Below are 142,483 nucleotides of genomic sequence, written 5' to 3' on the forward strand. Positions count from 1 at the left end.
CACAGACCAGAACTGAGAGGACTTGGAATGCTAGTTTGAATTGTATCTTGTAAGATAGGGGACATCAAAAGAGATTTTGAAACAAAGGAATGTTTTTCAGATACATTCTGCCCAAGGGCATCAGTGTAGAGGACCGAGTCATAGCAGCAGGTAAGTGGCCATAGGTATGAGAGGCCAAAGGCCCAGGACTGGATATGGGACCCGTTCTACAGTAGGGTAGATCCCAACACAGGAAAGCAGTTCAATTACCCAATTCAAGGAATCAAATGTCTACAGAGAAATTTACACCCACTTCTCAAAAGATTTAGAATTTATAAATAACTGTGTAAAGCACCTATCTTTGAGTTCCAGGAAAGGACCAGCAACATATTCAGGTTAGAAAATGGCAATAGCTGGATTTTACTGGGGAAGTCACCATATGCCAGGTACCAGACTAAGACCTTTACATTCACTTTGCCTGTAATCCTCATTACCTTGTGAGGCAGGTACTGATAAAGTCCCCATTTTAAAGATAAGAAAAACTAGGCACAAAGATGTTAAGCTGCTGTAGCAGCTGGTAGCTTGAAGCAAAGCACCCATAATATGCCATGTAAATTTGAAGAGTACAGTTTGTGAAAATATGCCAATAATGATTAGGGTTGGGCTGCAACCTGGGGCAGTCAGTCATCATGAGACAATCCAACCGCCCCTACACTCAAGGCTCATCGGCTAATAGGACAGACAACAAGTAAACAGAAAATTAGATAGAGAAGGGTGAAGATAAACTGCAGGGGCTGTGATTGAAGGCTCTTCAGAGCTGGCTGATTTAGGAAATTACAAGGTGGCCAATGTGGAGAATGGTTTTTCAGGCAGAGGGAACATCCAGGGTCTGTCAGGGAGAAGTATTAGGGAGTACTTGGGGATTAGTCAGAGTTGAAGCCATTCCTGACCCTTCTCTCACATCACTTATCTGATCCATCTACAAATCCTACTGGCTCTACCCTCAGACCTCAGGGTATATCTACTGCCAAAAGTGATGCCGGGGTTCTTGTTGATGAAGCCAAAGAATGAGCTTCACAAACACTCAAGGTAGGAGAGCAAGGTACAGGCTTTTATTTAGAGATAAAGTGAAAGGACAGAGCTGCTGGGTCACGCCAGGAGGGGACAAGAGTCCGTAGTGGTGAGTTGTCTAGGGGTTTTATAGGCAGTTGAGGATTTGGGGGAACGTGAAAAAAAAGGCTTAGGGGTATGGACTTGTTAAGTGGTCCCTGAATATTTAGAATTAAGTTAACACAAGCAACTTCCTGCTCTGATGATTTCTCCCTGAGATACCAGCATCTTGATATGGGAGCATATCAAAGGTGGCTGCCTACCGAGCCCCCAAGGTGGGCTGAGGAATTGTTTGCTAAAGAGTAAGTTGAGAATTTCTAACTTCTTGGGTATTAAAATGCTATCTTATCTTTAAAGTGGAATCCTTCTTGCCTTTTTACTATGTTGTTTATGCCTGGGCTTACCTGCTAAATTAGTTGCTCAGTTTGCAAAATCACCTCATCAGATCTGAACAAGGAAAGACAGCACACAGGCCTGGGCCTTTTAACATGCTAAAATGACTCTTACACATGATTATAAGTGATTAGCATAATAAAAACGTGCTCCTCTTCTTTATCTGGGGAATATTAACTGATCTCACTTAAGAATGACTCTATAGCTTTATGTTTAACACAGTTTGGGTAGGTAAGGGGTTTCCGTGCATGCAGCTACATTGCTCTGACTGCAACTATCCTGCCTTGCTTTTTCCTGAGGCCCTCACTGTACTGACTACACCCACGGTCCCTGTCTCAACCAGGATCCTGGGCTGCTTTAGGCACACATGTCCAGTCCACACCCGACCTCTACTCTGGGCCTTCTGGGGCGCCAGCTTTCTTAAACACTTCTTTTTTTGTAACGTGGCCACCTGCAATTCAGCAATCAAGCATGGAAGGGTTAGGAGTTTAGGCACAAAGGCAAGAAGAGAACTGCCAGTGAACACCAAGGCCTTAGTAATGGCGGGTAGAATTCACCAGAGCCCAGCCGGCTTCAGGCGGCCCCTGGCGGTATCATCGCCCCTCTGTGAATAGAGTGCTTATATCAGGCCTTGGAGTCAAGCCTAGCACCCTGTCGCCACCGCAGAGGACAGAGGCGAGTAATGTGACCTGCTTGGGGGCGCCCGTGAAGCAAACCGAGGCGGAAGTCTCCAGGCCGTCTGACCACCACACACTTCCAGGGCCGGTCTCCCGCCGAGCCAGCCGCGAAAGGCATCGCGGGAGTCGCACCGTATGACGTCACTACGGGCCGCCCGCGCTCTGATAGGCTTGGAGTCCCGCTGCTGCGCACGGTGTCTCTCACATCCTTGTCCAGCGCCCTGTCGCCGCCCCACTCACCTGGCAGCCCCGCGCCCCCGGCGTTCTGTCGCTAGGACGCCTCCCTGAGGCCCGCACTTTTGGGTCGTGCGGAGGACTGGTGAAAGAAAGGTGCAGGGCGTGAGAGGGAGCAGGGCTGGTTCAGCTCTGGCCTCCAACATTATGGCGGTGTTGGGAGATGAGTTAAGTAGCTGCCCAGGCTCAGTGCCTGGTTGACCGTCTTTTGCCCCAGCTTTCATTGAAACCCTCGGTCAGCCCCGGACAAGCTTCTAAAACTGCAAAAACTGCAGACTTCCCTCATGAAATTTCTCACGGTTGGGGAGGAAGAATTTTCCTCTACCTATTGAGGTTCTTCTAGCTGGTATAAGAATGAGGTTGACATGAGACAGATTAACAGAAAACTAAGTACCGGGAATCCACAGACATGAGATTCCAAAGAGAAAGTGAGGTATATAGGTCATCCTGAACTAAGAAGGGCTGGGGTGGGGGAACCTAAAGGAGGCAATTCACAGGAATATGAAAGAGTAAATGTTTGGTAAACAAATGTTTGCTGGGCCACTCAGAAACAACGGAACATAGGAATTGTAACAGATTTTTCCACAGTCCTTCCTGTCTACCACCCCTAGGTTATATTATAATGAATCTATGGTGATAAGTTCTTTCTGGAGCAAGTCCTCAACCTAAATTCTTTTCATGCTGTTGGTGGGGGAGGTCAGAGTTTCTTCCTGAGTCTTTTGGGACTTCGTTTCAGTTCTGAAATAATCTGCATACCAAAGGGCACATCTAGGGTTGCTGGGCTCTTGGCCCCTACAGCACTATTCAACTCTTAAAAGGTTACTCTCCCAGGTTAGATTGTGAGCTGCAGGAGCACGTCCCTAGAAGGAAAAATTAGTAGGTTCATGTTAAAATTTGGTATAAGCAAGTTTATTCTTTTTAGAATATATGTTTCTGTCTTGCCAAGGCAGCAGAAGAAATTGGTGCTATTGGTTGCAGAAAGGGGAGCTGAATGGGCTGAAGAGGGTGAAAATTCTTAACACCCTTCATTGCTGTGCTCAGGTATTATTACCTAATTAAATTTCATTAAAGCATATGTAGCATGCTAGGACCTTTTAGGGGACAGAGTTTGTAAACCTCTTATATTTGGTTTTATAAATAGGAAGTGATTTAGCAAAAGCCACACAGATCTGTAAGATTCCACAAATTTCGCTCTTGGGGAGATGTTTTGTCATGATACACATATTCCCTTTCTGATGTAATCTCATTTTGATACTAAAGTTTCTCTGATTAGACGTGTCTGTGTTAGGCAGGAAAATAGATATGAGCAGGGTGGAAAGAGAATATGGTAAGTAAAGCCCCCTAGAAAGGACTCAGTTATCCAGTTAAAACGAAAGCCAGAAAAGTTTCAGAGTTAATCAGTTAAAGCTCAAAAGGTCAGGAGCAACTTGGCCTTGAATGTTTGAATATTCCCCAGATGAAAAGTATTTGAGCAGGGCCCTTGTCTCCATTGTGTCAACTAGATCATGTCATTGTAAGATTTACTCTAGCTTGCTAAAAGGCTCACCAATAAACAGCATAATAAAGACAGGAAGACCTCACCTTAAAGTCAGAATTGCATTTTTTAAAAATCCAGGAAGTTAAGAAGTAAGATTCTTAACATACCATTTAGCAAATGAATACCTTGGTCCACCCTGCCGGGCAGGCCAAATGGTCTTAATTGATATGCCCCCAGACCAAACAGCTGCTATTCTGGGAAGAAATCAGCAGTAAATTTATCTTAATTTTGCAAAATTACCTGAAAAACTAATCAAAAGAAAGATGTAATGACTCATCAAGGATGAACCTTCCGGACCACTTAACAAGTCCACACCCCTAGCCCTTTGAAAATCTTCAACTGCCTATGAAACCCCTGACCCTAAAACCTTAGGGGCGCCTCTTCTCTGAGTAGCTTGCACTCCCCCTTCTCTGAGTGTGCATGCACCTTTTTGCTTTAAAACTCTCACTCAACAACGTTTTGTCTCTGTGCTTTTCCAGTGGTGTCTTTATTACTTTGCTTTTTCTTGGCGGGACAGGCCTGCGCCTTCCGAAGCACATTCTCGAGCTCGGAGTGTGGTGGGAGAGGCTGCAGGTTAGCGGGAAGCCTGAGTGCTCCTCCACCACTAGGTTTCCCTAGGCCTCTGTGTCCCCTTTGGAAAGTGAAGTTGGATTAGATTCAGATCCAAAAAAGTTCATTCTGAAAATGTGTAGGTATGTGTAACAAGTTACTCCAAATTAGTGGCTTAAAACTGCTGCTGTGTAGATTCTGTGGTTCAAGAATTGAAAGGTCACAGGGACAGCTCAGCTTTGCTCCTTAATGACTGGGGCCTCAGCTAGGACAACTCAAAGGCTAGGGGTGACTTAATGCTGGGGACAGGAATCATTTTGAGGTGTTAGGCAGGAAAATAGGTATGAGCGGGGTGGAAAGAGAAAAAGGCCAGAAAGTCCACTAAAAAGACCCAAAATTAATCAATTAAAGCTCAAAAAGCCAGGAACAACTTGGCCTGTCATGTTTGAACATTCCCCAGATAAAGGAGGGTACATCAGCATAGCCCATGTCTTTATTATATTAATCATGCAGGCCCAGTTTATTTTGTTACCTTTACCTATATGCTGTTTTTTTTCTCCTTCTTTTCCTCATTAAGTAGTTTGTAACCTAGGCAACTAAATTAGCATGCAGGCCCAGCCTTAAACAACACAGTGAAAGGCAGGAAGGATTCCAACTTAAAGATGGTAAGATTCTTAACTTACTCCTTAGCAAAGACAATAACAGCCCACCTTGGGGGCTGGGCAGGCAGGCCGTTTGATATGCTCCCAGACCAAGATGCTGGTATCTCAGGGAGAAATCAGAGCAGGAAGTTCCTTGTGTTAATTCTAAGTATTCAAAGACCACTTAATAAGTCCGCACTCCCAGTCCTTAGTCACATTCCTAAAGAATCCTTAAAAGGGGGAATCCCCAACCTTTTGGGGCACTCCTCTCTCTGAGGTTGCCCGCACTTTCTAAGTGCATAACCTTTTAACTTGTAAACTCTTTTCAACCTTTCAGGGGGCTCTCCTGTCTCTGAGGTCACCCACACTTTCTAAGTAGGTAACCTTTTAAACTTTCTCTCTCCAACCTTTCAGGGCACCTCTCCTTGCTGAGGTTGCCTGCTGCGCTTCTTTTCTAAGTAACTTTAAATAAAACTTTTACTCTGCTTCACTACTGTGTCTCTGCCCTTCAAATCTCTGTTGTGGCGGGGATAAGAACCGAGGAAAATACACAACGCTCCCCCAACACAGGCATCTTCACTCACATGTTTAGCAAGTGATGCAGGTACAGGCTGTTGGCCAGAATACCTACACATGGCCTATCCATGTAGTCTGGCCAAGTGGCCTGGGAGGGAGGGAACGTAGACTTCACCTAAGGCAGGAGGAGCGTCAAGCCCAGTGTGAGCAGAGCAGATGGGTTGGGAGATAATTATTGAGTACACTTTTGGAATGTGTTCCAAGAACCTTGCCCCATTGCTCTCTGGCTGCCTCTCTCAGCTGGCTCTGGGGTTCTGTCCTCTGAGTCTCCCTTCCCCAACACTGCTCTGGCTTGGCTACTCTGAATAAGCCATGCTCTAGCACTTGAGTGTGTGGAACAATGGAAGCCTGTGAGAAGTTATGAGTAAATCATTTGAAATTCAGCATGTGACTGGAATCATTCTTCCCAATGTTTTAAATTGTCGAAAATATTAATTCCTTGACAGGCTATTCTCATGGCTTCAACTATAAACTCTCTGTGAATAACTAATCTTGAGACTGGGTATCTTTTCTAAGCCTCTAAATTAGGATTTCCAGCTGTTGTTGATTTACACTTGTGTGAATTCCTATAATCTCAGTGGGATGCTTAGGCTCCAAAACAGCTCACTCTTCAGCATCCCCATTTTCCAGTAACTCCACCACTTCCTCAGGCAATCAGGTTCAAAATCTTGCCAATGTGACCTTTAAGCCCCAGATCAAATCTAATTCAAAAATCACCTTTCCTACAGCAGCACCTTCGAGCACATCCTCATTACTTCCTCGTGGGGTTCATTCATACTCTCCTAAAAGGCCTTCCTTCTATAGTCCCATCTTTACGGAACCCACTAGTTAAGTTATTTCCAGTGCACTGCATCCCTTACATGCTGGCAGTGGCTCTGCAGTCTTCTTTCTGGCTTTCAGGGTTCCCCAGATACCCAGTACACTGCTGTGTATTTCCACACCAGCTGCCCATTCAAACAGGCAGTCTCTCCCACTGTCCTTGGGATAGTCGTATTTTGCCTTGCATTATAACCTGAAATGATGACAGGATTGAATGCTTCAGGAGCTCAGAGGATGGGGACAAATAGCCTTCAACTAGTTGTGTTGTGTGGGTAGCTGGGAAACAAAGGGGTGAGTGATCTACATAAGGAAGGTATTTTATCTGCTATTTACCTTTTTCATGAGGTACAGTGGGGCAAACAGACTGTATGGGTTCTTCATATTCTTTCGAACTAGTCCATTCATAAACTTAAGAATTACTTATGTCTTTGATAAAAGAGACTCAAATCCAGAACTGGAGTTGAAAGAAAAGACTTCAATGAAAGACTGTTTCATAAATTCTAAAAGTACAAATTCAGTCAGATTTAATTTACAAAATGGAACGTATCTTACATAAGTACCTTGTAAGATAGAAACGTTACACCTATCTGTGCACTACTCAGGATGCACAGACCTATGGTTCATCAAGGAGTCCATAGACAATTTTGCTAAGGAGTTGAGGAACAATTCAAAAATAGTTTCTTTGAGAATTAGGAGGCAGAAAATGCTTCAAGAGGTATGGTCCTCAAGACTTGCTCTGAAATGCTGTTTCACTTGTATCAATATCATGTTCCTGGGTGAAGGAAAAAGACAGAATTTTAGTACTGTGGTACAAAGCCTGAAATGTGAACCCTTTGGTGTTTTAACTTGGATTAGAGATTTCGAAGTATCATTAATTGGAACACACAGGTAATCTCTGGCTTTAAGGCTGAATCCAGCCCAAGGATCAAATATTCACTATTAAGACTTTGGACCTCTGCCCACCACCACCCGTATTGTGTGGGAAGCAAAGTCAGTGGAAGGCACTGATACAAACAATACACCAGACTTCCTACCTTGGCCTTGGGGGCCTGTCCCTGCTTTGCCACCGGGGTAAAGACTGTTAGGAATCTACCCAAACCCCCATCCCACCTTTCAGTGCTCAGCAGCTCTGTCATACCTTGCCTCCGGGTTCCTTATCTCAGAGCGCTGTAATTGTTCATATATTCCTGTCTCCCCCACTGCATGTGGCTCAGAGAGACAGCAAGCATGCATTCATCCTGTTCACAGCTGTAACCAGGACACCTAGCACCATTCTTGGCACATACGAGGCATAGAGTGGGAGTATCCAGCACAGCCACAGCCCCCTGCCAGTAGACGCTCAAGCCCTAACTTGTCTTTCCACTTAGCATCTAAAACCTGAAGTGTGTATATAAAATAAATATTATATATATAGTAAGGAAAAATGGACTCTCTTTATACTCTTTTATAGCCCTTCCCCCCACATCACTTACCGTATCAGGAAGTCTTTCCAAGTCCTTGAACATTCTTCTAAACATTTTTAATCTTATGGATGCACCCTAGGTACTTAACCAGTTCCCTACAGATCAAAATTTTTCTTCTTTTGGAACAGTGGTGCACTGAGCACCCTGGTTGAAAATCTGTACACATTCAGGTTTATATTACTGAGACAAATTCTTAGGATTAGCATTGCTGTGTCAGAAGTATACACATTTTTAAGGCTTTTCAATGATACTATAAAAAACATCTCCAGAAAAGTAGGACCCAATTTAATCTCCCATCAGTAGTGTATGAATGCCCATTTACCAACAGTGATGGGCATTTAATTTTAGAAATTCTCTCAAGGGATAGCGAGAATGAAGGCCAGCCATAATTTCCAAGTTCTGGGTCTTGAGTCCAGAGAAAGACGATTTCTAACATAAAGTGCTGACCTCATGTCCTGCTGGCCCTGTCTTTTGCTCAGTTCTGACACACTGGCATCACTGCTGTTGCTCAGACATGCCAGGCAAAGTCCAGCCTTAGGGACTCTGCACAGGTCTTTCCTCTGCTTGAGACACTCATTCCTCAGCTATCTGCGTGGCTAAGTCCCTCAACACCTTCAGTCTGCTCCAGTATCAGCTTTGTAGTGAGGCATACCCTGACCACCCTATTTAATCTGGCCACAGTAAACACACTTGACCCCTCCTACACTGCTCTACTTCGTCTATACCATAGCACTTACCACTCCTAGCACACTGTGTGGTTTACTTACATATTATGTGCACTGTGTACTACCTCTTCCAGCCAGAATGTAAGTTCCCTAAGTGCAGGGATTGTTGTCTGTTCTGTTCACCTACTAGATACTTCATAAATACTTGAAGAATGAATGAATGGCATAGAACTCGAGAAGTCCAGTGGTGGGTGACAGCACCACTCGAAGGGCTCCCACTTGGGTGGGTCTTCCAGTCTCTGTACCTGGTTCAATTTCTTGAACTCCACCACTTGGAAGAAGATGTGTTCAAGGATATGTTTAGCATCTTGTTGGTCCTTTGGTAGTTTACTGGTTACTCCAAGAATGTCACCACACTTCCTGACATAGAATTCCAGGTCTTCTTCAGTACCTAAGCACAGTGGGGTAGTTAGCTTAACCCTTGACGTCTGCCCTTCCCCAAGTACAGACTCAACTGAGTTTAGTTAACCTCTGGCAAGTGCCTACATCTCTCAAGATCACACACCTCTTCCTGAGGTAATGTGGCCACAGGACTTAAACAGTGGCAAACTGTAGAGACCTCTGGTGTGCTGCCTTTATAAATTAGGACAAAAATGTGACACTCCTAATTGGAATAAAGCTGGACTGGTTCTGGCTCTCCTATTCCCAAAGTGAGCATTCCTACCTTACAAAGAACAGCAGCAACCAGTAGGAAATGAAATTACCATTCTTTGAATGCAGACAGGACCATTATAAGAAGGGCATATGAGTACTTAAAAAAGCATATATTCTAGCAATATCACAGAAAAGGAAATTGAAGAGGAAAAATATCACCCATAATTCCACCTACAACATATCTCCATATGGAGGATGGACAGCCTTACTGCCCTTTTTACACCATAGTGTAATTTTCCCCCCACTCTGATATGCATATTTAAAAGTTACAATAGAAATTTAGTTTATTTTTAAAATCAAATATTCAAACCATACAGCTGCAAAAATCTCTCACCCTCACTCTTTCCCCACTGATCCTGCCTAGGGTAATTACTGCCATGTATGTCTACATCTTTACAGTATGTGAAAAAAATGGGATCAAACTATAAAAGTTCTGTAAGTTCCCTTCATCATTTAATGCTGTATCCCAGATATTCCATGTCAAAGCTTATATTCCACATCTTTCTTTTAACAGATGTATAATACTCTATTTAATTTAAAAAAATGCCCCAACTTATGGACTATTAGACTATTGACAGTTTTTTGACTGTTCAGTACCTCTCTTTTTTTGTGTGTGCATTTCTATAGGGTAAATGGATGTGTGAGGTCAAACCATCTGATCCTTCTTCACAGGTCTATTACTGTATTAGACTAATCACTGTACCTTGCTAACTTTTGATTGCCCAGCACCTACCACAATGCCTGGTACAAAACAAAGATGCAGTAAAGGTGTTTTATACTGAACTGTTTTCATTTTTTCATACTCTTTTCTGGTCTTTGGACATGTACAGATATTCATGAAGTCGGGATCCCTACTGTATTGCAGTTTTCCATCTCACTTTCTTCCTTTAGGATTCTCACTTAAATTTTATCAGTGTCACTCCCTGGCCTTTATAAACCTCTTTTCTTATGACACATATTGTCTCACTGAGTGAATGTGACACAATTTACTGTCACTCTGCTGCTAGTGAACACTAAGGCTATCCAAGTTATATCTTATTCATTAAATAAATAATGTAATCATCTGCATATCTTCATTTATCTCCTTAGATGAGGTTCCCAGGGCCTCAAACTGGATGATGAATTATATACTTCTGAGCATGCATGCAGGCCCATTTGCTGTGCTAGAAGGCAGTGCATGTCAGGAGGTGTACTGGGCCAAGGCAGAAGTACCACTCACCATGAAGCTGTGTGACCTGGGGCCTCATTTTCTCACCCACACGTTAAGGTGGGCACACTTGACTAGGATCCCTTCCAATCTGAAGTCTATAGTTCTTCTGGCCCTGACTGAATCATCTCATTTTACTGCTCCTGTGACCACTGATCTAGATTTGCTAAGTGGCAGCCAGAATAAAAATTCATCCTATGATCACACTCAAGATTCAGAACCACGGACCTATGGGGATTAAAGCTGAGACCTTATCTTTTGCTTAGTACAGTGTTCTAACTCACTGACCGAACTGGCCTCAAGAGAAACAATCAACATCCTTTATGTGAAATAAACAAAAACTGTAATTTTATACTCCTGTTCATATTTTGTTCTCCCTAAACTCTAAACTTTGTCTCATGGAAAATCTCAGAAGTTCACAATTAAATGAAACTCATGAAAGAATGAACAAAAATTTAGCCAAACTTACACTTATTGGTAATCTGAGCAAGCCGTGCCTTCTCAGAAGAGAATGTCTCATCTAAGTCAAACAGCTCCAGTGGAGGAGGTGATAATTCCCTGAAACTAGGAGGGAAAACCTAAAAGGAAATAAAGTCTTTCCTGAAAGAGCATATGCAAAGCCCTAACTGACAGCGATGAAGTGTAAGGGGAATGAGGTCGGCTCCGCCTTTCCCTAGGAGGAACCACCTAAATGCCCGTTCCCCTCCTGTCCTCACCCATTAGGCCACATCAAGCTCATCGTAAATAACCAAGCAGATCCAGCTCTTAAACACCACTCAACTGACCAAGCTGAAAACCAGAGCCCATTAACTCGTAGAAGGACACAAAGTTTGGGGCTTGGTAGGCTTATTTGTATTGAATATTTGATTATACAACTTGTTTCTCATTTGATCATGACTACTTTAGGGATAAAAATGGGGAAGCAGACATAGATTAGGGTTGAAGGTGCTGAACTTGGAACCAGAATTTGCAGGCATGAATGAGTGGTGTGCTGATAAATGTTCCACTATCAGCTCTGAAAACCAAAGGTCTGAACTGCAGCATTTGTCATTTCCTGTGATATAAATACTTCCACCACGGCCAATTTTAAGCTACCAAGAAGCAGCGAACTGGTTCATAACATTACAGAGTATGGTTGGATAAGACAATTTTGAAAGTAAGCAGAGTAAAGGCTGGATTGGAATGTTGAAAAATCACTTCTATTTACCTTACTATCCCTGAGCTGTTAGAAACATGCTATGAATCTGAGTGCCTGCTGCTGGAAAGCTGTAGCACAAGGCTTTCCTCCTTCTGCCTACGAGTTCTCATAGATACCCTCCAGCCCCACAAGATGGGAAGTAGTTAAAAGTCCATGCCCCTGACATCTCAGCTGAGAACTACACCAAATGGAAGTCCCTATAGAATAGGGGTTTGGGCTCTGTACACCTTTAACACCAGAGAAATATGACTTCATGAGGAGTGCCCCACTGGCATATGGAAGGATCCACACGAGGGGCGGCTGGTGAGTTAAGGGCAAATGGGGTTCTGTGGCCAGGTTCCCCCAAGCACGCCTACTCACTGCTGGCTGAAGGGCTGGCAGGGGTGTCTCAAACTGAGGTTGGATGAGCTGGAGAGGTTCATGTTTCACATTTAGCTGTTCATGAGCCCTGTGTTAGTAAGACAAAAAAGCAGAGATCAAGATGAGACACTGACAAAGCACAGCTACCCAATCACACTGTGCTCTTCTCCATCAAATCAAGTGGTGCAGCACTTCTGCAGGAAAACACACAAAGTGAGTTGGTTTATATAATGTGACAATCATGAATCTCCTCTATTGTGTCACACAGTATGACTTTATTGAGAACTAAAAGAGAGAGTTCTTTCAAGTTGTATATCAAGGTTCTAAATTGGCTTTTTATTTTACCCAATGGACACTGAATCTTGTAACTCACTATTTCCTTATTTATTTTCGTCATCAAGAGACAAGTCAAATCTGAAGTCTGCTTCTGGCAGCTGAACAGATATGTACCACATACACTTCTGTGTGCTTGTTCACTCAACAAATTATTACTGAGTACATACTATGTTACCTAGAGTACAGTGACAGTGAAACAGAGACCAAGGCAGGCCCCTGTGACTTAACATTCTCCCAGAGGACAGACACACTCAAGGTGTCAGGTATTAATGAGCATTAAGAAAAATCAGCAGAGGGATAGAGACAGGGAAGGGGCAGGGAGTATGGCTTATCAGAGAAGCCCTGAGTAGAGAGAGGGAGGAAGTAATAGGGACACTTCAGAAGTGTCCGAAGCAGAGGAAAGGGCCAGGAGCACAGTGTTAGGTATTTTTTCAGAGCAGGGCAGCTGGAGCGGCCACAGCAGTGGGAGAGTGGTAGGAATGTGTTCACAGAGCCGACTGCTGCTCTTACCCCGGCGTTATTTTTTGCACGTGACTTCCTCTGTGCCTCCGTTCTCTCTAACATTCACTTTATCCTTATTTGTTGTACATAACTTTGTAAACTAACTGAAATCCTCTGGGAATGAGGCCAATTAAAATATACTCACTGAATTTAGACTGCACACACATTTGTGGCCTTTCAAAATTAAGCTAAACAAGCAAATGCCAATGGCTGTAGACAGAGTTCATGCCACTGCTATGTTCAAGTGATTTCAGAAAGCAGAGAGGCCTGACTGCAGAAAGGCGATTAGCTGAGCTTATTGCTGTCGCCTCGTTCACCATTCCCAGATGGGTGGGAATCTTTCCTACAGTGAACGGAACATTCCCATGGAGGCAAGAGAAATAACTCTCACCGAGCACCTACTGCATGCCACATATAGTGCCTGACCCTGTGCTACGCATTTAGATTTATTTAATCCTCAAAACAGTGGGTATAATCTCTTATGGAAGCAACAGCAAAGGTATCAAGATAATGTGCGTTCCCAAGGTCACATAGTTAAAAATCAACAAAAGCAAGGTTGGAACTCAGACCTTGCCAATCCCTGCCAACCAGAAGCCCCATGACTCAGTCTACCCAGAAGGCAGAAGGTCATTAGGGGAACAGACACTTCTCCAAAGAAGAAATTCAGATGGCCAACAGGCATATGAAAAGATGCTTCACATCACTAATCATCAGATAAATGCACACTAAAACCACAATGAGATATCACCTCACACCAGTTAGGATGGTCATGGCCACCACCCAAAAGACAAACAACAACAAATGTTGGTGAGGATGCAGAGAAAGGGGAACCCTCCTACACTGTTGGTGGGAATGTAAATTAGTTCAACCATTGTGGAAAGCAATATGGAGGTCCCTCAAAAAACTAAAAATAGAAATACCATTTGACCCAGGAATTCCATTCCTAGGAATTTACCCTAAGAATGCAGGAGCCCAGTGTGAAAAAGACATATGCACCCCTATGTTTATCGCAGCACTATTTACAATAGCCGAGAAATGGAAGCAACCTAAGTGTCCATTAGTAAGTAGATGAATGGATAAAGAAGATGTGGTACATATACACAATGGAATATTACTCAGCCATAAGAAGAAAACAAATCCTACCATTTGCAACAACATGGATGGAGCTAGAGGGTATTATGCTCAGTGAAATAAGCCAGGCTGAGAAAGACAAGTATCAAATGATTTCACTCATCTGTGGAGTATAAGAACAAAGAAAAATCTGAAAGAACAAAACAGCAGCAGAGTCACAGAACCCAAGAATGGACTAACAATTACCAAAGGGAAAGGGACTGGGGAGGATGGGTGGGAAGGGAGGGAGAAGGGCGGAGAAAAAGAAAGGGGTCTTACGATTAGCATGTGTAGTGGGGGGGGCATGGGGAGGGCTGTGCAACACAGAGAAGACAAGTAGTGATTTTACAGCATCTTACTACGATGATGGACAGTGACTGTGAAGGGGTATGTGGGGGGGGACTTGGTGAAGGGGGGAGCCTAGTAAACATAATGTTCTTCATGTAATTGTAGATTAATGATACCAAAATAAAAAAAAAAAGAATGAACTAACAGTTACTAAAGGGAAAGGGACTGGGGAGGATGTGTGGGAAGGGAGGGATAAGGGGGAAAAAAGGGCATTATGATTAGCACACATAATGTAGCTGAGGGAGGCACGGGGAGGGCAGTATAACACAGAGAAGACAAGTAGTGATTCTATAGCATCTTATTACACTAATGGGGTAAGTGGTGGGGACTTGATAATGGGGAATCTAGTAACCACAATGTTGCTCATGTAATTGTATATTAATGATACCAAAAAAAAAAAAAAAAAGGTCATTAGGGAAAGTTCAAAGCTAAAGGTCCCAGCACCTACACACAAAGAATCTTGCTGCCAAGTCTGGGCCTCCAGCACCCAGCCATGATTTTCTGTTCTTAGTCCTCAGATGGAGCTGACTGTGCTGAAGCCCTATTAATAATAAAATAAATTCCATTAAGTCTTTGTCCACTCAGCTCACCATCTGTCCAAATCCTCCTCCTACTAGTAGTCAATACTTGATGGCAGTGGAGGGATGGGTGGAGAAACTAATCTTTAAAACTAAGAAAACCTAATTCAGAAAGCTGATCTGTATGGGAAAGAGGTAGAATAAATGTCTATGCTAAATCCAAATCTGTGGAATGGGGCTGAGCTATATGTTTCCAGAATGCTCTGGCCTGACCTCTGGCACTGTATTTTTACCACCACATGTCTCAATCCCCAATCCACCCATCCACCAACTCACACCCTGCAGGCATCGAGAAATACCATATGGGCAAAGGAAGTACTTTAGAGCGACACCCTATAGATGACATAAATTAAAGACTAACTGAATTTAATAAATAAAAAAAGAGAAATTGCATTCAAAAGATGTTCCAGCAAAGAAACTACTGCCCTTCGCTATCGAATAAAAGACAAACACAATTGAAAGAGCTGCCCAAGCCTCCACAATATCCACTATTTGATTCCTACAACAATAAACAGTTCCAATCAATCCCTCACTCAACCCCTAAGAGTGGTCCAAATGGCCGGTCTAAACCACATCAGGACAGAAGCAGGCCAAATTGGCAGAAGCTAGTTGGACTCTAACTCGCTAGTGAGAGATGGATGTACCTTCTGCTACTCTGAGAAAAACCCTGAACTGCAGAGGGAAGCCCGGCCCATCCCCAGACTGCACTGCTCCCCGTCATTTCCTCCTCCCTTGGCTGCCAGCGACTGCAGTCTCCCGCCCCTCTGGCCGCTTTGCCCCCACCTGTCATAGGCACTCTTCTGCCTCTTAAGCATGGGCAGCTGTGAGGTCCTGTCTCAAGCCCATACCCCCTCTAGTGCTGTCCCTGGGTGTCCCAGCCCTTCCCACAGCTCCCTGACGGCCTCATCTACACCTCTTCATGTCTACATCAGTAGTACCACCTGCCCATCCTCACAGGGGAACCTCTCAGCTACATCAGATTGAGCACCAGGAATCAAACTCATTCTTCTTTCCCTTTGCTGCCTTCTTGGTGCCAGGCAACAGCATCACCAGGGGCCCAGATTCCCAAGGGGGAAATCAGTCTCTCAGACATCGCCATCACAGCCTTCCACAGCCTGTGTCTTAGGCTTCTTTCTTCCCAAACATCTCCTGAAACCACCACTACTACTATTTAGTAGCTTTACCTTTCAACCCTCCTGCTCTGCTTTAACAGCTCCCGATTTCTTCAATTCTATTTTCCCTTTATTCCAATTAATAGTACAGACTGCTTCAAGAAATGGTTTTCATTCATTTTGGAGAAAACAGATTCAACGGCATCCTTCCCCTAGAGGTCTTTACTAGTATCCTATTCACAAACGTGACCCTTGCCCTGAGCCTCTGGCTGTGTGCCTTGACTTATTTCTGTAACCCTCAGGGCATGTTTCCTCAAGTGTCAGCACTAGAGAATGTAGAATGGTATATTGCAGGGAAATTCAGAGGTCTGATTTTTAAACTGTTACCAAGTTGGCCTTTAGAAGTCAAAGCTAAATGCAGTTAAAGGGCAGTTAGGAATAGACTTTCTTGCCTGGATACCCTGTACATGTGCTGTCCAGAGCTTTTTACATAGAAGCCACACCGCCATTGCTCTCTCCCCAAATCCCCACCCATCCCCTAACAACCTTCTCAGCCCTTAAAGTGCAGAACCCAGCTGAGGGCATGGCAGACACAAGGCCCGCAAGAAATGTTTGCTGAAACAGTTAATGCCTGGCTAAAAGGGCCCCCCTTTCATAAGATCTTCTGTGCTCTAGGCAGAATCAAATTATTTTTCTTCATTGTGCCCATGACCTCCAGTTTTTTTATTTGCTTTAAAACCACCTGTAATCTTCACATTGGGTACCTGTATCTGAACAGAATTTCTTTTTTAATTAAGGTATCATTCATATACAATCTTATAAAGGTTTCACATGAGCAACATTCTGGATATTATTCACCCATATTATCAAGTCCCCCCCACACCGCATTGCAGTCACTGTCCATCAGCATAGTAGATGCTATAGAGTCACTACTTGTCTTCTCTGTGCTACACTGCCTGCCTTTCCCCTGCCTCCCCTACATTATGTGTGCTAATCATAATACCCCTTAATCACCTTCTCCCTCCCTTCCAGCCCACCCTCCCCACCCGTTTCTCTTTGATAACCACTAGTCCCTTCTTGGAGTCTGAGAGTCTGTTGCTGTTTTGTTCCTTCAGTTTTTGCTTTATTATTGTACTCCACAGATGAGTGAAATCATTTGGTACTTGCCTTTTTCTGCCTGGCTTATTTCACTGAGCATAATACCCTCTAGCTCCATTCATGCTGTTGCAAATGGTATTTGTTTTCTTCCATTGTGTATATGTACCACATCATCTTTATCCATTCATCTACTGGTGGACTTAGGTTGCTTCCATGTCTTGGCTATTGTAAATAGTGCTGTGATAAACATAGGGGGGCCTATGTCAGGGATCTTGTTTTCTTCAGGTAAATTCCAAGGAGTGGAATTCCTGGGTCAAATGGTATTTGTATTTTTAGTTTTTTTGAGGAACTTCCATGTTGCTTTCCACAATGGTTGAACTAATTTACATTCCCACCAACAGTATAGGAGGGTTTCCCTTTCTCCACATCCTCAGCAGCATTTGTTGTTCCTTGTTTTTTGCTTGTTGGCCATCCTAACTGGTGATAGGATATCTCGTGTGAGGTGATATCTTATTGTGGTTTTAATTTGCATTTCCCTGATGATTAGTGATGTGGAGCATCTTTCCGTTTGCCTGTTGGCCATCTGAATTTCTTCTTTAGAGAAGTGTCTGTTCAGATCCTCTGCCCATTTTTAAATCAGGTTATTTGCTTTTTGGGTATTGAGGCGTGTGAGTTCTTTATATATTTTGGATGTTAACCCCTTGTCGGATATGTCATTTACAAATATATTCTCCCACACTGTAGGATGCCTTTTTGTTCTGCTGATGGTGTTCTTTGCTGTATGGAAGCTTTTTAGTTTGATGTAGTTCCATTTGTTCATTTTTGCTTTTGTTTCCCTTGCCGGAGGAGATGTGTTCAGGAAAAAGTTGCTCATGTTTAAACTCAAGAGATTTTTGCCTATGTTTTCTTCTAAGAGTTTTATGGTTTCATGACTTACATTCAGGTCTTTGATCCATTTCGAGTTTACTTTTGTGTATGGAATTAGACAGTACTCCAGTTTCATTCTCTTACATGTAGCTGTCCAGTTTTGCCAACACCAGTTGTTGAAGGTGTGGTCATTTCCCCATTGTATGTCCATGGCTTCTTTGTCATGTATTAATTGGCCATATATGTGTGGGTTTATGTCTGGACTCTCTATTTTATTTCTTTGATCTATAGGTCTGCTCTTCTGCCAGTACCAAATTATCTTGATTACTGTGGCTTTGTAGTAGAGCTTAAAGTTGGGGAGCATAATGCTCCCTGCTTTATTCTTCCTTCTCAGGATTGCTTTGGCTATTTGAAGTCTTCTGTGGTTCAATATGAATTTTAGAACTATTTGTTCTAGTTCACTGAAAAATACTGTTGGTATTTTGATAGGAACTGCATTCAATCTGTAGATTGCTTTAGGCCAGATGGCCATTTTCACAATATTAATTCTTCCTATCCACGAGCATGGGATGTATTTTCATTTGCTGGTGTCTTCTTTAATTTCTCATGAGTGTCTTGTAGTTTTCAGGGTATAGGTCTTTCACCTCCTTGGTTAGGTTTATTCCTAGGAATTTTATTCTTTTAGATGCAATTATAAATGGAATTGTTTTCCTAATTTCTCTTTCTGCTAGTTCATCGTTAGTATATAGAAATGCAACAGATTTCTGTGTATTAATTTTGGATCCTGCAACTTTGCTGAATTCAGTTACTAGTTCTAGTAGTTTTAGAGTGGATTCTTTAGGGTTTTTTACATACAATATTATGTTATCTGCAAACAGTGCCAGTTTAACTTCTTCCTGCCAATCTGGATGCCTTTTATTTCTTTGTGTTGTCTGATTGCCGTGGCTTGGACCTCCAGAACTATGTTGAATAGAAGTGGGGAGAGTGGGCATCCTTGTCTTGTTCCTGATCATAGAGGAAAAGCTTTCAGCTTTTTGCTGTTAAGTATGATGTTGGCTGTGGGTTTGTCATATATGGCCTTTATTATGTTGAGGTACTTGCCTTCTTTGCCCATTTTGTTGAGAGTTTTTATCATGAATCAATGTTGAATTTTTCAGCATCTATGGAGATGATCATGTGATGTTTGTCCTTCTTTTTGTTGATGTAGTATATGATGTTGATGGATTTTTTAAATTGTACCATCCTTGCATCCCTGGGATAAATCCCACTTGATTATGATATATGATCTTTTTGATGTAATTTTGAATTGGGTTTGCTAATATTTTGTTGAGTATTTTTGCATCTATGTTCATCAGGGATATTGGTCTGCAATTTTCTTTTTTTGTGGTGTCTTTGCCTTGTTTTGGTATTAGAGTGATGCTAGCTTCACAGAATGAGTTTGGAAATATTCCCTCCTCTTCTAGTTTTTGTAAAACTTTAAGGAGGATGGGTATTAGGTCTTCGCTAAATGTTTGATAAAAATTCAGCAGTGAAGCCTTCTGGTCTGGGAGTTTTGTTCTTAGGTAATTTTTTGATTACCAATTCACTTTCACTGCTGGTAATTGGTCTGTTCAGATTTTCTGTTTCTTCCTTGGTCAGTCTTGGAAGGTTGAATTTTTCTAGAAAGTTGTCCATTTCTTCTAGGTTATCCAATTTGTTAGCATACAATTTTTCATAGTATTCTCTAATAATTCTTTGTATTTCTGGTGTCTGTAGTGATTTTTCCTTTCTTATTTTTGATTCTGTTTATGTGTGTAGACTCTCTTCTTTTCTTGTTTGCAATTTTATTTATTTCTTCTCTGATCTTTTTTATGTCCCTCTTTCTAATGACTTTGGGCCTCATTTTTTCTTCTTTTTCTAGTTATGTTAATTGTGAGTTTAGACTGTTCATTTGGGATTATTCTTCTTTCTTGAGATATGCCGGTTTTGCTATATACTTTCCTCTTAGAACTGCCTTCGCTGCATCCCACAGAAGTTGGGGTGTTAAGCTATTGTTTTCATTTGTCCCCATATATTGGTTGATCTCTGTTTTAATATGGTCATTGATCCATTGATTATTTAGGAGCATGGTGTTAAGCCTCCATGTGTTTGTGGACTTTTTGTTTTCTTTGCACAGTTATTTCTAGTTTCATACCTTTGTTGTCTGAGAAGTTGGTTGGTACAATTTCAATCTTCCTGAATTTACTGAGAATCCTTTTGTCCATAGCCTCCAGTTTTTTCTTTCAAATTATCATTAATATAATAACCTTGCATCACATGTTTTGTGTGTCTCCTCCATAAAGCCATAAACTTTAGGTATAGTGTCTGGCACAGGAGGAGCTCTGTAAGTATTTGCGAATTGAGAGTAAATATAGGGGTAGGAGGTTAGACTGTCATCTAGTTGTGCTCTCATGTGGCAGGCCAAAGATGCTAAAAAATGTGAGTCCTAGTCCCTGTCCCTGTCATTAGGGATGGAAAACAACAAGAAGCAGGCAACAAAAGCACTAAAACAGGGTAAAGCCCTTGCTTTAAATCCGTTCCACTTTGGGAGAGCACCTTACCCTCTTTAAACCTCAGGTTCCTCAGCTGGGCACAAGGCAGGTAACTCAGAGGACTGCTGAAACTACAAAGTGAAATAATACTGTGAGGTGCCATAGGGTGACAAGCCACCTCAGTTTACTGAGGGATTCCTGTAATGTGGAACCCTCTATAGTAAAACCAGGAAAATCTCAGGCAAACGAAAACAATTTGGTCACCCCAAACAGCTGATACAGAGGCCTAGAACACAAGAGAGGATAATAACTCCTGGTACTTTCTTCTGCATCAGCCCTCCCACCCCAATTCCCAGCTATCTTTGTAAATCTCATCACAGATCTGAGAACATGCCAATACTTTAACTCCCATCCCCAGGCTCGCATTTTCAAACCAAACACTCAGAGTGGAGTGCAGTGCAGCTCAGGGAACCACAGGTACTGACTTGATGACCTTGGGGAGGGAGGTGGTATCCAGCTGGTAAATGGAGAGGTCGAAGAGGGTGGTAAAGTCTCTTGGGTTCTCATCGCCCTCCTGAAGACACACTCGAAGCCGCTCTGATAGGGTGGCTGTGTCAGGAAGCATCATGTAGTCAGAAATCTGAAAGCCACAACAGGGTTCCTTTCAGCACAGAAGGAACAAGAATTTAATCTGTCTAGTCTCCAGTGTCTTAGGTCTAAATCTGTAATATTTATGCTCTGTTGACAAAAGATTTCACCGTTCAGAATTACTGACAACTAAACCTTAAATCTACTTTATGTGAAAACAGAAACAAAAGTCATGTGGCCACACCCGAATGCCAGCTAAAGCCAACTCTCCAGTTACTCAGATGAACACAGCTGGGGAAACACACAACCATGCTGACTGGTCTCTGTTTAATTTCATGATAACTGTTCTTAAAAACTCAACAATCATTACATCTTCCTAGTTCATTCACTTCCCCATTTTCCCAGGCAATACTTCCTTTTGCCACTTCAACTATCTAAAGCAATTTTCCCTTTCTTCATTTTAGCTGATGATCATATTTTCTATTTTAGTGAAAAAACAGAACCAATCATAAAAGAAAGTCCATAAGCTCCCACTGCAACATCTATCCACCCAGCCTCTGGGCCATACACTCTGCTTTTTCCTGTTACATATATGAACTGCCTGTGACCCCAAGCAGACAACCCCTCCACTTGGACTGCAGATCCCAGCCCTTCTCACCTAGCCAAGGTCATACCTCCAACCTTGCTGAGCACCCTTAATGATAACACATGCCATTTTTACTGGTAACAGTAGAAGACCAGGAAATCCTCTATGTCCATGAACACAAGACTGGTTAAATATACTACAGCACAAACAATGGAAAATAATCTTAAAAAAAAATGAAGAAAGCTCTTTATGTATAAATATGAAAATACCTCCAAGACATATTGCTAATTTAAAAAAATAAGGTGCTGGACAGTGTATATACACAGTGTATATAGTACTATTTATATAAAACAAAGGGGAAGGAGTGTACACACACACATTCACTTATATATGTATAAAACATCTCTGGAAGAACATATAAGAAACTATTAAGACTGTGTCACTGCGAAGGGAAACAAAGGGGCTGGGCAAATACAGAAGGAAGACTGTTCATTGTGTATGCTTCTCAGTTAGAAACTGTGAATGCATTACCTGTTCAAAAAGTAAATTTTAATTTAAAAAAATGCATACTGGCACCAAGAAGTTTATTTATTCCTGACTGCCCTTTGAATTGCATTTAACCTTGACCTCTAACAAGTCCAACTTGGTAAGAGTTAAAATATGGGCCCTTTGAAGTCCCCTGCAACATACGGTTCTACACTCTCCAGAGCCAGCACTTAAGACATGCCTAAACATTACAGAAGTAAGAAGCCAACACATGGGCTCACTTTTTTCTCTATCCCAAGGGTCAAAAACTCCCCCAATACTCACATTTTTTTTCTAGACAAGAAACAAAGGAGAAGCATGAACAAACAATGCTCTTCCCTACAATATCTGGCTGTGTTAGAGGCTTCAGCCCTCCAGCAGGACTGCAGGAAGAAGCCAGGCCACACCCAGAACATGGTGGAGACCAGTAATGGGCCCATAAGTCCCAAGTGCCCCAAGACCACTTCTAATCTCTGCAGAGGCCTGCTACACATCCAGGAAAAGATGTCCAGATGGAAACAGATGAGTGCTCCCAAGACAACTGGTCTTCATGACTTCCTAGCAGATTTTGAGGTTAAAACTTGTTATGTAAATTCCTTCAGCTCACTGATAAGCTACCATTTTATTAAATATCATTTGAAACTTGGCTATTGTCTGAAACAGATTCTGCTGGAAGATTTGATCTGAAATCCCAGTTAGGAAGTTTGGATTCTCAGAATTTTTTACTTTGCAATGTTACCGGATCCAGCATTTTACTTTCCAGAGCCTTACAATACAAAGGGCATTTTTCACCAGGTCTCACATCTGGAAGATAGATGAAACTGCATGGTCTGATGAAAAGGCACAGGCTCCAGAATCAGTGTGACATGGGCATTAATAATGGCCTGGCCAGGTATTAATCTAAAGTGGGGACTTTGAAGAACTTACTGACTTCAGTTTCCTCAGCTGGAAAACAGAAATGACAGAAGCTCAGCAAGAGCAAGGTGGCCGCACAGAACAGGTAGATGTAGCAGCTCCCAGCGCTGCCTCCTGTGACCCTTGACATGCTAAGGATTGGCAGCTGCTCAAAGTTGGGTCTTGTGAGATCTGAAAAGCAAATTCCTGGCTGTACCTCGATTCTTTTATTGCAGGGGGCTTATGTCACTTTGCAGGAGGAATTTAAGGAAAATATTCATATGCTTAATGTTTCCACATAAAGAAAATTTTAGACATGAGGCTCTCCTGTTTTCCTAACCCAAGTTAGTCCTTGGAAGGCCACGTCCTTAGCTGAAGGCGGAAGCAGGTCACAGGATGCGATTTCTGACTGCCTTCAGACCTGCCTCCTGCTACCCATAGACAGGAAATCATTCCTGACATTCCAGAGTTGAAGAAACACAGTAGCCACATTTACACAGTAGAAAATGTATACTGTAATTGTGGCCCTGGCTCTGCAACTGCTTGCTAGTTGAGCATCCTGCAATCTTGCAGAATTTCAGTTTCCTCATCTATAAAATGAAAGTAAGACCACCTACTCCCAGCACTATTGTAACGATTAAAGAAGATGATTTATGTTGAAGTATATGATATACAGTACTTGATATATAATAAACACAAGAATTTTAAAAAGTCTCATATAGCATTTTTTATACGTTTTAATTAAGTAAATTTATATCTCTTCACTTAGGCCTCACAATCATCCTGTGAGACAGAGGGCACAGGCGTTAATGACCCCACTTCACCAATGACAAAACCAGGGTGAAAAAAGGACCCTACTTATGGCCCAAGGGCAAGTAGCGGAGGGAGACCCAGAATGCTGCTTATTGGTTCCTATGCCAATGCCGGGTTCACTAATCCTTCCTTGTCTGATAAACAGTATCATAATGCTTTAGGACTGTTATTCCTAAAGACAACAAAATATAGTTTAAAATGTAAATTCTGATGATCTCTGTTTCTTAATAAAAAATTTATTTTCATGCTTTCATATTTCTGAAAGAAGTATTTCTCTATAGATATTGACTTTGAAAGTTTGGGCCAGGGAGCATATTTTAAATTACAATTATTACATATATAGAAAGGCTCCCACCCCAATTAATTCAATCATTAACTATATAATTTCTTGATTTATTATTTTTCACAACGTGGCCTTCATCTCTCCCAAAAGCATCACTTCTTCCCATCTGTCTTAAAAAAATGTACATATTCCTTTGGAACTGTTAGAAGTGATGCTGAGAAGCTGGGCCTATTTTTCATTTCAAAACTTTAATAATTCACAATCTCCTACCTCTGGATCCTCAGCATCAATCTGGTTTAGGTGGATATCTGCTGTTGTGAGCCACTGGAAAACAACATCCTAGATTTTAAAAAATAAACAGAATTAGACACTTGGTTATTTGAGAAAAGCGAGGACAGGACTACAGAATTAAATCAATCAAGCAACAATGAAAAAGGGAAAGTTGCAATACGAGTGATTCAAAAATGGATAGCCACCCTTCTCTTGGTGAAATCATATGAAAATTTCAAAGCTTCCCTTACCCTAATGTCACTTTCATTATTGGAAATCTACCACTTAGGGCACTCTGACCTCTAACCACAAGCCCACATTTGTTAAAATGTTTACAAAATAGGGATTTTCCCAAAACAATTCCTGTTAACATGTGGATCAGTCTTCACTTAAAAAGTAGACTAATACCTAGATTCCCCAGAATGTGTCTAAAGACATTGGAACTTCTGTGGATTCCACAGACACAAATCTTAATCTCTCAATACAACAGTTCTCAAGGCTGAAATAATATGTTTCACCATTGAAAAGTTCAGTGGGATGTTCTTCCTCTGGCATGTGACTCACCAGAGTCAGCGCATCCAGCTTGGGCACACCTTGTCATCCTCACTGGACAGGGTTTCTTCACACCTTTCGGATGAGCAACTGCAATGCCTTTCTCACTCCCCACACCAATCAGTGAGCCGCCCTTTCATAAGCCCCTAAAACCACTCGGCCAGCCAGCCCTCCCCTCAGTCCCACCTTAACCACTTTCATTGTCCCTTCTTGCTGGCCGACTCCGCCGGCTCCTAACTGGCTCCAGGTTGCCTCCTCTCATATTTCACCTGACTGACTGACACAGGGGGCTTTCTGAAACACAGATCTGACTATGCCCCAGTGAGCTGGGCACTCTACAGGAGCTCCCCATGGCTTTCCACAGCAAGTTCAGGTTCCTGGCTTTTACATGTGAGGCCCTGGTGGTCTTGCTCCTCACCACTTTTCCAGGTTTGGCGCCCACCCCAACTTGGCATGCTTAGAAACGCTCACCATATCCTTGCAGACTTTATTTCTCTGTCTCTCATGCTCTCTCTCAATGTTCTATAAACTTTTTCAAAGCAGGGACTAAGCCTGACTCCACTTTGTATTCTTAGTGCCTGACATATAATGGGCTCTCAACAGCTGATTTTAAATGAATAGATGAACTTAGCAGTATTTTTTTTTAATGACATAAAAATCATACACATTACACATTAATGTGATGAAAGAGAAGAGCTTACCATGATTTTGCTGTTTTCTTCTTTATCCAAATATTGGTCACTGAACATATGACATGAGCCAAGCACTGCCAGCTTCCCACCTTGATTCTGTCCACAACAAGGCAGTGTCAGACACTCAGACCCCAAAATGTACCACATGCATCCTAGTCCCCAAACACTTATCATCAGAATCATGTGAAAAACTGTCTTATATACTATGAAATACCATCATACACGTCAGGATTCTAATGGTCTAGAAATATCAACTATAGTAACACTGATATTCCAAACTGCCTCTCACTTTAGACACTTGTAAATCTTCTATTTGAATTTAACAAAAGCAACATGACTTGATTCACAGCATTTTCCCATTCTTAGTTAACTTATAAAGATCATAATCTCAAAGGAAAAAAAAATCCAAAGGCAATCTGTAAAGATTTAAAGACAGTCTATGAGTACCAAACAGTGTTTAACTAAGATCCAAACAAAAAAATGCCACAAGCATGAAAAAGTCACAAAAGAAATGACTCATTAGTAAGAAAAATGTTAATATTAGTAATTTTAAAAATCAAAGTATTTTGTCTAGCAGATCAATAAATATGAAAAAATTAATATGAAAAATGACTATAAACAAGGTTGGTCAGGTTTCACTGAAAAGTAAGTTCCTTCACATTTTCTTGTTGAAGCTGTCAACATATGCAAAAAAAATTCTGAAATATATAAAAAACTATACACAATTTTATTCATGATCACAAAAAATTAGAAATAAATGCAAATGGTCAGCCACAGGAAAAAAATAATTAAGAATGGAACCTCTTCCAATTATTAAATTACATATTATAAAGGGTGTTCAGTGACATGGGAGAATGTTCTGTCATAATATTAGGTTAAAAAAAAGTATACTATAAATTGTACAGCTGTTTTAGTTTAAAGCCTGTGAGACAAATAAGCAAAAATGAGGCACAAGTAAAAAGTAGAAGATGATCAAAACAGCAGCCTAGCAAGAGAACATCATTTATCATGGTGAGCATTTCATAATGTATATAATTTATGAATCACTATGTTGTTAGTCTGAAACCAATATAACATTGTATAGAAACTTTATTTCAATAAAAAAAAAAAGGCAGCCTAGGCTGCCTCCAAGTAGTGCAATGGAGGTCATTCTTTTTTTCCTTTCAACTGTATTTTTCAATTTTTCAACAATGAACATATATTACTTGTGCAATGAGAAAACCAGTACAATATTAAAACTACAAATGAAATCAGTTTTTCTAGCAATACCACATACAGGGAGCAGGCATGTAAGTTACAATAGCACTGGGAGAGAATCACACTTACACCAGAAATGTCCAGAATACAAATCCACAAATTCCATCAATAAAACAAAATTTGCAAAAAAAAATTTTAATTTGTGTCCAATAAAAGCAAATGCTTCATAGGAAAAATACTATATACCATGACCATTGAAAAATACATCAGTTACTGAGAACAGGAAGTGAATTCGGTGGAATTCTACAGAAAGAATGGGAAAGTGAGTGAACAGTGCTGTGATTTGAATCCACAACATAAGTAAATTGGGAAGAGTAAAGGACTTTGCCTTCTCACTTCTGCTCCCAGTTAGTTGCTTTCCTTTTTTTTAGTATTTCCTTTTCCCTACCTCACTTACTTCAAATCAATTATGGATGTTCCTTTAATCCTTTTACTCTGTCCTAACAGAGACTCTACCATTATCTTCAGCTTCCTTTTCCAGCATTTGTCAATAAATGACTACTCAAGAACTGGTTTGCTCCTTCAGTATTAAAGAGTCTGTCCCAGTAAACCAAAGACCCACAAAGGTCATGATGAGCTCAGTGACGGCAATGGTCCTGGGCAAGGAGACACAACCCCCCAGTGCCAGCCTGGCCACAATTCATGGTTTCTAGGACGACGGAGAGTGGCCCCTTCTCAGGGATCACTGGTTCATCTCACAAACTGAACAGTGACAGGCAACAATCTCTCTGAAAGACTGTGTTCATAAGGCAGGACTGAAAGGCTGTTAGGAGAAGAAAATGGGTTTTAAATATCTAGGCAACGGGCAGATGATAATCTCCTAAATTCTAGATGAATCACCACACTTAGCATAGAATTCTGTAACCAACAGGTGCTCCATAAAAGTCTACTGATTAAGCCAGGTAAAATCTCTGTGCATGGTTATAAAAAATCAAATAATTATAGTTCTAGGACTATACTACCAGAGGCCCTTAAGATAGTGTCTCATTACTTTTGTGACTATAAACTGACAGTTTATGTAAACCAATTACCTCCACATTGAATCATTTAGTACTTTAGTTTTAAAAAAGTATTTCCAGCTGTTTGGGAGAGACTACTAATATAGCTTCATGAATTTTGTCAAAATATCATCTTTCAAACACAACATAGGCATTTATTTACTTCCTAATAAAATGACATCAGAGCTTATAATACTGAAGGTCCCACAAATAAAAGTAGGATTGCCAGGAATCAGTGACATCTGGGTCTCTGGAGAAAATCTGGGAGGTCAGCTGGTGAATTCTAAGCCTTGGTAGACAGAAGAAGGTAAATTCAGCAAAACATGCATTAAAAGGCAGTGGATAAGCGGGGCTATAATGAGGAGGACTGTGTCCTCTGGGACCAGCTGTTTCCACATTTTATGGGGTCTCCAAGATATGAACAGGACAACTAGTCTTTTGATATGTTTTCCTGGGATGAACTAAAACAGGAGCAGCATGATTCTGTGCATTTCCGTGTGCAGCAGTTTGTTAACCTTTCCCTGAATGGATCCTCTTACATTAAGGGTGATAGCCCCTAGTCACGGACAGTTTAATACAGGTGGCCTCATGCTACAGTAGAGAAGCTTTGGATTTAGAATGACAAGAGCTTGCTTTAGGTCTTGACTCCAATTATTGGACAATCTACTGCTTGCCCATAAGCAAAATGTAGGTAATTGAAATAGTACCTCACAGGATTGTTGTGAAGACTAATGAGAAAATACATGAAACCCCTCTGGAAGTAGTAAAGTAGTTTTTACTATTTCGATAATAAAAATAACATATCCACTCATCTAAGAAAGGCTGTACCTTTGAGTGATAAAAAGCCAGAATGGGTCTGTTGAGTGGAAAACAGACAGAGCCTGTGGACAGAACCGCCACTGCTGGTTTCATGACACTCAATGTGGCACCAAAAGGATAGACAAAGGTGAGAGCCCTGTAAGAAATTAAAGAAACATTCAGATGTTTTTAAAGAATGAATACAATTTTTGAAGATAATATCAGTGTTTCTAGAGCAATTTATGATCAAAGACAAACTTCCCTCTAAACTTTGGTTTACCTTTGGCTTAACAAAAACCGGTATAACTCTAGCTGCAAGTTTAATAAAGCATTATCAAAATATGTTTGTAAGTTAACAATCATCAATCATATGTCTAAATGATTGTAACTAGAAGTAAAGTAGCCCCTATGGAGGAGTAAGGAGAAGAGGGAGTCTGATCTAAGAACTTAACGAGAGCTATACATGAGCTTGCACTGTATAATGTCTTAGAGCTAAACATTTTCTTCCTCCTTATGGATCTGACTGGTATTACCTCAAAAAATGAATGTCTGTCATTAGAAGGGTGTGTCACAAATCGGTGCTTACATGAACAGAGGCATATATTTACCCCACACTGGACACTTTTACACAGCCCTGCCTCAGAGTCCCTCCTCTACTCTCCACGGTCCCAGCAAAGGCTTAGAGTATCTAGAGTGAAGCAGTCTGACTTGGGCACTAGTGGAAAGGGTGTGGATTAGAGGTGGGTAAGGGCAGGGTACAGACCCTGGGGTGAGGCCAACCTCTGAGGGAGGGGCTAGGGTTTTACTGGAAGAAAACCGGAGCTCTACAAAGGTGGTTGTTTGAAGGAAGTGCTCTCAGAATGCAGAGAAACAGTCATCTTAAAACCTAAGCATGAAGTTAGGAACTGGGGGTGATCAACAGCGGTGGTGCCCATGAAGGATTTAATTTTCCTTTTTCTTAAACCACGAGAAAATTCTTGTTAGCTTAGGTTTAAAATGACTTACTTCCAGTGCTAGTTTTTCCCCATCCCTTTAGTAAAGTCTCATCTACCCCTATGACTTTTGTGTCATATTGTGGATGAGAAGTGGTACGAGGCCCATGTTCCCTATTCTCCCCCTTCTGCCCCTACCCCAGCAGTAGCCCAGGAAGGGGGACTGCAGTCCATGAGCTCCAGACCAGGAGCAGAAATAATGAGCAGGTGTCACGGAGGAAGAAAAGTAAGTGGGAGAGAGTTTTATGGATGTCAGTGCACATCCTTTCCCCACACTTCCCCCAGATGCACTCCAGGAGATAATTCTTAAGAAGGAAGGGAAAACAGACACTTAAGTTACATGATGCAAATTGTCAGCCATTTTTTCACTCCTCTATTTCTTTTAATATTACTGAGAAATCTACCAGACTGGCATTTTAATAAATCTTTTAAGCACAAGGTTAAACATGAGCCCCACAACAAAAATAAGACTTACCCACTACACCTAAGAATGAATAAGATTAGCTAGGTCTGGGAAAGCATGGTCCTGAAAGAGGGAGCCTATGTGTAAAGACCCTAAGGTGAGAACAAGCTTACCATATTTAAGGAGTTGAAACAGTGTGGCTACAGCAGAGTGACAGAAGGGAAAAGGGACATGTAAAAAAATGAAGCTAAATAAGAACCCGAGACTCCAGTACATCAAGATATTTCAAAGCACAAAGCAGGACTGGTTACCAAAGCCTACCAAGAGGCCGTGCTACCTCCAGGATGACGCAGGACACAGTTAACCAGCATCTGCCCTTCACTGCAAATACCAAGGAAGTAATGATGCATCAGCAGGTAAGGTAGTAGGGCTTATACCTACAAAGCACTTTCATAATGACCAACTCACTGGAGTTTCCCAACAACTTTGTAAGATTAATATTGACCCCCTTACACAGATGTGGAGCAAGAAGCTAAGAGGAACTCTGTCCTGGGTCACCTGCAACTAAGACCTGAAATCAGGAACTTCTAACCCCTTCTAACTCCAAGTTCTTTTACTGGTACCAGTTGGATGAGCTGAACAAAGCTCAAGAATTAGACTGTGACTCCTGAAAGTCAAAATATTAACTCTATGATATATGTTGCTATACATTTTTCTCCTTTATGATTACCTTGAATAGGCCTTCCTTACTCTAAGATTATAAAATATTCACCTGTTTTTTTAGTACTTTTATGGTTTTATTTTTAATACTTAAAATTTTAAACCATCTGTAATATATTTGTAGTATGGTAGGAAAATGGAAATGTTTCCCCAAATGATTAGCCAAAGTTATGCTATCCATTCCCTAATAATTTGAAATATTACTTTACTATAAACTATAGCCCCCCCATATGTATTTTGAGTCTAATGCTGATTTACTTATTTTTTGCTCTTTCTGCATTAGTACAAAATTATTTTAATTACTAGAGCTTTGTAAAATGCTTTAACTACATAAAAACATTTAATTTCTATGGGACAAAAATACCCCAAAGTAAAAAAGTAAACTGGGAAAAGTATGTGCAACAGCTGGAAGTCTCATAAATGTGTAAGATGACAAATCCTCAATAGAGAAATGGGCAGTGAACGGGTAATTCACAGAAGAAACACAATCAGCTAAGAGGCTTTAAAGGCCATCCTACTTTCTAATATAATATAAATATTTGCAAGTTAAAATGAAGAGATACCATACTATTTTTACTAAAACACAAGATACTGGAAAGAGAAAAAAGTGTGTTCATAGGGACTGTAAGTGCTTTCAAACTGCCTCAGGGGGATTTGGCAACATACCACATTTGGCAATGCATTGACTGCAAAACCTTTGACCCAAAGCCTCCAATGCTAAGAATCCAGCCTGCTAAAATATTAGGATAGTGCACAAAATGATACATAGAGGATGTTCACTTTGTGCTTGGTCATTTATAACAACAAATATAACATTTTTTATGATAACAACATGGAGCAGAAGTTAGGAGTGCAGGTTCTGACACCAAGTTCTGACACACAGTAGTAGTCAAATGAGCTTGGGCAATTAACCTCTCTGCTATCTCACCTCTCTGCTATAGCCTCATAGCGGTTGTTGTGAGGATTAAATTAGGTAATACATGGTAAGTGCTCAATAAATGTTACGAGGCATTATTAAAGCAAATATAAACTACTTACATGTTCAGTAACAGGAGATGGGTTAGATAAATAAGGATAATTTAAATTTAATCCAGTCATTAAAAGGATAAGGTCCCTTTTTATATATTAAAAAAAAACTCTAGAAACCTAAGTACTATACTGTTACAGGTGATTATCTTTGGAGAGAGAGGCATGGATTTACAGCAGAGAACTCCTATTTTCTTCCTTTTGAACTGCTCAAGTTGGTTTTATGGTGACAATTACTTTTATAATCAGAAATGAAAACTCTTCCTTTTGAAAGAGAAAACTTCAAGATAACAAGTACATCCTCTTCAGGTGGCTTAAGAAAGCACACTCACTGGGCATTGTTTCCACTGTTCTCTTCATCAATGATTCCAGGCACAGCCTTCCCTGCAGCTCGGCTAATTTCCCTTGAAGAAAAAATTAAAATCTAGTAAACAAAAAAGTTGATGAATTTAATTAATTCATTAACACTAAGTATGAACTAGATGCAAGGCCTTGCAAACTTGTTCAAAAATACTTTTTTCTCCTGCCTATTCATTTTTTAAAATTAAGGTATCATTTATATACAATCTGGTGAAAGTTTCACATGAGCAACATTGTGGTTACAACATTCACCCATATTATCAAGTCCCTTCCCACACCCCATTGCAGTCACTGTCCATCAGCGTAGTAAGATGTTAGAGAGTCACTACTTGTCTTCTCTGTACTGTACTTACTGCCCTCCCTTCCCCGTGACCTACCTATATTGTATGTGCTAATTATAATGCCCTTTAATCTTCTTCTCCCACTCCACCCACCCTTCCCAACCCCTTCCCTTTGGTAACCATTAGTCCCTTCTTGTAGTCTGTGAGTCTGCTGTTGTTTTGTTCCATCATTTGGTACTTGTCTTTCTCTGCCTGGCTTATTTTACTGACCATAATACCCTCTAGCTCCATCTATGTTGTTGTAAATGCTAGGACAAAATACAATTCTTAACAGTTAAATCAAGGAACACTCACACACCTTCATCCAAACCTCTTTGGGGAAGCTTGCAGAAATTAACATTAAAATATAAGGATCGGTTCTTCTTTCTTGAGACCTGAAGGAAGGGTCAGTATACTAGACCCACATTCTAGTCCTGTATTCTAGACTCTGTATCATCAGACCTAGCAGAGTGGCTGGCACATAGCTAGTTCAAGTGTGGAATGAATAATTTTGAATACAGGGAAAAGCTCACAGAGAGCACATAATGTTGCCCACCTCATGCATTCATTTTCCACTTCCCCAAAGACCCTAATTTTTTTAAATTAAAGTATCACTGATATACAATCTTACGATGGTTTCAAATACACAACATAGTGGTTCAACTTTCACCCATATTATCAAATCCTCACCCTCTCCAGTACAGTCACTGTCTATCACATAGTAAGATGTTAGAGTCATTAATTGTATTCTCCGTGCTGTACTACGGTCCCCAGGATCAACCTATATTGCAATTGCAAATCACAGTGTGCCTGAATCCCCTTCCCTCTCCTGACCCATCCTCCCCTTTGGTAACCACTAGTCCCTTCTCAGTGTCTATGAGTCCATGGCCCAAAGGCCCTAATTTATGCTTTAAGATTCACTGGATTAGAAAAAAATGACTTCATTCCAGATGCTAGGGGTGAGAATACAACCTAGCTATGCCATCAGGGCATTCTATACTCTCTGTCACAGTGACCAGTTCTGGATGGGCATGTGGCCTAGGCCAGCTCAAATAGAGCAAATCTCAAACCGACTCTTGCTAGGAATGCTGGGACCAAGGTATATTGTCTTGCCCTAGATGGTATGGTATGAAGGTAAGAATTTGGGAACTGTAAAAACTATTCAGCCACACGCATAGGAGAGCAGAGCTGAGAGAACTGCAGAGCAATGGAACTGGACCCCTGATAACATCATGCATGTTCAGTCAATCTACATCCAAAGCCTGCCCTATATCTGGGTTTTTTAATTACATGGGTCAATAAAGTCTCTTCATTCTTTAATCCTATTTGCATTTGAATGTATTCTGACAAAAAGGTCAATGTGGAATAAGGTTTCAAAAGATGGGAGGAATATAATTTGATGGATGAGAAGTGATATAATAAAATAGATTATAATAAAACAAAAAAAGCAAGAGAAGAAGAAGGGCCAGTGAAAAGCGTGTTGTAAGAGGAGATGAGGGAAGATTCATGCAGAAAAAATGAAAGTCATTTGTAAAGACATTTCTGCTGTCAACACGCTTACCTGTTCAGAACTCCATTGGAAACTAAAGCTTCTTTAGGATGGAAATACTTATAATATACATTTCTAACCACAGCATCTTTAAGAAGAAAAGAGAGGAAGGTGCATTTTAGATTAAAAATAAGTGTGCTACTATACAAGCATACAAACTTTGAGCTGAAAGGAACCTTGAGGCTCTGTTCCAATCCCTCCCATTTCATAAATGAGGACACGTAATCCAGAAGGTCCAGACTGCCAGTGAGAACAAAATGCTGGGCCATGCGCCTCGGCCCAGGGCCTTTACATCACACAATCAGGTCCAGAGCGCTACATTATGACTAATAAAAGGGAAATTACTGCCTCTATTAAAATAATAATAATTACCATTATTAACCATGATTCCGTATTCTTCTAGGAGAAAGTTAACATTGGTGTCAAATCTGGATTCCCCACCTTCTCCCAGCATCACAAGGATATCTCCTCCGCCGTCAAGGTATTTCTTTAAGACTTCAAACTATGCAAAGGAAAAAACAATCTATGAATATACCCAAAAGACTTCTGTTTAAAGTATTATGAATAAGACTAACTAGCTGAGAAATTAACTCTTCAAATCCATAAGGCTCATAATATATATGTAATATAAAATACACTCTCTCTGTGAGATTTCTAAGCTTGTCTTTAAGCGTAAAGCTCCAAAATGCTCAAACTGAGTTGACATTTCCCACATGGACTATCTGGAAAGCAAACTACAAGTAGAAAACTATTAGCTAAAGGAAGCTCACAGGTCTCCATTTAGCAGCATCCCTGGTCTCTACCTACTAGAAGCCAGCTGCACCTGTCCTCTCTTAAAAATATCTCCAGACATGGCCAAATGTCCCAGGTGGGGGAACAAAACCATCCCTGGTTGAGAACTATTGATATAGAGCATACCTTCTCCTCACTGCCAGCCAAGGATGTCAGGATAGAGGCATTTCATCCCACCCCCACGGAGGAATTCTGCTCAAGTCACTGACAGAGCAAGTCCTTGTGAGAAATGCATGTTGTCTGCATATATCCTGGGAAGCTCCCTCTTGCTTTCTTCAGAAAGCTCAGGAGGAAAGAAAAATCTAGGGCTGATCTTACTGATCCAGCCTAGGAAAACTTGGGGTGGGTAGTCTAGACTTTCCTAAAGCACCCCATTGGGAAAAATTTTGAACATGTGTTCCAATATGTATGTAGAGTATATTTATATGATTATGAACCATACTACCCCAAAGGGAAAATGTTAAAGATAATAAAGCTATGAATAATAAATACAATTTCCTTCCGGCACCCCATGCTTGACCACACGCATTCCACCTCGGAAAGCACTGGCCCAGGTGGTCCTCCTGCTCTTGCACACTCCCCGGATTTCCTTCTCTCTCATCCCCCAAATACAGAAAACCAACATCACCCAGGGTGTTGCTCCCAAATGGGACCTAACATCACAGATCCTGGACTTTGCACAGCAGACTCTCCCATTTGCTACGATTCCATAGACTAATTTAATTTAGGCTTTGTTTCAAAACATCAAATATAAAGAGGAGTTCAGGTATATGAATGCTCAAGCATTAATTAATAAGCTGAAATAGATGCATTCTTTTAGTATATATATGTCCAAACACAATTTGAAGTTCATATTCTTTTATAAGTTGTCTCCCTTTAATTTCTTTACATTACAGTTAGAATACTGACTTTTTTCCTTTTTTTAATGGTGGTAGGCTTTATTACCCATGCTTTTCAGTTCAGGATAATAAAGGTGGCATTTACAATACGGGTGGGTGCTGGGGTCTCATGGGCTTGGGAAGCACCATCTGGGCCACCTTACCACCACTGAGTGAGTGCGATGAGCTGATGTGGAAAAGAAAGGAAGCCGGAATTTAGCCTAGTTTGTAGCTTGATTCTAGCATCCAATATCAGATGTCTGATGCTTGTTCTGTCACATAAATACAGGGAGGATAACATCTAAGAAGGATCGTATAGTCCTTGAGGAGTCAGCTCAGCCATTTCCAAGTCATAGGAAGCCAGTAGCAATGACCTGGAAGCAGTGATCTCTGTCTCGAAGGAAGACCCCTGCTGAACATTAGGATCAGCCCAATGGAAGAATAAAAACACAAGGGAATGTTGGTTCTCAGAAAGAAACTAAAAGCTTTTATCCCTTTTATTCCCATCTCACTCTAACTATAAAGAGAAGGCATGGTTCACAGACTGGTCTGGTAAGGGGACATCTTACTAGGCCAATGTTCCAAAGAACTAAATCTGCCTCTCAAGGGATTCCCATCTTTTGGAAGCCACCACCTTCCGTCCCTGAGAGCTTGAAGGCCTGGCACCCACGCCCTCCTGGGAACAGGTCCAGGTACTGGTCCCTGACCCTCTTTCTGGGTGCTGTGGCTTTCCTGGGGCTTCTTGCTCCTTGGCTCCTTTGTCTCCCCCAGGTGGAGAAGGGAAGCTTTGGGGAGAAGCCACATTGGAGGCCCCAACAACAAGTAATATACAGTATTCCCTGGCAGGCCACTGTCCACCTCACACACATTTCCCTCAGCTGGTCACCTCCACATTCCCAGCAGTGATTCCTGCTCCTGGTCTCAATTAACTCCATCAAACAGTTATGTTTCTCTCCATGCCCTTCCCAGAGAAGGTGGCCTTGCAATGAGGTTGAGGAAAAAGGACAACAGAAATTCCCCTGTGGACCTCCTCCCTGTGACCTCACAAAGTAAGAGCAGACCTTGGGCGGCCTGAGGCTAAGGATCACACTGGCCCAGTCTGCCTTGACCTCCCTACTCCCCAGAAACCTCCCCGAGCACAAGGAACTTCCAAGTTTCTATGAGAAAGGCTCTTGCTGTGTTCTGTGCTGTCTTTTAAATTGTGGTAAAACACACATAAAATTGACCATTTTAACCATTTTTAAGTTCAGTAGTGTTAAGTACACTCAGACTGCTGTGCAACCAATCTAGAACTGTTTTCATCTTGCAAAATTAAAACCCTATACCTGTTGAACAACAATTCCCCATTTCCCTCATCCCCCTTAGCCCAGGCAACTACCATTCTGACTTTCCCTCTATGAATTTGACTACTCTAGGTACATCTTATAAATGGAATAACACAGTATTTGTCTTTTTGTGACTGGCTTACTTCATTCAGCATAAGGTTCCCAATATCCATCCATGTTGTAGCAGGTATCAGAATTGCCTTCCTTTCTAAGGCTGAATAATTACTCCTTGTATGTGTATACCCCATGTTGTGTATCCAGTCACCTGCTGATGGACACATGGGTTGCTTCCACCTTTTGGCTATCATGAATAATGCTGAATAGACCTGGGTGTGCAAATATCTTTTCAAGATTCTGCTTTCAATTCTGTTGACCATGTATATCCAGAAGTGGAAATGCTGGGTCATATAACAATTCCATTTTTAATTTTTTGAGGAGCTGCCATACTGTTTCCCATAGTGGCCGCACCATTTTACCTTTCCACTGACAGTGCACGAGTCTCCGCATCTTAGCCAACACTTGTTATTTGTGTTCTGGGTTTTACAGGTATCATTGTCTATTCTATGAAATAGAATAAAAACAGCATTTTTACTGGAATTTTCCTATTTTCAAAGCAGAAATATGGTAAAGAAGTACAACTGATATTCAATTAGTCTGTACCAGTGCCTGGCACTTCACATGCATTATCTCAGTTAATCATCACAACGACTCCATGAATGAAGAGGTGAAATGATTACCGAAAGGCAAGACAGTAAGTAGTAAGAGGGACTGAAATCCAGGATTTTGAGTCCATGCTCTTAAACACCTTATTATATTTCTTCTTGATGGATATTGCTTACCTCGGCTGCAGTAAATTTCTCCCTTGGCCCAGCTGTAATCCACAGTTTCACCCCAATTAGTTTCTCAGATGTGATTTCATCTTTTAAGCTAGAAATATGATTTTAAGACAAGTATTAGATCCATAATTTAAATCAATTTATGAATTATTTTAGCCTCTGGACTTTGGAACCAGAGGCCACAGAGGCCCAGAGATGAAGGGATTTAGATAGAGGTACTTGGTCCAGCCTGTCTCCCAAAGTGAGAATCCCCTGTATAGGCTCGCTCCAGATTGGCCTCTGCTCAAACACTTCCTATATGAGCCTATATATAAGGCTTCCTATATAAGCCAAGGTGTCCAAACTACAAACTACACCATGCTAGAGCATAGAGTCCTCCAACTACTAATTCAATCAGCTCTACTATTAGCTTGTATCATAACATCCTTAGCCATTAAGAAACCCCCCCACCCACACACAGGAGATATTTCTCATTTTTCCTTTCTCTAAACTGAAGTATTGACCCAAGTTAAAATATGGAGAAAACCTCTAACGTCTCAAAAAGTTGTAAATGTGTAATTAAAAATAATTTTTTGTGATTTGAGAGAAGAGTTAATAATATATAATTGGCCGATTTTCAGAAGAGATGTTTTGGTAATGATTTATTTACTTCTGAATGATTTTTAAACTGAGCTCCTCCCACCTAAATAATCTATCTTATTTAAGAAAATACAGACTTTTCAGTATTACTAACAGGCTATTATCATCACTTAGAAGGAAAAACAATAGACAAGGTCACCTCTGAATCTTCCAATTACTTCGAAGTCTTTTCTGCATGGATTTAAAGCCATTGTTGGTGGTAAATACTTCCTTTTTGTATGCATTGAAAAGAATGGTGCTCTGAAGCTCCTTCTCCATGGTTACCTTTTGGAAAAAAGATAGAAGAGGAAAAAGGGAAACAATAAATAATATTCCAGAAAGAATAAGTGGTTTATTTCTTATCAAGAAAGGGCATACAGCTGCAACTTAGCTATGACATCCTTTCTATTTTCAAAGGTTGAGAATGAAATGCATAATCACTGCTGCAGGCACCAGAGGTCAACCCTGGCTTTTGCCACCTATCTCTTGCCCTTGCCACCAGCCTACTCCTATGGCCCTGCCCTGCCATCACCCTACTCTTATGCCCTGAAGCCATGTCTCCAACCTGATTCCTCACTGCTAACTACTGTTAAGTGCAAGGGATAGTCTTCTAGATTTTTTATACATGTTAACTTACAATTTTATTTATGACATAGGATCTTATCAATGCACTATTCTGCAACACACTTTTTCCACCTAACCCTTTATCATTCACATCTTTCCATGTCAGTACATACAGATCTACCACGTTTATTAAAACTGCTGCACATTACTTCATTTTCGGGATACACCATAATTTATTTAACCAGTCATATACAGACTGACTTCTGTTTTATGGTTTTTTTCCCTCAAAATTTTTGCTAGTGAAACAATCCTTGAATATGATGTTTCTGTGCACTTTCCATATTTGCAGAATTTCTACCTGTTGAGCGGCTAAGTAAATTATTTCCAAGTTGCCATCCAAAAAATTGTGCTAATTTTCACTTCTACTAACACTAATTCATTTGTTCCCATACAATACTATTTTCAATCTTTTTCATCTTTGTTAATCAGACAGGCAACAAACAAACAAAACAAAACCCTCCTGATTGTTTTAATCTGCAGTTTGAAATCGGTAAGATGACCATCTTTCTCTGGGAATATTGGCCACTTGCATTTCTGATCTTGCGTACTCTGTTCATTTTTCTGTTGGACTTAATATTTCTCTAACTAATCATTCAACAAATACTTTCTTAAATATAACTGTCTTTAGACTCAGCTTCTGGTAGCTTTTTTTGGGTTGGTTTGGTGGAATTTTGCAGGCCATACAGAAGGTGTTAAGTTTTACAGTCAAGAGTATTAATCTTTTCCTTTCTGGCTTCTGGATTGCATGACATATTTACAAGAGTTTTGCCATGCTAAGATTATAAAAACATCCACAACGCTTTTTTTCCAGGGCTTCTGTCGATATCATTTTTTTAAATTTAAATTTTGGTCCATTTGGAACTTACTTGGGTACTCAAAATGACCTTTACTATTGTTTTTAAATATGTTTTTTACATAACTAGAAGTTGCCCAACACCAATCCATCTTTCCAATGCTGATTTGAAATACCACCTTGACTGCATAATCCCTTTAAGTATTTGGATTTTATTCTGAATTCTACTATATTCTATCTGCATGTAAATTCCTGCTCAGTTCCATACTATTTCAATTGCTATAGCTTTATAATATGTTATAGTATCTGGTGGTGCTGGAGAGCTAATCCCATTTACTCCCCTTAATTTTTAGGATTTCTCTGGCTAGTCTCACATATTTATTCTCCCAGTTGAACTCTAAAATCATTTGTCAGGTTAAAACAAAACAAAACACGATCCCACCACAGCTATTTTCTCATGTGCCAGTTCATCCATGTGCACACTTGTTTTAATTGTGTACCTACAATACTGTATTCAGCTTTCTCCAGTTTCCCACAAGAAAAGTCTTCAAGGTTAGGTTAGTGGTTGCATGGTCATGCCACAATGAACTCAAACCACAGCTTTCATGGGCATCTTTTCAATTTTTTGCCATCATTGACAACTACTGGAATTGACGCATATCTGCTTTAGCCATTATTTTTGCCGTAAGACAGATTCCTAAGAGCAGTATTCCTAGGAAAAGGGGACGAGACTAAGATGTTACGATTCCTCGTCCAGTGTTCTTTCAGACTCAGCAAGACAACTAAAAATCCGTCCAGCCGGAGGGGACGGAGATTGGAGCCCCGTCTGCCTATATCCGCGTCCCCCGGTTACACCGGCGGGCCTCGATTTTCCATGACGGGACCAGACGCTCCGAGGACAGTCCGGAGAGGCTCTAGCCGGTTCTCAGGCTGCCCCAACATCCCGGCCAGCCCATCACAGTCCGAGCCCTTCTCACCTGTGGCCCAGTGATCACCATCTTCACCTGCCGCCGCCGAGCATCCTGCGACCTGGTATCCAAGGCCGCTTAGCAACCGCGGAGGCTAAGCGGCGCGCTTTGCGGGCGTGAACCTAGCCGTGGGCGTTCCTCCGGCGCGATGTGATGACGAAAGAACGGAAGATGCCAGTCCGCCTGGAGCGCCAGGGGGTGGTGGATGGGAGCGAGACAAATGTGGGACCGTACCATTATATTGACGAGGGATAAACCCAGACAGAACGTGGACTAACTATAGGAGAAACATAAATCCATTCCATCTTGCCCTTTAATATCAACTATTATTAAAGACTGGTAAGAATAGTAGGTCCCTGCGGCCCAAACTTCGCGACACCTGAAGGAGGAGCATTGTGAAGTGTCCCGGCTGGGAACGGCCCTCGGCCAAGAGCGCAGGCCAGAGCGGCGCGGACGAGGGCCTCTTTGCTGCGAGCCTGGGGCTGGGTAGGGTTTTTGGGAGCGCGGCGCTAGGGGCTCGATGCGTGACTTGGGGGTGTTTCGACACTCCGGGAGGCGAGGGAAGACTTCGCGGAGGAGGGTGGGCAGGTTTAGTGGTAAGGATGGTAGCTCCAGATTGTTTCTTCTCTGATTAGCCCCGTCATCTGTGAGTGGCACAGTGCCAGGTCCAGATAGGGCGGTGAACCCGCCTTCTGGCGCCCCCAGGCGGGGAGTTCGCCCTCTGCCGGATCCTACCAAAAATTGAAACTGTATTAAGGGAGCTGTGAGGGGCCGGAGCTGGGCTGAAAGGCGCCACTTTTCAGAGATAGAGTGGTACTCTTTAAGGCAAGAATAGGGAAAGAGGAACTGCTTATGAGAAAGAGCCATCGCCACATCCGGGTTGCCGCGCCATCTCCATGGAAATGAGAGGCGCCGTAAGCACAAACAGGCCACCTCCGCAGGGGAGCGGCCCGTGCCTGGCCCGAGTGTGTGGACGTGGTGCAGTGCTGCCCTCTGGCGGGCTCAAACCGATGAGAGTGGAGACATCCGACAGTTCGGGTTTACATTTATATTTGTTTGGTACACTCTTCAATAGATAAGAGTAGTAGGAGTTTTAGGATCTTAAAACACACAGCTTATGTTGCCTTTTCTTTACTGCCGCTGAAAAGGAGATGAGGATGATTGGGAATTCTCTTCTGGGAGATGGCTGTATTTTGGTGTAAAGTTGGGTGAACACAGTTTGCAGTTAGGATTAAAAGTGGAAGTCATGTATTCCCACTGGGGAGACAGTAGGCAGTGCCACTGGAGGGTTGGCACAGATCTTGGGATCCTTTTGCCTGCTGTACAGTCTGCATTTGCTAGAAGACCAGGAGTTCCTGCCCAGAGCACTTCTCCCACTGTTGCAAGCTGTAGACAGCAAAGGGTTTTAAATCAGCAGCCACCAAGTTCAGTTCCGGGATGTGCCTTGTAGCTGGCCTTGGGCAAATGGCTTAATCAGATTGAATGTTTCTTATCTGTGAAGTGTGGTTAATAATTTCTAAATGCTGGTTTATTGTGAGGATTGTAGATAATGAGGTAAAGCTCAGAATGTGCTCATTAAACATAAGTGTAGCCTGATCAATGTTTTTCTTCCATTTTATTTTCTACCTTGGTGAGAATTTTGTGATTTTTAGTCAGAGTACATAGAACCCACTGTGTGTTTTCACAACCCATAGTGGATTGTGTAGTTCTGACAGTACTATCACACGTATGATAATTACACTCTACTGTTTGCTTTGGGAAGTTGGAATTTTGGCCTCTCCCTCATCATTTTCCACATTTGTCAATTAACAGACGCTGTAAAGATAAAATCGAAATCAGTATTTCAGCATTCTCAGCAGATGTCAAAGGGTAATAATAGCTCTTCCTGACCCAGCTTTTTTCTCCACTAGGTGTCAGTGTCGTTGGTGTGTTTTCCATGGTCTTCCAGCTTCATTCCCCATAATTGTTGGGGCAGGGGGCTGGGTAAACAAAAGTGGAAGGGAAAGAATGGGATTGAGTTAAAGGAAAAGGCAATAACCAGCACACACCGATGTTAGGAAAATTCTCCCCTTATCCACAAACCCAAAAGCTAACAAGACCACCCACCCTCAAGTAATTGATGAACCACAGGTTTGTGAGAAAGAGACCACTTTCCCACTGAAATAAGGCAGCATGATCCACCACCCTACAAGTGTAGGGTGTCCTGGGTGTTCTTCACGAGCTGCTATGTGCTCATGTTCTACCCAGTTAGATTACCTTTAGAAATGACTAATCTTGAACACATGGAGCTCTGTAAGTAGCTGGAAGCTCTGGTCACCAAGCCTGCACCTCCTCCAGCCCTGTCCAAGGCCTGGGGTACCCCTGGTCTCAGACCTGCCAGACACACAGGGTCATGTGTGTTCATATACCTACAGGAGCACAGCAGGAACTTGGCAGCCAGGCTTAAACCATGAGCATCCAGTTGAATGTCTTCTCTTTAAGACCCCATTTCCCACCAGCTAGCTTGTTGCAGCCAATTCCTGACTTGGCTCTCATTAAGGATTGTGACAGCCAATCTGCTTGGACCTGACAGCCAGAGTGAGGGACAGACCAGCACAGAGGTTCCATGTGAGAGTCGTTGGGTGCACGTATATGGCTCCAAGTCCCAGCTCTGGCCCTTATTAGCTACATGACCTTCAGGAAAGGAACAACGTCTCTGACCCTGTTTCTTCACTGGTAAAAAAGGGATAGGAATAGTTTCCACCTTAGGGTTTTTGGATGAAAACTGGCAGTAGACTTGAAAGTCTACCACAGAATTGGTTCCTCATAGGCAGATAGATGTTCTGAAGCTGACTTTGGCCAATTACACAAAAAAGGAGTGTGTTAAACAGATCGGAAGCACTCAAAATAATCAGAAAAGCTAGAGGAGGAGGCTCAAGCCTTCCCAGGAATGACAGGAACGACACCACAGCACTGATCTGATGGAGAATATGCCGCCACTGCTGCTGCTACTGAGTACCAATTGCTACAGTTTGTACTGTGGCCACTTCTACACCTGGAACTCAAGGTTTTATGGGCACTACCACAGCCGCCACATGACAGCACCAGTCCCTTCCTTGAGTCCAAACCTGGCCCAGGTGCATCCCTGAGCCACTTGCTTGGCCCTCGCTGCAGAGAAGGCTGCAGAGTCAGTACCTAGCATTTTCAGCTACTGTAAGTGGAAGTAGTTATTACCCTTTACCAAGGCTCATGAAGTAGGAGATTCCCTGAATACAGGAGGGGGTTCAGATGCCAGAGAAACAAACCTACTTAACAAGTGTCTAATACCACCCACAACAAAGAAAGATATAGAAAAATAGGAGGATGTTGGGTAATACCCTATGGGCTTCTTATGTCTCTGTCATTTTACACATTGAGATCAAAACCCAAACACCAAGAGGCCCTCTGATAAGAGGTGCTGATTGCCTGTCCACTATTTTCCCCTTCTCCCTTAGTGTCAGAATCCTATTATTAGGGGTACTGATGTGCCCAGATAATAAGCCACATATCTCAGCTTCTACCACAGGTAGGAGTAAATGGCCAATTAGCAGAAGTCATTGGGTGCGGCTTCTTGGAAAGCTCCATAAAGGTACATTTGTCCCCTCCCTCCTTATTTCCTGCCCATAACACAGAAGCAGTGGCCAGAGCTCCAGCAACCATCTTGTGATATGTGTAGTAATCCTAATACTGGAAGCCATTCGCCAAGAATGGCAGAGTAGAAAACAGAAATCCTGAATATCTGATAACCTGTCACATCAGCCCTGGATCACCTAACACCACTCTTCTTTTATATGCTGTAAAAATGTATGTAATCTTATTCAAGCCATTGTTCCTTTGAGACTCCAAATAACAAGTGACAAGCCATTGTTACTTTGATACTAGCACTGAAGGTAATTCCTTACAGATACCAGTTGTCTTCGCATGTTTCACAGATGCTTCTCTAGCAATCCAAGATGGCATCATCGTCTGGTGCATAGGAAAATCCCAGGAATGCACTTGAGGCCCCAGAGCTGCTGGCCACAGTGTCAGGAGTGCAGCCAATGGACTTCGACACAGCTTCCTGGGTGAACTCTGGGTCAAAGTGTTTCAAGTCAGCAGGTCCTGCCTGTGAATATAATAAGCCAATGAATGATGAGAAGGGAACAATGAGGTCAGAGCTGTCAAAGGAACCCAGAAGCCCTGACAGGGATGTTAGGCCTCTCCTCTGAGTGCCTCGTGGACACCCATCTCTAGTAACAGTCACTTACCCATGCATTTACATTAGTCATTTTACTCCACATGATCCACTAACCACCTTTCAATTCCTCTAACCCTCTGGCACCCTGCCTGCTCCACACCACCACACCAACTCTTGGAGAAGTCCAGTCAATATATACTTACTGGAGGCCTAGCAGGCACTGTTCAGGACACTGAGAATACAAGAGAACAAAATAGAATTGGCGCCTGCTTTCATGGAGCTTATATGATTCAGGGGGTAGGAGGACTGATAATAAGCATGGACACAAATAAATAGACTTGTTTATTTGTGACAGGGCTGTTTGAGCTGTTTTGGAGGAAGAGCTGTGGGGGAAATTGTAAAACTGGTCACACATTCTCTATTTCCTCTCCAAAGGTGGAGTCTATTTCTCTACCCCTTAATGCGGGTTAGCCACATGACTTGCTTAGACCACTGGGACATTACCAAATGTGACGCAAGTAGAGGCTTGAGAAATGCACATTGGGAGTTCTTTCTCACTGTACTTGGAAGACTGAGCCACTGTGTGAACCAGCCCAGGTTAGTCTGCTGTACAAAGGAGAACTCAGCTGCCCAGCTGCCAGGCAACTGCCAGGCATGTGGGTAAGGCAATTCTAGATCATCAACTGCCAGCTGACCACTGATACGAGAGAGCCATGCACAGACCAGCTGGCCTGGCCCAGGCTAAAAAAAAAAAACCCACCCAACTGACCCATAGAATCATAATGAAGTCAAAAATCCTAGTTTCTGGGTGGCAAGAGCTAACTGATACAACCTCTTTGTGGAGGAGGCACAGTCAGGAGAGGACTAGACCACCTGGGGTCTCTGAAGTAAGCAGGTGAGCAGGTAGAAGGGTCTGCAGATCTCCTTTCGGTGGTAAGCCTTAGGCTGTACAACCAATCAGCTTGGATGCCAGCTTCTCAAAAAGACTGCAGGGCACAGGGATTCAGAGTTCCAAGACGAGAATATGCATCCTGGCCCTGGCCCTTGTTAGCTGTTGGATCTAGACAAGGTAGGTATTTTCTGTTTTTTATAAATGAAGATATTAATTCTAAAGAACCTTATTCAAGGTTTCACAAGTGGAGGTGGCAGAACCAGGCATCCCCCACCAGGAGGTCTTAAAGTCCATGCATTGCATTCTGTTACCTCCCTGACTAGTATTTTTTATTATTCTGTCATCAGGGTATATGTTCAATATCATCCTCAGGCTCTTTTTTAAATCCCCAGATAAACTTTTCAGATACCTGGACCGAATGTATCCTATCTAACAACTGTTGTCAAGAAGCTGGTGCTCAAAGATATGTTCATGAACAGGTAATTTACCAAAGAAAAGATATAAATAGTGAGTTCACTCTGGCAATGTTGAGGTGTGCAGGCTACTTGGATGGAAGGGGCTTGATACTGCAGGTGGCCAAGAGAACCTTCAGTGTCCCCCTGCAATGGGGCTCCTCTCATTCATGCTACCACTGCTAATTAACATTTTAAAACTAACCACCTTTACTGTAAGTCAAAGAAACATAGATGAAAACAATACAAGATGCCTTTTTACACTTAATAAATTTGCAAAGTAAACAGTAACAACTGCACATGCTGCAGAAATAAGATGCAAATTCTCCAGCAGACACTGCTGGTAGTAAGTAGATTGTCCTCCCTAACACACAGTTATGGTGGTACGAATCAAGAACCTAAAAATGTTCACATTCTTTGAACTGGTTATTCTTAAAGAAATAATCTTAAAGAAATAATCAGAACTCTGGGCAAAGAAATAAAGTTTATGTTCATCAGTACATTATAATAAAGAAAAAAATGAAAATACCCTAATGCTCACCATTAGGAGCATGCTTGAGTAAACTGTATTACCAGCGTAGGGTTGAAATAATATGCAGCCACTTAAAATGATACTTAATATGACTTAGAGAAATAATGACATAGTTTTTAGCAAAAAAAAAAAAAAAAGTGGGGAGAGGATATTTCTCTATACGAAGTATGACCTATGTAAAAAACAGAAAAAGACTGGAATGGAACATGCCAACTGTGATTTCTCTTGGGTAGTGAGTTAATAAGCTTTAAACCTCTTTGTTTCACACACTTTCTTCAGTGAATACATGCCATTTTTATTAACAGGAAAAAAGCTAAACATAGGGAAAAAATCTTTACAGGGCTCGGCTCTGCCAGGGTGTGCTTGCTATGTGACACAGCATTTTTAAAACTGTAAAGGGCTCTGCAATTGGTGCTAAAGATAAGGGAGTGTTGGCGGCAGGACCCATCACAGAGGAAGGAACTGGCAGTCAGGACTTCTAGATTATGGACCCAGTTCTGCCTCTAACTTACTGTGTGGCCTCAGACAAATCATTGAGCCTCTCAGACCCCCAGTTTTTCCAATCTGTAGAAAAAGAGTTGGCCCAGATACCCTCCAAGCTCCTACCAGCCCTGGGAATCCAGAATCTGGAATCTGGTGACCTCTTACCACGTTTGGGTTGAAGGGTGGAATCAGCCTCTTGTGGTACAAGTCATCCCAGTTTATGGGGCTGAAGAATACATGGCTCTTTATCTCAAGCTGCAGGAAGAAGGTGCTGATCAGAAGTAGCCCTCCCCATGGCACTCCTTCCCGACTCCCACATGGCCCGGAGCTCCAACTCTAATTGGCAACTGGCTGTCAAGCCCTAAGACCTTTACTGGGAAAGTAACTTGCACTTCCAGCTGGTTTCCTGGAATAATGGAGCATTCTTCAACCAGGCCTCGTCCTTCTCATCTAGAGTCCAAACCGTTCCCCATAGCATCTTTATTCCATAACTATTTACTAAGCACCTACTCTGTGCCAGCACCACGGGAGGCTTTGGAGGTATGGCAATGGACCCGACAGCAAAACCTGCCTTCAGGGTTCCCAGGCGATCTTGGGAAACCACCCTCCCCACTCTGCCTCAATACATTTTTATTCTTCCAGAATACAAACCAGAGAAATAGGCCAAACCAACTCACTAAGGAGGGTTTGGGAAGTACAGCCCCAAGAAAATACGCATGTTCCCAGAGATCCAGAATTTAGGAATCAGCCTTGGGTATGATTCACCACATCTTTCTTAATCCAAACCAGTGTGGGCACCAATTTCTTCCTGTCCCTGCAGACCCTCTCTCTGTGTTCTCAAGGAATGATTCTCCAGCTCCCTGTAGCAGAACCCCCCGTTTGTTAAAAAGCTAGATTAAAAAAAAAAAGCTAGACCCCAAATATCTCCAGAATACCCAAAAAACTGGCAACACTGGTTCCCTTTAAATTAAGGAACTGGGAGACTGGAGGGACATATCCCGAATATTTTTTGAATTCTGGTCTATGTGAATGTGTGTCTTATTTTTTAAATCATACATATTTTTTAAGATGCAAATTCCCACCTGGAAGGAGGGGACCCGTCTTCATGAAAGCTCTATTCTTTAAGCTGGTCAGGGATAGGCAGGGAAGTGCCCTAAATGTTACACTCATAGTATTTGGCATATAGAGCTGTTGGTACAAACACTTAAAAAGCACTTACTATCTGCCAGGCACTTGTCTAAGTGCTTTGCATGTATTAATTCATTTGATCTTCATAGGAGCTACAAGTTACAAGCTATTATTATAGATGGGGAAACTGAGGCTCACAGAGACAAGTTAAGCAATTTGTCCAAGGTCCTGTGACTAGTAAGTGGTGGAGGAGGGATCTGAACCCAGGTAGTCTGTCTCATAATCCAGGCATCTCAACTACTATACTAGAACAGAAAACAAACTTCTAGGGAGAAATGTCTTCCTTTTATAAATCCAAATTATCTTTTGTTGAGTAAAGAGTCGAACTTGTTAAGGGAATGGACTAACTCATCTCTATATGTGAATTACTCATCTTTATTCATCTATATTCATAGAGAGTGAATTATTTATCTCTATATACTGAGTGTTCAGCCTGGGCACTACAGGGACGAAGTGCTCAGGTATTTGTGAAGAGGATATCTAGTCCACTCTCTGTACAGAGGCCAGAGGAATTTCTTAAAATTTAAATTGGGTCTCACCACTCCCCTGCTCAAAATAACCTAGAGCTTACCCCTCTCCTCCTTGTTCCTGCCACAGGACTTTTGCACATGCTGTGCTGTGTCTGGGATGCTCATCCAACTCTCTGCATGACAGGACCCCTCTCCTCCTTCAAGTCTCAGCTTAATTGTCACCTGCTCAGAGAGGGCCCCCCTCCCATTATTGTCTATGTCAGCTCATTGTTCATTTCTTTCCTGATACTTGGCACACTCTGTAATAATTGTATAAAATGTTTGTTTGTTGTCTTCCCTCCCCAATAAACTTTAAAAGGGCAGAGGCCCAGTCTATTGAATCCCTAGCATCTAGTTCAATGCCTGGCATGCAGTAGGTGTTCAATAAATATTGTTTGTTGAGTGAAATAACTGGACTGAAAGAAGTAATCAAGCAGCAGCAGTTGTGAATTTCCAGATGAAGGAGCTAGCAGTGTCTGGTTTTGGGGGAGGCTGGATGCATATCTCTGTGCTTCTGAGCTGCTTCTGCAGGAAGCTGAGAGCCCCCATGAGGGGCCTGTGATCTGCTGTCAGGTCACCTACAAAGTCTGTTTTGGAGCCCAGCCGCTGTCTCTGGTCCTTGTGGAGAAGGCCTTGCAGAAGGTCGCAGGCGGCCACTGTCCGGCCCCCAGGGATCTGCAGTGGCTGGTGCAGAATATTCTCATACATCTGGGACACATCTTGGCTGTAGAAGGGTGGCTGGTGAGAGAGAAAGAGAGAGGCTGGAGAATCATTCATGCCAAAGTCGGCACAGGTCTCAGGGAGACTTGGAACGAAATTGGGTAGCTAGAAGGATTTAGCCAGACCTCTGTCTTGTGCAATGACTCACATGGCAGATTGGAGAGAGACAGACACCTCTGAGCTTCCAGCACAGTGGAGAAGGCTGCTGGAAAGGCTGAGAAGTCTCTCCCCACCTGTGTGAGGCTCCCAGGAACATCCCCTATACCTCTTCTCTTAATCCAGCTTGTGCACCAACTTTGCACTTTGTAAAGTTAACACTTTCCCCTTTGTCATTCCATCCCAGCCTCACAACCATCCTTTGGGATGGATCATAATTGTTCAGATGAGAAGACAAGGCTCAGAGAGAAGAAGCCACATGGCTGGGAAGACAGCGGGGCCTCAGCTTGTACCCAGAGCCCATTTCCTCCTGATGCTCTTCCCGCTCCTCTGCCAGCTCTTCCTTCTCTTGGCTCCACAGAGCCTGTTCTTGCATATCCACCAAACTATGTTGGTGACGCCACCTGGGTAAAGCCTACCCTGGGGTGAATCTACACATGACTCCATTGAAGCAGGAAGCCTAGGATTGGGTTACACAACCTACTAGCATGTGTCCTTGCTTGGCCTCAGTTTCCCTATCAGCAAAATAAAGACAACTCATTTCTTGCAGTTCCAGTCTCCAAAGACTGTTTTAACATATCAAAGGAGTAACAAATGAGACTGTAAAGTGCTGAACTAACATTATCAAAAAATACAACCCTTGTATTCACTTTGGCATAAGCTTTTTAAATTTGGAGTGGAGATATGGCTCATTCAGCTCCTTGAGAAGCCTGAGCAGGTCACATAAGGGAGACATCCACCCCATCTCCCCAGGGTCAGATACCCCTTGCAGACAGCGACACCCCACTCACCAGGCCTTGCAACATCTCGTAGAGAACTGCACCCAAGCACCACCAGTCCACTGCCCGATCATAAGGCTCTTTACGAAGCACTTCTGGAGCCAAGTACTGTTGAGGGTAAACACACTTATCTGAAAGGCACTCAACCTCTGTCTCCCCATTCGTAAACAAAGCACTTGTAGGAAAAGATCACCAGAGATGGAGCCTGCTCTGATATTCACATGGCTGTGCATATGTTCATTCAGCATCCATTCACTAAAGACCTGCTTTGTGCAAGGCCCTGTGCCAATGTGCTGGGGACATAGAAGAAATCAGGCAAGACTGCCCTGCACAGTTGTATATGTTGTTCACCACACAAAAGTACCAGTCAAAGGGGTAAAGTGGGCTGCTGTGATCAATTCACCAAGCCATAACCCTAGTAAAGGGCTATATATGGCAATTTTATTTGTATTTAAAGAAGTAATTTTTTCTAATTAGTCTGCCAGGAGAGGGTGACTTTACCTAATTTGCACAAAAGCATCCAATCAATGTCCTAGGAATAGGAAAGCCGTGGGAGTACTCAGTGCAGTGGGGAGACCAACAGGTAAAGTGCAAGTAAACGTGGCATGTAGTTGCACTGGAAACAGTAACAGAGAGATGCATGGGAGTCAGGAAAAAGGGGGTGACCCTTGAGTTCATATTGACAGATGAATGCATGCCGTGTATGAGTGCCTCGCACAAGGAGAAGACTTGAGGCAGGTCTTGCTTTCTGCTTTGGCTTGATGACCTCTTAACCAGGTGTCTCTACTAGTGAGGAAAGGGGTCTCAGTAACAGACAAAGCCACTTTGAGGGGCTCTGTGGGCCTGGGGAAGGGCAGGGAGTTACAGAGACCTGAGCCCTACATGGTCTGTCACAGGTAGGTCATTTATCCTCCCAGAACCTTCGTTTCCTCATCCATATAATGCGGTTGCAGAAGCCTTCCCTGGGTGCTATTTTAAGGATATGTGCTCATGTATGTGTGATCTAATATTTGTGAGGCCGTTGAACAATTGGAGCAACTGTGGTTACGTTTGTCTGTGCTCTCTGGTACCATGGCAGTGGCCAAGACGTGGAAGACATGAGCTGTTGGGGAGACGTGTCTCCTATAAAAGCCAGGGTGCCATAAGCCCTGTTCTTTGCCCCTGGCAATGGTCAAGGAAGGGATGACTGGCCTGCCAGCCCTGCCATACACACACACAGACAATGGCTCCTGCTCAGACAGGTCATCTGTCCATCAGCTACCCTAAAACCAAACTGAGGAGTCCCAGCTGAAATCTGGGACCCAGATTTTCAAACATATGAGGAAAAATAGAGCAGCTAAAGTCCTGTCTCATGCTGGGTCAGAAGGAACTCCCCAGTCCTGCAGCCTCAGCGCCCTGCCTTCCACCCAGACATCTGTCCAAGCAACGGGGAATTCTTTCAGGTCCAAGGTCCAGGGGTCAACACTGGTGGAAATTCAAGGAAAGGGCAGGACAGACAGACATGTATGAATTATTGCTGAGGCACACAAATTTTAACATTCTAGGCTCCTAGCGGCAGGAAGAAGGAGGTACACCAGTGTCAGGCCCTCCTGTTGCACATGGATTTTACTGTGCACGGTGGTGCTGTCCAATACAACAGCCACTAGCCACATGTGGCTACCAAACACTTGAAATGTGGCTGATCTGAGCACAGGTGGACCATCAGTGTAAAATACACTCTGGATTTCAAAGACTTAGAAAAGAAGAATCAAACACCTCAACAATTTTACATTGATTGTATATTGAAATGACAATATTTTGTATATATTGGGTTAATTAAAATATATCACTGAAATTCATTTCACCTGTTTCTTTTTACATTTTAAATGTGGCTGCTGGAAAATTTTAATTTGTGTATACAGTTTGCATGTCTATTTCTATTTCTATTAGGCAGCAGTGCTATGGAGCTTTACCGGCAGCTGGTTGGGTTCCAGCAGCCCCTAGAGCTGGTGCCCCCCTTACACAGATGAGGAAACTGAGGCTTCATGCACAACCAGCTCAGGGGAAGTGCTTGGATGGAAGGAATGAGTCAGGAGCTGCAGCCTCAACCACTCCTGGCCTGACCTCTCCTAGGAGGTTTAGCTTACCTCCGGAGTGCCGCAGAACGTGGATGTGGTCTCCTCAGCTTCTACACCTTCCTTGCAGAGACCAAAATCCGTCAGCACCACGTGTCCCTGCAAAGAGGGAAGGCAGGGTTGGGAGGGTGGTCTAAGCTAAAGGTATGGCCAGGGCTAAACCCAAAGCCCAGGTGTCATGCCACAGGGCAGGGCTGTGGGGTCTGATGCCCCTGGCACAGACTGGAGGCTCCAATCAGTGACCCAGGGTTTCTAGACTGGATGCCAGGAGCAGCTCAGGGGATAAAGTGGGAAAATGATACTCCCCTGTCTGCTCCCAGTCCACTGGACTCAAACCCATGCCCTACAACAATGGCAGCTCCAGAATGTCCCTGCTGGAGGCGCCTGGTGCAGCAGCTGGGCAACTGAGAGGGTGGCTGGTGGAGGTCATGGAATGAGTGGATACTGCGTGAGGTTCTCCCCAGATGCCATGCCCTTTAGGGGCTCTCATGCCCATCACCCCTGTGCTGCGACACTGCCTTCACCCAAAGTTACGCCCCTTCCCAAGGGGAAACCCGCACCCAATGACTGGTCAAGGCAGGAGCACAAACGCCCAGCCTCATTGCCCCAGTTTGCAACAGTTCTAAAGAGCCATCCCAGCTCAGGCCCTCCTCACCCCTACAAATGCTCAGCCAAGGTCTCACTTGCAACCATAATCCAGGCAAACTTCCTCCTCTGCCCAATTCTGCTTCCTCACCCCTAAAAGGTGGATTTCTTGAGAGAGTTCCCCCATAATCTTCTACACCAACACCCCATCTCAGAGTCTATTTCCAGGGAATCCAGTTTAAGACATGGAGGGACTAAAAAATCTACAAGCCTCCACCCAGCTCCATACCCCCCCCACCAGACCGTGCATATACACAAGGGTGCATATGTACACATGTACACATGGTCTCATGTACATAGAACGCACATTTACATGTGTGTCATATGCATAGGTACACATGCACACACATACCTGATGCATCCCTACCTGTATGCACACATGTGCAAGGCATGCACACACATGTACATACTTTCATGGGCCACAGCACATGTGTGCAGCTACACACACACACACACACACTAACCTGGCAGTCCAAGAGAATGTTTTCTGGTTTCAGGTCCCTGCAAAAAATGAGAGAAAGAGAGCTGTGATGTCTTAGCCACTTAGAGAGGACATTTGGGGGACCTGGGTCCTGTAGGAGGACTGTACATGGAGGCTCACAGAGGTGTAGAGGGAGAGCCCAAGGAGAGTGGGCACTTGGTCCTAGCAAGGAAGAGGTTCCTGCCCTACCCCTGCTGCTGGGCCCGCCCCCTCAGACAAAGGACCAAGTGCACTGGCATTTCATTACACAACTGCAGGCAGGCCTCACCTGTAAATTATATTGAGGGAGTGCAGGTAGCCAATGGCGCTGGCCACCTCAGCGGCGTAGAACCGGGCCCGGGGCTCCAGGAACCGGTGCTCCCGCTGCAGGTGGAAGAAGAGCTGGAGGGGAAGGAGGCATGTGAGTGGGTTTCCAGGGGGCTCCAGCTCCTGGAGTGCTGGTCGGGAGACAGCTGGCCACGTCATCCCTCTGAGCTGCAATGCACTCAGATGACAAAGGCATGCTGGCCCCCACCCGACTGAGCAGTTGCCAGTGTCCAAAGGGTCAGCAGGAAGATTAATTAGCGTGGACTGAGCACCTATGGTGTTCCAGGCTACAAGCCAGACCCTTTCACCCTCTTATCTCATTTAACCCTCATGATTACCTTCAAGGTATCAAATATGGTACCATTTTCATGTAAGAGGGAACTGGGAGTGGTCAGAGCAGTCAAGTGACTTGCCCAAGGTCATATAGGTCATACTTGGCAGAGCTGTGATTTGATGTGTTTTTCTTCCAGGCGATAAGATTGTGGCTGTCAAACTGAGCCCAGGTTAGACTTGCTCATAGGCCAATGGCTTTGGTCTATTTTGCTGGCCTGGAGAGCCCTTTACTTCCACCAGGAGACTTAGGGATGAAGGACAAAAATTCCCCTCTTAGGATCAGGCATGAGGTCACACAGAATGTCTGGGGTCACTGAGGGGGTCCCACTAAATTTTACCATATTTCCCAGAGAGACACAGCGAAGTCCAGGAGGGATCCCAGCTTATTCCAGCTGTGCATCTGGGTCACTGGGGCCTCAGGCCTCTATTTACCACGGTGACCTATGACTCCCACCCAGTGAGGTAAAATGGGGGTATTAAAATCTCAACCACAGAGACCCTCTAACACTGACCTTTCCCAGCTCCGCTGAAGTGCATCTGGGCAGCTTTGTGTGGGGAAGTCAAGAAATGATTATGGCTGGGAGTCAGACCTGCATTCAGATCCTAGCTCTGCCAGGTCTGGATTGTGTGGCCTTGAGCAGGTGAGTTATCTCCGGGGCCTTGGTTTCTTCAGCTACAAAATGGGTCTGTGGTAAGGATGAGGTGAGATGATTCCAGAACCTGGAACACCCTGTGCACTCGGGATGGATAGCACTCAGTTAAGAGCCTGCCCTGGGCACCTCCCTGGGGACACCCCATCTCCCTACCTCTCCCCCGTTGACATAGTCCAGCACAAAGTAGAGCTTCTCGGGCGTCTGGAAGGAGTAGCGCAGGCCCACAAGGAAGGGGTGCCTCACGTTCTTCAGGAGCACGCTGCGCTCTGCCATGATGTGGCTCTGCTGTGGAGTCATACAGACAGGAACCCACGTCACAACCTGCCACAGCCCCTTTTACCTTGGCACAGCCCCCATGTCCTGGCTGGTGGGGTTGAGCTGCCCAGGACCTTCTCATGCCCCTGCTCAACCCATTGTGGCTCCTTATTGCCCTCAGAGGCAGGCCCAGGTTCCTTGCCTAGTGGTCAGGACTCTGCATGGTCAGCCTCATCCCCAGCCAATCCATGTGGGTGCAGCTCCAGCCCCTGGACCAGAATCCCCTGCCCTCCCCCAGCAGGGGATAAGCAAAGCATATATGATTCCTGCATAAATGAGTCAACAGTCATGCCTTTGTTCATGCTGTTTCTCCTGCTTGGACACCCGCTTTCCAGCCCATCAGAATCCTACCTTCAAGGACAGCTGCAAGGCCACCTCTTTCATAAAGACCTCCTTCACCCACCCCTACAATGTCTTTGTTAACATTAATTCCCTCTCCTAAGTCCTCTAATTCAGTAATCAACCCTGTCTCAGAGACTGCTCTCTCTCTCTCAGGGGTTGGAGTTAAAGAGACTCAAGTCAGCCGAATCATCTAGAACTCCAAGATGGCTGTGGCTCGAAGGGCCTTTGGAGAGCACAAAGTGTGACCCTACCCCTGACATCGTCTAGGTGCAAGGGGGAGGACTTGTCCTCCGTGGAGCCCTGACTTTCCCAAGGGAAGGCAGAGGGCCTGGGCCTGGGTCCTCCTGAAGGCCCTATGGGTGAGGCTATTGACCCTTCCTTGAGATGGGTCAGCATCCTGGGTACCATCTGACCACCACTGAACCCAGCCCATGGACCCTCAGAGTTGGGACCCATCTTAAGAAGCCACCCTAAGCTCGGGGTTTAGAAGCAGGAGAGGAAATGCCTGTGCCCACGCCTTGGTACCTCTTTTTTCTTTAAGATGGGCTTTTTCTGAAGCACCTTCACTGCGTAGAATGTCCCGTCAGACTTGCTCTTGGCCAGTAGGACCTGAGCAGAAGCACAAATGCATGGCCCCCATGGGTGACTCCTCCCAGCTTTGGATTTCTCGATGGCCCCCAGCTCTGGCACAGAGTCCATGATTCTGCAGGCTGTGAACTCCCTCTTTGCACATGCAAGGGACAGGCGGAGGGTGGAAGAGGCTGGAGAAGGGGAGTCCCAGGCCTCCCACCCTCACAACACCACTCACCTTCCCGTAGCTCCCTTTGCCAATGACTTTGAGGAAGTCAAAGTCAGTGGGCCGGGCACTGGGGGGAAGAGGGAAGAACACGGGTCAGCATTTGTGAGCCTGGGCAACCTGGTGCCTGAGATCAAACCTAGACTTCTTTTTAATTTTGAAGCTGGGAAGACAGGATGCTTTCCAGGGCCAAGCCTCCTCACCACATTCTCCCAGCCAAGAGGGGGCTTGGGTGACTGGACCCTGCCCCTGGGGATCTCACAGTCAAGTTAATGACAGGCAAGGTGGGGAGAAAACCAGACAGAACTGCACAGGAGGCAAGGATCTGGCCCCCAAAGCCTGAGAAGGGCCCACAGGGTGGGGAGCTGCTAACGATGCAGGCAGTGGGCCTTCCAGGCACAGGGCTCAGCATGGACAAAAGCTGGGGAATTAGAGGGAAATAAACCTGGTGGACGGTCCTGGGCCCAGACAGCAGAGGGCCTTGATGCTAGACCAGAGAACTTGGATTTTATTCTCAAGGTGAGGGGAGCCAGGTATGAGGGGAGCCAGGCCGGAAAGTTGCTTGAGAGACCAGAACTCACTTTGGGTTGGCTGAAGGCCCCAGGTTGATGTTCCCATTGGCCCTTGAGGGCTAAAGACATTGACAGAAAGAGGTGATTAAGATCAGCAGGTCCCTACTCCTGGGCCTGCTTCCTTTCCCCTGGCCGGGGCCCTGCTGCCACTCCAATATCTCTACTAGCCTGCCTGCTTTCCATCCATCTACCAACTCACCCACCGCCCATCTCACCTGCTTCTCCCAACAGCCTTGGGAGGCTGCCGGCTGCTGTGTCAGTTCTGAGGGTAAGGACCTGAAGGCCCAGAGAAAAGCTGTTCAGGGCCTTACAGGCAGCCCACTGGCATTGCTCAGGTGTCCTCAAGGCCAGTCCCATGATTTTTCCACCCCATTTACTTCTTGAAGCCTGTGCCCAACTCTCTTCTCTCCCTGCAAATGGCCTGTTTCTGTGAGCTCTCAGTGACCCCTGTCAGCCCCCAGTCTTGTTTTGGGACAACCCATCAGGCTGGTGGCACTTCCATAGATTTCCTCAGCCTGGTGCAGGGTGGGGGAACTACGATCCACTCACCTGCAGACTGGGGGTCCCAGTGGGAATAGGATCCATCCTGTAACAGTGATCCGATGGGCACTGGGGCACAAGGAGAAGCAGGCATGAGAGCTGTTGTTGGGGAATTAGTGTCACCTGTCTATGGCCTTAGGCGCTGCTGCACTCTCCACTCCTCCCCAAACCCATGCACCTGCCTTCCCTGAGTGTCTCCTACCTGAGGCCAGCAGCCCTGCATGGGACAAGAAATGACATCCCCTGGACCCAGCCTTGCTAATCAGACATCTCAGAAGGGAGAGAGGGAGGATGGCCAGGTGTGACCCCTTCCAGGCTGTGTCTTTTCGAGGGCTGGGGAGGGTCAGGGCAGCAAGATTGCTGAGAGCCAGGGCAGCTCCAGGAGTCCAGGATGGCCAGGACTGGAAGCGTCCTTGCAGAGCATAACAATCCACCCCCCCATTCCACAGGTGGGGAGCCTAAGGCCTAGTAAGGGACTTGCCTAGGGTCACACAGCTTGAGGAGCAGGCTGGTCTCCCCAAGCTCTCAGCTCTCACACAAGCATGTTGCAACCCTGAATGCTCATGGACAGCCTGGCCTGGCTATGTGTGGACTATTACCTCCTGTCCGCAGGACTTGTGCCTAATGCCCCTGGAATGGCAGCTGCCCTGCGGGCCTTGGACCAGAGCCATGGAGATACCCAAGACAGGCTGGTGTCTATTTGAGATCAGACAGTGAAGAGTGTGTCTAGCTGGTCTATGTAGCCAGAAGCACAGCGTCTTCCCTGCCCCCAGTCTGCAGGGTGGAGGAGGCTGGCACATCTAAGCCTTGGCCCCACAGACCACCGCTGCTTGGAAGTTCAAAGCCAAGAGCTGAGATCTCACCGGAGAACCCAGCTGCTTGCAGGGCTGTGATTGCCGGGTACTGTGTGTTCGAAGACCACAGCCTTGACCCACTGTGGGGCCTGGGCTTCAGCCCGACCTCTCTGGGCAGGGACCACCCATGTTTACCAGGGAGGTCATAGAGCAACCACCCATGGCCTTCTTGGGAGCTGAGAAGTGAGCACAGGGAAAGAAAGGGAATCCTCCATCCTAGGCTGCTCTGAGAGACTCAGCTCTGTGGATTCCTGAGAGGGGGGAGTTGCAGAACTGGCCTGACAGGGAGTGCAGCCTGGCATCAAAGCCTCATGGTCTGTGCTCCCCCAGATAGCCAGTATTGCTGCCACATGCTTTCCTAGGCTGATCCTAATGGCCCCTCTGCCAGGCCCTGGATCCCCTGCCCCCACGTACCTGTGCAGCTTGAGAAGAGGCTGCAGAGCGAACCAGTAGTTGCAGTCAGAGGACGGGCACTGGACAAGAGAGCCTTTCTCTGTTCTCCCAACAAGGGCTGAAGTGTCTGTGCCTGGCGCCAGCCTGGCCCCAGCACCCAGCTAGCTCCCCAGCTCAGAACTGTCTGCAGCGCAGCAGCGAGGGGGCTATTGATGTCATGAGAGACCCAGCAGAGCTTAAGATGGGACCGGTGACCTCTGTTCCTTCGGGGACATCGCCTCCCCTTAGGGGGTGGGCAACAGCTGCAGAAATGCCCTGCAGATGATTGGGGCTTGTTAGAATGTGTGTGAGTGTGTGAGGCAGGCTGTGTGTGCTGTGTGTGTGGGTGGGTGCAGGTGTTTTTTTGCATAGACGTGCATCCATGTGTCATCTGTCTGGTGTATCAGTGTGTCCCTGTATATCAAGGTATTTTGTGTCAGTGTGTGAGCCTATGTGTGGATGGCTGCATGTGCTCTACTTATTAGTGTCTATCAGTGTGACGACATATACGTAATTTTGTTAGTGTGTCTGCATCTGTGACTGTGCGTTCTCACTGTGTGTGTGTGTAGATGTGCTTCAGGGAGTCACCGTGTATGGGCGGACATGCCAGTGTGTATCTTTATCTATGTGAATGTGTGGTGTGTGTGTGTGAGTGAATGTATTCTGCAGATGAGCATGGGTGTCTATTAATGAGCATGTGTGACAATGTAACCACATGTGTGTGTGTATATACAGGTCGTTCTGTGTTTGTGTTCATACCAGTGTATATCAGTAAATTTCTGTGTGTGTGTGTGTGTGTGTGTGTGTGTGTGTTTAGGGTTGCTTGTCTATAAGAAGAAATATTCCCTGGGGCCTACCCCGGCCTGGTGTAGACCACCTTGGGAGGAGGATGAGGTTCCAGAGATCTCAATGGTGGCAGCTGAGGGCACTTGGCCTGCAGATGTTCAGAGCCCAGGGGTCTGACTCGGTCCAGCTGGCCTTGCTCTTTGGCTGCTGAGCATTTGGCCCTTTGGGCCTTTCCATGCTGTCCTCGCCGGGGCTCTGGCCCCTATCTCCAGGCAGGACTGGTTGGCCCACAGCCCTGGGGCTGTGTAAGAGACAGGAAGCATGGTCCTGGCTGGCACCCTGGTTCACAAAGCCCTTGCTGCCTGGCGTGATAATTAGGTACTCACAGCGTCCCTTCCTTTCCCTGCAAGCTCATGAGGGGTGTTGTGGAGACAACACCCACCCCTCTGGAACTTTGTGTGCCACACCCAGATCTCTGCAATTCACCATAGTGGAGGGATCCATGGGACTGGGGTCGAGGGGTTGGTGAGGGAAGGACCTGGGCCCTGTGACCCAGGGAGTTCTCCGTGGGCTCTGAAGCCCAGGGACTTTGGGATGTCAGACAGGAAAACCCAAGTGAACAATATCAGAGCCTTTCATCTTTCAACAAAATAGAAATGTTGAACCAACACACAGATGGGCAGGATGTCATGTTGACAAAACACATACCCAGAACAAGGGTATTTCTTTTCAATAACAAGACCTTGATGGGGCCTTCATTCAGCAGCTCTGTCTAGAACAGGAAAATAGTAGTGATGCTGCTGCTGCTGATAATAATAATAACAACAACTCAATGTCCCACTGCCTGGAATAGCTGCCCCTCTCGACCTCACATTCCTCTCCAGATACTGTTCCACTCACTGTTCCCCTTTCAGTTAAACTCCTTGGGAGAACTGTCTGGACTCAGTCTCCACTCTTCTCCCTGTTCTCTCTTGAACCCATTCCAAAGAGGCTTTCATCCCAAATCTCCCTGGAAACAGTGGCCAGTGACCCCTGTGCGTCAAGCCAGGGAGGAATTCCTTGTCCTCGTCTCTCTCAGCTTTTCTGAGGGTTTGTCGCAGCTGCTTTTCCCACTCGGCTGCAGCAGCCGGTGGCTTCCTTTCTCCCTCACTAACTGCTCTTTCTCTGTCTGGGTTCTCCTCCTCTTTTCATCCTTGAACTCTGACCTGCCGCAGGGCTCAGTTCTCTATCTTTACTTGCTCCTCAGCACAATAGTTTATGGAGTCAAGCACCAACGCTACTTGACAATTCCCAGACCTGTCTCTCTAGTTCTGACTTTCTCCTGCACCCTGGATTTATATACCACTTTCCTCGACAATTCACTAGTTCGAAGTCTAGAGGCACATCACTCTTACCATGTCCAAACAAAAGTCTTGACTACATTTCTTCCCCTCTGCCCCAGCCTGCCCTCCCACAGTCTTCCATCTCAGTAATGGCACCCCCATCTACTCAAAAGTTCAAGCCAGCAGCTTGCGATTCATTCTAGAAACCTCGTACCCTCACCTTACTTGCAATAAAATCCCTTTAGACTCCATCTTCAAAATACATCCAGTACCAACTGCTGTGACCACTCAGCCTGAGCCACCATCAGCACGTGTATGGATTCTTGCAATAGCTTACCTACTGTCTCCCTATTTCTATCTTTACCCTCTACAGTCTTTCCCCACCAAAAGCCAGAGTGACTCTTTTAAAATGTATCAGATCATGTGATCTTGTTGCTCAAAAACTCCATTGCTTCCCATCACACCCAGGATCAAAATCTGAAGCCTTTATCGTGGTCTACGAGATGCCGTAGCACCTGGCTCCTGGCTCCATCTCCACCTTGGTCTCCACGCTCTCCTTTATTACACTCCAGCCTCTCTGGCTTTCTTGCTGTCCCTCAAACACACAGAGCGCCCTCTGACCTCTTTTACTTTCTTTTTCATCTGCTTCAAATGCTCTTCCCTCAGACATCTGCATGTCTGACCTGCCTTCTGATTCACAGAGGTCTCTGCTCAAATGTCATCTGTCAGAGAGGCTTTTTCTGATTACAGGTGACTGATTGTCCAAGACTTGGGGCTTTTCTGGGATGTGGGAATTTCAATGCTAAAACCAGTGCAGTGCTGGGCCAACCAGGATGCTTGGCTATTCTATAATACCAGTTCATACATTCTCTATCCACTTTTTCTGAATTCCCTGTCCATTTTTTTCTGCTTTATATTTTACTGTTACACTTATCACACTCTGACACCTTATCATGTGATTCTTTGTTTATTTCCCATCTCAAACTAGTGCATCAGCTCCATAGGACAAAGTCTTTTGTTGTTCACTGTTGAATTCCCAGCACGTAGAACAGGGCCTGGAATGTGGTTGGTGCTCAGTACATACTTGACTAATGAATCAATGAATTAATTGATAAAGATACAGTATATACAAAATGGAAAACTATCCAATGAAAAAACAATATACAAGCCTGTGTAAATTACAACAGGAATATATATATGTGAAACAATGTCAGACAAAGAAGCAGGTTTCAAAATAGCGGGTGTGCCACAGGTACCTTCTTTATAAAGAAAATAAAGACATGCACACACATGTACATTTGTGTATAGGCACCAAAAAATGGCTGGAGGGCCATGACCCAAGGTGACAGTGGGTTAGGTCATTTTTATCTTTGTACCACTGTGCAAAATTTCTCAAGGTATTGCTGTTCACTCCATACTTAGGTTCTGAGTCCTGGTGGGACTCTGACGTCCTCATAGCCCACCACCACATTCCCCCACCACCTCGACTGACTCCCACACGTGAGCAGCTCTCCGATCTAAGGTTTATTTCTCTCCTGTACCACTGTCTTTTGTTTTTTTATCTGGCCAGAAGCCAGGCATCAATACCTTACCCTGTCTCTTCAGACCTGCAAACTCCCAGGGGGTGGTCTGAGCCCCTGCCTGAACCCTCACGCCTACCTTTCCCTCTAACCTGCCCCAGCCTAGACTTGCACTCCTCTGTCCCATCACTACATGAACCTGCTCATGTCTTCCCGGCCCTGCTGAATGCACTGGGGGTGGGGGTTAGTTCCCTCTCCATGGAAGACTTCCCCAGCCAGTAGGTCTGCTCAGATAACCATGCATCCATCCTCATTTGCCTTCCACAGAGGCCTTGCCAGCCCACCCCCTACCCTGTAAACTCTTGCTCCTTTCTTTGTGCCCACCTGTTATTACACCTGATTTCACTCTACTTTATTCATTTACACGCCTGCCAGCCGTGATGGGCATGCCCATGACACACAGATGACAGTGCTTTCCAAGTGCCAGCTTAATCTTACTTTGTTCCAACAGCACCCTGAGTTAGGCACGACCATCACCCCTGTTCTAAGGAGGAGGGAAGTGAGTATAGAGAGGTGAGGTGATCCAGACACCTAACTAGCAAATGATAGCACTGGGATTTGAACTCAGGCAACCTTACTCCAAAGCCCATGGCCTGGAGTTCAGGAACAGGTTAGGAATTTAGAAAAGAGGGGATGAAGTTAGTGGGAAGGAAGTGAGGGTGTACATTGGTTAGCTAGGAAAGAAGGAAATTCAGAGAGGCAGGGAGTCAGTTGGAAGGGAAGGAAAGGAGGGAGAAGGGAAAAAGGCAGGAAGTGAGGGAGGGGAGAGAGGAAGAGTTAGGCAGGAACAAGGAAGGAAGGTATTGTGAGAGTGTTAGGAAGGAAAGGAAAGAAGGAGGTAGGTGGGAAGGAAGTTAGGTAGGTAACTAGGTAGCCAATTTGGTAGACCAGCAGGCCAACAGGCAGGTGTCCTGCCCTTGACTGAGCCTCTCACCTGAAAACTTTGGGTCCCAGGTCAGGTCCTGGGGAGCAGCCCCGAGCATGGCTCTGCCCTCCTGTTGCTCTGCATGGTCCCTCTGACCTGATCCAACCTGACTCACTGGACGACCTTCCCAGGCAGGAGCAACCTGTCACCCACTCGCTCAGGCGGGCTCCCAGACCAGCTGGGAGCTGGCTGCAAGGCCTTCAGGTTACTAATTAACTGCTGGACCTGAATCACGATGCTGTGTGTGCCCACTGGCTTTTAGATGGGCCCCGCCCAGAGGGCCCTCTGAACTTTCATGAGCTATTGCATAACTTCAGTTGTGTGACCTTGGGCAAGTTTCTTCAGCTCCTGGAGCCTCATGTGAATTGCTGATGATGGCAGGTGTCCTGCCTCACAGGGAGAGTCTCAGATCCCTTTCAACACTGTCACTTTCCATTCTCCAAAATCTCATAGCCCTGTCCCCCAGGTCCTGACTCTTGCTGACTCTCCCACAGAGCCTTGCCCGGTTCAATCAGCTGAATCACTTTCCCTTTTCTGTTAGAATCTGGAGAACTGACCATCAAAAAGGCTTTCTCACAACTCTCCCCTCCACTCCTTCCCTGCTAGGGACCACGAGCCTCTGTGATTAGCCCTTTCGTGGACACTTCCAGGGATGGACAGTGCATTCCCTCCTGAGTCAGCCTCATCGCCTGACATCTCTGCCACTCTCGTGTTCTGAGCCAAAGCTTGCCACCCAGAGCTCACCTGCTCTGGCCCTGCCTGGGCACCATCCCGAGAGGTGAAGACCTGTGCCCCACTCAGCGCTTCAGACACCTGAGGCTTGGGAGCCAGGGCTCTGCTGTCACCAGCTTGCGCGGAAGGAAGGTTTTCTCCCGGTTGATCTGAAGCTGCCCAAACCGAGGGTTTTAACTGAGGGCAGGGGCAGGGCCTGGCCTACGGGACGGGTGAGAAAAGCTCCACTCCGTGATGCCTCCTCAGTAGCCACTCAGTCTGCTACGCTGCTTCCTCCATTGCTGTTTCATTAAAATATCAACAGCTTCCCATTCTCGTGCCTGAACCACTGGCTGCTCTGACGTGCTCTGGAGGAGCCCTGCGCGCCCCACTCCCTACTTTCATGGACACACAATCAGCTTGAGTCTGGCCTCTGCCCAACAGGGCGGTGGCCGGCCCAAGTGCCCAGAGCAAATCAGGGCAGAGCCCTGGACCCGGCCCCTTTCCACAGCTGCCTTGCTTACGCTTTACCAAGCTCCTCCTCTGCTCTCCCAAAGCCAGTTTTTTAAATCCCCATATAATGGTATTGCATAAGCTGTATCGCAGAACTCCAACATACAGAAGGCGGACTAAAACGTGAAAGCTGCTCGTCCAACTCATGTTCAATCTCATCTCCAGAGTTAACTGCAGTGAACTATATGGCGGCTGTCCTTCCAGACTTCACCCATGCCCTCACCTACAATCTCATGCTTACCCATATCTCAGAGTCAGTAAAAATGGGCCACACTGTACATTGTTCAGCAGCTCACCTTGTTCCCCTCATGCCTTTCCGTGTCAACACATAGAGATTCAACTTTTTAAAAAACATCTGCATCACGTTGTAAAATGTGGGATTCATTTCCCTATCACTATTCCCTATGCGCTGTTCCTTGGCAATGGCCATTTAGGTTGATACCAATTTCACAATAATTCTACAAGACTGCAGAGAGCATCTTTGTGTTAATGTCCTGTGGCCCTGTGCTGGGGTTTCTGTTTGATAAACTCCTGCTGGGTAGTGCTGGGTTACTTTTGACCTATCTACCGAATCACTGTCAAAAGCTGTACCAGCCGACGTGGCTATCAGCAGTGCTCAAGCTCGCTCTTTCCCCTCAGTGCTGCAGAAGGCAGCCAAGGCCACCCCCCGCCACGAAACCTCCGCACACATGCATCCCCTCCCCAACTTCCTCTTCTTTCTTTCCTTCCTCTCCTACCCTCCTGGTCTTCTCTCAGCTAGCAGAATTCTGTTGTTCCGGTATGAAGGTCAGAGATGTGTCAAAGATCCATTCTCAGGGATAAGAAGAGGAAATGAGACTGAACCCAAGGGAGCCTATCTCCACGAATATTCCCTCCTCCTTGACATTCCTCAGCCCACTTTGTGCTTTGTCTGGACACTTGCTGATTCATGCAGAGGTGGAGGGAATAATGGGCATAGGGTCAAGGGAATAATGGGCCTAGGGTCAAGGGAATAATGGGCCTAGGGTCAGAACAGAAAAATCTGCTAGTCACATGGGCTGGGCACAGGACTCCTGGACCAACAGGGTTCACACATTGGCCAGAGATGGGCCTCCAGTTTTCTTTGAGAAAAAATTATTTTTAGAAAATGATAAATGTACAAAATTCATAAATCAAATAGGACTCTGAGGTGGATAATGAAAAAAATCAGTTCCTGGTCTCATTCCTCACTTTTTTAGCTGCTTCCGTTAGTATTGGCTTCTGTGGGTCTAAACAGCATGACTATACTGCTATTCTTCCATCTTTTAGTTTTAAAAATTATCAAGTGGCTCCCTTCCCACTACGGAACATGAATATTAAAATCTTGCCCATCTAAACACGCTCTTCTGTTTTTTTCTAAAGTTAATTAATAGTTAGCTCATTTGATGGTTTGAAATGTTAAATATATAAATAAACTCTGATCAAGCTGAAAATATCCTCTTACAAAAATCATATATTGGTTTTGGTTTATTTGTTTTCATCTTTCCTGGAGCCTTTCATCCTTCTGTTCCCACCTGGACATTTGCTCAACTGTCAACCTGGCCCATCCTGTCCCAGCATTCTGGAGATTCCCTTTTTCTCTCTTTTTGTTGAATGTCCTGTTCTCTGGATTTAGTGTTTTCCTCTTCCTAAAAGAATATTTTTTAAAGTTGTGGTTAAGTCTGTGTAACATAAAGTATGTCAGTTTATCCATTTTTAAGGGGACATTCAGAGGCATTAAGTACATTCACAATTTTGAACAACCATCATCATTGTCTATTTCCAAAGCTTTTCATCATCCCAAAGAGAAACTCTGCAGCCATTAAGCAATAACTCCCCATTCTCCCTTCACCCCAGCCACTGGTAACCTCTAATCTACTTTCTTTCTCTGAATTTGCCTATTAGATGTTTCATGTAAGTGGAATCATACAATAGTTGTCCTTTTGTGTCTGGAGTATTCTACTCAGTGTAATGTTTTCAAAGTTCATTCATGTTTATTTCTTTTTATGATTAAATAATATTCTGTTGTGTGGACATTCCACATTCTGTCTCCGTGTTCATCTATCAATGGACACCTGAATTGTTTCCATCCTTTGGATATTAGGAACACTGCTGCCATGAACACTGGCATACAAGAATTTGTTTCCAATCTTTCAGGTATTTATGTGGGAGGGAATTGCTGAGTAATATGATAATTCTATATTTAGCTTTTTGAGGAACTGTTCCTCAAACAGTCAAATTGTTTTCCATGGTGGATGCACCATTTTACATTCCAACTAGCAATTTGTCCACATCCTTGACAACAATTATTATTTTCCATTTTTAAAATTATGTCCACCCTATTTGGTATGAAGTATGTTTCACTGTGGTTTTGATTTGCATTTCTGTAATGACTAATGATGTCAAACATCTTTTCATGTTTTTATTATCTTCTTTAGAGAGATGTCTAGTCAAATCCTCTGTCTACTTTTTATTTGGGTTGTTTGTCTTTTGTTGTTTAGTTTCAGGGGTTCTTTATATATTCTGCATATTAAATTCTTGCCAGATATGTAATTTGACAATATTTTCTCCCATTCTGTAGGTTGTCTTCATTTTCTTGATAATGTCCTTTGATGCACAGAAGTTTTTAATTTTGATGAAATTCATCTATTTTTTCTTTTGTTGCTTGTGCTTTTGGTGTCACATCTGGAGTCCAATTGTCAATTCTAAGCTCATATTTACCTCTATATTTTCTTCTAGGGGTTTTATGACTTTTGCTCTTATATTAAGGTCATTGATCATTCTGAGTTCATTTTTTAAAATTAAAATATTGATACACAATCTTATGTTGGTTTCAAACATACAATACAGTGGTTCAACAGTTACCCATATTATTAAATCCTCACCCCCTCTAGTGTAGTTACTATCTATCAGTGTAGTAAGATGTTACAGAATCATTAACTGCATTCTCCATGCTGTACTACTGTCCCCATGACCAACTTATATTGTGATTGTGAATTACTGTGCCCCTTATCCCCTTCGCCCTCCCCTAACTCCCATCCCAACCTTTCACCCTTGGTAACCACTAGTCCCTTCTCAGTGTCTGAGTCTACTGCTATTTTGTTCCTTCTGTTTTGCTTTATTTTTATACTCCACAAATAAGTGAAATTGTGGTATTTGTCTTTCTCCACCTGGCTTATTTCACTGAGCATAATACCGTCTAGATCCACCCATGTTGTTGCAAAATGGCAGGATTTCTTTAATTTTTATGGCTGCATAATATTCCATTGTGTATATGTACCATATCATCTTTATCCATTCATTTATCAATGGACACTTAGGTTGCTTCTATTATCTTGGCTATTGCAAATAGTGCAGCAATAAACACAGGGGGGCATATGTCTTTTCAAATCAGGGATTTTGTTTTCTTCAGGTAAATTCCTAGGAATGGAATTACTGGGTCAAATGGTATTTCTATTTTTATTTTTTTGAGGAACCTCCATATTACTTTCCACAGAGGTTGCACCAATTTACATTCCCACCCACAGTGTAGGAGGATTCCCAATTCTCTGCATCCTTGCCAGCATTTGTTATTTCTTTTCTTTTGGATAGTGGCCATCCTAACTGGCGTGAGGTGATAATCTCATTGTGGTTTTAATTTGCATTTCCCTCATGATTAGTGATGTGGAGCATCTTTTCATGTATTGAGTTCATTTTGTAAGGTGGGCATCCAGTGTAATTTTTTTTCACATGTGGAAATACAGTTGTTTCAGCAGCATTTGTGGGAAGAGACTGTTCTTTCCCCATTTTTGGATTTGACACTTAGCAATAATCAATTGGCCATAAACATATGGGTTTATTTCTGGACTCTCAATTCTGCTCAGTTGGTCTTTATGTCTGTCCTTATGCCAGTATTATACTGTTTTGATGACTGTAACTTTGTAGTAAGTTATGCCAGTATCATACTTTTTTGATTAAATTTGTAGTCAGTTTTGAGATCAGAAGTCTGAGTCCTCCAACTTTATTCTTTTTCAAGAAGTTTTTAGCTTTCTGGGGCCCCATGCAACTCCATATGAATAAGAATCAGCCTTTCCATCCCTGCAAAAAAAAGACCAATGGAATTTTGGTAGGGTTGGCATTGACTCTGCAGATCACTAGGGGTGGTATTGACATCTTAAAAATATTAAGTCTTCCTACTCATGAATGTGGGTGTCTTTCCATTTACTTAGGTTTTCCTTAATTTCTTTCAGCAATGTTTTGTAGTTTTCAATATCTAAGTCTTTCTCCTTGTTAAAATTTATTCCTAGGTATTTTGTAGATGCTATTGTGAATGAGATTGTTCTCTTAATTTCATTTGTGGATTGTTTATTGAGGTATATAGAAACACAAGTGATTTTGTGTGTGTATCTTATATCCTGCAACTTTGCTTACTTTATTAGCTCTAGCAACTCCTTTGTGGAGTCATTGTATACAAGATCATGTAATCTAAGAAGAGAGGTAGTTTTATTTCTTCTTTCCCAATTTGGGTGTCTTTGATTTCTTTTTCTTAGCTAATTGCTCTGGCTAGAACTTCCAGTACAACACTGAACGGCAGTGGTGAAAGTGGGCTTCCTTGTCCTGTTCCTGATTTTAGGGAGAAAGCTTTCAGTATTTTACCATTGAGTATAATGTTAGCTATGGATTGTCTTTGTAGATGCCCTTTATCATGTTGAAGAAGTTCCCTCTATTCCTAGTTTCCTTTTTTATTGTGAAAAGGTGTTGGGTTTTGTCACATGCTTTTCTGCGTCAAGATAATGTATTTTTTTCCCTCATTCTAGTAATGCAGTATATTATATAAGTTGATTTTCTTATGTTGAACTACCCAAGCATTCCTAGGATCTTCCTCTTTTTGATTTATTCTCATTTTGATAGCACACATCCTCCAGTAGATTCTTAAGGAAAAGTGTACAGGAGGTAAAACCTTGTATATTTGAAACCTTGTATATTTGAAAATGTTCTGCCTTCATATTTGATTGACAATGTGACTGGGTACAGAATTCTAGGGCGGAAATAATTTCCTTTAGAATTGCAGAGATATTGCTGCATTCTCTTGCTTCCAGTGTTGTTATTGAGAAGGTCAATATTCATGTTCATTCAATTCATGTTCCTTAGGATGACACCTGTTTTATTCTCTCTGGAAGCTTTTAGATCTTCATTCTCATTATTCTAACATCTCACAATAATGTGGCTTGGTGTTATTTCTTTAATGTCCAGTGTGCTGGGAATTCAGTGTGACCTTTCAATTTGGAGACTGGTGTCTCTGAAGTCTGTAATTTCCTTTTTTTTTTTTAAGTTTGTTTTTGCTTTATATGTAAAATTTCTCTGTTCTTTCTTATTGGCATTCCTATTAGGTGTGTATTGGACCTCCAGCTAGTCCTCTGATTTTCTTATTCTTCCTCATTTTTCATCTTTTTATTCTACTTTCTAGGCAATATCTTCAACTTTATCTTTCAATCCTTGAGTCGATTGTCTGTGCAGTGAAAATTTAAATCTTCAGAAGTCCTTTCTTGTCTTTTTATGTTTCTTTTCCTTTTATAGCAGCCATACCCAGTAGAGGATTAGCTTCTGACAAGGGAGGATCAATTCTTCCACTTTGATAGGTAGGAAAGAAGGAAGGATGGATGTGGTGGGAAGATGCTGGCAGATGAAGTGGCAGGAAGATAAGTGTACTCACAACTTCTATTTTCTCTGTGACATAGATGGTGAAGAAAGGTAATAGGATAGGAGGTTTGAGGAGCATGAAATGGGAAGTCAAAGCTAACACCCCAAAAAACCCTGATGCTTCTTGGGCAGCCCTGAGTATTCACGCTGTAGCAAGAGCCCATTAGTCAACCCTGGTACCAATCTGTTCAGCCAGATAAGTACTGGGTCAAGGTGTGGATAAGATGGGATCTGAGCTCCATTGCTGGTATTCTTCTAGACAAGTGGTCTGAAAGAGCACCAGAGCAAGGGAATTAAGGATTTGACAAGAGGGGGGTTACTGTGATCAAACATGGCATTTCTGCCACTTGCCCTTCTGCTGACTCAGTCTTTGGAAAACTTAAATTCTAGCTGTTCAGTTTGTCATTTCCCCACCTGAAAGTTTGATGTTATTTTAAAAACTGGAGGTTTCTTTGAATTCTCTGCCCTTGGCCATTTATAAACTGTCAAGGATCAGACCCTTTCCACACTGTTCTCTGCGGGTTCCCACTGCTTATATTTCTCAATATAGACAGATTACCCATTTACCTTTATCCTTTGTTTATCTTTAAAATACAAGAAAAACCAGATTTGTTAGGACCCCCATTATAGCAAAGAGAATGCTTTTTTCTCCTCAGCAAAGGCACTACTGATATTTGTGTTTTGGGGATGCTTTGTCATGAAAATAGAAATGGACTCTGACTGCATATTATCCAGTAGTTCAAGTTTATTTGGGTTGTTTCAATACACTGACAAAACACACCACATTTTATCTTTTTCTCCCTCAAGAGTCAAGAATCACTTTATCTTAAACCAGAGGATTCTCTTAAAAACACACACGTGTGCATGTGCACACACACGCATACACACACACACACACAAGGCAAGTACAAAAAAAGGAACTCCACCAAAGTGCATGTGAATGAAAGTGCAAACAGGCTTCATTTTCATACTCTGGGATCATTCTCTCTGCTTCAGAAATTAAACAGAAAGGTCCTCAGTGCCCTAGGCCAGGGCTGGGCAAGGGCTGGGTGAGGCTGTGGGGGCCAAAGGGTAAGCGGTGTCTGCTGCTAGACAGCAGGGCAGAGGGCACATGCCACAGGCACCGGTGCCAACACCCTCCCAGCACTGCGCTCCCAGGCCACGGTGTGAGGATCTCATTTGGGAACAGGATGGGGGGGAAGAGGCAGTGGGGTGAACAAAAAAACAGATCTCCTTCCCCTTTTATGATTTGGTTTCTTTCCAAAGTGTTTGATGTTGGTGCAGAAAGTGCTAAGGCCTCAAAGTTTGGAGTCTGGGAGGCGCTTTCCTCCAGGGCCCTCGGTCCATCCTGCCTTTCCCATAGACAAGCATCAGGAGTGTGGCTGGCAGAACCACATGGCAAAGCTGTCCCAGCCCCGCTCCTCAGCAGCGGTGAGCGCAGCACAGCTGTGTGTACTCGCTGCCTTTCCACACCACAAAGCCAGCGAGACTCTCTCAGTTTCGCAGAGGGGTGGACAAGACCAAGCACCTGCTGATTTTGCCACAAACCAAGCAACCAAGACAGGGAGGCGAGGCTTGCTCCTCCGTACTCTTGGCCAAGAGGCACTGATGTAACTTCCATAAACCCAACCTTCTGCCCGAGGCAGGGACTCCCAAGGTTTGCTCAGAGTGCCTCTAAAGGCTGGAAGGGCAGGAACATCTGGAACCCTGTGGGAGTTCAGCTGGGGGTGGGGGAGACTGAACGGCTGCCCTGACAAGGTTGTCTGGGCCCATGTGACAGAGGGTCCCCAACTAGGCCGGGGCAGGACATCAACATAGCTTTGGGTTTCCCGTTTCTATGGGAAAGATAAAGTTTCATATTGTAACAATAGCCCTTGATAGTTTCCCAACACCGGGCCTCACATCTCCACCCTGTCAAACAGTTCTGAGAGTGCTACACACACACACGAGAGAAGGGGTCTAGGGAGGGCGCCCCTACTCTACACCCTGCAGGCCTGTTTCAGCATCTGGGGCCACAGGAGCGTGGCAGCTGCCCCTCACCTTCATGTGGGGTTGGCTCCTGCTGGGGCCTCTGTCCCCATCCACCCACCCCAGGCTAGGAGGAAGGTTTGGTAGTGGCTCAGTGGAGGCTAGACCCCCACTTGGACCCAAAAGCCAAAGGCCCAGAGCTCCAGCAGACACCTGACTGGCAGTGCAGGACAGATGGAGAGTAGTAAGAAAGGCTTAAGGGACATGGAAAATTCAAAGAATTCACCTTTCCAACTCCTAACTTCAGTGGTCTTTGTAAGACTGCTCAAGAGTAAGACATTTAAGGGACAGTTGAAGGTAATGTTGTGGGATATGTGTGCTAGACAAAGTACTACACTCCCATGGCATGAGGCCTGGCAGGCAAGGGGCCCTCACCCTATGCGCAACACTTGGCAGAGGTCCATGGCTGCTGAGAAGGATGCATGTCCAGTTTTGGGAGCCACCATACCTGTTGGAGCTGCCCCTCTGGCCCAGTACCCGAGATTGTCTGATGTACCCCTTGGGCTAGCCTTGGCTACTTAGCTGGCCAGGCTACCTCCCCCTTACACCCAACACAGGAAAGGTGTCTGGGGAACACACGCGGACCCTTAACCTCTGCTGCAGAGGTAAGACATCTTCCAGCCACCTCATCTGCTGGAAAGAGGACTTGGCACAGGATGCTAAAATGCCAAGTAGGCCAGAACTGGGCATGTTTAGAAGGCATCTTGGCTTAGAACCCCCCACTTCTGGGCAGAAGGAGAGAGGCAGCCAGAGACTCCTAAAGGATCCTATGAAAACAATTTTCTGAGGCTCACTCATCAGAGGGAGAAGCGCTGGTGGAGTCTGGCTGGGCTGGAGGCTCTGCCCAGGAAACCAGGTAGCAAAATCAGCAGACAGAAGGGAGGAAGGGGTCTTTTTGAGTAATGTTTGTGGTTGGATCATTTCTTGGTACCAAGTACGGAAACAAGGAAAGAAAAGCTCAAAGAGATGCTGAAGAGAAAAGGGCCTCAAGTTGGAGGACTGGTGTTCTACAGACTGCTCCTAACCGCTAAGAAGAAGGCCCTTTGGTGATAAAACAAGCAGGCTGGAGATGGGGCTGCCATAGGCAGGGAACTTCCAACCTGTTGTATCGGTGATGCTCCCCAACCCAGTCACACCCTCGCCAGCTGCCTGGTGGCAGATGAGCTCCAGGACTTGGGGCATAGGACTCCATCTTCCCCAGGGCTCCTCTGCTCCCATGTACCTTGTAGGAAGCAGCCCCAGAGAAAAGAAGGTCCACCCCAGTAAGGTACGGATTATGGTGGGGGGCACAGGTGGGATATGAGGAACTCAAGTTGAAAAGGAAGCATCAGCTGCAGCGGGAGGCCCAGCTCGGGCTGGAGGAGGGCCGAGCCCTGAGCCACTCACTTTAAGGTGTCATCGGCGTTTTTGAACATGAGAATGGCATTATAGATCTTCAAGGCTGGGCCCAGCTTGACGCTCATGATCTTCACAATGTCTGCCTGTGTCAGCAAAAGGAAGGCCTCGCCGTCAATCATCTGAGGGGCCGGGGGAGCGGGGTGGAAAGTGGGGAGGGTGGACGGGGTCAGGAGCAGGAGCGAAGGAAGAAGGGGACATGCACGGGGAGTCAGGGAGGAAGGAAGAAAATGGAGTAAAGGGTAAATGGGGGAAGGGAAGGAGGAGGGGGAGGAGAAGAGGAAGGAAGAGGAGAGAGGAGAAGGGAGGGAGAAAGGAAAAAAGGAAGACAGCCATGGGGACAGAGAAGGACAGAGAGACACCCACTGGTTTCCCCGTGTTCACACACACACTCTTTTTCTTTCTTCTGCCTGCCCTGGGTTTCAGAGCGTAATACACAGTAACATACTGTCTTCAGAGTCCTCACTGACAGTGGCTGCAAACACCCTGCTGTTGCTGTCCCCACAGAAACCTACCCGTCAATCTCAGTGCTGCCAACAGAGAGGGAGGAAGGGGGGAAGGAAGGAGGGAGGGAGGGAGGAAGGACAGTCTGTTGGGCCAATACCCAAACGTTCCTGATGAGATCACGGTATTCTGCTGCCTTTCAAATACCCTACGGTGACCTGTCAGGTGGAAATGGGCCTCCCAGGTCTCACGTTCTGGGTCTGGTGAATACAGGCATGTCCTCCGCCCTATCCATGCAGAGGGCACCTCAGACAGAGATCAAAGCGGGAGCAGTTCTCACAGGGTTTGTCATTCCTCTGTCCCCCCAGTGTTTCCTTGAGGGGAGAAGTGCCCCAGATAGTGACACCCTTGGACCTATGGAGCCCTCTTTGCTGATCCCAGGCAAATGTGTTTGTGCAGAAACACCCAGTTCTGGACTCCCTGTGCTGCTTAGGTTCTGGGGTTCCTCTTGGTGGTTCCACTGACTCCCAGAGCCTAGTCCCGGAAGAGCTGGGGCCACCCCACAGAAGAGATCTTGGCATTTTAAAGTTCAGAATATAAAGGAAAGAAGCCCCAGACATAGTTAAATATGTAGCATGGTTTTTTTATGGGAGTTCACTTATTCTCATTCAGAGCACCCACTGGTATGGTTCCTGTACATCATCCAGAGATTGCTCACCACTTTAACTGACAAAGCCCAGATGCTAGGTTCTCCAAATAAAGACTGGAGTTTGTGGTCTTGCAGTTTGGAACCGTGTAAGGGAACAGTGGGATCATTTCAGAACATACAAGACATTGTACACATGCTGGTTTGTATAGGGAGTTTTGAGCCATAAGATCAGGATAAAGGTAATACTCTGACCAGGAAGGTAGAGGAAATAAAGAGGAAAATTGAAAAAATAAGCCAAATGCACGAATCTACTCTAAGCAATAGCCTGAAGTGTGAGGACAGGACCAGGGCATTTCTCAAGGTGAGGTCACCTGGATAAATCCTTAGAAAGTGGCACAGCCAAGCTCAAATCCAATTAGCCCTGTCCAATCTGAGTGAGGAAATGTCTGTGCTATCACAACAGAAAGGCAGGGTCCACAAGGAGCCTGAGAAAAAGGGGCTTTCAGGGAGCAGAAATTTGCCAGTGATCAGCTGGCTGCACTGTCAGCAGAGCCTGCGGCCCGTCCTCCCTTCCTCGGAGCTCCCACTACACTAGCACACAATTGACTCCAAGCCCTTACCACACTCCACCAGAAGCAGCAGCCTACAATTCTGTCTCAGGGAGCCTTCAAAGCAGGGACTTCTCTTACTTCTGTATCCTTCTCCCCTTACGCTGGGCCAGGCACAGAGCAGACATCAGTAATGACCTGCTGAATGAATTAAACACCTACACAAAGGCTGCAAAACGGGGACAGAGAGAAGACACAGCCTACTTCCCTTAGGTCCATCAGTGCCGACTACCAGGCTGGACACACTGCCCAGGAGACCATCTCGCTGCTCTGCTCTCATTTCTCACACATGAGCGTCCCTGTAATGACTGGTCTGTGTCCCAGCTGCAGAGAGTCTTGACCCATGTGCCTGAATGCCCTGAATGCATCTATTCAGCCAGAGACATGCATCCCATCCCCTGGAGCATGTGCTTCCCTGGGGAAACTAGTGATGGGGGCCAGACCCTGCAGAAGGTAATCTGCAATCCCCACAAAGGTCTTGCTCCACACTGAGATTCTATTCAATGCTGGCACTATATACCAGGGTACCACCGCCCCCCCGATCTGGCTACTGCTTTTCTGTATCACAGACCATGCTGAACTGATATGCAGCAGACAGCCCTTCTCCCAACAAGGGGGAATCCTACAGGATCAAACTCTTGGGTGGCACTGGAGCTGGCTGAGCGACTGCACTCGGAAAGCACTGATTTATGATCTGCTGTCACCTAAAGAAAGATCTCCAGTGGGGGCCACCTGGTTCTGCTCTGTCTCATTAAATGTGTGTGGGGAAGACTTGGCTTAATTAAAACACAGAAGGCTTAGTTTTCAAATGTACAAGTTGTATGAGGCTAAAAAGGCTTATTAATATCCAAGATGACAGAATCAAGATTTAAAGCAATGAGACGATGAAACCAACAAGGTAACATTTAATAGGGATAAATGTAAAGCTTTATGTTAGGTTAATTAAAAAAAAAAGCCCCATGGTACAAGAAATACAGTGGAAATTTTGGTTAAACTATAAGTGATAATGAATATAACAGACACTCGGGGACTTTCATGAACATCAAACTGGTGATGTGGCTATAATAAAGCTAGTGCAATCTTAACTTTCATTAACAAAGATACAGCATTCAAATCTAGGTGAAGAGAAAACTACCCAAATGCCCATTAACTGGAGAACTGTGGGATATTCAGAAAATGGAGCGTTACTCAGCAATCAAAATGAACAAACTTCTGGCATACAGAATAACATGCATGAACCTTGAAAACCTTACATCGAAAAGAGACAGACACAAAAGAGTACATGCTGTACAATTCTATTTATATGAAGTTCAAGAACAGGCAAAACTAATCTGTGGTGCCGGAGGGATGTCGATTATGGGGGACTCTGTGGGGGGGGAAGGGGGTACACAGGAAATCTCTGTACCTTCCTCTCAATTTTGTTGTGAACCTAAAACTGCTCTTACAAAATAAGGCCTTTTAAAAAACAAAACAAAAAACATCGAGGGGAGCAGCAGCCCAGTGTGTTCTGTGTGGGTCAGAGGGCACTGGATACAGAGTGTAGCTCTGGACACACATAACCCTAAGGAGATCTAGGTGAAGAGAAAACTACCCAAATGCCCATTAACAGAACTGTGGGATATTCAGAAAATGAAGCATTTAGGTTAGCATCCAGAATGGGGTGGAGTTTGGGAGCTCCACCGCACAAAGATCCTGAGAAGAAACTGGCTGCTGGGCCTGGGTAAAGAGACTCTTCCAGGAAAAGCAGAGCAGACTTCTTTCTATGGGCACCTGACCTGGTGTGGGCATCTATGGGGAGCTGAGACTGTATTTTCCTGTGTGAAGGAGGGTGCACAGGAGGGTTCTGTGTATTCTTTGGGAGGGAGGCCTACACAAACTCAAATGTCCCTTCCAGTTTCAAAGGCTACAAATTAGGACAGTCATAACAAAGTTCTTTATTGAAGGACAACTACACATTAAAAGTCAGAACTACCATTGACTGAGCCCCTGTTATCAGGCATTCTGGGATTGTGATATGATTTATATATTACTCTATAGCATTATATTCACAATACTATATATACGAGTGACATAATTATACCAGGCATTCTGGTACAAAGATCCATTCATCATTTTCACTGTTCACAAAGGCCCTGAAAGGTTATCATTATTACACCCATTTTATCTCCATTTGACAGATACGAAGATACAGAGTCACAGACAATAAAGAGCTCAAACTGGCAGAACTGGGACTCAGACCTAAACTGCCTGCAAAGCTGGTACTCTTATCTACAACTCACTGCTTCTTATCTTTGGCTAGCTTTTGGGTCTTGATTTTAAGTGTATGTTAGGATCTTTGCAGTAAACGGTAATACCTTTGCCACTCAAAATTAACTCTTATTTACTGACTGTCATAGGTGAGCCTATGTTTGGGAAATGGAAACTGGGCGGAGAGCAGAGGGGTAAATGGAATCCAGTCTCTGGGATGCCTGTTGCTTCCTAGGATGGTCTGAACACAGAGATTCTCAAGCTGGGCCATGGTTCGTATCAGATTTTTCCAAGACACGGGTCACTATGACCAGTATGACTCAGACAGCACAAGAGAGAGCCCTCCCTGGCTGGGGGTGGTGATGGAGAGGGCACTCGCTTACTGCCGTCTCAGTGAGTGGCCTCTGGCTCCACTCTGCACTCGCACCTTACCTCATCTTTGAAGAGTCGGGCTTGGTCCTCACATCCTGTCAGGGTCTGAACGAAGCCGAAAACCTTGGAAACCAAAGAAGACATGTTGCCAAAGGGATGTAGGCTGGGAAGCATGGGGGAAAGGTGGGCCTGTGGGCACTTGGTGCCCTCTGGGCTGTGCCAGTGCTGCTTTTTCTTATCAGCCGAAAAGGACCCTTTTCTCTGTGCTGCTGGGTGGGCAGGGGAAGCCCAGGGCTAAGGCCTGTCTCTCCCGCTGCACTTCCAGCTGGACGGGCAGCACACTCCTCTCCACCCACCAGGATGGGCCTGTGGAAGAGTCTCAGTCGGCCTTGCGGGCAGCGAGGAGGGGTTGTGGCCCAGAGATGAGTGTCAGGAGCAGCATCTGGCTCTGCTTGAGGGCCTCTCCCCAGCTTTCCTTTCAGGGTGTGGGCAGAGGGCAAAGCAGGACAGGAGAAGAGGGAGGGGCCGTCGCTCCTCACCTCATCGATGGTCCACTTGGCAACTGCCGAGGCCGAGATGCCCGCCACTCCCGGCAGGAGCTTGCAGTGCTGTTCCCAGCACACGGAGAGGGAACGGTCGGGGTGCGCCGACAGGGCTGACAGGAAGAGGGACTGGGGCATGGCATCGGCGGTCAGTGCTGGAAGGAGGAGGCAGAGGCAGAGGCTGGCAGGCCCATGCCAAGGACGAACCTGGTCCCTGAAGCCTGTCCAAACCCACACCATCCAGGAGGACGTCCTGGTCACCTTGCGAGCCACACGGCGACTGGATCTGACTCCTCACCCGGTGACCGCCCCTCACAGTGAAGTGGGTTCCTCTCCTAACAGACCCAGGTTGGTGGTTAGGAATGACCCAGCCCCATCTCTCTGAGGTTGCCTCACCCTGGGCCCTACAGGATGCCCCCTGGAGCTGCTGCAGCACCCCTAAGCCATCCCCTAGATACCCTGCATCAAAATGGCCTGGGATATCCAAGCATGCCCAGCCCTGACAGCAGATGCCCATTCTGTTTTTACTCCTCACATAAAACCTTTTAGGCTCTAACCAACTTTTGCAAAGCAAGGTGATTTTGCCTGAGATCAGACTTACCCTGCCCAGTCTGAAGCCCACCCCTCCAGCCATTGACCCGGCCTCAAGCCCCACTCCTCTGCCCTGCCCCCCGAGCCCAGGGCATGCTCTGTCTCCTGGCACCTAGTGGGTGATCTCTGACCCACTCATCAACTCGATGCTGCCTACCACTCTCATTCCTGGTCTGCTCGTGGAATCTCTGGCCCCTGACCTCCAGCCTCAAAGCTGCTCCACGGTCTGCTGACTGACGCTGCTCTGCCTGGCGTCCTTCTCGGCCAGGCCTGGTGCTCGCCCATGTGGACTTCACCTACCTCTGGCAGGGCTGACAAATTGGCCCTGAAGCCCTCACCAGCCTCAGCTGGGCTTGGGCCATGTGGCCACTGTCCCAAGGGGCTTGCCCTGCCTCTGCCCACAGTCCAGGACAGCCAGCTCTTTCCTGCCCACTGGGTGCCAGTTCTAGACACCCGTGACCGCAGCACCCCACTGCCCCTTCTCACAGGCCATCCCTGCTCATCACAGACCATCTCCCCCTGCTCCCCTTAGGCTGGGCTGTCACCCCGGCTCCTCAGCACCTCCCCTTCGTCCTGAGCCTCTGCGACCCCATGATCAGCCCCACTGACTGTTCCCTACAACTTTGCCTCCCTGCTACCCTCTCTGCGCATCAGCCCAAACCCGAGCTCCTGCCCTCAGCCCGAACAGCAACACCTCGGCACCACTGAGGAGCCTGCTGCCAAAGCGTAGCTCAGCCAGCTCTCTCAGGACCTGCTTGGGGTGCAGCCGGATCTCTCCTGACAGCTGCCACACTGGCACTCCATCTACCTGGGCACAGGTTGGGCTTCCTGTCCACTCAGGCACTCCTCTCTGAAGCCCTGTATCTTGTTCTCCATCTACCCTGGTGAGGGGCTAAGGGACAAGGGCAGGTCTGTAGGGGGTTTCCTTCTTATCTTTCTGTCCCAAGATGGGACGGAAATTCTCAGGCAGTCATGGTGTCTTATCTAACTGCAAGCCATCGAGGTGCAGGTCAGAAATAGTCTTCTATTTCTTCCTTTTTTTTTGGCTTATAAACAACAGAAATTTATTCCTCATAGTTTCAGAGGCTGGGAAGTCCCGGTTGGATGGGCCAGCAGGCCTGGTGAGTGCCCACGTCCTGGTGCACAGATGGCCATCTCTTCCCCGTGTCCTCACACGACGGAAGGGGCGGGGGAGCTAGTCCTCACGGAGCCTCTTTGATAAGGGCATGGCTCCCTTTCAAGAGGGCTCCACCCTTACAACCTGCTCACCTCCCAAGGGCCCCATTTCCTATTATTACCACATTGGAGATTAGATCTCAACATATGACTTTTGGGGGAGCATCAAATGTTCAGTACATAACACTAAGTTAATAAACATCTGCTTCACAACCACAGTATAAGTTGATCAAGGGAGCTGTTGAACCAATGTGATGCACATTTGAAACCAGTGTAAGATTATATATTAATGACACTTTAATTTAAAAAAAAAGAAGTTAATAAACACCTGCCAAACTGGCACTGTGGCAAGGCATGGGGAACCACAGAGGAAAATGCAGTGTCCTGGAAAACACACTGGGCTCAGAACTGGGAGGCAGGGTTAGTTCCTTACTAACTTGCTGTTAAATCCTGGCAAGTCACTTAATATGGGCCTCATTTTCTCCACCTGAAAATGAACGGTATGGGTAAGGAAATCTTTGTGCTTTCCTCTTTTTCTTTCAACAGCTGACACTCATGGGGCTCATGACAGGCCCCACAGGAAGGGTGACACCCATGAGTGGCTCACGGGCAGGGTGAGCAAGCTGAGTCCTGTCCTCTCCAGGCAGCCTTCCCCAGGGAGCTGTTTTCCAGCGAGCCCTGGGGCCCACACTGAGGAGGTCTGCCCGTGGATGTGGGAGAAGCCTCCTCCAGAACAAAACCAGGAGCGACCAGTGTCCCCTCTGTGTGAGAGCCAGCTGGGAGAACAGGGGAACCCTGCACAGAGGTCAGAGACTTGGGTTCTGTTCCTAACTTTGTCCCTGAGGTGCCTGAAGGCCTGGGGTGACTCCTTTCTCACCTTCTTTGGGCTGCAGCCTCAGTTTCTAGAAAGACAACTTCCTAGGCTCTCAGGATAATTTTGGAGTGATCACAGCACATATGCTCCCTGTGATGATGAGAACCTGGCCTGGCAACAGGAGCTGACCAGGTGGACCATGGGCAGGTAGACGAGGTACCCAATGTAGTCCCATCCTGCCCTCACTTGGGGGGCATGGAGGCTGCCCCGACCCTCCTTACTCAAGCCTGAGATGCAGGAACTGCCTTCTGTTTCCAGGAATGGCAGCAAGGGAGACTCAGGCTAGAGAAAGGACTAGTAGTAATACCAGCAGGTAGTTGTGCCAAGCACTTTACATGACCATCTCCCACCACCTTTTGAGGTGGGCACCATTATCAGCATTTTACAGATGAGAAAAACGAGGCTCTGCGAGACAGTGTCACCTGCCCAAGGTCTCAGCCGGCAAAAGACAGTCTGACTTCAGGGTTGTGCTTTAAATCACTACATATTACCCAGGTTACAGAGACTGCTCCTGAAGAACTGGAACAGCTTGAGTCCTTCCTAGGAATTGCAATGGGCCAGGTGATTTCTCATGGTCTTGTCTAGCTTTAAAATGATGTGCACTCAACTCAACTGAGGCAAGATCCCCAGCGTTGCTGAGATGAACTCATCACCCAGTAGAGGGCTCAGTCACCCTGTCCCTCCGAGCATGCTCCAGGCCGAACTGCATTCCCCCAAAATTCATGTTGAAGTCCTAGTCTTCTGTACCTCTGACTGTGACTGTATTTGGAGGCAGAGCCTTTAAAGAAGTGATTAAGTTAAAATGAGGCCTCTAGGGTGGGACCTAATCCAGTCTGGTATCCTTGTAAGAAAAGGAATTTGGATACACAGAGAGACCCCAGGGGCACACACACACAGAGGAAAGAGCGTGTGAGGACACAATGAGGAGGTGGCCGGCTGCAAGCCCAGGAGAGAGGCCTCAGGAGAAGCCAGCACTGCCAATTCCTTGGTCCTGGACTTTCACCCTCCACAGGTGTGAGAAAATAGATTTTTGTTGTTTAAGCCCCCCAGTCTGTGGTACTTGGTTATGGCAGCCATTAAGCTAAAGGAAACCGGGAAGGGAACTGATATTTGGGTTCAGAGCTACGTGTCTATTTTACCAGCAGCACAGAGCAGAAGCTAGACCCGAGGCTGAATCCCAGCTCTGCTCTTCACAAGGACAATGGCCTTGGACAAATGACCTCACCCCCCCAAGCTTCCCATTCCTCTTCTCTCAGATAGAGAGAATGATATCCACAATACAGGATGCTTCTGAGAGTCAGTAACGATAGAGCTGACCCTTGAACAATGTGGGGGTGGGGCACTGAACCCCCACACAGTCAAAACCCATGCAAAAACTTTACAAAAGGCTATTGACCAGAATTACTGATTACAGAAACAGGCAATTAACACACTATTTTCTGTTATGTGTGTTATATACTGTGTTCTTTCAATAAAATAAGCTAGAGAACAGAAAATGTTTTTGCTGCCAAATCTCCAAAAAAATCTTCCAACATATTTATTGAAAGAAGTCTGCATATAAGTGGACCTACTCCATTCAAATCCATGCTGTTCAAGGGTCAACTGTATATATAAAGCACCTGAAATAGTGTTTGGCTCATAGTAGGTGCTCAGTGAATGGTAGTAGTAACCTTAATATTTCAGGTAGTTAACATCTGAAGGTAGGTATTATTCATGTTTTTAAATTGAGGCTCAGAGATGTTAAGTGACACAATTAGAAAGTGACAGCCACAGCCTCTCTCCTAGGAAGCCTAGAATCAAGAAGAGCAGAGCCAGGGGCACCATCCTGCCTCCCAATGGAGAACCAGAGGCCCAAAGTGTCTCTGTGCCTTTCCTGCACACTCACAGCAAGGCCACGGGTGAAATGGGACTGGACACTGAGGCCACCCAAGGCCCCATTCTGCGTTCTTGCCACTGCTCTACACCCCCCAAGCATCTCAAACGAAGAGGTGGCCTCCTTTCCAGCTTCCTCCCATTAGGCCCCCCTGGTGACTCATCCCCATTATTAAGCATTCACTGCAAACACTTTGTGGAGGGCATGGCAGTCGATGACCTGGGACTTACTTGGGAAATCTTCTTGTGGGCTCTTCCGATACTTTGGAGGGCGTCCAATCCTGGAGAGAGAGGGACCAGGTCCGTGGCAAGGAATCGGAGCCTGGCCTGGCCCAAGAGGACACGAGGCCCTGCACCCTTGCCCTCCGCACCGGCCATGATGGCGAGGCTTCTTCCTTAGGGAGAAGCCTGGGAGGTTCCTCTTACGGGCCGAGGCCTCCGTATCGGACAGCTCCGCCTTTAGTCGGCTCTGGTTCCTCTCAGCCAGTGGGCAGCCCGAGAGGCAATGGTGAGCTGTGAACTTGCCTGTGACGTGACCAGAGCCATCGCAACCAGGAGTGGGGCACTTCCTGGGGAAGGAGAGAAGGCTTAAGTTGGGCTGAAGCCACTTGTTCAGTGGGAACTTAGCCCTTCCCACCTCTGGCCCCACTGGAGTGTCTTGGTGAACCCTGCCAGGCCATGCACAGTAGGTGTAGAACAAGCCCTCTCTTAACAAAGCCTAAGGGTCTCTTAGCATAAGTCCTTCACTCACCGGTGGTGAAAGCTGTACTTAGAGGTCCTAGAGTGCGGCAGGCTCCTATAGCTAAGAGGGGGATAGCCCCCAGGGGAGGCAGAACTGGGCTCTCTGGGTCCTAGAGGAGCATGAAGGAAAGAGTTAACCCAGGGTCCTGGCGGTGGTGGTGGACGGAGGGCAGGAAGGAAGTTTCCATGGGGAAGGTCAGCACTGGGAACTAGAGCTAGGCTGCAGCACCACTGCTGGCTACTGGGTATCTGCCCTCTTAGGCAATGAGGGCTTGGCTCTCATACACTTTGTTGAAACTTGTAGGCCATGCCTGCCATGGAGACGAGGAGAACTTTGGGGAAAAGATCAACTCAGAGCTGGTGTGGGCACAGCTATACCTTAAAAGCCACATCAGGCAGATTCATGGTCTTCTGTTTGTTTCCCTGTTTTATTCCCAGGATTGTTGTGACTTTTTTTAGGCTCTGCCCATGGTTGGTGAATAACCATGTGAGACTTGAGGCTGAGAGGTCCAATGACCTGGCCTCTAACCCTGCTTGTGGGGACCAGGAGCCAGCATTTCTTTAACAAACAGAATGCATGCTCTGCATGGCTCTCCTAGACGCTGCAAGAACTCCCCAGGTACATAACTACCTCTTAAGTATATGCCACTCACATCTCAATACCCCAAACCCAACAACTGGGGTTGCAAGAAGTGCTGTTTAGTGCAGCAGAGACCCTGTGGCAGGGAGCATGGGGAAGCCCAGGGCTCACTGTGGGCACCAGAGCCCTCTGAGTCAGACCTCGGCATGGTGGTCAGAATCCCCTGGGCCAGCTATAGGAGCAGGGTTGTCAGAGCTCACAGGGCGGGGTTGGGGGGTGCAGTTTGGACACCAGTAGGAAAGAGTCGGAGTGCCCTAGCGGTACACACGGAGTGGAGGCTGCAGGGGATGCCCTGTCTTGGAACACCAGCCCGCAGGGTGGATGTCTGGGTGGTCGGCGTCGATCCAGAAGTCATAGGCATGACTCCAGCCATCAAAGTGGAGCTGTGGAGGAAAGGCCCTTGGACGTCAGGCACTCCTTGTGGAGCCCAGCTCAGCTGGGAGGTCCTCTAAGCCCCTGGAGGCTCTCCCCATCCCTGGGGCCTGTGACGAGCAAGATCCTGGATGGGAAGAACCAAGGGCCAACCCCGCAATAATCCATCTTGACCACTACATTTTCTAAGGGCTTTGCTCAGAAAGTTCCTGGCATCTCCCATCAGCCTGTGGATAGGATGAGGATTGTTAGGCCAGTTTTATGGGCTCAGAGAGGGGAAGACTTCCCAAGCCTACAGAGAGAAGTCACAGATGAGGCCAGGGGGAGACCCAAGATCTTTGGTCTCAAGTTTAGAGCTCTCTTCCCACAATGTGCTGCCTTAGTCTGGCTCATGTCATGCCCTTGACCTCCACCAGTCTACAGAGCTCCTGCCCAATTGGCCTGTCCACACCCCAGCCTAAGGGGCATGGCTACCTTTATCCGATGGTCCTCCACATCCTCCACACTGGCAACACGAATCAGAGCTGGGTTCCGTCGGTCCACAGCCTCCAGCTTCATATTGACCAGGAAGCTGTGTGGGGGTCGCTGCAGGGGGGACAGTGGCCTTCAGCCAAGGTCCAGCTCGGCAGAGCTGAGGCCCCAAGAAGGAAGTCCAAGTGCTGTGCCTGGGAAAGTGTGGCCTGCCAAAGTGGGGAGGCCAGGGCTCCATTCTGGCTGGCCCAGTGCTCCCACCTTCCTGAATTTAGCTTCCAACATACCACCTTGAAGGCCCAGGCAGGCACAGCAGAGGTCCCAGTTTCTTCCAGATAGTTCTCCCAACAGAAGCTGTCAGGATCTGGATAGTCTGGAGGAGAGCATGGAAGCAAAGTCTAGGCACACTGGCACACGGAGGGAGCTCTCTGTCCCAAGCAGGACCAGGAGCACGGAAGGGACAGAGTCCCTTGGAGTGTAATCTCCCCCCACGTTAGCACAGCCAATTCCTTGCAGGGGGCTCTGGAGGCAGAGGGGTGCTAGTCAGAAGCAAGCACATCGTTGCCTCACAGTTCACAGGGCTGTCTGGGAACCCTGGCTCCAATCCCCTTCCTTGGCTCTGTCCCAGCCCCAGTCCCAGCCCCATGCGAACCTCTACTATGTGTGGGCCAGCAGAGTACTCCAAAAGGCAAGGACACACTTCCTTGGCTCTGAGCTCCTGCTTCCTTGCTAAGGGCAGTCATCTAACTTTCTTTCTTTAAACCTTAACAGAGGCAAGGGTTGACAGGCCTCTCCTAAAATCACAGGGCTGTCAACTCCTGGGCAAAGAAATTGAACGTCCAGGACACATCTATTCCCTTACCCCGACCCTAAAGGCCCAGCTGATGAGGTATTGGTAAGGGAAGGGATCAGGGGTGAGTGTGTGGGTGTGGAGCCGGGTCTAGGAAAGGGTGTTTGCTCAGGTTGCAGGGTTACCTTGTGGAGGGGTGAGGGGCTTTCCTTGCTTTTGGCACCAGCCCACTGGGTGAATGTAGGGGCTGCTGGGGTCACACCTGGAACCCAAGAACACGTCACTGTCCCAAATGAAACTTGGGATGCCCTGAGCCTGCCATCTTGTGACAGCAAGGCTTCAGGGCACACCCGCATTCTACTTCTCAGTGAATTGCACAGGGGCTGACAAGAGAGTCATAAAACTGCAGCATTTGCTAAAAACTACCACCACCATGACATCTAAGGAAAACCATGAATTACAGGGATATGTTCATTATCACCTTGGCATTTTTTGATAAAACATTTCACATTGCATTGTATTTCTCATGATCAGATTAAATCCACAGGACAGTCAATTATGCCCCAGAGCAAATATGAATGTCAGAACTGGGTAGGGGCTACATGGTGCCTGAGGTTTGCAAGTATTGTCTCCTGCCTCTGCCATCCCCTCATCCCCCAGGCCAAGTCTGGGCCCTTCCACTACCAGTAGTCGTAAGTATCATCCCAGTTGTCAAAGTGCACAAGGAAGCGGCTGTCCACCACGTCGGTCACACTGGCCACACAGATGAGGGATGGGTTCATGCGATCAACAGCCTCCAGCTTCATGCCCACCTGGAAGCCCAGGGGTGGGGGACTCTGGAGGCAAGAAGAGGGGCTGCCACAAAGATGCCCAGGCCACCTAGTGCTAACTTAGAACCCACTGGCAAAGGAGGAGTAAGTCCCCTAAGAGTCATGCCTGGGGGGTGGGCAGCGGAGAGGGTGGGAGAAATAGGCTTGGAAAGAGGGTCCCTCTAGGGCAGAACACAAGCCCTGGCCAGAGCCACTCAGGAACTTCTGGCCTCCAAGATGCATTCAGAGGAACCTCACTGTGGTGGAAGGTAAATGATGGACGGCAGGAGGCTGTGTGTCCATCCAGCCTGCCAGGTTGAACACAAGTCTCCTCTACCCAGCAAGCCTGGCCTAGCCTGGGCTCAGGCGCTTGGGTGGGGTGGTGGGGAAGAAGGACTGACACAAGGGGCAGGGATAGGGAGGGCAGGGAGGCACCTGCCACGTGGTCGGCATAAGCTTCAAAAGCCATCACCTCCTTTGATCTTTACAGCGACCCGATGGAGACACGTATCATCATGCCCATTTTATAAATTAAATAACTGCCCGGGACCACAGTGCTAGTTAATGGTGGGGGAACACTGCCCCTGAATGGCAGTGGGGAGTCCCTGGCCCACAGGGACTGGACTTTGAATATGGTAACACTTTTAATGGGGGTTCCCTATTATCTCTCAGACCTTTTGTATTAGGAGATACTTTAACTGCTGGATAAAGCTGCTAGCTCTCCTCAACAGAGTAAGAGATGGGGGGTGGGGGAAGAATGTTGGGACTAGATAGGAGATGCTCAATTTTGGTCAAAAGGAGGAAAAATCCAGCTCCCAGAACAGAGGCTTGGGCCTTCCACCAAGAGGTGTAGAGCAACCCAAAGCAGGAGATAAGAACAATGACATCTCAGTGCTCAGGTGGCGATGGTGCCAGGGGCTCAGAGAGGACATTGGGGGATGCCTGGAGGAGAGGATTTCTGCAGCAGGGAAGAGGGAGGACCTACGACCGGCTTCCCTCCTGGCCCTTGGCCTACCCAGCGTGCCCCTCCCATCTGGCACGAGAGACCAGAACAAAGCTGAGAGCCCGTAAGTGAGCTCTCTTCTGGTGAGTCAGATACCCTGGCCGGCTGCAGTGACTCTGTCGCCGGGGCAGGTGTCCGTTCTTGCTCAGGGGCACTCACGTGGCTCTGGCTCACAAAGAGGTGCTTGGGGGCAGCCTGAGCTCTCGTGCTGCGCAGGTACTGGCTCCAGCTGAACTCCTCCTCCTTGTAACCTAGGCCCCTCAGGGGGAACAGACAGAGCGCTGTGCAGACAGAGGCTGGGCCGTGGTGAGGGCACCCCACACTGAAGCAGCAGCAGAATCAGGCAGGCCTGAAGACCCCACAACCCTCAAGAAGCTGCCCAGGAACCCCCTGCTGAAGCAGGACACGGCCTGGGTGGACGATCAAAAGGCAAGGGCGAAGTGGAAGCACCGGGGCTGAGTCGTGGTTCTGACAGAGAGAGGCCGGCTGTGGAATGCGGTCAGGGAAGGGGGCCACGGGGAAGAAGGGCTCTCGGCCTCACGGAGACCAATCCGGCCAGGCCTTACCTTTAGGGGGCTGTAGCTTGTGCCCCGTCTTCTCGAACCAGCCAGCAGGGTGAATGTCAGGGGAGTTGGCATTGATCCAGAAGTCATGGCACTCGGAATACCCATCAAAGTGCAGACGTAGGCGGTAGCCACACACCTGGCCGCGTGAGGGAGAACCACAGGGACTCTGATGCCAGGAGATGCCCCTTCCTTTCCCTCACCTCTCCTGGCCCAGCCTGGTGGTCTCAGGGTCTCTAATGCTAGCAGGTTCCTGGCCCCACTGTGAACTGTGCCTCACACTCTCCCATCCTGCAAAAGGACAGTTCATGCACTGATGAGCCCCGAGTTCTGGGTGCAAGACAGGCAGACGCCATAACATCCTCTTGCTCTTTTGAGCCCCGGACAGAACTCTTAGGGCCCCTGATAGTCTTACTTTGTGCCACCCTTCCCCACTGCTCCCCACTCGCACACTGCTCTGACCTCCCTGAGCTCATGGCACTGCCCTGTCCCTTGCTCCGGTGCTTTCACTCACCCTGCCTCTTCTAACGGCAACACCCGCTCATTCACAACTCATCTCTCGAGACTCAGCAAAGGGGGCCTTTCCTCTCTGAAGCTTCTTCCGCCCCTGCAGTGCCTCTCTGCTGGTGTCTGCTGGCACCCTAGTGGTATGGCACGCGTGTTTATCTGGCTGATTCCCATGCCACTGTGAGCTCTGGGAGGACAAGAGCTTTGCTGGACTCATGCCAGCACCCTTGGCCCAGGGGTGGGGGGGGCTGCTCAGCACTGAGAAATACACCCATTCTGTAACATCACCACCCCCACACTTGTCTGTTTTGTTTGTGCTTGAGCTTTCTTTGTAGTCCACCTTGATCCCCTACTAGGTTGTGTGCTTTCTGAGGGCAGGGCAGCGTCTCCCTCATCTGAGGCCAGGTCCTCCATGCCCCAACAAGCCCATCAATCTATTCATCAAGACAAGACATCATTGTAAGGGTGGTGCAGGCCTCAGCTCACCTCTGCCACAGTGAGGATGAAGTACATGGATGGATGCTGAGGGTCGATGCCTTCCAACTTCATGCCCAGTCTGAAGCCATTCTTGTTATGAGTGGCCGCTTGGTACTGTCAATGCACAGATTGGAGAGGACCCAGCTTCCATCCAGCCTTATCCTTGCCTAGTGGGCTTGGGGTGAAGGAGCTGCCTTTAGGCCCCACCTGCCTGGTACTACCAAAGGGATAACTTATTTGGGGATCCTTGTACAGGGATCCACAGTGGGAGAGACTAGTGCCTAGATCCCTGAGTCAGGGCTGGACTTGAGCTCCCTCTCATCCAAGTCATGGAATGATCAGTGGACAGAATTGAGTAGAGGGTACCAGAATTCAAAAGTCTGCAGGCCCAGTGATAGTTGAGCCTGGGTCCCATCTCTCCATTTCTTCCTACCCTGGAAGCCTCTTCACAGCCCTTTTCTATTCTGGACCCAGTTAGTCTCTTCCCCTCCATTCTGCCTGTCTTTTGAGGGATGTCAGACACAGAAAACATCTGAAGGCCTGAGTTTGATGGTAAGTCCATGGATGGGGAATACAAACTTGACCTAGGTGGAAATTGTCCCACTCACGTCCTGAAAGAGGCTGACAGGGGCAGTGATGGCCTTCTGCTCCTCAAGGTAGGACTCCCATGTCCAGCCTTTCTTTTTCTCTCCTGATGCTGTAGACAGGACACAGACAGTTTGTCCCCTGGGCTGCTCCTATTGCACTACTTTCCTCAGTTTCCCCAGACCCAGCTCTACCTTAACCTCCAAAACGAACCTTTGTGATCACATGCTGCCCTCTGGGCACACCCAGTCATGATGGTGTCAGACGCAGTGGGCTCAGACCTCAGGTGAGACTCAGTCTCAGGTGAGGCTACACCAAATTCTGTCCACCTCACCTTACCCCCAGGCCACTGTCAGCCAAAGTGCTTTGGATTATATAGTGACTAACTGCCGTTACAGTCACAGCCACAGAGAAAGCTGAGAAAGCTGAGTGACAAGTCTCAAATGAGCAGACTTAGGGTGGCTAACCACAAGCATTGGTGAGGGTGTGGATAAAGTGGGACTCCCATATACTGCTGGTAGGAATATAAAATGGTATGACCACTCTGGAAAACAGTCCAGCAGTTCCTTAAAAGGCTAAAGACAGAATTACTCTATGACCCAGCAAGTCTACTCCTAGGTATATAACCAAGAAAATGAAAACTTATGTCCACACAAAAACTTGTACACAGATGTCCATATCAGCATTATTCATAATAACTCCCAAGTGGAAGCAACCCATATAACCACCAACTGATAAATAAACAGTGTGATATATCCATACAATGGAATATTATTCAGCAATAAAAAAGGAAGGAAGTACTGATGCATGTGACAATATGGATAAACCTTTAAAGCCCTGTGTTAAGTGAAAGAAGCTGGTCACAAAGGACCACGTATTACATTATCATATTTATGTGAAATGTCCAGAACAGGCAAATCTGTACGTATAGGAAGTCAATTGGTGGTTGGCTGGGCTGGAAGGTGACTGGTGGTTTGGGAGGATGATGGGTAATGGATACAGGGTTTCTTCCTGGAGTGATAAAAATATTTTAAGATTGACTGTGGTGAAGGATGCATAACTCTGTGACCAGACTAAAAACCATTGAATTGTATGTTTCAAAGGGGTGAACTGTGTGGTATGTGAATTACTTTACCTCAATAAAGCTGTTTAAAAAACCGTATGTTATAAAAATATGTATAAAGCACTAACAGTAAAACATGGACAAATTGGACATCATTGAAATGAAAACTTTCTGCTCCTCGAAAGACATCATTTAGAAAAGAAAAAGCAAACCACAGACTAGGAGAAAATATTTGTAATATATACATCTGACAAAGGGCTTGTACCCAGAATATATATAAGGAATTAATAGTAAGAAGAAAAACAACCCAATTAAAGATGGACAAAATGTATGTCTAAAGTAACTATGAGGATGCCTGTAGGATGGCTCTGAATGCGAAAGGGTGTAACAAGTTGATTGTGAAGAGTGCCACCACAGATGCTTGATCTCGATGTGGGCAGAATGAGAGATGACATGAGACTATCAGAGCTATACAATGATCAAAACAGCTATTAATGACTAAATAAATTGTAAAGACTTTTGTTTTTCTATTTATTTCTGGTTTTGGTATTTTTGCATTTTGATTTCTTTTTCTCTTGCTTTTCTTATTTAAAAAATTTCCCCATTGTTTAATTAATCTTTATTGTAAAGACTTTTGCAACGTTGTGTTAGAAAATGATCCTTCACAGTATAGCACAGGGAAGACAAGTAGTGACTCTACAGCATCTTACTACACTGATGGACAGTGACTTTAATAAATTAAGGTATGTGGGGGGAACTTGATAATATGGGTGAATGTAGTAACCACAATGTTGCTCATGGGAAACCTTCATAAGATTGTACATCAATGATACCTTAGTAAAAAAAAAGAACACTACAGTAAAAAAAGATCCTTCACACAAAGCAGCTGTTGAAGAGAGTTAGGAGATATATAAGAAGGCCTGAGTATGTGCGTGCATGAGTTACATAGTTCTAACTGTTAAACTACTAGAACATTCCGGCAGGTCTAGATACAGCAGGTCTGTAGAACATGAATCCAATAGCTGGCCATCAAACTAACAAACAGAGTATAGATACAACATAGATTTTCCACACACACAGGACACTCAAGCAACCCTGCCACCTCCTCACCAACCCTTAAGATTCCTTTACCAAAAGACCCAAAAAAGAGTGGAAAAGATTTTAGCCATAAATGCAAACTTCTGTCTACTGATAAGAGTTTCTTCCCTTGAAAAAAGTAAAAAGAGGCAGAAGGGGGAAAATATCCAGAGACTACTACCACACTAATGTTCACAGAAGATAACTTTGAATCAGAAGATAACTTTGTACTAGTCAACAGGACCCAACTAAAAGAATGCTGATTCTTGCATCTATTTTCTTAAGTTAAGACAGAACAGTTAAGCCAACAGTAGGTAGGCACTGGCTGCTTCCTTTAAGACTTAGGAAACCATAAACCCAAGAAAGCTAAGCCTGTGGCTTTTGATATGACAGCCTTGGGTGCGAGACAGCAGTGACCATCTGGTTCAGCTGCGATGTGCAGAACTGGAATAGGCACCACAGAGTTCTGAGCCCCAGACACAGATCAGGCTCCGGGCTGGCACTGGATCCACCAAAGCAGAATGAAGTCCTAAGAACCGACCTCACTCTCTGGCTCTCTCTGGGACATGAAAGACTGACTCGTGCAGCTGAGCCATGGTCCAGGAGAAACCACCATCCTACGACTCATCCACTCACCTACTGAACGAACATTTTACGAAAGTCTACTCCATACCAGTCTCTGGGCTAAGCATCAGGGATAAACAATTAATAAAACAGATTCAATTTTGAGGGAGGAAGACAGACATTAAGCGAATTGCTACATAGTATCTAGGTGGTTACAAGTGTGATAAATGCTACTTAGCTCCAGTTGACTATTGTCACATGGGAATGTGGAGATAGTAATGGAGAAGGCCTGAGGGCCAGAGATGACCACGAATGACCTTTTTTCTATTTTTTTAAATTAGAACGAAAGGGTCAGGATGGGGCCCAAATAGCTAAGTCAGACTAGTGCTCACACTACCAAAGGGAAGCAATGCCATTGTGGTGCCATTAAAGGCTGCCCAAGTCTTTGGATACTGGGCCCAGCAGAGAAGCCTACTCACAACTGGATAACAGAAGATAAACAAACACATGATACAACCACCAAGAACACACATATACTAATACATAAACCAGAAATACTGGTTCTCTCATTCTCTCTCTCACACACACAAACTCACCATCACAACTATAACCCATGCTCCCAGCCTCACACCTCCAAATGTGTTACACACATCACACCAATATATACATATGCACAGGTCACCCTACCAGGCAGGCTGCTGCTCCACTCCTCACTTTCTGGGGTGCTACCAGCAGGTTGTCCCTCTGGATCCCTTCCTTCTTCTTGCTTCTCCTGTGGGAGGCAAGCTTGATCCCAGCTTCCTGTCCTCATGGGTTGGGGTGAAGCCCCAGCCTCTATTGCTGAACCCTGGCTGGCTCTCTGGCCACGTGGTGTTCTGTCCCAACCAGGTGGAACTTCTTCTAGGCCACCAGCAGGAACACAGCTCCAGCAGACAATCCCCTACCACTTGGGCACAGACACACATGAGCACACATGCCTAGTTACACAGCCTGACTACAGTTTGCCTCATTCCCAGGTGGGGAAACTGAGGACACAAATACATGTCCTAGGCTGATTGTACGTGCCCTCCAGAGATTTCACGCTGTCTCTTCCGGCTTCTCTGCAACTAGAGCCCTGTGCTGCCTGGCCTCTGGCCCAGTGCCTGGGCTCCACCAACGGAGCTTCCCATCTGCCTGCACACCTACTTGGGTGAGTGTGCATGTGCATGTGACTCAGCCCCGACACTAGACTGAGATGGGCTCTTCAGAAAAGCAGGAGAGTGATTTATTCATTTCCCTCCAACCAAGTACAGGACCTGATTCAGGATGGGACCCCAAAATATGATGAGTGAGTCTTCTCTGGCCTGGCCTCATAACCTGGATTAATGGAGGCGATAGTTGGAATTGAGGTATGGCCTCTCGGTTCCCTCCTTCCTCCCCACTGCCCTCTTCCTACCATGGCCTCTGGCTCTGACTCCTCCTCTGATGGGCTCTGGTACTCCCGGCGCTTCCTCTTCTTCATGGGTTTGAGAAGCTCCGAAGAGCTGATGCAAGAGGAGCTCTGGCCTGAGGAGTTCTCCACTATGACTGACCTGAGGGAGGGGCAGCCTGAGGAAAAACACCACCCACCCTGCACCACCCAGCCCCTCTCCTAAGCCCTGAATAGGACTGGGGCTTTGGGGCCCGGAAGGCAGGGCAAGTAGGGTTGCAATCCCCTGCCCCTTACCGCTCCTGGAACAGCTGGGGGCAGCCATCATTGGAGAAACCAGGTTCTGGACCAGCACCTTGCTGAGGACCACACTCCTGGCACTGACAGGTACCATCGTTCTCTGCGGGGTTCTGAGGGGGATCTTCTAGAGGGTCCTGGGGGAGGTCCGCTGTGGGGGCAAAAGGGGCCCAGGCCTGCCGCAGCCACACAGGCTCCGGCCACCTCAGAGCCCACGCCCCCTGAGGCCTGACCTCTACCTTGGTCCCACCTGCTCAGTTTCCACAGGACAGTCCCCCCACAGCCTTCTCCACCTCAGGACCAACCCCCGGCGCACCTGCCGGAATCCAGGCCACGCCCCCTGTGGCCACGCCCCCTCCGAGGCTCCTCAGGATGCTCAGGCCTCGCCCAACCTGCGTAGGGGCCCAGCTAGAGGCCTGGGTGTGGGGATGGGTCCTACCGGGCTGTTGGGGGCCCACATCTCCACCTCCCGCCGGGGCCTCGCCGTCTCCATATTCGGCCACGCCTTCCGGTCGCAGCTCGGGACTCGGAGGCTGCTCCGCTCCCACCATGGTCAGTGGCGCGTACTCGCTTATCCGGAACTGGAACGCCAGAGGGTGGGAGGACAGCAACTCCAGTACCCGCCCCCGATCCCCCCCAAGTAGGCACGGCCCCAGACCCCGCCGCTCACTCCAAGCCGCGCCCCCAGCAGCCCACAGGACTCTGCCCGCAGGTGCCTCACTCCAAGCCACGCCCCCATAACCCGTTCCCCATAAACCACGCCCCTAGGGCCTCTTGTGGCTCGTCCTCAGAGCCCCTCTCGCCAAGCCACGCCTCTAGATCCCTAGGGCTTCGGGTGCTTCAGTCCCAGCCACGCCGCTGAAGTCCCCAGCTCAAGGCCCCACCCCTAGCATCCTTCCTGTCGGCCGGCCTTCCCCCACCTTCCGCCTCCGGCCCACCGGCCCCGCCCCGCAGATGGGCTCGCTGGGCCCGGCCAATCCTCACAGACACTGACCCGCAGGCCGCTCCCAGGAGGTGGGGCCGCAGCCTCAGTCCACTCCAGGAGCCGCACTGTGCTGGCGCTAGAGCTGGCCGCCGGCCCGGTGCTTAACTGCGGCAGGACAGTGGCGGTGACTGGTACGCTGCCGGCCACTCTCTCCGGGGCGCCCCCGTGGATTGGCTCCCGCGGAAAACAGGACACATCCAGGGCACTGCTGGGTAGGCCGAGGGTGGCCGAGCTGGCTGCGAACACATACACAGATATGACACAGGTGAGCCCGGAGGCCCTGTCCTGATCCTGCCATGGCACGCGTGTAGGCAGGTGGAAAGAATCTCCTCCCCAGGATCCATTCCTGCTTGGGCAGGTATGCGAATGCTCCTCCCCAGACCTCTGGCTTTGCCCACCTGGGATGATGTAGGCCGTAGCCGGCAGGTGAGCGCTGGAACCTGGGCTGTCTCTGGCCACCAGGTGCACGCTGACCTCTCCTGTGGGGGGGCCCTTCAGTGTCCTCAGCATCTCCATTTCAGCATGCCCGTCCATCCTGGTAGGCCTACAAGCTGAACATCGCCCCCAGGGCCATCAGGGAGGGAGAGGCTATTTTGAGGAGCAGCTGGCCACTCTCAGGATGGGAAGCTGCAGTGAAATACCTCTACCCTGATGAGAGCTGGGTGTCTTAGGGGGACCAACCTCAAGTCTGGCTCCTGGCTCTGGTCACACAGGTGAGAGCTCTGGCTAAGCCCCGCATCTCCCCCAGTTGTCTGTAAGACGGGTATGTGTGAGGATTCTTTGTGGACTGTGACAACCGATTCTGGGGAGATGTCTCAGGCGAAGTTCTGTCTGGCCATCTGTCCTCATGACATTGCCCAGGCCATGTCCAAACTCCCCTTGTTCTCCATCCCACCTCCATCCTCGCTAGAATCACTCCCTTCTCCGTCTGGGGACTCAGAGCCCTCAAATAATCAGGTTCTCCTTCTCTGGTACAGGTCCACTTTCCCAAGGGGATCTTTCCTGATCACTTTCTTCTATGCCCCTGCCCACCACTCCCTCCAACTGCAAGCACAGAGTGGGCCCTCAAACATCTGTTGAGCAAATGCATGTACCTGAAGAGCAGAGAGGTGGTTTATGAGAACCCAGGCAGTGCATGACTTAGCTTTAATAAAGCAAGGGCAGTAGGAGCATTTGATAAGAGGTAGTTAAACAGGTAAATATATGATTGGGGGGAAAAAAAGACCTAGTGACCTAACAAATATACTTAATATCTATCATTTACTTAGCTCCTAAAATGTGTCAGCTGATGTTCTAGTACTCAACACCACTGTTCAGAATTTTCTGTGATGATGGAAATGTCCTATACCTACTCTGTCCAACACAGTCCACCAGCCATATGTGGCTACTGAGCACTTTAAATATGACTAGTGAGTGAGGAACTGAATTTTTATCTTACTTTAAATTAAATTTAAATAGCTATACATGGAGAAGACAAATAGTGACTCTATAGCATCTTACTACGCTGAGGGACAGTGACTGTGATGGAGTTGGGGGGGACTTGATAATATGGGTGAATGTTGAAATCACAATGTTGCTCATGAGAAACCTTCATAAAATTGTATGTCAATAATACCTTAATTAAAAATAATTTAAATAGCTATACTGATTGTATTGGGCAGCCCAACTTTACATATAATTACAATTGGCCTGTTGGCTTAACCTCCAGAACACATGTCAAAGTCTGACCAGTTCTCTCCATCTCCATTGCCACCATGCTAGTCCCAACCACCATCAGCTCTCCTTGGACTTGACAAATTGCCTCCTAACCCGTCTCCTTTCTTCTTCTTCTGCCCTATACAACCTATGCTCCAGTGAGAGAAAGCTTTAAAAATGTAAATCAAAGCACACATTTTCCCTATCTAAAATTCTTCAGTGGCTCTCCAGGGCCCTTAGAATAAATTCAAAGTGCTTTACTCTCTAGAATCTGGATGCCTGTCTTCCTCTCTGATTTCATCTCCTCCACTTCAAATCTTCCCCTTGTTCTTCACCCTCCACAAACTCTAGTTTCCTTCAATTGCTTGACAAATGTTCCTACTGCAGACTCTTGGATGCTTGCTGTTCCCTGTGCCTGGAGTGCTCTTGCTCATGTGCTCTGCTTGGCTGCTTCCTTCCCGTCCTCCAGGGTCAGCTCAGTGCTCACTTCCTCAGAAGGGGTCTTTCCTGGCCACTCAGTCTAAAGCAGCACACCCCTTACTCCATCCCCTCCTGCTTATCTCATTACTGTGTCTATTTCCTTCACATCCTTTATTATCGTAGATAATGATACTCATTTACTTATTAGTGTTTGAATAGTAATCCCCACATAAATATAAGTTCCATAAAGGCAAAAAAGACTTTATCTTTTTTACTGCTAGTGCCTGGCACACACTCAGTAAGTATTTGTGTCAGATTTCAGTAATTTCAACTTGTTAATAGAAAGCACTGTATGAGTGCTTAGTACTTGGTTGCTTTAAGGTGTCAGCAGTCCTTGACAACGGCTTCTGGTATACAGGCCAAAGAAAAATATGGGCCCAGGCTTAAGATTCTCAGTTTGAATCTCAGGTCCACCGTTTAATACCTGTGACTCTGAGTAAGCAGCTTACTCTCTTTGACCTCAGCTGCCTCGTGTATAAAGTAAACGTGGTAATGGTATCTACCTCAAAGGACTTTGGTGAAGATTAAATGGAAAAAAATGTAAAATCTTGATACAAGAAGGCCTTCAATAAATACCATTCCACTCCCTTTTAACAGCAACTCCAGGGAGCGTGGTAGCTGGTGGCCAGTAACCTGTAAGCTGTTTGCTCGCAAAAATCAGCATGCAATGGTTGCTGTCTCTCCCACCCACCTTCCCTCCTGCTGTTCTTGTGCATTCACTCATTTTCTAGCTTTTCCTCCCTAAATACAGAGTCTGTCCTCTATATCATAGACTGTTTAATCAGGTAGATGAGGCTAGACATATAGCTTGATTAATTAAGGCAACATTCAAACCAAGGTTTGTTTTCCCTGTTTTTTAATTGTAAAATAGAATTTCCTGAATTTCAATTCTAAGTATTTTGCTTTGCACAGCTGATGTACCATTTTAAGTTCTTCTAAACAGAGTCAATCTTTTTATTCAAAATATTGGCAGTCATTAAGTGTGAATGTGGTTACTCTTGAAAGAATTCCATTCTGTTTCAAAATCTATCACGTTTCATGTCTATCAAGGAGAAGGGGCAGAGAGGATTGCCGTTCTGTCTAGGTTTGTTGACCTTTTTCAGCAAATACAGGAGGGCCAACCAGGTGTCAGCACTGTTCTGTGCTCTGGGAACACAGACTCAAGACAGTGATCTCATGAAGCTTATATTCTAGAAATAAGGGATAGGGTTAGGGCTGGACATATAAATTTGAAAACCGTCATGTATAGGTGGCATTGAAAATCATAGAACTGTGTGTGAAGAAAAAGGTGGGAGCTTTGGAGCTCACTTTATAGGTTGGGAAGAGGAAGAAGATCTAGTGGAAGAGCCTTCAGTGAGGTGAGAGGGAATCCGGAAGAGCCTGGGCTTCATGAGGACATGTGAATTTTCAGGAAAGTGGGACTGCTCATTGGTGTTAAATGCCACTGATAGATCACGTCAGATGATGGCTGAGAGTTGATCATTTTAGCAATAAAGAGGTCATCATCAGAGGGTCACTACACCAGAGCACAGAAACACTGCTAGATCACAGGACGTCAGACCCAGGGAACCTCCCTAAAGACCAGCTCAGGTGCTGTGGTGGATGGAGGTACACAGAGGCGCTACTATCCGGTGAGCATCATGAAGGCAGCACACCTTGGAGGATGGCATGCTCAGGAAAGCAGAAGCATCCACACAGGAAATGAACCATGTTCACTGAGAAACAACTGGCAGATCTCAGGGTTCAGTTCAGGAAGAACCCGTACCCCACCTCCAGCCTTCAGAAAGAAACGGCCTCCAGAATGGGCATACACCCCACCACCCTGCTGGTTGGTAAGCAATGTGCCATCTTGCCAAGCCACCTCCCTGAACAGGCTCAACCCAGATGCCATAGTATAATTCCTGAAGCAGACCCTACTCAACTAGACCCCAAAGACCAGGTACCTACCCACACAGTCTGGTTCAAGAACCACAGAGCAAAACTCAAGAAGGCCAAATATAAGCATATTCAGCAATATCGAGATGCTGAACAACAGCAATTAGCTGGGGCAGGAGTCACAACCAGCTCTTTCAAGAGTGACATGGACGTACCTCCCAGATCCCCTACGAGCACCTCCCCTGCACCTCTGGTCTACACAGATCATCCAACACCTTCATCCCAACTGCACATCTGCCCCAACATTAAGGCTTCCACAGACCATTCTGTTGGCCACAAATTAGTCCATTTTGGCTGCTGCCAAGATCCTAACATATACTGCCACCATTCCATCCTGGAACCCCAAGTGTTTCCCACAAGCTTCAATTCCGATTCTTGTGGCTATTCATCTCCACAAATAATTTAGCAAAAAGCTAGACACAAGGCCACCTCCAGCAATGATTTGTAATGATTCCCACAGAAGGGACACTTTTCAGCTACACACAGGAAGAAAACACAAGATGTACACATGGATGCATTTCCACAACATGCTGAGTCAAAGGAGAAAAAAAGACACAAAAGACTATACTATATACTATATTAGTCCAGTTTATATGACTTCCCAGAGCAGGAAGAGCTAATCTATAATGGCAGAAAGCAGACCAGTGGTCTGAGAGGAGAGGCAGTAAGCCAGTCATTGGAATATTGCATAGGGCTCACATCCTAACTCAGGTGGCTGTTACCTGGGTGTAGAAATTCATTAGGACACACAGGACTGTAGTACCATGTCATGTACACTGCCAAGAACATCAATTTCATGGAGGGATAGATTAGCCATGGAGGTAATCATCTTGTAATGCATAAATGTATCAGATCAACATGTTATATACCCTAAATTTACACAATGGTCTATGTCACTTCTGTCTCAATAAAGCTGGAGAAAAGGTGTAAAGGATAATAATAAGAAGAAAAAGAGGTCATCAGAGACCTTGACAGGAGCCATTTCTGATCAGAGGAGCTTGGGACGAAAAACTGATAGGAGTGGGTTCTAGAGGAAATCACTGATTAGTTCAATATTTATCGAGCACCTATGATGTGCCTGGCACTGTTCTAGGCAATGCAAATTTGTCAGTGAACAAAACAGACAAAACCCACCTACAGTCTACATCCTAGTGGGGCAAACTGACAATAAAGATTGGTCTGCCTAGGAGAATAGGAGAAAAGGAAATGAAAACAATGGAACTAACAACTCTTTCAAGGGGTTGTGATGTAAAGGAGAGCATGGAAACAGGGAAGGTATTTGGAGAATGAAGTGATCTCAAGAAAGGGGTGTTGTTTTTATTTTTTAAATAGGTCTTATGGCATGTTTGCACCTGATGAAAAAAAACCTGTAGAGAGGAAGAAACTGACAATGTGGGAGGAAAAGAATCATTCCAGGAGACAAGTCCTTGAGTATGAGAGGATCCAGTACACCTGTGGTGTGGGCACCAGTCGCATGTGGTTGTGGGCTCCTGGCATCTGTTCCTGTGTTCCTTCTCCCCAGCTTGACCATTAGCTTTTCTGAGGCCTGGAACTGCTTTCTCAGTAACTTGCATTCACCCTTTCTCTACACACACCCTTACCTGCAGGATATTTGCAGTTCACATAGTGTTTTCCTGAGTATTGTTCTACTAGGTGCCCACAGCGGCACAACCAATCTGAAATGGCTCCCAGGCCTGAGCCAGGTGCAAGGAATCAATCCACTCCTACCCCAGCAGCCTGGTCACACCCTCAGAACCCACTTCTGTGGCCTCTGCACATGCTGTTCCTTCTGCTTGGTACCTTTCCATATCTCATATGCCTGGATTTTCCTAATCATCCTTCAAGATCCAGCTTGAGTGACATTTCTGAAGCCTCCCCAGAATCAACCGGCAAAACAAAGTTAATCACTCGCTCTATTGTGCTCCACTCCACCACAATCTAACCATGCATTAACTTGTCTGTCTCTCCCAGAGTCACTGTCTGAATCAGGTAGCTGGGAGTAAAGACTGGTCAATAATATAAGAAGAAATAATGGTACCGAAATTCATAAATGGCTTAGCTATTCTTACCTTCGGGACTAGAAACACTGTTCCCTCCCATGCTGCTCAGAGGCTGGAGGAGGACGGTATAAAATGGCAGGTCCCAGCAATTGTGAAGGTAGTCACTAGCAGCCTTCGGCAGTGAGTTTCCCCAGCCAAGGGAGATGCTTCGCCCAAGTGCCCTGTGACTAGTTGATAAGGGGTATAAAGGACCTGCCCCCTTGCCTCAATTAGGGACATCTCTGCAGGCTTCCCTTGCAACAGGCTGAGGCCTCTGTTGAGACTACATGGGCAATTCAACTTTTTCTGCCCAGCCACCTTGCTGTCTTCTCTCCATTACAGGTGGTATTCCCAAGAGCATTCCAGTAAGCATTCCACTCACATCTCCCTCTCAAGAGTCTGTTTCCAGGGAACACGATCTAAAACAGGGGATTGGATCCCCAGTTGCCGTGTCTGGCACGTAGAAGATGCTCAATAAATATTAATTGAATGAATGTGTCTGTGTTTGTTTTCTCTTGGGCTCTCTGCCAAGGTTCAAGGTCTCGTATACAACGGACGCTCAATGAATGACCGAGCTCTAGGTGCTGGGGGTGGGGAGCTATCGCCCCAGACAGTTACCCGCCATCCCCAACACACACACCCAGCGAGACTGAGCGCCCCAAACTTGGGGCCTCGGCCCCGCCCCCCGCCGCAGCTGCGGCCAGGAAGCGGGAGGGGGTGCAAGCGGGTTCCAGGGTGGGGAAGCGGCCCGCCTTCCGAATCCTCGGGGGGACCAGTACAGACAGCGGCGGCGGGGCGGTCACCGATCTGTCAGCTCCGCAGAACGGTTACTTTTAAAACGCCAAAATGGCGGAATTCTTTTTATTCTTTCCCTTTACGGCAAACAATGATGATAATAATCCCATTTTCCGTTGTAAAAATCAGAAATTGGCGATAGGAAAACTAAGTTTGCCAAATGATCCATTTCCTAAAAAAAAAAAGCAAAACCCCGCCCTCTACACGCTCCCTTCCATTAATGAAAAACTCTTAATTGATTGCATTTCTTTAAAAACGAAGCCTCCCCCCTACCCTCTCCCGTGATCGCGGCCAGCAGCGCGGCGGAAGCGCACGCCTGGCCCCGGAGCCGGCGCCCGCCGGCCCTCAGCACTCCGCCCAGACCCCCTTAAGCCCGGCTCTCCCCGCCTCCTGCCCAGCCTGTGCGCCCCGCCGGAGGCGCTCTGAGGGAGCGGGCACCCGGGCCGGAACCCGAGCCCCCGCCGTGCTGGGCCGGCCGCGCTGGCGCGGCGTCCCAGCGCCCCGGGGTCCGAGCCCGCTCGCGCGCGGGATGCCTACCTGCAAGGCCCGCTTGCGACCGCCCGGCGCCGGGCTGCGGTCCGAGCCCCGCGCGCCTGCGCGCACAGGGGGGCGGGCCCGCCTCCCTGCAGGACGCGGGGTGCAGACCGCGAGCGGAGCAGGTGCTGGGGGCGCGGGCCCGGCTGTTCGGTGGCGCCCGCGCCCTCTTGCCTCGCTGCGAGGCCCGGCCGCGAGGGCCGAATGTCCACTCTCTCTGGCGCCGGACTGCGGCGCGGGGGAGGCGGGTCGAGATTCTTCCCCCCACTCCCTGCATCGCAGCCTGCAGCGCTCAGGGGGCGCGGGCACCACGGAGCCCGAAGAGGGCCTCGTGAGCCCCCCGAGCTGAGTGGTCAGTGACGAAGGACGAGGCTGCACTCCCGCACTCACCCTGGCCCGGTCGCTGCGCTGTCCAAATTCTTCCCGCCTCGCTTGCCCCCTACTTCAAGAGCGGAAGCCCAGTAACGTCAGAAAACGGCTTCAGAAGGTGCTGGAGGCTGTGGAACCGGAGGAAAGGAGGCCCCGCGCGAACTGGGTTCCAACCCTGGCCCTGCCTGGCAGAAAGGGCGGCATCAGGCGCGCCTCCGTTTGGATGACCCCATTGCGGTTGGCTGATGGTTTGCCCTGGGACACATGGCTTTGCCTTCCTGGTTGTTTTCAGTAATGGTTCCTGTTGTGGTGTTGCCTTGTACAAGTCATTGCTTCTCTGTTTCAATCCTTTGCTTATCTAACTAGTGTTAAAACAGAGGCCCAGCATGAAGTCACTTCTCCTGGACCAAGTCACCAAACTAGGGCTTAACGTTTTACCTAAATGTAGTTTCAGCCTTACCCCCGAGTGGAATTTTAAGCCATTTAGTCTGGAATTTCCTGATCGCTAGTGAGGTGATTTTCATAAGACCCCCTGCTCCTGCCAAGGAAGGGTGACTCTACCTGAAACAATCCCTAATCTCTTCTTTTGCTGACAACTTTTTGCCTCGCTCTCGTCTGTTAAAAACCTTCCATTCGGGGAAAATAAATTAATCAGCAGTTTTTCTATTAAAAAAAAAAAACACCTTCCATTTGGTACAATTCCTCGGAGCATTTCTCTACTTGCTACATGAGATGCTACCCAATTCATGAATCACTTAATAAAACCAATTAGATCTTCAAATTTACATGGTTGAATTTTGTTTAACACTCGTCAAATCTCCGTTACTGGTTCTTGTAGCACAAAACCTTTCTTGCACACCTCACAACAGGAACTTCTCATAGATTCGTGTAATTGAAGAGGTTAAGAGACTGCAAGCTCCAAGAGGGTAGGCAACATTAGTTTTTGTATCCCTACCACCTAGTACAGAGCTGGACACTGAATGGGTGCTCAATAAATACGTTAACTGACTCGTGATATACTATATGCAGATGAAAACAGAGAGACGTTAGATACAGACCAGAGCCCTAGCCCCTCTCCCACACTCATGATTTAACCTAATCCCTTATTTTACAGAAAAACACATTGAGTTCATTTGGCCTAAGGTTGTGGCCACAGATCAAATTTGTCTCTTGACTTCAGTTTAGATGAGAAAAGGGTTCCTAATTAATTGTAGGCAAATTCCCCAAATTATCATCAGGTTCAAATTTATGCAGACTTTATTCTGGTTGCCACACCAACACATTACATGTGTTCTTCCTTGCCGCAATGTCAATTTTTAATCCCATCTCATATTATTGGGAACAGGATTGCATCAGTTGAGGATGCTGGTTGCCATAACAATGAAAGTCTCTGTACACACCAATACACACACAACCAGTCACACATTTTTCTTCTCATTGCTACCCAGACTGTGCTTGTTCTAGATTCTAAAAGGTTTATTTTAGGTATTCAGATGATTAAAAGAAAGTGGTAAAACTACACAAACACATGACTTCTCAATAACAAATATATCTTTTGATAGCGATTAGACAAGCTGAATCTGAGCTAGTGGGATGCGGGAACAAACACCAATGTGAGTTGCTGAGACATTTTTCTGCTCATTCACAGTATTTTGATGGTCTTGACACCTTTTGTGGGCTTCATCACACACTTCAGATGGAGAGCCCCTCCCAAATTGATATGACTTAGAGAAGATTCTATTACACAGCCAGTTTGCTCTGCTGGTCCAGTCTGCCCTCAGGAGCAAGGGACAGCCCCCTCTTTTACAAGTCAATAGCCCCCAGTGTCTTCCCCAAGTTAAAGCCCTAAGGAAGGGTGGATCCAAGTTTTTTGAAGTTGGTCATAGAGACACTGAGAAAACTGTTGTTTGTAAGCAGCCCACACCTTTCTGTTCCTACAGATTTTAATACACCACTGCGGGAGCCCAGGCATTTCAGAAAAATCATCAGGATATGCCCTTTAAATGTGAAAACACTTTTGGTTCCAGCAACATGGCAGACTTTGCTAATAGGGAGCCCTCTCTACCACAAACACCCCAAAATCTTGGATAAAATATCACAAGAAAGGAAGCAAGCAGGTGAAGAAGGAAGCAGAGTACATCCATGCCTGAACTTGCAAGGGGAAATCAGCAGGAGCCGTAAACAGCGGGAAACAGAGCAACGAGGTGGTGGTGGCCTGATGTCTCTTGTCCTCGAAGTTACTGGATAGAGACAAGAACCAGCTGCTAGGGATTAGGTGGGGTCATACACGGAAAGACAGGAGATGGCATTAGGTCCATGGGTCCATGTGACATTGGGAATTGGAACTGAAACTCAAACTCCTGTATAAAGACTGGACACCCCCCCACTCCCAGACAATACTGGTGGGGAAAAAAACGTCCAAATATGATTAGCTTCAGGTCCCATTTTGCCCCTGGGGGAAAGGAAGGCAACAGTAAAGAACCTCTTGATCAAGCTGTATTAGTTTTCTATCACTGCCGAACAAATTACCACAAAGTCAGTGGATTAAAACACAAAATTATTATCTTGTAATTCTGGAGGTCAGAAGTCCAAAATGGGTCTCACTGGATACCAAATGATTTCTCCCCCAAAGAATTGTCAAGTGGAGACAAATTACTTAGGAAAGGTGACCCAAGAGCCCTAAGTCTCTGCAGAAGCCATTATTTCTTGCTTTGCTCTGGCTGTCCTCTCCGGGCACTCTTCTGATTTCATTTATCAGGTACCTTTCTATCAGTACTTTTGGGCTGCAATGACATAATATGGTTAAGCTGGGTGGGTTGCAACAAGTTACCTCACTATTCTGGAGGCTGGGAAGTTCACGGTCAACGCAGATCTGGGGTCCAATGAGGGTCTGCCTCTTGGCTTAATGACTGCCATCTCCTCGCTGTGTTCATCATCCCGCAGAAGGGGCAAGGGAGCTCCCTGGGTTTTTTTATATGGGCACTAATCCCATTCATGAGGGCTCCACCCTCATGACTTTAATCACCTCCCAAAGGCTCTGGCTCCATATATAACATGGGGGATTAGGTTTCAATGGATTAATTTTGGGGAGACAAACATTCGGTCTATAGCACTTCATATGCTCTAACCAGTTGTTTGGAATGAGTTTGCTAGAATGTTATCTTCTAATCTCCCTTTTCCCCACTTAAGGAACACATTGGCTTTCTGGTACAAGTCAGGTGCCTGGACTGTACAACCAGGTATAGAAGCTGGGAGTGGGTGGTATCTCCCTTAGAAAAGCTAAGCTATTAAGGGCAACAATCAATTTTCTTGGTGCACTTCATTCAGGAACCTCTTCCTGACTTTCAACAGCAACGAAGTAAGCTTTTATAACTTAATATACATCAGTAGATGTAATGTTTTAAACTCCATTAAAATATGAAATACTGCCTCATTTACTTATCTGTTAGGAAACAGATGGCATACTCCAACTGAGTAAATTTGAAGAGAATATAAGTCTAAAAAGGCACGTGAAGGGTGTCAGAAAATCAGTTAACATTAGACCATGGGGCTAGGACAAGAGGTGGCAGTGGTTACCAGGTCCTGGAACAAGAGTGAGCTGTGTAGAGCAGACAGTATTTCCTTCAATTGGGGGCCACCACCAGCCTTAACTACGCAGGGGTCAGGGAGCTGTGAGAACGCTCCAACCTCCATCTCCTCCCTCCTGTGTGCTACTTCTGCTCCCTAATAGCAGAACCTGACTGGAAACCAGAAGGCAAAGGGGTATGTGGATGGAGTCAACAGAGGTAGGTTAGCTTCCTGGGGCTCAGGACAGGCAGAGAATGAGGGAATGGACGGCCAAAGGGAAGGTATCTATCCTGTTTTAGACAAAATTAAGTAACTGGACTTTAAATCTTTGACTTTGGTACCATGGACAAATCCCACCTGTTGCATCATCTATAAAATGCTGAATAACAATTTCTGCCAGTCATTGTAAAGACAAGCAGAACTGCCTGGCACCCTGTGTCAGTTAGCTATTACTGCTCACCCCCCAACTGAGCAGCACACAATCCTGTTTTACTTTGTCATGTCTGCTGGTTTAGGTTGACTGATTTAGGCCGGCTGCTTCAATCTGTAGGTGGCTGGGGGAACAGGCAGCTTGACTGCTCTTATCTCCTAGGGCCAGTGGGCTGATGGGTACATTACTCTCATGGCAATGGCAGATGCAAAAGACCAAACCCAGTTGTGCAAGTACTTCTTAAGCCTATAGTTGTTTTCTGTAGTGCAGTAACAAATCACCACAAATTTGGTGGCATAAACAACATAAATTTATTATCTTACAGTTCTGGAGGTCAGAAGTCCAAGATGGGTTTCACTTTCAAAGTCCAAATGGGTCGAGGGGGTTTTTAGCCTGGAGGAGAGGACCTTCGCAAGATGAAGATGCGGACAGGGCTGTGCTGTCTGGAGGCTCTAGAGGATTCAGTGGCCCCTTCTGCCTTTAAAGCCACTAGTGTTGCATCTTCCAACCTGTGACTTTTTCACATGGACTTTTTCTGATTTTTGACTTTCCAGCCTCCCTATGGTGATTATACTGGACCTACCAGGATAATCCCCCATTCCTAGATATTAATTTAATCCTATCCATAAGGCTTCTTTTACCTTGTAAGGCAACATATTCCCAGGTGACAGGAATTAGAAGGTAGGCATCTTTGGTGGAGGGGAAGGCATTATCTAGCCTACCAAACATGTCATGCTTGCCAAAATTCCATTGGCTAAAATCAACTGACAGCAAGTACTCTGCTCATGGAGGCAGATGGGGATAATAGGAACACACAGATGCATATAAAATTTCTGAGTTATCTAATCTACCACACATCCAGTGAAGCCTCTAGTAAGTGCTTATTGAATATGAGTTTGGTCTTTGGTGACTCACTGTTACACTCTTGGAAGGCTTCCTGAAAATACCTATGAGCATCAATAATCTTTATTACAATCATAGCCACAGCTATGTGGGCTGAGCTATGCTGGGTGTGCAGGGCTAGTCATGTAAAGCCAAAGCAGATGAAAACTAATTTGAGATCTGCTCATGTCTAATTACAATGCTGTTGTGTCCTCTCAAATTACACTGAAATCTAGGTTGAGTTTCCTTCTTCCTCTACTGTTTGCCTTGAGCAAGATGACACATTCACTTTAAACCCTCTGAAGGTGTAGAATAGACTCTGCAGGGGTATTTGTTTCTTCACCTCTTTGTCAGAACTGGTTGAGCATGTCAGGGAAGTGAGGAAACATATTTGCTTTGCTCCGAGCAGGTCAGCCAATCTGCAGTGCTATGTCTACTGGTGGGCCCTACTCTCTGTAAGGGAAACTCACTGATCAGGGTACATGAAGACAACTGAGATGGTCAGGGGATTCAAAACTGCTGCACTGCAACAGGGGGTGAACGGATGTTTAACCTGGAGAAGAGGACCTTTACAACAGTACCAGAGGGAGACCAAACTAGAAGTAGTAGTGAACACTGTTAAGGGCCCAGACTGTGGTTGCTAAATACCATTTTCAGATAAAAATAACCAGTGCTCCTTGGTGAAATGGCTGATTCCAGATGAGGAACTGCAAATTGAGCCTGGAAATCTTACCACACAAGAAAGCAAGCTGGTAAAATTGGTAAAATTAGGATTGTTTCTAAAGAACTCAGAAAGTAACTTCAGTTGACTCCCTCTGATCAAAGACAGAACATCAAAGAGAAATAGTGGCCCCAATACAAGTATTTCACACATCATGGTTTACTTCATCTACACAAAAATCATCAATGGCTACCAATATGATCAAGAAGCTGCATTTCTAACAACTTCCTAGATGCTGCTGATGCTGCTGGTCCAGGAGCCACACTGAGAAACATTACTCTAGGTCTACGACACTACTATGAAGATACAATCAGTAAAACCAAGACTAGTAAACTCTACTCACCAGTGACCTTCAACAAATATATCGCCAGGAAGGAAAAAAAGGGGACCCTATAGATTAAGGAAACTTAAGATGGATGTCTTTTAGAGGTATATATTGAACCACAGTCAGCCAAAATGTTCAGGAATCCCTTTTAAATTATCTGGACAAGCGTACAGGCCTAATAGACACTGTCAAAGCTGTATGAGTACATGGCTGATTCATTGTACTGTTCTCTAGCTGGTGTTTGAAAATTCTTTTTATAAAAGTAAAAGCACTGCGCTTAAAACTCATGGCTGTTCACAAATGACTAGAAAGAACAAGTGGGGCACCATGTTCAGCAACTCTGCTCTGTCTTTTTCTCAATTGGCCTCAATAGTTATTTGGTTTGACCATTTGTTTTAATAAAGGCAGCTAGTATTTAGAAGTTACTGTGCTAAGTATTTTGGTAACAGGTTTTACTCCCCTCAACAATGAGAAGGCAGTTTTAGAGAAGAGGATACATCTTATCTTCTTTGCACACTCCCCTCTTTTAAGTTGCCTGCTGCTTCCTTTTTGGTCCTGGACTAGTGGAGTCATTCTCAAGTGGTAATACCATCTGATGCCAAAGCTCTCCCTTCAGCATCTCTCAAAACTCCAAAATGATCCGCTCCCTCCCTTTTTAAAAACAAAAACCCTTTTTGACCTTACATTTGAAAGTCTATCCACAACACAAAGCACTTCCTTAAAGTAGAATACTAATGAACAGGACTTCGGAAGTCAACAATAAACACTAACAGTGGGTGACAGTTTGATAAGGAACTGGCTATTCAATAGATTCAAGTCACTGCAATGCCCTACAAATTATCATAAAAGGGAAAGTGACTTTACAAGCAAACCAGGATATTGTTACAATGTGCCACTAGGTATGATGTTATTGAGGAGTTATTCTTATTCCTGCAAAATATGCAATCATGAGGAGACATCAAGACAAACCCAAATGTGAAGGCAGTTCCACAAAGTAACTGTCCTTTAATCTTCAAAAAATGACAAAGGTCAAGAAAAACGCTGAGGACCTGCTCCTGATTAAAGGAGACTGAAGGGCCATGACAACAAAGTGCAGCAAACGATCCTGGACCAATTGAGAAAAAATATAAAGGACATAGTGGCAACTGATTCAACACAAATATGTACTGTGGATTAAATGTTATTACATCAATGCCAATTTCCTGTTTTTGCTAATTAGATACGACTTATATGGAAAAATGTTGTTCCTAGGAAATACACAAGTTTTTAGGGATAAAGCAAGATCTCTTACTTTTCGATGGTTCAGGATAAAAAAAAAAACGAAGTGAAACAAACTAGTAAATGGGAAAACGGTATATTTTTCTGTACTATACTTGCAAGTTTCCTGAGTCTGATATCTTACCAAAATTACAGGTCTCACTCTTCAATCTCTGAGCCTTAACATAATTTCTTGACTGCTTTTCACTAAGAGGAACTGAGTATCTGAAATAGGCTTTATGTTTTAGCACTAGGGGCTGTTAGAACTGAACCAGGATTTAAATACTAACACCATGACTTCTTTAGATGTGATCTGGAAAATGGGTAAAAAGAGGTGAATGGTAACAGTGAATAATGTAATTACAACAAAATTTTCCTAAACTATAATGCCACTTACTTTTATAAAATTGAAGGTATCATGAAACTACCTAGGGAATGTGAATTTCTCTAGGTTTGCATCTCCAGGACTTAAACTAGAATCCTGGCTTCCTGGGGGTGGTGAGTGGGATATGTGACCAAAGGTACAACTTAACTGTATTACCTTTTTACATCTTCTCCTTTTTGAATACTGATTCCTTTCCATTGTAAGTGTAAAAAATTAACTCCTTTATTAAGTACTCTATTGGAAGGTCCATTTGTTGAGGTGGCCATATAGCCAAATCTAAACAAGCTATGTATTTGGGATCTTGAAGACCAATCACACAATTCTATCAACTCAATTCTTTTATGGAAAGGAGGCATACATGGTGTTAGGATACAAGATGTTTTATTCAAGATCCACTGGCTGCCTCAAAAAGCTCAAAATCTAGTGTGTGAATTAGTAGGTGCTAAACTGTCTAAGAGTTCTAAAATTTAATTTTCATTGTATATTGAATATTTTTTTCATTCATGTCTTTACAGAAGCCAAAGGATTACATCCATTTAATAGCATACCAGTCAGACATTTGAAGTAGGAGATCTGTGTTCGCATGTGAAGTAAAAAAAAAAAGAATGTAGACTATTGCTACCAACAGCTTATTGAAGGGCACAGGCATTATGACGGAAGTCTGGGCAAATACAGATACTGTTAACAGCAGCTACCTTAGTAAGTGGGGGCACAAAGGAAGATTTTGTATTTCAAGCACATATTACTTTTGTGATTAAAACATTCAACTGCCACAGGACTGAAACTGGGTGCAACCACAGAAACTGAGTAAAGTCAGAAAATGCTTCTTGAAAGCAAGGTTAAAAAAAAGTGATGGCTCCTAACCAAAGATGACTAAGGTTTAAAGTACTCCAGGTCTAAATCAGGGAAATTAGTAACTTGAGAAAAGATTAAAACCTCCTAGTTTATGGAAGTAACTGCCATGGAAAATGTTCAAACTGCTACAAACTACAAATAGTAAATTTTGTGTGAAAATAAAGGACAATACAAAAATGTTTAATCCTAGCAGGTAGCATTGTTCCAAGTACTTCTCATATATTAATTTTTAATCTTCATGACCTAGAGGCTTTATCTGTACAATTTCATGGATGATAATGAAGCACAAGGGTCAATAGCTTGCCCCAGTAAAAACCACTTATGTTGATCCTAAACTCATGTCTGAGGACTGAAAATAAGACCCTTTTTTCTCATGCTCAAGTCAGGAATGGCTTGCCAGAAGCAACTCCAATTCAAGAAACCCTTTGCTAAATACTTGGTGTTGTGGGAATATACAATGAATTCAAAACAAGCCTTTCCCTCAGCATTTTATTGAGACAAAGCATAAAATAGGTTAACAAACTGGGAGAAAGATACCAAGATGAAGATGAAAAGATGGTAAAAACAGAGAAGTGGAACTCAGACTAGCCATAAAGGCATTATGGTGGATCAACAAACTATCAGGCAAAAGGGAAATCCTGATGTTGCTCACTTCTTTTGGCTGTTAGCTTAATACTCCATCTAGCCACAGATCAACACATGGTACACTGTATAGAGACTGTGGGACTCTATTGTTAAGTTAGTAAGGAACAAACATTGTCCCGGCCAACTCTGCTCTCACGTGGGCCAGTGTTATAAACACAGTGGCCTACCATGTCTAATCATGTAGGCTGACAGGTATGGAATAGAAATATCTTTTACTAAGTTGCTATCTGCTATTACTTCCTATGGTGCAGGAGAACTTTTATGGGTGCAGGCATTTTACCTATGTAATTACCCACCCAAGAAGGGGGAAGCTAAGAATGGAGCCAAGTCTATTAAATGTAACATTAGCACATGAAAACCCACTTGAAGGATGCTGCATATTTTCGAAAGTCAAATCTCATGTTGCAATATTACTACCTCCCCACCCCTTCAACTCTTTTCCTTTTAAAAGGCTGGGGTTTTAACTTTCCTTCTTTCCCAAAAACAAGACAAGCACGCTGAGAGCCAATTCTTCAGCTTGTCCATAAGTAGCAAATTTTGAAAGGCAGCGGAGGTTTGCCTCTTCCTAAGAGTCGTAACTTCTGTTCTTTCAAATAGGCAAAATAATGAATTTTAATCACAGAAACTGGTTTCTCTCAAATCCTTCAGTTTATATTGGGGGAGAAAACCCACTCATTTCTTATAACATTATTTCTAAATAAAGAAGGTAGGTATCAAAGAACATAAGGTCATGGAGGCAGCACCAACCTTTTGGGGAACTAATATTCCTAAGTTTAGTCTCCAAGTTTTATAACAGGAAGCTCAGAAATTTCTTAAGAACAAGTCCCTCTACTCATTATCAAGTATTCCTAAACTATCTGTGATTTTGACACCTAGGTTTTTGATTTAGTTTGTTAATACAGACTCATTTCATTAGGTATGCCTGTGGACAATTTGAACCTGACCAACACACCAAAACTAGTTCTGCTTTCTCGTCACACCCATGGCACAATGAGAAGTGTGCCATGAGCCCAGCCCTTGATACTTTATATGTAGTGACAGCTCCTAGGAGAAAACTAAAGTTGAGCTCAGTGACCTACATCTTATCTCAGACTAAGGTTAATGAGTGTTTTAAATGAAATTCAAGTTTCTAAACAAGATAGAATTCTTTTTTCAAACTGCAATTCCAACTAATTAGGCTTATGGATGTATAGACTAATTGGTAAACCAGTAACTTTTACAGATTTGCAGTGTTGTAATTGTCTTCTCATTATTCGTTACACTGCATTCACAGCAAAGTACAAGTTTAGTGTCTACCCACTTAAAAACTTTTTAAACAAACCACATACTGGAAAGTTTACAAGGATGACCTATTTACTATGTAACCCCACCAACTACAAAGGGGACTTCGGGTAGAACTTTTAACTGGCAACTGATTCTACTAAGTAATCTGTTAAATGCCTGTTACACATATAACCACCTTCCAGCAGAAAATGCAACATCTGCCTTTTCACTCTGAACAGTATGTTAAATTCCTCATCAAAAAGGGCGACTTCCGTTTTTACACAAAAAACTCAAGGACCATGGAACCACACTCTAACAAAATACTAATTATACACTTCCAGAAAAAACAAGACCCCATGTATTAGGAGCTGTTTCTTGGAGACTTCAATCAAATTTAAGTTTAAAGGTTTCATTATTTTACATCTATTAATTTAGGCAAAATTGTATTAACAGATTGACTACAAAATATCTTCTATTCTGAACTTGTGAAGGGGCAAATATGACTCTGGCAAATTTGATTAACAGCACAAAATGTTATCCAAATTGAATAATTTATTGCTGGTCTGAGGCTTGCCTTCTTCTACACTTTAAGTAGAATTTACACTGTTCCACAAATAGTAATTAGTATTTAAAGGAATTTAGTAGTGACCTGTTCAATAAGGCAAATCATCTTGGTAGCAAACTTTTATTTAAATCTTACATAACTCAAGCTTTATAAAAAGCCAACATAATTGAAAATTGGGTTCTCCCTCTAAAGCCTCAAGAAACGGTTAATTTAAAAGTAAGCAAACAAAACAAAACCCCTGCAGCAAATCCTGCTGAAATACTTAAAAAAAAATCTAAACGAGCTTAATCTTTACAAAAGTTATTTTAGCTCAAAAGCTATAAAATCAAAGTTATCTTAATTCTACAAAGAAGGGAGAGGGTCTTTGACTTTATGCCACCATTTCCTTAGAACCTCATTTTTTCATCAAATTTGGCCACAAATCAAATTTCTGTGTGCCCCTGTTTTCAGTAGATTCCTCTTGCAGAAGAGGCCAAGTACAAACATGGAAGAATAACTGCCTAAGCAAGTAGGAAAGTGTTCTGTAATAGTGTGCAAAGAACACAGAGTTCTGGGTTAATCCCTGGAACTTGATCTGGACCGTGACCTTGACTTTGAACGAGATCTAGAACGGGATCTTGAAGCTCTTTTTGGTGGAGGGGATACAGAACGAGCCTTTGAGGGTGGAGCAGGTACAGGTGACTTGGAATGAGACTGGCTCCTTGATCTAGATTTTGACTTTATATCACCTTTCCCATTTTCTTTGGGGGAACGAGATCGAGAACGAGACCTGCTTCGAGATTTCTCATATGCATCCTTAGATCTGCTTCGAGAGCGCGAGCGGGAGCCCCGATCAGACTTGGGCTTGGATTTGCTTTTTGATCTAGATTTCCTGCCTTTTGATCGAGAACGTGATCGACCTTTGCTCCGAGACCTGGATCTGGACAAGAAAAGCCAGATTTGTTTTTTTTTAGTATCTTGTCAGAACACCTAAGTACAGTAACATTCAGAAAAAGACCCAACAGTTCATTATTTACCGGGAGCGACTTTTAGAGACACTTCGAGATCTACTGCGGCTGCTCCTGCGACTCCTACTTCGGGACCTTCTTCTAGATCGCGACCTTTTAATACAAGAAACACAATAAAACTTTAATCTCAATACATCTTAACATGAATGTCTGTACTACTTACAAAAAAACAAACAAACAAAAAACAACCAACAAAGAATGGTTACTTACTACAAACTAAACGCACTATCAAAACATCCAAAAGAACACAATGATGTTCCCTCCAAAAGAAACTACAAACTGAACTACTTCAATTAAGCATTGACTGAAATACTGCAGTTTTTAGTTTCTTTTGTTCTTTACAATTATTTTGTTCCTTCCCTCTCCATAACTTTCAACAAGTTACCTTGATCTGCTTCCAGAGTAAGACCGCCTATGGCTTGTTCGTGGTTTATCTTCAATGAGCCTAATATTTCTGCCATTGATTTCTGTACCATCCAGTTTATCCAAAGCACGCTTCATGTCAGAGTAGGAGCGAAATTCAATCACACCTTCGTTTGTGCGCTCTTTGTGAGCATCCGCATAGGTTACTTCACCTGCTTGTCTCATGAAATCCTGAGAGCAAAAGACTAGTCAGACACGTGTATCCAGATTCTCCTCATATTGTACTTGATTCTCAGAAGCAATGCAACAAGAGCCGAACTTTAAAAAACATTATTTTTATCTCAAATTGTAGCACATACCTTTAAATCTTGCCAACTACAACGACTAGAAAGATTTTCTACAATAAGCCTGAACTCTGTACGAACAGGTGGTCCATATTTGTCTCTGCCAGAGGTTCTCCGACTGCTGTATCCACCTCCACCACCTTTATCACATGAAGAGAACAGTTAGATGCTTTGTAATGACAGGGATGCATAATGTTTTTGAAAGTTAGTACAAACATATTAACTTTTATTTACTGGAGTAGGACTTTGCTATTATACTGCTAAACCTTCGATACAGTTGTGATTTGCCATAAATTAAATTAAGGGCAAGTCAAACAGACTAAATCCAACTAAACTTCTCCTACAATCTGTTAGAGAGTGACTGCTCCTTTATTCAATTTACCTCGCTAAGTTTTATTTTACAGAACATTGTAAAATATAAAACTTAACTGATTACATGCATTTCTACATTTTACAAAAATGTTTACTAGTTACACTAAGTACTTACATCACAGTGTGAGGTTTTTGGTGGTGGTTTGGCCACAAAACACGCAAGGTAACAGTCACCTAGTTCAGATTAACCAGTTTTGTCTAACCCTCGGAATCCTCACCATCACCCTGCGTCTAATGGCAAAAGGCTGCTGTCGTCATGGCTTCCGGTAAGGTCAGCCAAAGGGTCATAGGGCAAGGGTCACACAATGTATGGAAAAGCCAAGGCCAATCAGGAAAGGCAGTCATCTTAGCCTCAGTGGACACAGCCTCAGCCCCATTGGTCACTTTCAAATTGAAACATCAAGGACTTGTTAAAAAGTTTGAATTCAACATGCAACAATTTCAACATCAAACATAACCAAAATCCCCCCACCTCCTCCCACAACATGCCCCAACTAAATACCGCATAAAGCGTTATAGCGTTATTTATATTGACTCTGTGGTACCATACCATACCACGTTAGTTCAAAATAATATTTTCTTTGGCCCCCGCCAATATTAATAACTTTAAGACTTAAACTCAAAACTCCTCCCGTTTCCCTCTACCCACCCCACCTCCAACCCAGCCAACCGCCAAACTTCTACGCTGACTTTCACGTTTCTAGCTAATGCACTGACAGGTAAGCGGGGGGGATACAACTACAGCCACCCCTCACTTCCTCCGCGGGCAGAGCTCACGACAGTGCTGACGGGGGCCCAACACAAGCCACCCCCAACCCCATCCCAAACTAGCATAAAAAAAAATCCCCAAACCCTTGCTAAGCAAAACCCACAACCCAATCCCCGCGCTCCGGCGTCCCGTGGCTGCCCCGGGCAGGCGTGAAGGCAGCAGGGCCCGGAGACAAGAGTAGTCAATCGACCCCGGCCACCGCGCCTGCCCGGGCTGGGAGGCCCCTCCCCGCCCGCCCCGCAGGGTCCCAAGGACGCGGAGCGCGCGGGGTTGTGACTCACTGCGGCTTCCGTAGCTGTAGCCGTCACGATCGCGGCGCGGACCGCGGGCGTGCTCCACGATCACGCGCTCGCCGCAAAGCTCCTTGCCGTTCAACTCGTAAACGGCGTCGTCGGCGTCGCGGGAGTCCTCGAACTCCACGAAGCCGTACCTGGGGGCGGTGCGAAGGCCGGCGGACGTCGTTAGGGGGACGCGCACGTGCGCGCGGCCGCCGGCCCTGCACGCTCCCGCGGACCCGCGCCGCCGCCATCTTGGAGGCCCTGCCACGCGGCGCCGTGGCCTTGGCCGGTTGTTTTTTGGGGGACCCTGCCGCCGCCAGGCACGAAGCGCAGCATGAAGAAGCGGTGCTCAGGCCCGACTCACCCATTTTTGAGGTCTATTTCGAGGAGGCGACCATAGCCACTGAAAAAGCGCTGGATGTCCTTCTCCCGGACGTTGTAGCTAAGGCGTCCTATGTAGACGCGCGGCATGTTCGTGGCGGGCGGAGGGCCCGAAGGCTGGCTGTCGAACGGCGGACCGCAAGACAGAAGCCGCGGTGCGTGTGCAGGGAAAGCGGGAGCCCGAACACACACCTAACACCACAGCGGCGGCCGAATCCAGCCACACAATGGTGCGGGCGCGCGCCAGAGCAACGCCTTAAGGGCGGGCGTCCGCGGGGCGGGGCCAGGCGCGTGACGTCAGCGCGCAGCACGTCTCCCGCTCAGGAGCTTTGGGTAGAAGTGTGACTTGCATGTCCGCCACCCGCTAGGTTTCTGGGAAGCGCCGTTCCGCTTGCTCACGAAATCTTCTGCACCTAACTCTGTAGACGTAGAATTCCGTTGACCAGCTGCGGACTTGTCTTCTAATTTATACTTTATAAAAAACTTTTCTGCATGGTCTTTTGGGAGGCGGGCTTGGAGAATTTCCGTTTTTTATTGGTTCTCGAGGTTGTCTTAAAATGTGTCCCTGGTCTCTGATTGGTCCACTAAAACGAGGGTGCAATTTCCTCCATCCAGAGGTTCAGACTCTTTTCTTTGTGAATAGCGCGCTCTCGATATAGTTGGTTGTCCCATTTCACGTAATCCGGGTTTTGCGCGCTGAGTTTGTGGTAGCGCGGCCGGGATTACGTTGCTAGCGCACAGCCCTGCTCGTTTCTTTTACCTTCATGGTCTCAGCCTTCACCGCCACCCTTCACGTCCCCTCTCCCTCCAGGGGTTTTTCTTGGAGCTGGCAGCCGGAGTCACCTGTAGATCGGTGGGTACATGGCAATCCGACGCTCGCTGTATGTGCTTGCACACGAAGCACGGCCAAAAACTCAGGCCCAAGAAAGTTGGCCAAGACCTGGCAGCCCTCCTACAGGGGGGCGCTCTTTTTCTCCCCCACATGGGTAGTCCATTGTCCCAACGCCATGCCTTCCTCCCATTCATTTGTAAGGCACCCTTTCTGTGTGGCAAAAAAAAAAACATTTTTGAGTTTATCACTAAGATGTCGTTTAAAGCTGGAGAACTTGATGAAAATCACAAAGGAGTAAGTTTAGGTAGAGAGCAGAAGACGCTGGGGTTCTCTGAGACTTAAGTGCGCAGGAGGAGACTGGGAAGGAGTGGCTGAAGAAGTGGAGAAAAGGGTATTGCTGAGGTAATCCTGGCTCTTTAGGATTTCCGCACATTCCAGCTCTTCCTCCGCGGTGCAGCCTTGATAGCCTTCAATTTCTGGTTGAAAGGAGACGATTTTGCCGCCCAGTGGACATTCGACAAAGTCTGGAGGCCTATTGGTTGGCACGGCTCGGGGTGGGGAAGTGCTAATATTGGCATCTAGTGGTAGAGGTTATACTGTCTGTGCCCGAGTTTAGGTACGATAAATTGCTAGATCTTTTTAAAAATTTCATGGAATATAGTAATTAGGTGTAAGTCCGGGGAGAGGAAGTCCTGGGGCAAAATACCTCTAAAAACCGAAATCAGTCAAAGGAAGAAATAAAGTTTAAAACCCATTTATTGCTACAGACTGCAGTCCAGGGCTGTCTTTCTCCTCTGCTCTGGAAGAAGCCCTCCCCTTAACCTCTCAGGTTCAGACATACCCTTGGTTGCCCAGGTAAATTACCTATTGATATGTAGATGTACTAAAGCCAGGCTAGATATTCTGGAAATATTACAATTTTACCCACATTAGAAAAAGGAGAATTCAACAATGTGATAAGACTTTTTCACTTACCAAATTGTCAGTATATTAAAATTTGTTCAGATTTATTATTGGCAGGAGGTAAACCAGGACATGGCACTCATATAGTGGGGGTTGGTTTGAATATTCCTTTTGGGAAGGTAATGGGGTAGTACTTACTAAAAGATGACTATGGGGAGTGGGTGTTGCCTCCTTTCTCCTTAGAGTTCATTTACCTAAAGACAAAGATGCAGCTGACATCATCCTTCACCTCGTCTCTCTTTACCCAGAACCCACTGGCTGCTCTTTAAGAAAAACCCAAATAGCAGCTACTGCAGAAGAGGAAACAGTCTCATGTCATGATATGAAGGGAGTGTTGGACCATCAGCATTCTGTGGAGTCTTGCTGATGTATGGAAAAGCCAACGCCCATCTATTGATATTTTGGAAGAGCAACTCAAAGGAGAAATGATGTATGTATAGTATGGGAGCTCATTTCTTTAGACACCTACAATTGTGGCGAATAAAGATCACTCCACTGCTAATTCTAAATTGTGGAGGTAACTGCAGGGGTCTGTCAGCATGAGAGGGAGGGTTTCCTCAATCTGATCCAGAAGAAAGTTAATAACTTCAAATCCATAACTACCTAGATTATTACGACTGGTCTAGAATGCACAATTGTAGTTTTTTTCAATCCAATGGATATTCTTACATATGTTAGCTTGAAACCAAAAGAATTTCCCAAGCATGTGATTGGAAGGAGGTGTAAACTGGATTCTGATAGGTTTTGCTGTCTTATATCTGAAAACTTTAGCATTCCAGAAACTCATCTTGAATGGATTTTGGGAGAAAATGGCAACTCAAGTATGTTTACATGGAGTGGAGTGAATGCAGCAGGGGTCACTCCAGAAATGGAATTCAGAAATGGAAATTGTCAGGGCTGACAGTTTGAAAGAAATGTGAACCATATGATTGAAAGAGCATTTGAGGTGATCAAACTAAAAGTGTCTTCCAACTGGGCTACTGAATCAAATGTTGCTAAGCCAATTCAAACCCTTTTTGAAAGACGTCTGCTCAGGATTGATCTTCACAGGATTTCCCAATCTCAGCAATGCTGACATTTAGGGCCAGATAATTCTCTGTTGTGGGGGCATCCTGTGCATGTAGGATGTTTAGCAATGTCCCTGGCTGGCATCTACCTACTCGTTTTCAGTAGCTCTTCCCCTCTCCTAGTGTGACAACCAAAATGTCTTCAGATGTTGAGAAATGTCTGCCAAGGCACATAATTGCCCCTTGATGTGTTGTTTCTGACAGTGAGGGCTTTCTTTGTGTTCTAAGTGTTCAAAGATTAACCAGAGTCTTCAACCAGAGTAGAAGGATAATGTAGTTTTACCACTCAAAAGAGTGGGGATAGATGAAACAACTTAAGAAAACAGCTGGTACTGTCTGAACAATATGATGAGTAAATGTGGTTATGGAGCCACCAGAATTCTCATACATCATCAGTGAGAGTGTAAATAGGTGCAGTCACTTTGGAAAAAGGTATGGTAGTGTCTCCAAGAGCTATCTACTGGAGATGAAAGCTAGTATCTGCTCCTATGACCTCGCAATTCCATAAGGACGTGCGTACATATGCTCCCCGTAAGGAATGTTCTGGAAATTCATAGTGTTATGTGTAGTGGCCCTCAAACTGGGAACCACTTAGATGCATATCAACGAGAGAGTGGACAATTTAATTGTGGTTTATTCATACTGCACATTACTATACAGCAATGAAAATGATCTACAATAATACACAGCAAAATCAATGGATCTCACAATGTTGTAACCATCTAAGCAAGACAGAGAAATCCATACTGTATGATTACCTGTGTGTAAAACTGACAAACAACTAATCTATGGTGTTAGAAGTCACTTTTGGGAGGGGTGGTGACCAGAAGGGGGCTTCTGGGGTTCTGGTCATGTTTTGTGTCTTGAGCTTAGTGCTGGTTATGCATGTGTGCTGTGTGAGAATTCACTGAACTGTACATTTATGATTTAGGCATTTGCTGTATATATGTTGTATTTCAATGGGAAATTTAAAAAAAAATTCTCAAAAAAAGTATAACCTACTTGACCTAGATAGAGTCCTCTGGGTCACGCTGGGGACTAAAGCTGTACTGAGACTTGATTAATAGTCTTTGCTCATAAATGTCAGTTTGTTTGAATCAGTTGTTTGTGTTTTGTTTGTTTTATTTTGTTCTTCAATTAGGTTTCTGTAGTCTTTTAAGAATTGCTCTGTGGGTGGGAAGATGGCTCTGTCGCCACCTGGTGGCTATTAGTGTGATTACAGTGGTAGGTAGATAACACCAGCTGCCTCATCCAGACTTGGGTGAATTTACAGATACAAAGTCTTTGCAGGTCCCTGAATCCAAATCTTCTAATTGTCAAGCTCTTATTCACCCGGAGATTTTCTGGTCCTTAACTGAACACCTCCTCTGATGGAGAGTTCACCGTCCAACCTGACAGCCAAGTCCATTCTTGGACATCTCTCACTATGAATAAATTCTTTATAGAATGTAAAGAATTGTTGCTTTGAATTATACTTGTGCTGGTTGTGCCCGAGGCTGTTCAAGTAAACACATGTTTCCCACCCACAGGTCTTTCAGAAGTTTGAAGGCAGCACTCAGACCCTCTGTTCATGTCCTCTCTTCTGGCTTAGTGTCTGTGGTCCCTCAAACATCCCTTACCTTCTGGGGCCTGCTTTCAAGTCTGTCTGTCACCCTGGCTGCTGGTCACTCATGCATTCAGGCTTATTTGGGGCCCTCTTCAGGTGTGGCCCTCAGAACTGACCTCTCCCCACTGGACTTGTCTGCATACACCCATTGCTGCTGCGGCCATATTGTTCCCTGACCGGTTAAGATGTGTGACCGTTGGTGACATAGGTGGCCGGCTGGTGTCTGCTTCCTCACTCAGCCCTACTTCTGCTGCATGACCAGACTGGGATCAAGAAGCTCCTGGGATAGACCACTGAGGCAAACAATGTCTTGAGAATGGAAGCAGGCTAGGCACCAGAATGGAAATCCAGGGCTTATTGGCAGGTGGGCTCAAAATCACTGGTCCAGTTCCTGGAGCAGCCAGGAGGCAGAAGTGCTGATAAGGAATACGCTAGTTGGCCATGTGGTGGAGAGCATGAGGCCATGGGGAAAATCCGCAGACAAATACTATAGAACCCATAGCACTCGTCAGCGTGTACTGTCGTCTCCAAGCCCGTCAGTCATGTGAGAGGCAATCCTGGGGCCTCCTCCCAGGTATTCCCTGAAGCTGGTGTGCGTAGGTTTCTGTTCTTGCACTTGGCACCAAGTTGTGCTTACCTACATTCTACCCATCATTAGTTCCACATGTTGTTATTTGGACTTATTTAAGCTGAAGCATATTCCCAAAGCCTGCATGTCGCTACAGCCCTTATTCTGGCAGTAAAAGCTCTGTCAAATGATGGCACTCTAATGTCATATGGCAGAGAAGCTGAGCACAACTGCAGTATGCTGGAGAGCAGCCAGGGGTGTTCCCTCCGTGCAGAACCCATCTCCTTGATGAGTGAGGGGAAAGAAGTCTTTTTTTTTTTTAGGTGCCTTGCATAGCCCAGGCACTGCTAAGCTCAGGGGACATAACTAGAACAAGACAGATCTAGTCAGGTCCTCCAAAAATTGTAGTCCCAGTACAGTGGTCCTTGGACATTTGTGAGCATCATTTAAACGTGAAGCTATGGTGGCTGCATCTTGCAGAGTTGGAGTCCCTGGCCGTGGGGCAGGGCCTGGGAATCTGCCTGGTCAGCATCCTCCTGTGCGACTATGAAGGACGGGGTCAGGTGACCAGGCTTTGCAAAATACCTGCCTGGGGCCTCACTTCCCAAAATGTGGTCTACAGACTCCTCCACCCCTTGTCAGCATTTCTTGGGAGCATTTTAGACATGGCAGAATCTCAGGCTCCACCGCAGACCTACTGATTATAATGGACATTTTAAAACACGAATCCAGGGATGATTCATGTGCTCCTTGAAGTCTGAGAAGCAGTGCTGTTGCAAGGTGCCAGGAAGTCTTGCTGCTTACCTTCTATATTTTGAGAAGAGAAAGAATATATTTGTGTATGGCTTGGTAATTTAAAATATATTAATGAAAAACTGCATAAGCCAACCCCCCAAAAAAACTGGTACGTGAATGCTCAAAGCAGCTCTGTCCATAATTGCCCCAAACTGGAAACATCTGGAATTAGCTAGCAACAGGCCAAAGGATAAACAAAAGGTATACTCACCAAACGGAATACTGCGTAGCAATAAAAAGGTCCGACTCGCAGTGTGGATGAATCTCAGAATGTTTTTACTAAGTGGGAGGAGCCCAACCCGGAAAGCTACCGGCTGTGTGAGTCTGTGTATGTGATGTTCTAGAAAAGGCAGATCTAAAGGGCCAGAAAATGGATTAGTAGTTGCAGGTGCTGGTGTTACAGGTGACAGTGGACTGCAAAGCAACAGGAAGTAAGTTTTGGGAGTGAGGGAAACGTTCCATATCATGATTGCGGCATTTACCAAAACTCACTGAACTGGATACTTAAAATGGGTGAATTTTACTGTATGTAAATTATACATCAATAAAAATGATTAAAAAAACCCAACAAAACCAAGACCATCCAGTACTTGGGGTCTTTTTTTTTTAATAGGTACAGATTATAAAATAATAAATTCTACAGCATTGTACACACATTCCTGTGTACCAGGAATATTCTGTTATCCAGAGGTAGCCAGTAGGTTTTGTGTTTTTATTTGGTAATTATCTCTGTGTGTTGAAATGCTATGCTTCCATTGCCGTTTCTGTGTTTATCAACTTCAAACATTCTTTTCTCCCCTCTGGAATGTCTTTAATTAATTAATCAATTTTTATTGAAGTTCAGTGTTAAGTAACTGTAATGGTACATCATTTTACAGATGAGGAATGAGGCTCAGAGGCATGAGATGACCTGTCACACTGCTGAAAGGTGTACAGCTGGATAATTCCAAAGCCTTCTATCCTTCCTTCAAGATGCCCCTGCACCGCTCTGTACTACATCTAAAATGTTGGTGGCCAAAGTTTTGAAATATTGACATTCACAGTTGAAATGGCCCACAAGCCATTACTGAGCTGATGACAATGGTAAGCAACTGGAGCTTAATTCTCCTGGGGACTCTGGGAGCCAGTGCAGAGCTCTGGGGACCTCAGAAGCAGTGGAGAGAATGGTCTTTCCCCTCGCCGAGGAGGGGTAAGGGAGCTGGGTTATCTGAACATCAGCTGGCTAGCTGTGTCGGTTGGGGGTGGCTTCCAGGAGCATTCACTCTGGCACTTAGGGTTTGCCTGAGTGGCTGAGTGTCTCCCACACCAGAAACTAAGCCCTGGGGCAAGAGCGCTTCAGGGGTTCCCAGCAAGCCCACTTCGGCTGTGGAAGTGAGTGTTGAGACAGCAGTGCAGCAAGCATCTGCCACAGGCATGTCAACCCGCCTTAGCTTACAATTCTGTTTTTATGACATCTTCCCCTGATCAGAATGTGTTGGTGGATGGCTTCCTGTGCACTGACCCGGGCCACACTCCAGCTGGCACCCCCTGGCATCTTCCCCTCCTTCACCACCACCTCCGTGACATGCCAACCCAAGGGGTTGTGGCTCTGCCCTTCTGGCATATAATAAAACCAATGGAAAGTAATGACCCCTCTTCAGACTGCAGATGAGCACATGAATGCCTGATTACCACATGAAATATCTTTTGATACTGGACAAAAACACCCAATAAGGGCTGGGGACCAGCCTGGCAGATGTCTGGTGGCCCAGTGGCCCTCTCCCCAGGGGGCTTATGGGCTGTTTCAACTGTGAATGTCAATGTTTCAAAACTTTGGCCACCAACATTTTAGGTGTGGCATAGAGCAGTGCAGGGGTATCCTGAAGGCAAGGGTGGAGGGCTTTGCTATTATCCAACTGACCATCTTTTCACAGTCATCTCATACCTCTGAGCCTCATTCCTCATCTGTAAAATATATATAATAACAGGATGAATCTCATAGTGTTCAGTCATCTCATGCCTCTGAGCCTCATCTCTCATCCGTAAAATATATATAATAATAGGATGAACCTTATAGTGTTAAGTAACTAAGATGGTACATCTTCAGTGCCTGATGTTGTATAGACCAGGGATTGACAAACTTGTTCTGTAAAGGGCCAGGTTGTTAATACTTTGGCTTTGTGGACTGGATGGCCCCTGTGAACCAACTCAAATCTGCCTCTGTAGCATTTGAGGCCCCATGGCTAAATGTAAATACCATAAAAACAGGTGCTCACATCTGGGGAAGATTTTATTTCTTTCTCTTAGAGGCAAAAAATGTTTTGTGCTCACCTTTGTGTCCTCTTTTGGCTCAGCATAGCGCCTGGAATGTAGTAGGTGCTCAAGAAATATTTACCGAGGGAAGGAAAAAAACAATAAATGATGCCGAGAAGAGAATGGTCTTTGGAGTCAAAAAGACCTGAGTCCAAATCGACTTACCCTATGTGACCTGTGTTAAACAAATTTATTCACAACACTGGTTAAAAAACAGTAGGGCAGACAATTCAAGGGGACTGTTGAAGTAGGTATAGGGACTGCTGTGTCTTGCTTGAGGGTTTCAGCCCTGGGCAAGTTCACTATGGATCCAGTGAGACTGAAAAATGACAACGGAACTGTGAGGAAAATAGAACTTTCTGACCAGAATTCCAACCTGGTCTTAATAATGCCCATTGTGTATATAATTGTCTTGCCAGTGGGTTTCAGTCCCAAGCAAGTTCACTGTAGATTCAATGAATCTGAAAAAATGACAATGGAACTTTCTTGGGGTGAAGGGTTTATACCCAACTTTATTCCCACAGTGACAGGTCAATCACTAGAATCCCATCCACACAGAGTGAGTCTGCACGCAGCAAGCTGGTCTCTGCCTCTGGGCCTCTCTGCCCCGGCAGCCGTCTCAGTCTCTGTCCTCAGCACTGCCACCACCACTCCAGTCCTGCAGCTGTGCAGCAGCCCAAAGCACTAGGAGAAGCTCTTTATATAGATTCAGTAACAACATATTGCCTGCATGTGTGCAGTGAGCAAGCCGACCAGGGCCAGGTGAGAGTCCTGGCCATAGGAAACTCCACTTTCTCCACACTCCACCGTCCAGCATTCTCACTTCTCAATCTATGTGCCCTCAGTCTTCTGCAATGGTCCCTGTGCGAGGAAGCTAGAAAATTGTAACCAAATTCCATAATAACAGAGGCTTTATGACAATATACAAATAAAAAAAAATATGACAAATTATAATAACCCTCAAGCCCGGGGAGATTCACTGCTACCAAGTGGTCATCCTGGCTGAATTCAAACCAGTTCTACTCAAATGAGTTAACCAAAAGGACCTTACAGTACCCAGAAAGTCCTGCAGACACACAGGCCGATATTGTTGCTGTGTTTCTGGCTTCTGCCTTGTCCTCAGTGGCCAGAAGCGCCGCTCCAGTTTCATTTGTTGCCACAGATCCACTAAGATTCTATTTGACCTTCAATTTCTCTCTGTCTGCTCCTGCCTTTATCAAATCAACCCACATCTGGGTCCTTCTGACCTTCACGGGGCCCTTTAAATTCTTCCTTCGAGTAGCAGACTATATTTCCTTTTGTGATTTTATTGCTTGAGCCCGGAGAGGGGGCTGCATCTCTCCTGGAGGAACCCTCAGTTGCTGTTTCTTTCCAACCCGGTGGGCTTTCAACTGAGGAGGGGCTGACGCCTCTGACACTGACAGGGCCTCCACCCCTACCTGTTCATCAAACTTGGCACGGATAAAATAAAGGTTCCTACGGCCGGGATCCTCACCTGGACCTAAAGAAACTGCTTGATGATGTCACTGGCCTGCTGCTAGGCTACTGCTTCCACAGCCACAGGCAATAAGCTACTATTGACTGAGTTTCTAAATAAAGAGCTCTGCCCACTGCTCTGTGTGGAGGCAGAGATGAAGGAGGATTACAGACCTGCAGACTGTTAAACGCAGATGTAATTCTAGTGTTCGACCTAAGGTCGGGAGAACAAGCTGGGTAATAAACCCTTTCACCCCAAGAACATCCCATTGTCATTCCTCAGTCTCACTGAATCCATAGTGAACTTGCCTTGGGCTGAAACCCACTGGCAAGACATTTGGCTTCTCCTACATTTCTGGGGCTGATGGGATCACTACATCCTTCACCGTCCCCACAGCACCTGGCAGCCGGCAACTCTTGCGCTGCTGCTTCTCCAGCTGCTGCTTCTTGGGCTACCGTGACATCCTTTACCATTTCCACAGCACCTCACAGTGATGCCATTTCACTCATCAACAATTTTTTACCTCCTTGTCAGCATCTCGCAGCTCATGTTCTCGTGCTGCCTCTTCTCGTGCTTCCTGCAGGAGGACGTCTTTCTCCCTTGGTGCCTTTCTCAATATTGTGAGAAACGATGCTCCTCACAGTTCCCGCAACCTCATGGGCACTCTGTCTCTTTAAGGAATTCCCTATTTTGCTGAGGGCCAACTTTACTATGTCAGCTGTTGCCTCCACCCCTTCCCAGTCTTTGGTTAGAGTCCAGTCCTCTAGGAGGCAAGCCACATTGGACCACATGAATACTGGGGGACACTCGAATGTCTCCCCATCCACAGGTGCAGCCCGCTGAAACACTCCTCCCACGGCAGCCTGTCCCCTTCTGTCTGTAGTGAATCTGCCAATGTCACCAATTGTCTTGCCAATGGGTTTCGGTCCGGAACAAGTTCTCTATGGATTCAGTGACACCAGAAAGAATGACAATGGAAAGTTCTTTGGTTGAAAGGGTTTAGACCCAACTTTATTGTCATGGCAGCAGGTCAATCACTAGAATCCCAACCATTCAGAGCAAGTCTGCATGCAGCAAGCAGGTCTCTGCCTCTGGGCCTCTCTGCCCCCCACAGCTGTCTCAGTCTCTGTCCTTGGCACTGCCACCACTCCAGTCTCTGCTCGCTTGCAGCCTTGCAGCCCTGCAGTTGTGCAGCCCAGAGCACTGGGTGGAGTTCTTTATATAGAGTCAATAGCAACATATTGCCCACATGTGTGCAGTGGGCAAGCCGACCAGGGCCAGGTGAGAATCCTGGCCACAGGAACCTTCACTTTCTCCACAATAAGAGCATGTTTGCACATTTATGGGATGTTCACTAGGCAACAGAGCTGCCGGTCAGTTACTGGAGTACCTACCCAGGGGAAGGGTACCCATTTTCTCCTCTCCCTGTGTTCCTGGTATGTAATTGGTCAGGCATCTGCCCGTCACCAGGGACTGGCACACAGAGTTGCTCCCAGAGCATGGGAGCAGGGAGCTGAGCTGCCGGAAGAGTGGAGAGAGAGCCGTGGAGTCCCAGTGCTCCTGGAGAATTAACCCAAGTGTGGGAGCAGGGAGCTGGAGGGCAGAGAGTGTTTGAGCCAGCTATGTGTACCAAGCTGCCTGTGACTATGGTGAGAATAAACCTGGTAACCCCATTTACCCCCAACGTTTTTCCTTGTCTTTCTTTAGTCTCATTGAATTCATACAGAACTTGCCCCAGGTGAAGAACCCCCTCCTTCAGGAGCTACAGGAATGTTGGGGGTTAAAGGGTTTATACCCAGCTTTATTCTCATGGTGTCAGGTCCAGTGCTGGAATCCCATCTGCCTCTGGAGCAGTCTGCCTTCAGCAAGCCCATCTGTGTCTTGCCAATGGGTTTTAGCCCCAGGCAAGTTCGCTATGGATTCAAAGTGACCAAAGAAATTGACAGCAGAATGTTCTTGGGTGAAAGGGTTATACCCAACTTTATTTCCAGGTGGCAGGTCAGTCACTACAATCCTGTTCAATCAGAGTGAGTCTGTATGCAGCAAGCCGGTCTCTGCCTCTGGGCTCCTCTGTCCACACAGCTGTCCTCTGGGCCTCTCTGCCTGCACAGCCATCCCACATAGCCATCCTCTGGGCCTTTCTGCACAGCCGTCCCACACAACCATTCTCTGGGCCTCTCTGCACAGTCATCCCACACAGCGGTCCTCTGGGCCTTTCTGCACAGCCATCCCACACAGCCATCCTCTGGGCCTTTCTGCACAGCCGTCCCACACAACCATCCTCTGGGCCTCTCCGCACAGCCGTCCCACACAGCGGTCCTCTGGGCTTCTGTCATCAGCACTAACACCGCTCCAGCCTCTGCTCTGCTCTCCTGCAGCCTTGCAGCTGTGCCACCATGTCACACCCAGAGCACTGGGCGGAGCTCTTTATATAGAGTCAACAGCCATGTATTGCCCACAGGTGTGCAGTGAGCTAGTCAACCAGAGCCAGGGGAGAATTCTGGCCACAGGAACTGTCAGTTTATCCACACTCTGCCTCTGCTTCTTCTCTGCCCCAAACACTGAGAGGAACTTTTTATATAGCAACACAGGCAATATTGGCTTATTGTCAGTGGGTGTGTAAGCATTAGCCTAGCAGTAGGCCAATTACATCATCAGGGTCAGGTGAGGATCCTGGCCATGAGAACTTCCATTTTCCCTACAGTATGGATGCTGAAAAAATATTTTCTAAAAAGGAAGCATGAATAAAGTCCCCATCTACCATGCTTTTTAACCCATGGCCCTCAACCCTAAGTCTTTCTGGATTGAGCGTTATTTCTTCTCTCTGCCAGTCTGCATGAACTGGCAAAGCCTTCTCTGGACTCTGGGGGTGTGTGGGGGACAGAGGAGTGGTTGTCTGTAAACAGAGTGAGGGGATTCATGCTTCCTATTCTAAACTCAGGGCCACATTGGCAGTAATTGCAGACAATCAGTTTTTGCCCCAAGGGCTCAGTGTCAGCTGTAAAGAATTCATGGCCAGGAAAGGTGTCTGCCGATTATTATTATTATTTTATTTTTATTATTTTTATTTTGGTATCATTAATCTACAATTACATGAAGATCATTATGTTTACTAGGTTCCCCCCTTCACCAAGTCCCCCCCACATACCCCTTCACAGTCACTGTCCATCTGTGTAGTAAGATGCAGTAAAATCACTGCTTGTCTTCTCTGTGTTGCACAGCCCTCCCTGTGGCCCCCCCACACTATACATGCTAATCATAATGCCCCCTTTCTTTTTTCCCACCCTTATCCCTCCGTTCCCACCCATCCTCCCCAGTCCCTTTCCCTTTGGTAACTGTTAGTCTATTCTTGGGTTCCATGATTCTGCTGCTGTTTTGTTCCTTCAGTTTTCCTTTGTTCTTGTACTCCACGTATGTGTGAAATCATTTGGTACTTGTCTTTCTCCACCTGGCTTATTTCACTGAGCATAATACCCTCTAGCTCCATCCATGTTGTTGCGAATGGTAGGATCTGTTTTTTTCTTATGGCTGAGTAATATTCCATTGTGTATATGTACCACATCTTCTTTATCCATTCATCTACTGATGGACATTTAGCCATATATGGACTGATAGCCATATCTTGGCTATTGTAAATAGTGCAGCGATAAACTGCCAATTATTTTTTAACTCAAGGTGCAGAGATTACAGAAAGACAGCTGAACCCATTTCAGATCCAGGCTTCCCAGGGGAGTGCTGGAGTCAGAGGTCTCTCCTTCAAGGGCATGCTCAGACTTCCAACTGTGTGTGGAACATTCCATGTGTCCACAGAGAAGAGGGTAAGGGAAGGAAGGCATGCGTATCTTGGTTTGGTTGTGTGTTCCAGGACCAGGCCCTGAGACAAGGATTCAAGTGCATGAAGTTTATTTGGGGGAAATCCCAGGAAACCCAAGTAGGAGAGTGGGGAAGATGGAGCTGAGAACTTTTCTCAAGCCAGGTTCACTGTGGGTAATGGAGCTTCATCTCACCTGGGGACTCTGGGAATGGTTTAATATATACATTTCAAAATTACCCCATCAAAGAGGCAAGAGAGCTGGGTATAAATGCACCAACTCCTATGGACCATTGGTTGCAGCTGATGCAAGGGTGTTAATTACTCTGCACTTTAACCTGTCTTGCTGTGGCAAAGACTCTTCAGCAGGAAATGCAGGTGTTGGCAGCTGGCATGCCCTGAAATAGTAAGGCCTGGTGGATTTGAGCCAGGCACCCACAGAGTCCACTACAACATGTACTGAAGACCCACTCAGTTCCAGGCACTTGATGTCTGCCATCTCATTTTATCTCTGTGTATAACTGAGACTAAATCTTTGGCTATTCTTCCCAGCCCTGAGTTGCTGGGACTAAGCTGAGGGGAATGAAACCTTCATGCCAGGTGCAACATTTAAGGAGCTCCTAAAACAATAGTCATCAAGTTATATTTTAAGGCAATTAAAAAAAAAGAAGTGACTGCAAAAAATCCATGATGAACTAAATGTCAGAATTTTTAAATCATTAGACAGGATCAGTAATAGTGCTATGCTGAGCCATATTGAAGCCTGAGGCAAAAGAAAAAAATCACTAACACTGATCTTGTTCATTATGGATTCTTTTTGCATTCATTTTGAGTTTAAAAATTATTGAATTAAAACATTATTTGTCTTAATTACTGAGGTTTCTTAGCAGTTCCTGTTTGGTGCCTGAGGCAAGTAACTCACTAGCCTCACCTTAGTTCTGATCCAACTCTCCCTCCCCTGCCTACCCCAAGTTGGTAGATTACACTTAATTCACTCAGCTGCTCAAGCCAGGGTTCCAGCCCTGGGCAAGTTCACTATGGATTCGGTGAGACCAAGAGATGACAATGGAAAAAATGTTTATACCTGGCTTTATTCTCATGGTCATAGGTTGAGCACTAGAATCACATCTGCATCCAGCAGTCTGCAGGTCTGCAATCCACCTCTGTCTCTGTCTCTGCCTCTGCCAAGAGTACTGTGCACAGCTCTTTGCATAGTGACTCAGTCAATAATAGCTCATTGCTTACAGGTGTGGAAGCAGTAGCCTAGAAACAGGCCAGTTACGTCATCAAGTAGTTTAGGTACAGGGGAGGATCCTGGCCATAGGAACTTCCATTTTCCCCGCACCTGGGGTCCCCTGCATTTTCCTCTTACCCTCTGTAACTCTGGGAAAAGGAAATCCTGGGACAAAGTACCTCTAAAACTGAAATCAGTCAAAAGGAGAAATAAAGTTTAAAACCTGTTTATTGCTTACAAATTGTGGGCTGGGGCCATTTCTCTTTCCTGCTCCAGCAGAAGCAAGTAAACTCCACCCAACCTCTCAGGTTCAGATAAGCCCTTGGTCACCCAGGTAATTACCTTTTAATATGGAGATGAACCCCTTAGGAACACCTGTTGATATGCAGATGCACTAAAGCCAGGTGAGATATTCTAGAAATATTACAATTCTACCTACACCCTCCCCAGCTGTACCATTACTCACCTTTCTGGCTCACCTTCAAGCATCTCTGTCAAATCTGACCTCTTTTCACCATCTCCATTGCCACCACTCCTACACGAATGAGGTCCCCATTTGAGGTCTTCCTTTGGCAGACAGGAATGGCTTCTTGGATTTTCCTGCAAGCACTAATGTGCCTGTTAGGCAGGAAAATAGATATGAGTGGGGTAGAAAGAGAATAAGGTCAGTAAAGCCCACTATAAAAGACTCAGAAAGTTAACCAGTTAAAACTAGAAGGCCAGAAAAGACTCAGAGTAAGAGTTAATTAAAACTCAAAAGATCAGGAGAAACTTGGCCTTGAATGTTTGAATATCCCCAGAAAAGAAAAATATCTGGGCACAGCCCATGTCTTCATTGTGTCAATTAGATCATGCCATTGTAAGATTTACTCTGGTCTGCTAAAAGGCCCACCTATAAACAGCATTAGTAAAACAGGAAAATTCCATCTTAAAGCTAAAATTGCATTAAAAAACCCAAGAAGTTAAGAAATAATATTCTTATGTGGGTAAAATTGTAACATTTCCAGAATATCTCGCCTGGCTTTAGTACATCTGCATTTCAATAGGCATTCAGAGGTGGAAAGAAGTATGGCTTTAGTGCATTTGCATCATTCCTCACAGGTGGAGAGAAGTTCACCTCCATATCAGTGGGTAATGACCTGGGCAAGGAGGGCTTGTCTGTACCCGAGAGGTGAGGGGAGGGCTGTTTTTGCTTCTGCTGGAGCAGGAAAGAGGGAAGGGCCTGCACTGCAGTTTGTAAGCTATAAACAGATTTTAAACTTTATTTCTCTCTTTGACTGATTTCAGTTTTAGAGGTATTTTGCCCTGGGATTTCCTCTCCCTAGACTTACATCTGGCAGTAGTTGACAGGATTCATCTGAACCCAAAATCTGTCATAATGGGTACAATCTTTGGGAGGGCTGCCCCTAGAAATGATGGGGAGAAATGGCACTCATGTCAAGGGAAGTGTTTCTACACTCGTGTGGTTGTGGAGGCACCACCACTGCTGCTGGCTTCACCAATCCCAGCCCGTGGCCCAAGTCTAAGGCTACTGCTTCTGCCACTGCTGCTGCTCCTGCTGCCATCTCGAGCCTGGTCACAACTATGGAAAGGAGCAGAGGTCTGGGTCACCTTGATAGAGAAGCAACCAGCTGCTATGTACCACACCTTGCTGGCTATGGAGCCCATCGCTGGAACAGCTCCAACCAAGGTAATAACCACCTATCCCATTGCAGGGTGGTCGAGAGACTGGACCCAAAGGCCATGGAGTGGTGTGGCACAGACACCTACCATATATCATGTGACTGGCCATTTGCCTTTGGCATCCCCAGGGAATAATGAAGCAGATGCATTGACCCAGGTGCCCTGACTAGAAGGAAAGCCTGCCTCTGATGTGGCCCAATGGCTACATCAACATTTGTTGCACATGGGGCAAAAGACAATGTGGGTTGTAGCCTGTCAGTGAGGCTTGCCATGGACATTTGAAGAAGTCAGTCAAGCCCGGAAGGAGTGCCCTGCACATTGTGCAGACCAGCACACCACCAAGAGGGGCCTAGAGCATCTCTTTGCAGTCTATGGCTGGTCACTGGTGATTGAGAGCGATGAAGGTACCCACTTTACTGGACATGTGTTGCAAGGATGGGTGCAGCAATTAGGAATAAAATGGATGTGGCCCTGGACATTTCAACACATGGACTGGCAATGGCTGGCTCTTCTGGCACCTTGGGGAAAAGGCCTGGAAGCTGGCCTCATGTGTAGTCCTGGAATAACAGCAAAGTGGCCCCCCCAAAATCACGGTTATTTGCTTCTACAGTCCTTGTGTCCTGGATGCGCCCCCTGGCTGCAGCTGCCACGTGATGGCTGGAACGGATGAGCTTTGGACTTAATCTGCATGGGACTTTGAACCTAGATGAATCCTCTGGCTTGAGATTTATCATGATTGTGTTGCTGTTGTCAAGAAAAAAATGCTTAAAGAGAGGCTTGACTTTGTCTAATGTTTGGTAAAAGTTTAGTGAGCAATCTAGCATGGTTGTTAGGAATGAGTAAACAAGTGTAGAAACATTTTGTGCTTAGTGAGAGATTGTGCTGTAAAGTACATTTACTTAATTTGCATAGGCTGAATCTTCTGGCTTGAGGATTATCAAAATTTTATTGCTGTTGCTATTGTATGTTATTAGATTGGTCAAAGAGGGGGAGTGAGTAAATTGTAAGGTGAGATTTCTGGAGGGGTGGCCTTATGGATAAAATTGTAACATTTCCTGAATATCTCACCTGGCTTTAGTACATCTGCATATCAATAGGTGTTTAGAGGTGGAAAGAACTTTGACTTTAGTGCATTTGCATCATGCCTCACAGGTGGAGAGAAGTTCATCTCCATATCAATGGGTAATTACCTGGGCAAAGAAGGCTTATCTGTACCCCAGATGTGAGGGGAGGGCCAGTTTTGCTTCTGCTGGAGCAGGAAAGACAGAAGGGCCCGGACTGCAGTTTGTAAGCAATAAACGGATTTTAAACTTTATTTCTCCCTTCGACTGATTTCGGTTTTAGAGGTATTTTGCCCAGGGATTTCCTCTCCTTGGACTTAACACTTAACATCTCTTTAGCAAACAGACAATAACTCAGCCCACTTTGGAGGAAGGGCAGGCAGTCTTGATTAATATGCTCCCAGACCAGGAAGCTGCTATCCTGGGAGGGAACCAGAGCAGTACATTTCTTGTGTTAAGCTAATTTTGCAGAACTACTTAGAAGATTGATAAGAAGAGACTTAATGTCTCATTAAAGATAAACATCTTGAGACCACTTAACAAGTCCACACCCCTAGCCCTCTGTCACATTCCTGAAAAATCCTTAAAAGGGGGAACCCCCAACCTTTCAAGTGTGCACTTGGTAAGTGCATAACTTTGACATTTCCCCATCTTTCAGTGATCCTCTCTCTGAGGTTGCTCGCACTTTCAAAGTGCGTAGACTTTCTCTCTTTCAATAAAACTTAGACCTTTCAAGGCACCTCTCCTCCCTGAGGTTGCCTGTTACACTTTTTCCCTCTTTAAGTAACTTTAAGTAAATCTTTTACTCTGTTTCACTACTGTGTCTCTGCCTTTCAATTCTTTGTTGTGGCGGGGACAAGAACTGAGGAAAATACACAGCGCTCCCCCACAACATGCCCACTCACATCAGTCCTTCTGGAAGACATGACAGAGGGGTGTTTCTCTAGCTCTCACAGTCCCTTCCCTTCCTCAAACTTCCCAGTCCATCTAAGTTCTTGTGGATAAAGTGAAGGTTCCTGTGGCCAAGATTGTCACCTGGCCCTGGTCGGCTTGCCCACTGCACACGTGTGGACAATACGTTGCTATTGACTCTATATAGAGAGCTCTGCCCAGTGCTCTGGGTGACACGGTGGCACTGCTGCACAGCTGCACAGCTGCAGGAGAGCAGAGACTGGAGTGGTTGCAATGCTGAGGACAGAGACCGAGATGGCTGTGGGGGCAGAGAGGCCCAGAGGCAGGTAGGAGCTTGCTGCATGCAGACTCGCTCTGAGTGAATGGGATTCTAGTGACTGACCTGCTACTGTGGGAATAAAGTTGGGTATAATCCCTTTCACCCCAAGAACATTCCATTATCATTCCTCGGTCTCACTGAATCCATAGTGAACTTGCCTGGGGCTGAAACCTATTGACAAGACAACTGGAAAAAGTAGGCAGGATTCATTGTTGACAGAGGAATGGAAGAGGCTGCTCTCATGGGAGGAATGTTTCAGTGGGCTGCACATATGGATGGCAAGACATTCGAGTGTCCCCCAGTGGATGTGTGGTCCAAGGCGGCTTGCCTCCTAAAAGACTGGGTCCCACCCCAAGACTGGGAAGGGGTGGAGGTACACTTGCAGCAGTAAAGTTGGCCCTCAGCAAAATAGGGAATTCCTAAGAGAAACAGAGTGCCTGTGAGACCACAGGAACAGTGGGGAGTTTTCCTCTCACAATATTGAGAAAGGCCATAAGGGAGAAAGACGTCCTCCTGCAGGAAGCACGAGAAGAGGCAGCTCAAGAACGTGAGCTGTGAGGTGCCATTGAGGAGGTAAAAAATTTGTTGATGAGTGAAATGGTGTCACTACGAGGTGCTGTGGAAATAATAAAGGATGTCGTGGTGGTCCAAGAGGAAACAGTACAAGAAGGAGCAGTGGTCTGAGAGGAAGCGCCCGGAGAGGAAGTGGCCCAAGAAGAAGCAGCCCGAGAGTGCATGCTGCCAGGCACCCTTGGGCAGGTGAAGCATGTAGTAGTGCCGTCAGCCCCAGAAATGGAGGTGCGGGCGGAGGTTTGACTAACGGGTGGGGGTGGGGGTCCTGTCGGTGCCAGAGGCATCAGCCCCTCCTCAGTTGAAAGCCCACTCTGTTGAAAGTTGATGTGAAGCCCAAAAGAAAATAAAAACTTGGCAACTGCGATTTCCTCCAGGAGAGGTGCAGCCCCCTCCCCAGATAGTGGAGCAGTCTATGATCTGCTCCTATACTCGGGCTGAAGCAATGAAAGCACAGAATGAAATACAGTCTGCTACTGGAAGGAAGAATTTAAAGGGCCCCGTGAAGGTCACAAGGACCCGGGTGTGGGTTGATTTGATAAAGGCAGGAGCAGACAGAAACTGGATGGAAAGTCAAATAGACTCTTGCTGGAGCTGTGGCAACAACTGAAACCAGAGCAGCGGTTCAGGCCGCTGAGGATGAAGCAGAAGCCAGAGACAAAGCAACAATATCGGCCTGTGGGTCTGGGAGACTTTCTGCTGGAGAGGCTGGAGAGGGTGGGTACTGTAAGGCCCACCCGTGGTCCTTTTGGTTAACTCATTTGAGTAGAACTGGTTTGAATACAGCCAGGATGACCACTTGGTGGCAATGGATCTCTTCAGGCTTGAGGGTTATTATAATTTGTTGTAATTTTTGTTATTTGTATATTGTCATAGCCTATGTTTTATTATGATGTTATTATGGAATTTGGTTACAATTTTCTAGCTTCTTCGTACAGGGACCAATGCAGAAGATTGAGGGCACGTAGATTGGTAAGTGGGAATCCTGGAGGGTGGAGTGTGGATAAAGTGAAGGTTCCTGTGGCCAGGATTCCCACCTGGCCCTGGTCGGCGTGCCCACTGCACACTGTGGACAATACTTTGCTATTGATTCTATATAAAGAGCTCCACCCAGTGCTCTGGGCGACATGGTGGCATAGCCACACAGCTGCACGGCTGCAGGAGAACAGAGACTGGAGTGGTGGCAGCGCCGAGGACAGAGACAGAGATGGCTGCTGGGACAGAGAGGCCCAGAGGCAGAGACCAGCTTGCTGCCTGCAGACTCGCTCTGTGTGGATGGAATTCTAGTGACTCACCTGCCACCATGGGAATAAAGCTGAGTATAAACCCTTTCACCCCAAGAACATTCCATTGTCATTACTCAGTGTCACTGAATCCATAGTGAACTTGCCCAGGGCTGAACCATTGGTAAGACAGTTCTCCCAATATGAAATATCTTCTTCCCATAGTACTTGCAGAGGCTCTGTCTTATGACTAAATCGTGATGGATACCCCATGCCTCCCGCTATTTCTCTACCATCTTGACTGCTCCAAGTGGACACGGGGGTACCCCAAGGTGCAGTCTCCTCTTAAAGCTACAATGGGGCAGACCATTTTCTGATCTTTCCTTTTTTTCCCCCTCACTTACTGGGATTGTTATTTCAGCTACCTTCCCAGTGTGGGACCAAGGCTAAGAGTGGTGGGGGACTGGGTTCCTGAGACCCAGGCAGTGTCTTCCTCCTATTCACATTCTCTCCAGGCCTTCCTACCTCTGTGGTTCTTCCTCCAGGATAGAACATGCTCTTCTAGTGGTATGGGCACTTTTCTGACCTCATTGCCTGAGTCTCATTTCATGACTGCTTAAAATAGTCGAGGCTCAGACCCCCAAGGTTTGCACTTGATTTGTAAAGAGTAGGTTCTAGAATTAAGAAACTCTTTCTCTTTTTTTCCCCTTCCCAAGTCTGTATACAGACTCAAAGCTAAACTATGACCTCTTTATTTCAGGTGGTGTCTGCATTCCTTTTAGTAATAAATGCCCTTGGTTCAGTGGGTCAAGGGATGGTGGGATGAAGGGACACAGAGCATTATGATTCATGGGGATGAAAAAAATAGATGGATCTACTCGATAGTTTGGAAAACTTTATCCCTTTTATAGTCACAGGAGTCTCCAAGTTCCCAGTAACTTTGCTCACCACTTGGGTATTTGCTATTTCTGGAGAGTTCTGCAAGTTCTCCTGTTCAACATTACCTCCTTACATTGTTCGCTTTTATTTATCTTGACCATATTTATCTTAGATCACAGAACTCCTCTGCTGACTTATTTAAGTTCTAAGTGGATATAGAAGCTCCTTAAATCACTGGGGAGTGAAACCCAAACTTTGGATCCAAATCAGGGGTGCTTGCAGGGAAATCCAAGAAGCCAGTGAGGAAAAGGGAGACCTGGGTTCCAGTCCTGAATCTGTCTGAGCCTAGTGTCCCTGAGTGGAAAATGGGGAAAATAGTGCCCCCAATATAGGTTGTTGGGAGGATTAAACAAGATAGTGGGTGAAGAGTGAAGCTTCACCCAACAGCTGGCGCAGACTGAGGGCTCATTTGGTGTCTGTTTCCTTTATATCCCTGCCTCCTCAACCTCCTGCCATCCCCTGTCCTCTGAGCTGAGCCTCCCTGTCCCAGAATTCTGGGCTTTCATAAACAAGAGCTTAGTACTGGATTTGTTAACCCGCTCAGCAAAGTTAATCCAGCCCTGGAGTCCCAGTCCATCCTGCTGCTGTTGGGCAGGGCAGTGATTAGGTGTAAGTGGGCTGCGGCTACACAAATAACGTAGTGCAACTTTCTCAGCAAAGAGCCAGGTGTGCTGCTTTCCAGTGCAGTGATTGACTTGGAGCCAATACCAAGATTTCTCCAATTCCATTTGAGTAATTGATTATCTTCATCATTAAACACACACACACACACACACACACACACACACACACCTCATATATTTTGGGTCCTGGATCTTAGGAATCTTGGGTCAGCAGAAGTGTTGGGTTAAGAAAGGTGGGTGGGGGAGCAGAAGAGAGGTCAAAGGTCCCTCTAGGTACCTACAGTTCCTCTCCCTCAACTCCAGGTTTGCTCACCTGTCCAGCCCTCAAAGACTCACACCTGTCCTGAATCCTGTGCACACAAGGGTGGGCAGGACATAGTCCTGCAAAGCCCACTGTGGAATATGCTCTGACTCTGCTGTTTATTCTTAGGTCCTGAACTTCCCCTCCCCTCTGTCCTTTGTGTTCCAGTCACAATGGCCTCCTTTTGACTCGGCCTATTTCCGTCCTCAGAGCCCTGTCACCTGTCCTGCTAGTTCCTCTGCACTGTTACTCCTTCTGTCCTCTCCTCCCATGGCTAGATTCTCATCCTGCAGGTCTTAGATCACATGTCACCTCTTTAGGGAAGTCTTCCTTGAGTGCCCTAACATTATTTATCACGGTACCTCATTTGCTTCCTTTATAGCATCTATCATAATCTGTAATTATTTCAACCAATTAAAAAATGCTTTTGTATCCCCTCCACCACAGGGCAAAAGTCCCTGTTGTTTTGTTCCCTATATTATCCCAGTACCTAGAGCAGTGTTGGCACATAGTAGGTGCTTAATATGTATTTGTGGAAGAGTGATCTTCACTTCCCCTTTTCATTTTATTCTTAAATGAATTTTGCAGTCAGCTGAATGGACCACCTGATTGACCCATCTTGGGAATCATTTCTGGGGCTAAGTTTCCTTCTCACTCTTCAGAAGCAGTTGGGGTTGGATTCTCCAACATGTAATGTCTGAGCCTGCATGAGACCCACATTGCCAAGACTAGCCCCAGAAGTCTGCTTTCTTACTAGTAAGCAGCTCTCCCTGGTTCTGGAGGGGGAAATTCAGGAAGAAGGAACTAGTCTTCACTGAGAACTTGCTATATGATGGCTCTATGAACTTGGGCAAATTTTTTAATGTCTATGGGCTGCAGTTTTCCCATCTCTAAAATGGGATTAACAGTAATACAGAATTTCTCAAGCTCAGTACTATTGACATTTTGGGTTAGATAATTCTTTTGTGGGTGGTGTGTGCATCCTGTGCACTGTAGAGTGTTCAGCAGCATCTACCTACTGGACGCCAGTCATGACAATCAAGAATCTCCAGGTACTGCCAAATGTCCCCAGAGAGTAAAACCACACCCACCCTCCTGTTCCCATTGAGAATATTCCCATAAGTATCTGCCTTATAGGATTGTTTGGTAGATTAAATGTATAGTCTTGTTAAGGGCTTACTAATATTCCTGGCATAGAGTAAGGATTTAATCCACATTTAAAGTCTATTATTGTTATTGTAAACATCATTATACTGAAGGCCATAAGGAGTTTCAGGGAAGAGGTGCATATAGGGAGGCGGGCAGACCCAGGCAAATCCACTTCTGTGCCAACAGTGCGCTGGAGCCATCTAGTCCTGCTTCCAAGCACTGATCTTTAAGTTTTTCAGGAAATTTACAAACCAGTAGTTAAAGGTAGCCATCCTTGAAATTGGCAATAGTAGGAGTATTTACACCAGGGGAATTGGCACATGCTGCATAGTGTAGCTTCATTTTCAGGGAGCCACATGGCTACCACAGTGCTTCTTTATTAATACGTTAAGTGACAAGATCTTGTGGTGGTAGTGTTGGGCAGTCCTGTCTGGGAGGTCTGCCCTGCTGGCTAGGTGTGAACTTGACCCAGGAGAGGGCTCTTGACTCTGACTGGGAAAGAATTTGAAAACAGGTCAAACAAGTGCCAGCAAAAAGGAATTCACTGAAGCAACGTAGTAACAAGTGTCAGTGTTGCATAGGGCCCGGAAAAGCGGCTCTTTTATTTGTGCAGCCATTCAGGTGGTAGCAAGCAAGGATGAACAGAGGGAGAAAAGGAAGGTTCATTAAACTCCTCCTTGGCTTAGGGAAAATATCTTCCCAACTCCAAAAGCCAGGGTCACGAGGTTTCCAATGTCTTCTTGAATCTGCACAGTGTGAGAACTATGTTCCTACAACCCCAGGATCTGGGGGATTTGGGGAACACTGG

The 142,483-nt window shown here is 45.7% G+C and overlaps 4 protein-coding genes across 19 annotated transcripts; all 4 read right to left on the reverse strand.

Annotated features, from left to right (window-relative positions):
• Positions 1-6,970: 6,970 nt before the first annotated feature.
• IFT52 (intraflagellar transport 52) lies at positions 6,971-41,206 on the reverse strand. 3 transcript variants are annotated; one of them, XM_037012763.1, is made up of 14 exons: positions 41,052-41,206; positions 38,818-38,942; positions 38,043-38,130; positions 34,581-34,710; positions 34,221-34,296; positions 32,312-32,383; positions 28,869-28,995; positions 25,795-25,881; positions 24,542-24,610; positions 21,068-21,222; positions 12,123-12,210; positions 11,034-11,142; positions 8,949-9,094; positions 6,971-7,287 (listed from the first exon to the last, which is right to left on the reverse strand). In XM_037012763.1, exons 1-14 carry the CDS (start codon positions 41,070-41,072, stop codon positions 7,240-7,242), a joined length of 1,341 nt encoding a protein of 446 aa, XP_036868658.1. In that variant the 5' UTR covers positions 41,073-41,206; the 3' UTR covers positions 6,971-7,239. The 3 variants fall into 3 exon arrangements, 2 of the variants coding, with proteins under 2 accessions (XP_036868658.1, XP_017518742.1); XR_005059835.1 differs by lacking the exon at positions 11,034-11,142; XM_017663253.3 differs by lacking the exons at positions 38,043-38,130; positions 38,818-38,942; positions 41,052-41,206 and adding an exon at positions 37,680-37,772.
• Positions 41,207-42,638: 1,432 nt separating this feature from the next.
• On the reverse strand, positions 42,639-65,022 carry SGK2 (serum/glucocorticoid regulated kinase 2). 4 transcript variants are annotated; one of them, XM_037012765.2, is made up of 15 exons: positions 64,689-65,022; positions 59,314-59,607; positions 58,055-58,114; positions 57,515-57,564; positions 56,946-57,003; positions 56,663-56,746; positions 55,634-55,765; positions 54,457-54,569; positions 54,172-54,208; positions 53,075-53,161; positions 50,961-51,056; positions 49,876-50,031; positions 47,762-47,851; positions 44,963-45,165; positions 42,639-43,021 (listed from the first exon to the last, which is right to left on the reverse strand). In XM_037012765.2, the coding sequence occupies exons 3-14, from the start codon at positions 58,088-58,090 to the stop codon at positions 45,001-45,003; spliced, it is 1,104 nt and encodes a 367-aa protein (XP_036868660.1). In that variant the 5' UTR covers positions 58,091-58,114; positions 59,314-59,607; positions 64,689-65,022; the 3' UTR covers positions 42,639-43,021; positions 44,963-45,000. The 4 variants fall into 4 exon arrangements, with proteins under 4 accessions (XP_036868660.1, XP_017518738.1, XP_017518739.1 ...); XM_017663249.3 differs by lacking the exon at positions 64,689-65,022 and adding an exon at positions 63,954-64,215; XM_017663250.3 differs by lacking the exon at positions 59,314-59,607.
• A 6,471-nt stretch (positions 65,023-71,493) lies between these two features.
• L3MBTL1 (L3MBTL histone methyl-lysine binding protein 1) lies at positions 71,494-114,452 on the reverse strand. Of its 11 annotated transcripts, none has more exons than XM_037012933.2 (23): positions 103,476-114,452; positions 96,393-96,545; positions 96,004-96,230; positions 95,449-95,590; positions 95,010-95,160; positions 94,740-94,875; positions 93,992-94,076; positions 90,624-90,712; positions 90,025-90,129; positions 89,035-89,170; positions 88,565-88,719; positions 87,341-87,492; positions 86,842-86,918; positions 86,154-86,239; positions 85,870-85,980; positions 85,292-85,406; positions 84,394-84,493; positions 84,014-84,211; positions 83,874-83,923; positions 79,127-79,284; positions 78,648-78,710; positions 74,259-74,389; positions 71,497-72,372 (listed from the first exon to the last, which is right to left on the reverse strand). In XM_037012933.2, the coding sequence occupies exons 1-23, from the start codon at positions 103,747-103,749 to the stop codon at positions 72,339-72,341; spliced, it is 2,928 nt and encodes a 975-aa protein (XP_036868828.2). In that variant the 5' UTR covers positions 103,750-114,452; the 3' UTR covers positions 71,497-72,338. The 11 variants fall into 11 exon arrangements, 8 of the variants coding, with proteins under 8 accessions (XP_036868830.2, XP_036868824.2, XP_036868826.2 ...); XM_037012934.2 differs by having other exon boundaries at positions 71,498-72,372; positions 88,628-88,719; XM_037012935.2 differs by having other exon boundaries at positions 71,494-72,372; positions 83,874-84,211; positions 103,863-114,452.
• Positions 114,453-114,840: 388 nt separating this feature from the next.
• SRSF6 (serine and arginine rich splicing factor 6) lies at positions 114,841-118,477 on the reverse strand. The gene is made up of 6 exons (XM_017663243.3): positions 118,234-118,477; positions 117,873-118,021; positions 116,466-116,590; positions 116,129-116,337; positions 115,753-115,836; positions 114,841-115,655 (listed from the first exon to the last, which is right to left on the reverse strand). Exons 1-6 carry the CDS (start codon positions 118,338-118,340, stop codon positions 115,292-115,294), a joined length of 1,038 nt encoding a protein of 345 aa, XP_017518732.1. The 5' UTR covers positions 118,341-118,477; the 3' UTR covers positions 114,841-115,291.
• Between the last annotated feature and the right edge of the window lie 24,006 nt (positions 118,478-142,483).

Source organism: Manis javanica, chromosome 5 (genome assembly GCF_040802235.1).
Source record: "Manis javanica isolate MJ-LG chromosome 5, MJ_LKY, whole genome shotgun sequence".
NCBI classification, from domain to species: domain Eukaryota; kingdom Metazoa; phylum Chordata; class Mammalia; order Pholidota; family Manidae; genus Manis; species Manis javanica.

Excerpts from the sequence above, each read along its gene's own strand:
- SGK2 (XM_017663250.3), bottom strand. The coding sequence starts at position 58,090 with ATGGATCCTATTCCCACTGGGACCCCCAGTCTGCAG. Across the intron at positions 57,004-57,514 it reads GGGCCTTCAGCCAACCCAAA|TGCCCGGCCCACTGACTTTG; the intron begins GTGAGTTCTGGT and ends TCTTCCCCCCAG. Across the intron at positions 51,057-53,074 it reads CGTTCTGCGGCACTCCGGAG|TACTTGGCTCCAGAAGTGCT; the intron begins GTAAGCTAAACC and ends TACCCTCAACAG.
- L3MBTL1 (XM_037012929.2), bottom strand. The coding sequence starts at position 103,749 with ATGCAGGGAGTGGGGGGAAGAATCTCGACCCGCCTCCCCCGCGCCGCA. Across the intron at positions 90,130-90,623 it reads CTGTCAGCCTCTTTCAGGAC|TACCAAGCGGCCACTCATAA; the intron begins GTGAGTGGGACA and ends GTGCATTGACAG. Across the intron at positions 78,711-79,126 it reads CCAAGTGGACCATCGATGAG|GTTTTCGGCTTCGTTCAGAC; the intron begins GTGAGGAGCGAC and ends TTGGTTTCCAAG.
- IFT52 (XM_037012763.1), bottom strand. The coding sequence starts at position 41,072 with ATGGTGATCACTGGGCCACAG. Across the intron at positions 38,131-38,817 it reads AGTAATTGGAAGATTCAGAG|CTTAAAAGATGAAATCACAT; the intron begins GTGACCTTGTCT and ends TCATATTTCTAG. Across the intron at positions 25,882-28,868 it reads TGGCTTTTTATCACTCAAAG|AATCAAGGTGGGAAGCTGGC; the intron begins GTACAGCCTTTC and ends TGTTGTGGACAG.
- SRSF6 (XM_017663243.3), bottom strand. The coding sequence starts at position 118,340 with ATGCCGCGCGTCTACATAGGACGCCTTAGCTACAACGTCCGGGAGAAG. Across the intron at positions 116,591-117,872 it reads CTACAGCTACGGAAGCCGCA|GTGGTGGAGGTGGATACAGC; the intron begins GTGAGTCACAAC and ends CATGTGATAAAG. Across the intron at positions 115,837-116,128 it reads TACTCTGGAAGCAGATCAAG|GTCGCGATCTAGAAGAAGGT; the intron begins GTAACTTGTTGA and ends TTGTATTAAAAG.